The sequence below is a fragment of the Martes martes genome, assembly GCF_963455335.1.
Source record: "Martes martes genome assembly, chromosome: 4".
Taxonomy (NCBI): domain Eukaryota; kingdom Metazoa; phylum Chordata; class Mammalia; order Carnivora; family Mustelidae; genus Martes; species Martes martes.
The window spans coordinates 38,581,938-38,720,895 of NC_137891.1; the positions used below are offsets into that span (position 1 = coordinate 38,581,938).

Here is a 138,958-nt window from a genome sequence, read left to right on the forward strand (position 1 = left end):
GCGCCAGTTCTAGCTGGGAAATGGGCTGATGCTTGAGAAACGGGTCCTTTCATATATGGGCATAGGAGGATGGTTGTGCTGGAAAACAGAGGTTAATTCAATCTGAACAGATGCCATGAAGCATTTAGGGGCATGGAAAGAATATCTTTTAAAAACAACAGCTTTGACTTTTGTTTTAACAGTGTTTCTCCTCTCCATGGGACAATGAGTCTTTTCATTAAGCTTTAACAAGGGGGTGAGGGGGAAGGGAGAGGAGACCGCTCCGACCCTCTTAGCCTTGGGTTCTTCTAAGGGTCTCCATTCCAAATAAACTGTCCGGCGAGTAGAATCGCAGCAGAGCCATCAGGATGTGCTGTGGGCCTTGAAAGGAGAGGCCCGGCCTGTTAGAACACCCTGCGGGATCTCAGTGCGATGACTTCTCTCTCTGGGTTTTAGTCAGCTGTAAAACGAGAGGCGTGGTGTGAGAGCCCTGTTTCTCAAGCCAAACCAGGCCACAGGCCAGCACAATCCTGCGATCCTAAAGAAGGTTGGGCATGACTTTCTACAAGGTGGTAAACTCTGTCTCTGGATAGGAAGAGAAAGGGGGGTAAGCCGTTACTATTTTTTAAGTGCCTACTATGTGCCAGGTAGTGACCTTGGGCATTCTGTGTATTATCATCTCACTGGATCCCTACAATCCTTCTGTGAAGTGGACGAGTTCCCAGTTTTATGCTACTCTCCAAGACACTCTCCCAGCCCTGAGAGCTAGCTAAGGGACAAAGCCAAGCTTCTATCCCTGCCATCTCCCCAGCCAGAGGAACTCAGATTCTTGTCAAAGCCGGTGCCTCCCTCCACGCTGGTCCCCTTGGCCTGGGAGCCCTACGTTAACCAAAACTGCGTTCATTCCTCAAGGCTCAGCTCATTGTGTTACCCACTCTCTAAAATGTTCTCCAGTTTTCCGAAGAAGGATAGATGTCTCTGTGAGACCCGAACAATGCGTCGGTTGTCCGCCCTAGCCCTCGGTTTCTTTTTCTTGCTACCAGATCTGTCTCCCTGCCTTGTCTGTGAGCTGACAGTACCTGGTCATTGCTGTATCACCCACATGCTGGGGGCCGAATTTAATAAGTAAGTCTTTAGAAAATAGACAAATGTTGAACAAACGCACTTATTGACCAGCAAAAGATCAATAAATGTTGAATCAAATGGGCCCAGTTCTGCAACTGACGACTGCCAAAGTCTCAGCTCATGTCTTTCTCTACATAGGATATTTGCCTAAATACAGGCGACCCCAACGGCTATCTCCTGTGACAGGAGGACCCCCTCCCTCAAATTTCTTGGCCAAGTTAAATACATAATTTTAAAAGGATATAGATGAAATATCAGCTATTGAGTCACAGTAACTAATGCATCAGCGTAGTCACAAATGCCTATTCAAAATGCTTTAAATTACAAAATAATATATCACTTTAGAAATAAGGCTTTTCTCCTTAAAAACATTCCATAAAACAATGTTTGCAAATGTTTGCCTTTCGAACATCACAACAGCGATGTTCGAAAGTGAAGTGTCAACAGTGAAGATACATTTGGAGTCTTCCAACCTCTCCACCTGTGTCTAAGTTGTCTGAGCTACAGAACTTTCCAGACCCGTATATGATGCTGTCCTTGGACATTTTATCTCGGGCCAGCAGCTGTCACTTACCCACGTACTATGAAGACACTGTATCTCCGCCACTTGCTCCCTCATGATGTTCTTCTTTAAAGGATTGTATCCAGCATCATCCAATCCTTGCAACTGGGAAATTGTGCCCTCAAGCATAATTACAAAATCTGCATCGATTTGTTTATTATTGCATCGATTTGTTTATTGTTTCGGTGTGTATCTAGATGTATACAAAGCTAGCACATTGACTGAGAACATTTTGAAGTAGTATGTCTTCCCCAAACAGCACTTTGTTTAAAATATTTGCTAGATTCCCTGTACTTTGAGAGACTTCGCAAGGACTCAAAGGGCAATTTCCTCTTCCCTAAGAAGTAATTTTGGCGGGGGGGGGGACCCTCCCCTCATATTTTGGTATATATGGTCATTCCTTCCATATCTTTTTTCCCTTCCATGCACTTAAGCACCAAGTCCTGCCATTTTTTTTTTCCCTCAGTGATGTCTTCTCACTCATGTCTTCTTCCCTTTCCATCCATTCCGAAGTCACAGCCCTAGACCTTATTCCCATCAGAGAGACCACAGGCAGTTATCCCCCAATATCTTCCTACCTCTCCTTCTTTGGTAATACCCCCACTTTCGAACTGGATGTGTAATGGGCTCGAGTAAAGACCATGGCTCCTAGTCCTCCCTTCTTGCCAGCGTGACTACATGCTGGCCAGTGGATGGCCACACACATGGTATGTACAACTTCTGGAAAGTGTCCTAAAGGAGGGATGCGGGATTGACCTCCTTGCTTTTTGCCTTCCTGCTGGCTGGAATGAGAACATCCTGGCTGGATGCCCAGCAGTCATATTGAACCATGACCCACGACGGATATAGAAGCCACGCTCTGTGGTAAAGCGAGGCACAGGAGTATTGGTCCCTGACCCCACTCATACTTTGGACTCACCGCCTCCAGGCTTCTAGAATGCAAGACAGAAATAAACTTCTTTCTCTAAGCCGCCATTATTTCAGTTTTTTCTGTAAGTTGGAATGGAACGTCAGTCCTAATTAATAGACTGTTTCCAAGTCTCGCCTAGTGAATCCATTTAGCACCAGTGCTGAATTCAATCTCCCCAAAACACTATCATGCTTATCATGTTCCGGCCCAAAAACAGCCGGTAGCTTCCAACTTCCACATGCCTACAGGATAAAATCTGGAGTCCTTAGTTTAGCATTCAAAGCCATGTTATCTGGCCCTGCGTTATAATGCTGACCTCTGCAAGTCCCCCCACCTACCCCACCAACACACACACACACACACACTCTCTCTCTCTCTCTCTCATTAACCCTTCAGCCGCATAACCTCATACAATGTTTCTTACTCTCTGCTGGTTGGATTGAGTTTGTAACAACAGACACATGGGTAGGTGGTCACCCCCTTTCAAAATGAACTGTGAATGGAAAGAACCCAAATGCTCCTTAACAGCAGAACAGATACACTGAGGTAAAGTCATACATGGGATATTATACAGCAAGAGAAAAGAATGAATTACCACTTCATGCATTAATGTCATAAATTTACAAACAAAATATTGAACAAAAAAAAATTCAAAGTGGACAAAACTAATCTTCCATCGTAGGAATTAGGGTAGTGGTTACACTCTGGTGTCCGTGTGCAGAAGGAGGCATGAGGGGGGTTTGGGGTGCTGACGAAGTTCTACTGATTCATCAGAATGCTGGTTACACAGTCATGAAAAGCAATCCTGCTGTATCCCTAATTGTGGCTTCCAAAGTCCCATAATCTGGCCTTCAGGTGCCCAGATCAGTGTGTGTTCTGGGTTGTGCCCGTGCTACCCCTCACCACTGACATCATCACTGCCACCAACTTCTGACAACGGCCTAAGCCTCTGGAATCCAGCCTAGCCCTGCCTTTCTCTCTGAGTCCCTTTCAGGGTCCTGCCAGGTAAGGCAGTGATGGCCGTCTGCCAAGCCACATGGCAGGGTTCAAAGATGACCTCACAGTCTGGAGCTCCAAGTGGCCGCTGGTCCCTTGGAAGGGCCTCTCTGGCGCTATTTACTAGCAACAATGACGACATGCTCCATGCTCCTTCGTGCTTCAGCCTCCCTCCTCCCTCCTCCCACGACCCTCCCGAGCTATCCTCACAGGCGTGTGAAACAGGGCAGCCCTCGTGAGCATCCCAGGAAAGTGTTCTCTTGAACACGGTGCCACAGACCAGAGGGCTGGAGGTCCCAGGGGAAAGCGCTAGAGACTCTGACCCACATGACTGGTCTTGAACTCCACCATTCACCCCTGAGTCTTAGCATGTCTTCTGTCACTGCATGCCCAGCTTCACACCCACCACCTGGTGCCCGCCGGCATTGACACCCATCACACCCTATGGCCTGCTTTTCCTGAGACCTGAGCCTGTCTCTACTGCCCTCACCAGCCGCACCCCGGCCTTACTCCTGGCCTTCTTTTAGGCACCCGTCAGAGCTCTTTCCAGGAAAATCGTGGGATTCCCTTCTAGAATCTCCAAAGACCCTCTTATTTCTTTGCTATCTTTCAAAAAGCAATCATCTGTTTCCCTTTTCTTTAAATCTTGGACCTCATCACAACTACCTCTTGCGGAATAGAGATACCTAATGCTTGCTGTTGAGAGCTTAGGGCATGACTAAGAGGAGGGAGACCCAACAGGGCTGGACTCTGTTACGGCGTCTCCAATGAGCGAACCCAGGCCACACTGGCTCCCGTTTGCCTGGGTCTGGATGCTAGGAGCAAGGAACTCTGGAGCCCTGATTTATTAAAAAAAAAAAAAAAAAAAGGAGAGAGAGAGAGAATCCTGGCAACTGGGAGGCCTAAGGTGGAATTCTCATGGCAGGAATAAAAGTATGGACAAGCAGTGAAGAGCCATAGATCTCTGCATTCTTAAGTGGATTCTCCTCCTCCTCCTCCTCCTTCTTCTTCTTCTTTTTTTTAAAGGTTTTATTTATTTGACACACAGAGAGAGAGAGAAGAGCACAAGTAGGCAGAGCAGCAGCCAGAGGGAGAAGGAGAACCAGGCTTCCCGCTGAGCAGGGAGCCCGGTACGGGGCTCGATCCCAGGACCTGAATGGAAGGCAGGCGTTTAACTGATTGAGCCACCCGGGTGCCCCTCTTAAGTGGATTCCAAGGGACCAAGCTTCAGGGGCTAAGAGGAAACTTTCTAGTCCACTGTCCATAAACCCACTGTGGTATCTTGACACGGTTTTATGAAGCTGTCCCTTAGAAAGCAGGCAGGGAGAGCTGTGGAGGAGTGGTCTCCGGACTGGAAAACCCCAGTTAACCACGTATGGATTATCTGTTCCCATCATGTACCTGTGGAGAGGCTATCTTCCTGAGTTGGGGAGGAGGTGACTGCTCATAGGAACTCCTTGCTTTTTCTGGAAAGAGAGGTAATAGAACTCATTACCTAGCTTTAGGACACGTCTAGAACTGTTCTAAGGACTTTAATCCTCACCCTGAAGGTGAGGATTTAATCCTGCCCTGAAAGTATTAACATCTCCACTACACAGATGAGGAAACTGAGGCATAGAGTAGTTGGGTTACTCCAAGGTTACCAACCTGTGAGCTTCACAGCCAGGGTTTGGACCTAGGCACGCTAATCCCAGATTCTATGACCTTGACCACCGACCCCTCCAGCCTCCCCTCTCCTGGAAGGCCCATTCAATGCACTTGGTGCAGATGCTTCCTGGCCCCCTGATTCATGACAATTTGGAACTTGGTCAGTTGGGTTAGTTCAGGTGGAGGGGGGGGGGGCGGTGCCTGTTCCCGAGAAGCTACCTCCCTGGGCTCCAGTCCTGGCCACCTTGTCTCCTCCCCAAACTGTCCTCCGGGGTTTCTAGCAACTACCACAAAATGCCCTCCGCTTTTTCTCCCTTCTCCACATGGAGAGACAAGGGAAGACCAAGAACAAAATCCAGATAACAGGGCATGAAAATACCAGCCGACCGAGGGGAGGAATCCGATTCGATCTGGCCTGCCAGTAAGAAAGAAATCTCACTGGATGCCCGCTCAACAAGTCTCAGCCTCCCGGTCCCCGCGGCCGTGGGAGCCCAGGTCCGGAATGCGCGCCGCGGGGCACAGCGCCCCCACGGGGCACTGCGGGTGCGCCCGGGGCAGGGAGCGCGCCCCGCTCGCCCGGCCAGAGTGGCCAGCCTTCTCCCCGCCTGGGGGGTCCGGGTAGCGCCGCCCGCCGCTCGCGCGCGCCCAGCAGGGTCGGGAGCCACGGGCCCCGGGGCCGGAGGGGGCGCCCGGCCGGAGGGCCCGCGCCAAGCCGCAGGCAGGGGCCGGAGCTTGGCGGGCGCGCAGGCCTGGGGCAGCGCCCGCGTGCGCCCGTCCGCCCGCGCTCTGCGGGTCTGTATGTCGGTCTGTCAGGCGGTCGGCCGGTCTGTCCGCGCCTCGGGGCGGCGGGGCCGCGCGGAGAGCCCCGGGGAAAACGCGCCCCGCTCACCTGCAGCCGCCGCCGCGGGCGCCTGAGCAGCGAGACGGGCGCAGCCACCCGGGTCTTCGTCGCCGGCCTCCTCGCCTCTCGGGGAGGCGCCGTTCTCCTCGGGGGTCGCTCGCGGGAGCCGCGGAAGAAGCCCGAGCCTCGGCCGCTGTCTCCTCCTTCGCCGCTTCCTCCAAGTCCCATCCCAGAGCGCTCCCCTCGCTCGCTGGCTGCCTGCGAGGCTCGGGGCCAGCGCGGGAGGGCGGCGGGGAGGCGGCGCCGCGGCGAGGGTGGGGAGCGGGCCGGGCGGAAGGAGGGGTGTCGTCTTCGGGGATGGGGAAGGCGCGGGAAGGGAGCGGCGGCCACCGTGGCCCCACCCTGCGGGCAGCCGGGGAGCTGGGCACCCTGGCCGTGCGCCCTGCCTGCTGCCACCCCACTCCGCTCGGTCCCCTCCGCCAGCTCAGGCGGGCTTCGGACTCCAGGGGTCCGGACCGCAGACTCTGAAGAACAGAGGCTCTGGGGGACTTGGCGGGGTGGGTGCAGGGAGAGCATCTCCTGAGGGAAGGGAGGCATGGCAGGGGTACTGTGTCCTGAACTTGGGGTCACGATCTGCAGGAGGCATCCATCGATGATGGTGATGAAGAAAAAGTGGTGAGAATAGGGATAATTGGTGACAAGTGCCAGGACCTGTCTTGGCAGTGCCCAGAACATCCCACCAGTGCCAGTTCTTATTCACAGAACGTCCACTGGCCGGGGACCAGACCAGGCCGGGGTGGGGTGGGGGGAGTAAGGATGCCAGGACAGAGAGGAAACAAAGTTCCTACTCTGAAGGAGCAGAGAAAATCTAGTTCAGACAAGACTTTTGAAATTATGCGGGAAGATATTTCCAACTTTATAAGGTGGGAGAACATGACCTTAGAGGTCCCCGCAGAACTTCGGAGGGATGCAGATGACAGGATGGGACCCCGGCATGGAAAGGGCCTGGTGTGCCGCTCCACACCCTACATGCGTCTCCTGACCAGCCCCCATGAGTGGGCAGTGTACACCAGGCCAGCACATCTCCTAAGGATGGCTCCAAAATTCTATCCCCAAACCACTAACCCAACACACCCAGGTCAGGTTTTAACAAGCTATGGGGGAGAGGCAGCAGAACTAATGAGTTTCAAAACCTTTGGAGGTGCCAGAGTCTGATAATTTAAGTGCTCTTGGCTGCCTTTACTCCTAACCATCCCTTCTATTTTATGATCGAGTTGGCTTCTGGAATGTAAATGAACACCATATACCAAATCAATTCCTTAGAAAAGCTCCAGGAGCGGGGAGTAAAAATTCCAGTCATAAAGCGACAGGTTAACACACTCAAACCATCAGGCAACTCCATCGTGCCATATTGCAGAGAAAGACACTTGGATTCATGTTCCTTTGTTCCCCTAACCTGCACCTTAGGCCCCTGGGGCACTCTTGACTGCCTGCGCAGGTCAGAAATCATTTCTTTGTTTGTCTCGGGGAGGAGGTAGGTAGAAGTCAGAAAGCAGAGGAAAGTCTTCAGGAAATGTTTGGTCTCTGAGGTCTTGGATCCCACAGAAGAAAATTCTTCCTGAGTCTGGGCCAGTGAAAATCCCTTAGGAGCTGGGGAAGTTGAGTTGCAGTTTCTGGAAACTTGCATTTAAAATGCGTTGCCTTATTCCAAGACACCAGTATGTCCAGTAATTTATCAAGAAAACAATGGCTATTCCGAAATCCTTCCAAATTTTAAGGAATTCTAAGTAAGTAACTGATTCCAGGGACTCTAGGATATGCCAACTAGGTGTTTTTCTCCAGGGAATTCTGTCAGAATTCTTCGGAATAGGAAATTTCTGTACGAAGCACTCCTGGGGCCAAGTCAAATAGGTCAATGAGTTGTTCTACCTTGTGGAATGATCCTCAGGTCTGCCAGAAAAATGAAGAGTAAGTGAGCTCAGTGTCTTGAAATATCAAGTCGGAAAATATAGTGCCTTCACTTCCTGGTCACCTTCTAGGTGAATGCAAGTTGATAACACCAGAGGCTCTCGGGAAGAACCCAGATTTACCTTTTCTGCCAAAGGCCTTGCTACCAGCTTAATGTACGGAGAATCTTTTTCAGAAGAAGTGTGGGTTTAAGATTTTCAGTTCTCATGCAGGCAATCATATGCCCACAGATAAGAATGAGGGCATGTAGTATCTGAAAGTTCAAGAGTTAGTTGGAATGGATAGCCATCCAGATTCATTATACCTGTTAGCTCTACCAGGTTCAAACCTCAGCTCTTTATCTCCACGTGTGGTCTATGGTGGTGTAAGGACTGGGGTGAGGGGGACACTATTTGACCCAGGCCTCACAATCATGACTAACCTCATAGAGAATTTTGACGTATGAATTCATCTGTTCCTTATAAACATTAAAACTTTCTGTTTTGTTTTGTTTTGTTTCGCTTCCTAGAGGGCAGACTGAAGTGAGACTATTAAATGGAAAGGGACCAGAAACCAAAGAGCAGACAGGTTGGTTCATAGACCCATAACCTAAAATAAACCTTGTACTGAATGGGTGAGGAACAATGTAGAATTGCCGTCTCTCCTCCCTTACACTGTGTTTCTCAGCGTGACTGAGGACGTTTGAGTTCCCTGTAAACTGTTGGCACACACACACCCCCACCCCTCAAGGAGAAGGGCAAGATGTCTTACTTAGGAGACACTTCCCATTTGGGCCAGCTGCCAGTTGGTTGGGACTGGACGTTAAGAGAGGAGCATTGCGAGATGGTGGCTGGGTTTGTACTCCAGCCCAAGGCAGTGCTTCCTCCTGGGTGTCCCATCAGCATGGACAGTCAGTTCCATGTCCAGAAGATCCTCCTTGAGGACAGGCTGGCTGATAGTACTCTTGACCCAGGTGAAATGATTTCTATAAAAAAACAAAAACAAAGTACTACCCCACCTTGGAAAGACAAGATGAAAGTGATCAGGAAAAAACTATAGCCAGTCAAAATTTTATTTAGGAAAACAATATACGTTTTGAAGAGGACTCACATGTTTATATGTGATCTTGAACTTGGGCCATTTGCTCCTGAGGGCAGGGACCAGGCCTTCTGCTTGTCTTTAGATATTGCCCTATGCCATACAGTGGAGGGGAATGGGCTGCTACGGCCTGAACCTGGAGTTTAGAGCCTTGTAATGTTTGTGAAATCAGGTTGATGAGGCTACCTGTCAAAAACCAGAGATAATAGCAGGACGTGGGGAGTTTCAATGCATAGGCAAGAGCGAGTGGAAATCTGACTTGTTTTCTTGGATACTGGCAAGGCTAAAACACTGCCTATCTTCCTGGAGACTAGTTTCCCCTTTCAAGTGGAGGATATGGACTTGCTATGGATGGAAGCATCATTCCGCTCCTTCTTTCATCCTTAAACCTAGGAATTGCACAAAGTAGTCTGCTGTTAGAAGCCAATAGCCTCGGGGCGCTTGGGTTGCTGAGGCCTTCGGCTCAGGTCATGATGCCAGCGTCCCAGCACGGAGCCCCAATATCTGGCTCCTTGTTCAGAGGGGAATCTGCTTCTCCCTCTGCCTCTTACCCTACTTGTGTGCTCTCTCTCTCTCTCTCAAATAAATAAAAATCTGGAAAAAAAAAAAAAAGCCAATAGCCTCATTCCTGTGACACTCAATTGACTACTTTCTCTCAATACCACTAATAAACCAGGTCTACGTTGGTTGTCCGGTGTGAAATCAGATCGCAAGATCCTCAGGCGAGGACTCTGTGTGTCTGTCCTACCGAATCCTCCAGGATGCTAACAGAGCTCAAAAATGACTCAAGAGGGACACCTGGGTGGCTCAGTTGGTTGAGCCGCTGTCTTCGGCTCAGGTCATGATCCTTGTGTCCTGGGATCGAGTCCCGCATCAGGCTCCTTGCTCAGTGGGGAGCCTGCTTCTCTCACTGCTTCTGCCTGCCTCTCTGCCTGCTTGTGTGTACTCTCTCTCTCTGGCAAATAAATAAAAATCTTAAAAAAAAAAATGACTCAAGAACAACAAAAGTATCAGAAGTCAGGCCTTTTCCATGTTCTCTCTTGCTGAGGAAAATAACTGGGATGTGGTTATTACTGGGGTTCAACAGAAGGAGAAACACTACAGATAGTCCCGTGGAAAGACTAAAGCAAAGCGCCAGGGAGAGCCACAGTAAGTCATAAGATGGGGAAAAAATCAGAGGTGGTGAAACAAAGTGACCAATTCTGTTGGGAAAGCAGTCTTTGAAAAGAAGCAATGGAAATGTCTTGACTCATTTAAAAGCAAGAATGGACAAAGCAATTCCCAAGTACAGAAAGTGCCAGAACATGACTGGCTGCATGTATACTATATGAGAAGAGAAAGAGGTTGAGAAGAAGATGGAATAAACAAAGTTTTAAAGAGTTGAAAATGTCTTTCAGTTAGAGCAGAATGTCTAAGACAGCTCAGCATCCCTGGACAGGACTAATGAGAGAGCCCTGCCTAGCACCGCTTCACCGTTAGCTCCAGCTTTTGCATGCGGGCAGAAGAATACTGTCAGAACCATTGCTGAAGATCAATTACAGGCATACTCAGAGATACTGTGAGTGTGATTCCAGACCGCTGCGGTAAAGCAAGTAGCACAATAAAGGGAGTCGAGCAAATTTTTGCTTTCCCAATACATATAAAAATTATATATATATATATATATATATATATATATATAATCCAATGTATTTATTTAATATATTCATCACAAGGGCTCAACCAGAGACTTAATTTAAAAAACAGAAACAGGGGCGCCTGGGTGGCTCAGTGGGTTAAAGCCTCTGCCTTCAGCTCAGGTCATGATCCCAGGGTCGGGATCAAGCCCCGCATCGGGCTCTCTGCTCCCGCAGGGAGCCCGCTTCCACCTCTCTCTGTGCCTGCGTCTCTGCTTACTTGTGATTTCTGTCTGTCAAATAAATAAATAAAATCTTTAAAAAAATAAAAATAAAAATAAAAAACAGAAACAAAACAAAAATGACATCACAGCTTAAGATACACAGTCCTAGATAGAAATGAAGAAAAAGACAGACTGTTTAAGGAGAAAATAAAAAGACAACACAAGGAGAGAGGCTGGACAGTCAGGGATCTTGGCTGGAGACCTGCTTTGAGTAGCTTTCTTGCAAATACTTCTTAAAGGCTGTGGGGTTTTTCCAGAGCTCGGCAGCATGTGTGTTCAAAGGACTACCAATGTTTGGTTTTCCTAGCAGGCTCTGGATGGACAGCAGGATTGTCCTGACATCATAGACGGCTGACCACTTGTCCTTCAGGATGTCCAGGCAGATGTTCCCCTGGGTGTCCACACTGGGGTGGGAGCAGGGTGTGAGGAATTTCACCGTGGGCACATTGTAGGGGTAGCCACTGGGGAACTCCAGGGAGAGCTTATACCGCAGGTCTTCATACACTGTACCAGCTGCTCCATGGATGGTCCCCACCCATTTGAAAAGGTTGTCTGATTCAGGGAAGGCAGAAATTCCTTTGTCACCGGACATCATGAGGGTCATCAGCTCCTGCTGTAGCCCCCATTTCCACCGGAGAGTCCTAGTGAGTCCTCACCCTTCCTAATTGGGTGAGCTACCAGGCTCTGGCAGGGCGGTTCTGCCTTGTGCTTAAGCCCCTTGGCTTCTCTGACGTCTCTCTCTGGTGCCGGATCCCAGTTTCTCCCCACTTCGGTCTCCACTCACCCCCACCTCGCCGAGCCACCAAGGGTCCCAGGCACACTTTCATCTTGGCTCACCCGCGGAGGATCATGGCAGCATGCCTCCCCCTTTTGTCCTCCTTCCGGGGGCCCTCTAAGGGCAGCCCGAGCTCCCTTCGTGCCCTCCCATCCCTGCACATCTATCCACCCCAAGAACTAAAAATTATATTTTTAAAAATGTTTATCTGGGGCTCCTGGGTGGCTCAAGTGGGTTAAGCCTTTGCCTTCGGCTCAGGTCATGATCTCAGGGTCCTGGGATGGAGCCCCACATCAGGCTCTCTGCTCAGCAGGGAGCCTGCTTCCCCCTCTCTCTCTGCCTACTTGTGATCTCTCTCTCTCTGTCAAATAAATAAAATCTTTTTAAAAATAAATAAAAATAAAAATGTTTATTTAATTCAATTTAATGAACATATACTGTATTATTAGTTTCAGGGGCAGAATTCAGAGATTCATCAGTTGCATGTAACACCCAGTGCTAATTTTTTTTTTAAGATTTTTTATTTATTTATTTGACAGACAGAGATTACTAGTAGGCAGAGGGGCAGGCCGAGAGAGAGAGGAGGAAGCAGGCTCCCTGCCAAGCAGAGAGCCCGATGCGGGGCTCAATCCCAGGACCCTGGGATCATGACCTGAGCCGAAGGCAGAGGCTTTAACCCACTGAGCCACCCAGGCGCCCCACACCCAGTGCTCATTATTTCAAGTGCCCTCGTTAACACCCATCACCCAGTTACCCCATCTCCCATGCATCTCCCCTCCAGCAACCCTCACTTTGTTCCCTATAGTTAAGAGTCTCTTATCATTTGTCCCCCTCTCTGTTTTTGTCGTATTTTATTTTCCTTCCCTTCCCCTATGTTCATCTGTTTTCTTTAATTTCATATATGAGTGAAATCATATGGTATATTTCTTTCTCTGACTTATTTCGCTTAGCATAATACCCTCTAGGACTATCCACGTGATTGCAAATGGCAAGATTTCATTCTTTTGATGGCTGAGTAATATTCCATTGCATATTTATACCACTTCATCTTTATCCATCTGTCAATGGACATCTGGGCTCTTTGCACAGTTTGGCTATTATGGACACTATTGCTATAAACATCAGGGTTCATGTGCTCCTTCCAATCACTATATTTGTATCCTTTGGATAAATTCTTAGTAGTGCAATTGCTGGGTCGCAGCTCTATTTTTAACTTTTTGAGGAACCTCCATACTGTTTTCCAGAGTGGCTGCACCAGCTTGTCTTCCCACCAACAGTGTAAGGGGCTTCCCCTTTCTCTGTATCCTCACCAACATCTGTTTTCCTGACTTGTTAATCTACACTATAGTCTATGAAGTGTGCAAAAGCATTATGTTTAAAAAATGCACATGACTTAATTTAAAAAGATTTTATTACTAAAAAACACTAACCATCATCTGAGCTCTCAGAGTGTTATAATCACTGATCACAGGACTCCAAAAGCATACATAACAAAAGAAAAAAATAGATAAATTAGAATTCATCAAAATTAAAAGCTTTTGTGCTTCAGTGGACACGATGAAGAAAAGACAACCCGTAGAATGGGGAAGATCTTTTCCAAACCATAGATCAATAAGAGATTTGTACCTAGACTATATAAAGGACCCATATAATTTAATAATAAAAATGCAGCCCAATTTATAAATGGCCAAAGTTTTTGAATAGACATTATGGCACAGAAGGTATCCAAATGGTCAATATGAGAGTGAAAAGATGCTCAACATAATTTACCATTAGAGAAATGCAAATCAAAACCACAAGACATCACTTCACACCCACTAGAATGACTGTAATAAAAAAGTCTGGCAAGGGGTTCTACAAAAACCTGCAGGCCAGCACCTGCCCCAGCACCAGCCCTGTCCTACGGCCCTGCCACAAAACAATGAGAGAGACAGTTCTTGGGAGGCTACTGCCCTAGGGCACTGCACATAAAGCAGACTGAAACACACCCCATTCTTCCTGTGAAAAAGGCCTATTTACTTGTCCTGGAACGTCCGCCCACAGACCGGGCTTCAGGTTTACCACACATCTAGAGGCTTTGGAAATGCTCTCAGGGAATACAGGTTGGGAGGACACTCTCCCTTGGCCTCACTATAGCTTGTCAGTACCACCCAGCAAGCAGTTTATACACTTGTCTGGAACCCCAGTTTTTGCAACTGTCACCAAGGAAGCGCCTCCAGATCACCTGGTCCAGAGGCCAGCAGCGTTAACAATTCTGGTCTCCTAAGTCTGCATATATTTGCAAACCTTAAAAGCTGCCACACAAAGGACCAGCTTCCAGTCAACCTGAAACGAGGTGCTGAGTGAGATCCTTCTCTGGAACACTTACAGGTCTTGGCGTTCTCTTAACAATGGGACCTATCAAGACTAAATCAGGCTGCTCAGACAATCACAAAGTTTCAAGAGACAACCAAAAGCTAGGGAAAGGTTCAACAACAAGTTTCATCTCCTAGACAAGGCCATGCCTTCAAGATAGAGAGGTGACTGTTTCATCAATACACAAAAACAAACAGAGAGTCAAACACAATGAGGAAACAGAGGAATGTGTTCTAAATGAAAGAACAAGATAATAAAACTTCAGGAAAACACCTTAATGAAGCAGAAATAAGTAATTTACCTGATAAAGAGTTCAAAGTAATGTTCACAAAGATGCTCACCACGCCTGGGAGAAGAATGCGGGAACACAATGAGAACTTCAACAAGAAGAAAATACCAAACAGAAGTCACAGTGCAGAAAAATATAATAACTGAACTGAAAATACATGAGAGGCATTCCACGGCAGACTGGGTGAAGAAAGGATCCACAATCTAGAAGACAGGGCAGTGTAACTCACCCAGAGCAGCAAAAAGAAGAGAATTTGAAAAACTGAAGATCATTTAAGGGAACTGTGGAATAACGTTGAGTGGAATAACATAATAGGAGTCCCAGAAGGAGAAGAAAGAGAGAAATGAGCAGAAAACCCAAGTGAAGACATAATGGCTGAATTCTCATTCTTCTCAAATGTCCATGAAAAAAGACCGGAAATAACAAGTGTTGCTGAGGATGTGGAGAAACTGGAACCCTTGTACATTGCCAGTGGGAATGGAAAGTGGGGCAGCCACTGTGGAAAACATCTGGGCAGCTTCTTAGAAAGTTAAACATACAGTTTTCACATAACCTGGCCATTCTACTTAGGTATATACCCAAGAGAAATGAAAACAGACGCCCACACAGAATCTTATACACAAATATTCATAGCAGAATAATCCATAATAGGCAAAAAGTGGAAACAACCCACACGTTCACCAAGTGATGGATGGATAAATAAAATGAAATGTCATCTGCAGTCTAAAGGAATGAGAGACTGATATATGCTGCAAAATGAATAAACCTGGAAAACATGCCAAGGGTAGGAGCCCATCACCAAAGACCACTTTGGTGGTCTATGTCCAGAACAGGCAAAGCCCGTAGAGAGAAATAAATTGCCTTGCGCTGGGAAGGTTGGGGGTGGGGATGGGGAGTGACCATTTGTGGGTATGGAGTTTCTTTTGGGGGTAATGAAAATGTTCGAAAATTGTGGGGATGGTTGTACAACTCTGAATAATATTAACCATTATGTTGCAGCCTTTGGATTGGTGAATTGTATGGCGTGTGAGTTACATATTAATAAAATTTTAGTTGTTAGGACTCATTTCAATTCTGAATCTCCATGCAAACATTTCGGTCTCTTCTGGAACCAGACTGCTCCTCTTCTTCATTTGCACACCCTGTTTTGAATGCTCTTTTTCCTGGAACCATGTCTCTCTCGCATCTCTCGCATGAAGGCAGGAACGGCTTCCTGCTCCACTCCTCAGCTTCCTCGCCTGTTTTTTTCTGATTATTCTGTGGCTCTTGCTTTCCACTGCTGGACTCGCCTGCTGGTGGGGACTTTCGTACTTGTGTACTATGGTCCCCCTCACAGGTCCCCCTCACACACCTTTGCTAGAAGAATCTTGTGATATTCTTGTAAAGGATGAAAGGCAAACATGCTTTATCACAAGTAGTCTTCCAGGGGCTTTGTTTAAATCCCAAGAGCCCAGGAAGTAGATGAGCACATCAACTGTACTTCAGTGGCAGAGCCGCTGTTCAGATTTTTGCCGTGTACGCCCAATGCCTCAGAGCTCCGTAGGGTCTCAGATTTGGCCACTGAGTGCTTTAACAATACACTGATCTACTGGGAAGGGAAAAGAAATTCCGAGGGAGAGCCACATTGGGCGATTTAACTTTTCATTCAGAGCCCTACTGAATTAAGCTCACATGTAAAAGGAAACTGATCACAAGAATAGCGCGACCTAAGAACGCTGCTTTCTTTTGATTTCAAACAGAAGTAAAGCATTAGCTAGCCTCTCATCTTAGCTGCTCTTTTATCTTTCCTCAGAGATCAATCCTTTGATTACTGTGTTGTTTTTAACCGATCACCTTTACAGTTTTTACAGCTAGATGTCAGGATGCCCACTCCCCAAATTACACACGACAGCAGCTGCTGCGTTGGTAGGGTTTTCTGGAAGAGGGACCCTCTCTGTTTCCTTGCATGGTCAATAGGAATGACATATTTCTGGGGCGCTTGGGTGGCTCAGTGGGTTCAAGCCTCTGACTTTGGCTCAGTTCATGGTCCCAGGGTCCTGGGATCGAGCCCCGCATCGGGCTCTCTGCTCAGAGGGGAGCCTGCTTCCCTCTCTCTCTGCCTGCCTCTCTGCCTTGTAAACTCTGTCTGTCAAATAAATAAATAAACTCTTTAAAAAAAAAAAAAAAAAAGAAGGAATGACATATTTTCCCAGCAGGCTCTTCTGTGAGAAGTGAGCTCTGTGGAGCCTGAGCCCCACTGAGCTATTCTCCAGAATTTGTCACAACTGGGGCACTGGATGCCTCAGTCAGTTAAGCCTCTTTGGCTCAGATAGTGATCTTGGGGTCCTAGGATTGAGCCCCACATCAGGATCTGTGCTCAGCAGGGAGTCTGCTTGTCCCTCTCTCTCTGCTTCTCCCCCCTCTTGCTCTCTCTCACAAATAAATACAATCTTTAAAAAAAGAGAGAGGGAGGAGCCTGGGGGGCTCAGTCAGTTAAGGGTCTGCCTTTAGCTCAGGTCATGATCCCAGGTTTCTGGGATGGAGCCCCGCATCAGTCTCCTTGCTCAGCGGGGAGTCTGCTTCTCCCTCTCCCTCTGCCCGCCCCTCCCCCTGCTTATGCTCTCTTGCTCTGTCAAACAAATAAAATATTTTTTTTTTAAATTGCCATGGGTGGTATTACAGGTGTTTTTAATCTCTCATGAATGCTTATTTTATTATTATTCTAGCAACTATTTGTGAGTTCCTTCCGTTTGCCAGACAAACGCCAGGTGGTGAAGACAGAACCCTAAGGAAGAAAGACACAGACTGGAGTTTTCTTATCTACTGGAGAATGACAAGGAAAGCAAGATTAGGGGCGCCTGAATGGCTCAGTCATTTAAGCAGCCAACTCTCTGTGGCTGTAAATCGAGACCCTTGTCAGGTTCCATGTTCAGTGTGGATTTTTTTTTTTTTTAAGATTTTATTTATTCAGTTGACAGATCACAAGTAGGCAGAGGCAGGCAGAGAGAGGAAGGGAAGCAGGCTCCCCGCTGAGCAGAGAGCCTGATGCGGGGCTCGATCCCAGGACCATGACCTGAGCCGAAGGCGGAGGCTTAACCCACTGAGCCACCCAGGCGTCCCTCAGTGTGGATTCTGTTGAGATTTTCTCCCTCTTCCTCTGCCCCTCTCCTCCCCACCCGCCCAGATCATGCGCACGTGCTCTCTCTCTTTTGCTTTCTCCCTAAAATAAACAAAATCTTTTAAGAGGCTGATTAATTCAGGCCTTAAAAAAGAACAGCAAAGGGAATCAGTTTTAAGTCGTGCATTGGCTGGGTCACTGGATATGCTATGGAAGATTGTAAAGTGCCTCACTTCCAGACTAGTGGGTCATAAAAGTTTCCAGAAGGGGTATTTTCAAGTTGAGATCCGAAGGATAGATTGTTGGCTTTAAAATCTTGGTGTTTTTTTTTTCTTACAATACATGACTTATGTTATTTTTTAAAAGCCCACGAGTTTACAGTGTTTCCTGGTGCTGAAATCCTACCTGGATTCACTGTCAAGATGCTTAAGGAAGACAGCTCTCAGGGATGCAGAAGATAGAGTACATGAAGTCCGTAAGACAGAAGAAAGCCTACAGCCCCAAAGGAAAGGACTGCTCTATTCTGTCTCCTTCTCCTGTGACGGTCAGGAAAAGCTTGTTGAGACAAGCTTCCTGGGGCAGGGGCAGGGAAGGAAAGTGAGTCTCAAGGCCTCTAACTATTACCCCAAGATGGTACAACAATTACAACACCGTTCTATTCACTCACATACTAGTCTGAGTTAGAATGCTGGAAATCTTTTTTTTTTTTTTCCCCCTCGGATGTATTTATTTATTTTAGGCGGGGGCGGGGGGGGGGTTTGTGGGGCACAGAGGGTGAGGGAGAGAATCTCAGGCAGATTCCACAGAGCACGGAGCCTGACCTGGGGCTCCAGCTCATGACCATGAGATCACCATCTGAGCTGGAACCAAGAATCAGGCACTTGACCAACTGCCACCCAGGTGCCCCTTCCTGGAATCTTAATATGCTATTTTCCTCAACAAAGATAAATCAGTGCAGTTTTAAAATGGTGCCTAATTTCCTCAAAAGCAATTGCTCACTTAAAATGATGAACCGCTCTGAAAGGTCCACTGTATCTGATCTTTCTTCCTGCCTGAATCAATTCTTTTTATTTTTTAAAGGTTTTAAAAAAAATTTTTTTTTAAGATTTTATTTATTTGGGGCGCCTGGGTGGCTCAGTGGGTTAAGCCTCTGCCTTCAGCTCAGGTCATGATCTCAGGGTTCTGGGATCGAGTCCACATCGGGCTCTCTGCTTGGCAGGGAGTCTGCTTCCCCCTCTCTCTGCCTGCCTCTCTGCCTATTTGTGATCTCTGTCAAATAAATAAATAAAATCTTAAAAAAAAAAAAAAAAAAGATGAACTGCTCTGAAAGGTCCACTGTATCTGATCTTTCTTCCTGCCTGAATAAATTCTTTTTTTTAAAAAGTTTTTAAAAAAAATTTTTTTTAAGATTTTATTTATTTGACAGACAGAGATCACAAGTAGGCAGAAGGAGGCAGAGAGAGGGAGGGGGAAGCAGGCTTCCCGCTGTGCAGAGCCCGATGCGGGGCTCGATCCCAGGACCCTGAGATCATGACCTGAGCCGAAGGCAGAGGCTTAACCCACTGAGCCACCCAGGCGCCCCTGAATCAATTCTTTATAGTAAGAATTAAAAGGTGGTATTTGCAGAACACTTTCCAGTCTAATTAAATAGGAAACTGACAGCTTTACTTGCATAATGCAAACCTCAAGACAAAGGTCCACCCCAAGTTTACAGAGCTCACATGGCTTTGCATGACGTGCTTGCCTTCTTGGAATGCATTCATTTTAATAAGTGGAAGTCAGCCGTTGTTAGTAAGAACTGAGAGGCATGTACAAGATTCTGGGATTCTAGATGTCTTAAATACCAACAGCCACTCAACATGGCCTTAATTGGCATTTAAACCCTGGCTCTGCCAGTAACTGGTGTGTCTTTGGACCGGTTTCTTTCCTTTGGAAGTCTCCTTCCCTCGTCTGTACGACGCAGACGAAGTTCGTACATGCGCAGTGCTCAGAACAGAAGGCACACTGGAGAGGCTCAGTAAATGGTAAACGTCATTTCACCTCATCAATAGGTGGAAGCCACAGGGCGGGAGACTGATCAGATACGGGGAAAGGGGAGAAGAACAAGGCAGAGGACCAATGATTTATCTCCAAGTGGGATGACTGGAAGGATAACTGGGATGATGGGAGGCCACCAGCTGAAACACAAGTTACAGAAACAGATTTGAGGCAAGAGAGGCCAATTTTCTATTTGGGGCACAATGAATAGGACATGTCAATAAGCCACCGAGATAGAGAAGACAGAGAGCAAGACAAAAGCAGGGCTAGAGCTCAGTCTGTTGTTTATTGAAGGGAGCTCTGTGTAGGAAAGATAAGTGTTAATTTTAAAAGGACTTAATTTAGGGGTGGCTGGGTGGCTCAGTCATTAAGCATCTGCCTTCGGCTCAGGTCATGATCCCAGAGTGCTGGGATCGAGCCCCATGCTGGGCTCCCTGTTAGGCGGTAAGCCTGCTTCTCCCTCTCCCACTTCCCATGCTTGTGTTCCCTGTCTGGCTGTCAAATAAATAAAATCTTTCTTAAAAATAAATAAATAAATAAATAAATAAGTAAAAGGACTTAATTTAGAACTAAAGAAACATCCAGTGAAAGTAAAACAGTGACAAAGAATAATTACAAATACATTTGTACTTTGGCTAAAATGAATACTGGGTGAAAAGCCACACCTCACACAGGCCACCACACAGAACAGAGTCCTTTGTGCTGGGGCTGGTGGCACGGAGAGCAGATCCGTTTGTTCCCTTGTCTTACCACAGCTGGGGGCTCCTGTGGGTGGAGGCCACAGGTGTAAGCATTATGGGCTCTTCAGGTTGGATGTCCCCTATCCAGGATTCCAGCAACCAGGGAACTTAGGACTTTCCAAGTTCTGAGTAGGCACAGGGGGAGCTGAGATGCCACCACACCCATGTGGGACTAGCAAGGGGCAGACAAGATGAAGACCCGTCCAGTCTGGGCCTTTCCTGGAAGAACTGTGGCTCAAAGCCTCCACGCTGGCCAGCCATGCCCAGTCCACAGTGCTCTTCCAAACTCGCTTTGCTCTGCTGGAACAACAAACCCCGGGGCATCTTGGCATACACCAAGGGAGAGAGGTTATAATTTTATTTGCTGAGCCAAAGACGTTCCCATCTTAATATGCTCACTTAATAAATAAAAACTGTGTGTACTGTAAATGACTTTTTAAAAAGTGTTAAGTTTGAGCTGGGCTAAAACAAACAAGCCTGAGTCCATTACTCTGTTTTAAGTCCAACCCCCGATTCTGGAGCAGCAACTGCTCTTGCTAATTAGGATCACATTGATGAGGGGAGAGTGCTAAGATTGCTGCCTTCATGTGATTTTTTTCTAGGTTGGCCAACAACAGCTTCCCTCTTCTGATGTCTGGGTGCTACAGTCAGCAAAAGGCATGCGTGGGCTTCTGGGAAGGTCACCGATCTGGTCGGCTTCCATACTCGAGTCATTTGGCAGAAAACTTGGCTAGTGTGCAGAGACACTTTTAAGTGAATTCCATGGGTGTGGAGACATCCTTGCAAAGCCTTTTTCCTTCCCTTCCACTCCGAGCTGCCAAAAAACCCATTTTACACGGCTCTAGGATCTGTGTTTGATGCATGTTAGGTCTGAAGGTGGGGAGCCCGGGGAGGGCTGAGCCCATATTTGATGCTGGCGGTCCCTTTGTGCAGCTCTTTTGATAGTCTGGCAAAGATACCTGCCCTCTCCCCTCCAGAACATTAGTAACGGCCTACATAATGAGCAGCGATATTATTTAATGATATTTAAGTCAGTTTCTAGATGGGTTGTGAAAGTTACACATGTTTTTCAAGAAATGGAACGATTTTCACAGTCTCATTAGTTTTCCTTGATCACACACGCTCAGTTTGCACAGCAGGGTTTTATTCTCCAAGGATGAATATTTCAAAGACAATACATCGCCCCATGGAGAAAACAACTCTAATGGTGACAGTGTCTATACAGATGGTCTAGTGAGATCATTGCTAAGAAGTATTGTTGATGAACGAACTGAGAGTGAAAAGACACATAAAATGAGGTGTGGTTTGGGTAAGCAGTCAAACTAAACAAATATTTAGGGCCAGAACAGATGGAGTAATTAAAAAACAAAGGTGGGGCAAAAAGGAGAGGAGAGGGAAGGTTCCTTGCATTCTCAGGGGGCAGTAAGACCCGGGCAGGGGGTGGGGGGAAGGGATCAGGAGACCAGACTTGGAGGAGATCCTGCCATGAGGTTTTGTGTTGGAAGAAGGTACAGGAAGGGGTGGGTGAGTCTGTTGGTCTTAAAACTCTTCCATATGACTGGGCATTCTGGAAATCTGTCCAGCTTGTTCAATGAAAGCTCGGTTCCTAGGGTGACAGATCATATCTAGGGCAAAAGGTGTCAGCTTCCTGTTCTCTCTGGCCCAGAGAACAGACCCAAAAATCTCCACATGGGCTGCCTCTTGGTGGGTCCACCTGCACACCTTTGGGCACTGGGCTGAACATCCAGGATCTAGTCATAAGGATCTCCAGAGGACGGTCAAGATGAAAAAGGCTGAGGCGCTCTCATCAGTAGTGTGACCGAGAGGCATAGTGGCATGGGGACAAATGAGGAATGACTGTAGATAGCAAACAAAGAGGGTCAGATATTAAAGTTGGATTTAAAATACATTTAAGAGGGGCACCTGGTGGTTCAGTCAGTTAAGCATCTGCCTTCGGCTCAGGTCACAATCCCAGAGTTCTGGGATCGAGCCCCGCATTGGGCTCCCTCCTCCGCGGGGAACCAGCTTCTCCCTCTCCCTCTGCCTGCCGCTTTGCCTACTTGTGCTGTCAAAAAATTAAAAAAAAATCTTTTTAAAAAGTAGTAAAATACTTTTAAGAGAAGTATTTAACTGGATTGGCAATGAGATAAAGACAGAGTGAACTGCTGAGTCACGGAATGGGCTCCAAACACCACCACCTCCCCACAGGGGAGCTGAGAGGACAGGTCGTCACTCAGAGAACTATGGATGCGGCTTTCCTGCACATGCACAGCCTGGGTTATGCTGTGGGTCAGGAAAGGCTGCTTCACCAGTTCCAGATGGGACACCTGAGAGTGACGGGATATCCTGGTGTCTGTGGTGTGTTCTAAGCATAACACGAACAATATTCCCTCAGAGGACGGCCCCCAGACTCAAAATCAGCACTTCTACTTAACCATGTGCCATTTTCTGTACCACAAAAATTATCAGGCAAAGGGCTGCAAAATCACAGGGAGGTCCATGCAAGCAACTGTGATGTCCTATGAGCCTTCCAGAGATCAGGGAACAGTCCGAGAGGCTTCCATTCCTAACAGCTCTTAATATGATTAACTTACTGTGAATCTTACGGGCACAAAGCTTCCAGGAAGAGAATTTCTTAGATTGAGTTTATAAAGAATACTAATGAGATACACCAAAAGAAATCACCGAGGCTGAGTCTCAGGGATAAAAAAAATCCCCCCTCCTACCTCCTCTATTTAATCTCCCTTGGAATGGAGTAAAGTCTGAACTGCTTATTAAAAGTACACCATGGACATAAAGCAACCGTATGTGAAATAGCTGAGCACACCGAGCTCGGCAGGGGTGGGGTTTAGGAGTGTTAGAAGCTCAGGTCTGTTGGGCTCCATTTCTCTTGGCCTGAGATGCTCTGATTTTATCAGCAATGGAACAGGGGGTAAAAAATTACACACACCCACGTGTACGTGGGGAGGGGGGGAGGGAGAAACAAGTTGTAAAGGTGCTTCCTTGGCAAAACTGTGTCTGCATGGCCACATGTGAGTGGGAAAGGTCCCTAAGCACGATCACCACAAAATCAAAAGGTTACTTTCTCAGATGTGGGCAAATCTCACTTTAATTGCAAAGCTTTCATTTAAAGCACACTCAACAATGAATAAAACAATGAAAAACAGGAGAGCTGTGACTTTTGCACATATGAATATATAAAAGTTCCTTGAACATTCCACAAGAAAAGCACCCCTCCTCATTTCTCTAAAGACCATTTTACATTTGAACAGATGACTGGGCATACTCGGGAATTTCAAAATAGCATGCTGTACCTTGCAAGGAGATTAGAAGAAAATCTTTTTTCATACTGTTAGGCAAATCCTTAGTGACTAGGGTGGGCATGGGAAACTAGGAGAAAGGGAGCACCAAGCGGTACTAAACGCATCAGCTCCACACCGGTGACACAGGTGAGACCCGCCTATCCGTGACCCCAGACGTGGGTGTTCAAGACCAGCCGTCAAGAGAGTGGCAGCGGTCACTGCCTGGAATTGTTGAAAGGTCTCAATTTCGCCCGCAGACAGAATCCTTGAACAGCAAATACAAAACTGTCATTGAAATTAAGTCATAAAGAATCTTAAGGAAATTCTCGTTTTTTTATATAGACAGGGACACCTACGTCTGTCATCAGAGCAATAATCACACAACGGACACTCATGCTCTGTGAGGTGTGAAGGGTTTGCTCCAACACTGGAATGGCTTAAGAAAAGCATCGTCTAATTCTCATTTTATTTTACACTCTCAAAACAGAGGGACACCAAGGGAAGGTGTGATGATGAATTCCCTGCCTCTGATGCAGGGGGCTCATCTGGACTGCTGGGAAGGGAACCCCTGGAAGACAAGGGAAGCCCAGCGCCACACCCTCCAGAGAGCTCTACAGTGAGTCCATCACCATGCTCTAGCCGCAGCGTATGCTTAAAACTAAAGAGGGTTTCACTTAACGTCTACATTTTTAAAACTGGAGCATTTCAGCAACAAAGAAGCTCAGAGAGCTCATCCTAGAAGTGGAAAAAAAGGACTATTGCTCCGACGTCTGGAACTGAAGTCGCTGTGCTCAGTCCTGCCCCGCTCGCTGGCTCAGGCAGACACATAAGGGGGTGGCGGCTCCTTGGCAGCCCCATTCACAGCGGCATCATCGCACGGCGGTAACAGCACCTGAGAAGACACACAGCAGACACCCGGGTTAGTGCGCACAAGTGCTCCACTGCTCCCCTGAGCTCTCACAGCAACGGGACTCCCACGGAACTAAATGCTGGTCACGACCTGTGCCAAATTTCAACTCGCCAGCAAGTTGCCACACTTCCAGGAGACGTTTTCTTTCTTTTTTTTTTTTAAGATTTTATTTATTTATTTGCAAGAAAGAGACAGAAAACGAGCGGGGGGGTGGGGCAGGGGAAGAGAGTGAGTGAAGCAGATGCTCCACTGAGCAGGAAGCCCAATGCAGGATTCGATCTCGGAACCCTTGGATCACCACCTGAGCCGAAGGCAGACATTTAACCTACTGAGCCAGCCAGGTGCCCCGAGATGACTTCTTAAAGGAGAAAAGTGGGAAGAGACTTCTGGCCCTTTCTAGGTTTTCTAACCCTGTTCACATGAGCCTGGATGTCAAAGTACCTGGAGGGCCACAGAGTTGTGTCTCTAGGACTAGAAAGGAAGCAACTGTCTTTTGAGAGGAAAAAGGCTTCTGGGTGATGTCTACGTGTGCACACGAACAGGGTGGGCACCTGACTGACCATGGGAACCACTCATGGGGAGATCAGCTACATTTTCTCAGCACGGCCTCGAGTAATTTACTTCACCTCGATTTCTACACCTGTAATACAGGGATGCCAGAGATTTGGAGGTCTACAGAGTAGTTAACACTGCTTGACGCACACCTGAGATGGGTGATACCATCCGTAAATGGCTGAAGAGGAACAAAAGAGAACAAGGACTTGTGCTGACTGACAACCTTCCTGTTCCCATCTCAAGTACAAAAACAAGAAGTGCCTGGCATAGTTCATGAACTGGCAATGTAAGAAAACACCAACTGATTCTGGAGTAAAAAACCAACCGGGGAATATGCACTCAGTATAATCAGCCTATCTTCAGTCAACTACCATTTACTAGGCACCTACTAGATGGCAGGCACTGTGGGTACAAGTAATTAAGAGGAAGGACAGTCCCTGCCCTTAGGCATTCAGAGATGAGGTTAATGAAAACCTTACCCACCTTAAGTGCTTTGTGCGAATAGAAAGAAATTCACAAATGGAAAAGAACAAAATTATGGACATCACTTACACTGAAAACGGTAAATATTTTTCAATGTTTGCATTTTCACTTATTTATCCTTTCAGCTTCCAGAGGTACAACACTTACATTTGAAGTTTTTTGTTCTAGGGGCGCCTGGGTGGCTCAGTGGGTTAAGCCTCTGCCTTCGGCTCAGGTCATGATCTCAGGGTCCTGGGATCGAGCCCCGCATCGGGCTCTCTGCTCAGCAGGGAGCCTGCTTCCCTTCCTCTCTCTCTCTGCCTGCCTCTCTGCCTACTTGTGATCTCTCTCTGTCAAATAAATAAATAAAATCTTTAAAAAAAAAAAAAGAAAAAAAAATTTAAAAATAAATGAAGTTTTTTGTTCTAAGTTTTTGTCATACCCTATTCCCAGCAATACCAGACACACACACACACACACACACACACACACTCCTACCTCTCTACTTTAACCCACTTGACGACTTATTCTCCTCTTCTCCCAGTCTCGGAGCCCCTGCTGAGCTGAGGCCCAGTCTTTCTTAACGCCGGAGTCGGGCACAGGAACTCCGATGCTGGTGGAATGAATGAGTGAGGCATTGCCTGGGCTGGCTGTGGGACACTCTGTACATATCACGCGACGGGCAAGTGCAGCCTGGCATTGCCAGCAGAGGACGCTGGCACTGGTGAGGGTCCAATTAGGAGACAGAAACCACCCAGTCATTGGAACAGAGAAGGTTGTAGAAAGAATGATTAACAGAGGACCGGAGGCAAAGCCGTAAAATCGGGCATGATCAATGCATGGGTGTGAACAAGACGTCCAAGAACACACAAGGAACACTTTAGGCGTCTGGGGAAGAGGGATCATGCCCAGAGAGACGAGGTGGCATTGTGGGTAGACAGGTGAGCACACAGGCCAAGGGAGGGCAGTCTGAAGGCAGAGTACCTGCTGGGACCCCAGTGAGAGAGGGGCAGGGGTCAGAGCGTGAACAGTGCCCCATCTTCCACCCGAAGGCCCTTCACCCAGTGTGTGGCAGCAGCATCTCCATGAGGGTCCCAGCCTGACCAGGGAGAAGAGCACATTCTCTACAACAAAGCCACAGCATCCCTCCCTGCGTCTGCATACTGGCTTGTGTATGTGTGTGTGTACGCGCGCACATTAGATACGGTGACTTATAACCAGCGGCACAGCTGTGAGTGAAACTAGAAATACTAAATTTTGTATGACTGAGCTCCAGCATTATGCTCCTCAGCCTCATTAAACAATTACCTGATTCATATCTACAATTACCCTTGGAGAGATTACCTCAAACACAGCGGAGCTACTTAAAAGGGAGTGAAACCAGCCGCTGCATCCAATTCACTCTCTTTCCCTAGCAAAACGCAACACTCAAGATTCTGCAAAACGTACACAGAAGATTAAACACGACGTTTTTTTAAAAAAGAAAAAGTAGTACTGTAACTTTGCCTCTTTTAAGATTTTATTATTCATTTGAGAAAGAGAAAGAGAAGGAGAGAGAGCATGAGAGGGAGGAGGGTCAGAGGGAGAAGCAAGCTCCCCACTGAGCAGGGAGCCCGATGTGGGACTCAATCCCAGGGCTCCAAGATCATGACCCCAGCTGAAGGCAGTCAGTTCACCAACTGAGCCACCCAGGCTTTGCCTTTTGTTTGTCAAAACAGACTTGCTTTCACATTGAGTTAGGTAGTTTGTCACTGTTTCTTGCAATTTATCTTCAAACTTGTTTTATTTATTTATAAAAGTATTTGAGAGAGAGAAAAAGAGAGAACACGCATAAGGCGGGGTGAGGGGGGCGCAGAGAGAGAGGGAGAGGCAGGCTATCCACTGAGCAGGGAGCCCATCCCAAGGCTCCATTCCAGGACCCTGGGATCATCACCAGAGCTGAGGGCAGATGTTTAACCAACTGAACCAACCAGGCACCCCTTCAAACTTGTTTTAAAGTTTCACTTTATATCGGAATTTTAATATCCCAATATTGGCTTTTGTCTCAAATATCCTACGGCCTTGGACTCTTTACCCAAAGTCAGATTCCTGGTGTATGGCGCCTTACAGACAGAGGAGTCTGTCCCTTCACCAGGGCTTGTGACCGCTTCACCTGTCTCCGCTTCCTCACCACCACATACTAAATGCAGCCTGTGAAGAAAAGTCTTCACACAGTACCTCACGCTCTTTTCACTGACAGTTGTCCAAATGGAGTAAGTTCTACATTCTGAAACGACGTCATCTCTTTAAAATATAAGTGATATTATTGACAATTTCAAGGAAGGGGTTGGTGCCATCAGGGCCACCATACTTCCTCTATTATAGGCTGTCGATACTGACTAGAAACACTTCCTACTGTCCTTTTCTACTAAGATCAATGAAGTACTTGGAAAACCAAGAAAACTGCAGTAGGGTCAATTAAGATAGAACATGCCAATTAAGATGCCATACAACAAAACTGGTTGAAATCCGATTATTCTGACATTTTTTAGAAGTTGGCAGTTAGTTAAACTCTGTCTTCCACTTTTCAAAATTTAGTCATTCACAATGAATGGCTAGAAAGTAATCTCTCAGGTCACAGCCTACTTCAAACTAAAGTCACTGTCTGGTACGTGGCAGCTACTGAGTGAGTTGGCAAACAAAGACACATTACAAATCTCAGCCACAGACCACTTTACTTCAAGCAATATTCAATACAATGAAATCCTAATCTAAGTACCGTCCTTTGGAGTCTGTCTTAATAGGAGCTCAACCATGAAGTGACTGTGAAGTGTAACTTTATTCCTTACAGATGGAAAAATCCCTCTTGCCAATGACCCCAGAAGGCAGCGGTTCATTAGGAAGATTAGACTCTGTCTGTCTGGAGTGTCTCCTTAACTGGGAGTTCTCTTGCTCGGTTACAGTGTGCTTGCGGGAAAGGCAACTCCTCAGTCATTTCAATTCAACTCAACAAATACTCAGAGTGTTACCAGAGCAAACTTCATTTTCCTAGCTACATCGATATATAGAACAGTTGGAGGAAGAAATAAATTAACATCAAAGGTTGCAAAATGTAACAGAGAAGCGATTCCAGCTGGCCATACATCCACCAGTGATTAAAGTTTGGAAAACGAATTCATTCCATCAAATACTAAGAAAGAATAAAAATGCTCAGAGAAAGAACTATTTATTGGTAAAAATAGGAGATTTTTGGATACTATGGTTAGAGTTGGACTTACAATATTAGAGCTTAGGCACACTGAAGGCTTATTTGAAACTCTATAGCTGCTAAGATGACATCGCCCCAAAGTGTTCCATGTAAGTCACACAAATGTCTTCAGACATTCACAAGACAACAGGCCAAATTTTGTGTCTGTGTCATTGTTTCCCGGGAAGAGTATTCAGAGCTTTCATCAGATTCTCAAAGAACCATCCCTGGAGATTAGGAGATCCAAAACCGGGGGTCAGGAAGAGACACGTGGAAAATCGAAATCGCACCTGACGTCTGCTTGCTGGCCTGCACCCTAACAAGTGGTACGTTAAAATGAAACCAGTGACCCAGATGACAGTTGTGTGGCATCTCGTCCACCCTGGGTTAGGGAAGGATAAGCCCCAGGAAAGAAAGAGAACTGACAGATCTGAGAGAGTCAATATTAGTAGGCAGTTGGCAGATCTCATAGCCACTGAGACAGGATGGGGACTTAGGTAACAGGTAAAAAACTTGGCAGCTAGAAAAACAAGGCAAATGTTTGCTGGGAAAAATCCAACACCATGTAAGAGAATGTCTATCCCAGAGCTCTGCACCGAACCATATGATGTGCCTTGTCAAAGGCAAACATTACTGAAGACAGCACCAGAAAATCTGGTATGATATGAGAAGGACAAGGGAAGCGGAGAACACGAGGAGGAGAGTAAAATCCTGTTCAACAATAAGCAGCCCAAAGAGATCTTGAACAGATCATGGAATAGCAATGTAGACATTATTTTTTAAAATACAGAGCCAAGTGGCGCATGGGTGGCTCAGCCATTAAGTGTCTGCCTTCAGCTCAGGTCGTGATCCCAGGGTCCTGCGACTGACCCCCTCATTGGGCTCCCTGAGCAGGGAGAGCCTGCATCTCCCTCTTCCACTTCCCCTGCTTGTGTTCCCCCCTCCCTGTTTCTCTCTCTGTCAAATAAGTAAAATTTTAAAAACAAATAAAATAAAATAGAGGCAAACACTAGAAGAAACAGGAAAAGGAAGTCAGCGGTGCTCACTGCTGGGGGTGAGAGGTAAGAGACAGGCAGGGCAATTAGGGAGAAATCAGTTTTTCAATGCCATGAGCTCTGGCTATGCACATGAAATACCACATTGACAACACAGATGATGACTGGAAACTTAAAAACCCAAAGAGTACTCGTGGCAGTGTTAAAGGGAAGAGGACGTCCGTCATCCAGGGGCGACTTTCAACCTGAGGATGGGGGCAGGCTGAGGGCCACATCGCTCCTTTTGCCTCGCTGGCTGGCAGGCGAGGCGTGGGCTTGACAGGAGCTTCTGCAGGGGCCTGGAGATGAGCCGACTTGCCAGGTTTGTGACTCTCAAAAGCAAGAAAAGGGCGGTAGGGTCTGGACCCCGTGCAGTACAGACACAAACAAAGCAACAGGGGAACATGGTGCTGGCTGAAGTTATTATCTCGGGTGGTAAGTGCTCGCCTGGAGACGGTGATCAGGACCACCGCACCCCTGCCTGAGACTCTTCTCCGGTCCTCTGAGCTCCGAACTCCACATTAAAGCACAATGTAGCACACCCCGTGCACCGGTGGGAACTAGAGAACTATGGTGCCCAGAAGTAGCCCCACGGATACACATGTGCGATGGGAAAATGAGCAATTCCCTCACATACTACCACACCCTCTGTGCTGCTCACGCCCTGGTCTGTCCTACCCAACTGCTCAGCCCAGTATCTGTCTCTACCCGACCTGATCTACTCCCAGACCTCCCAGGCACAGCACCTCGTTACCAATCCCACTCCGGCTCATGATTTTTCTCTCCTGGAATGCTTTTCTTTCTTACGTTGCTCCACATAAACCCAAACAACCCAAGGCCCAAGTTAAGTTCACTTCTAAGACGGAGATCTGAACAGTCCAGCCTCGACAACACTCTTCTCCACATCTTCATACCACGCAATTACAGGACAGTAAGTTCTTGGAACAAAAACACTACGATGATAGATTTCCAGATTCTTTGTAGATTTAAGAAGTCCTAAGAATCAGGACGCCTGGGTGGCTCAGTGGTTTAAAGCCTCTGCCTTCGGCTCGGGTCATGATCTCAGGGTCCTGGGATTGTGCCCCGCAATGGGCTGCTTCCTCCCTCTCTCTCTACTTGTGATCTGTCTGTCAAATAAATAAAATCTTTAAAAAAAAAAAAAGTCCTAAGAATCACACTGGAAATGGCAGTCATTATAACACAGCCCTCTGAACTCAAGACACAAAATCACTTTCCTGAAGCACTTACGTAATTTATCAACTAAATTATTGATAATTCTATACTATTAACCATCTAATATACATTTGCCTTTCTCCTCTTCAAAAAGTTTCTAGAAGGTGAGAGTCTTATATTTCCATATCCCTTTCTCAGAACTGGTTCTTGGGCAGAGGGGTGTTCAAATGTGACTTCTATCACTCAGTAGATGTGTGGCCATGATAAAATTCTAGAGGTAATATGGCGGTGGACTGTCAAACACAAGACCTCAGTTCAAATTCTAGCTCTGTGATTTATGGTCCTCCGTTACTGAATCTGCCTGAACCGCAGTTTGCGTATCTGTAAAATGAAGACCATCACAGGCTCCCTTCCAAGCGGTGTTGTAAGGATCTAAGGGAGTGAACACACCTAACATGGAGTACAGGCTTCAGCATTTGGGTTTTCAGTGAATGGCAGCAATCCCCCACCTGTAGCAAGATAATTAAGACAGTATTATCTTAGGGGCACCTGGATGGCTCAGTCAGTTCAGCATCTACCTTCAGCTCAGGTGGTAATCCCAGGGTGCTGGGATCTAGTCCTCCATCAGGCTTCCTGTTCAGGAGGACCCTGGTTCTCCGTCTCCCTCATCCCCCTACTAGTGCGCTCTCTCACGCTCCTGCTCTAATAAATACATAAAAAAATTTTTTTTTAAAAAACAGTATCATTTTATGTAACTAGTTCAGCTACATGCTCTCCTCAAGTAAGTGATACCAGTAAGCCATCTATGTACACATTTATTTACTTGGTTAGAAAAGAAGTTTTCTACCCCTTCTCAGCTCTGGCGGTAGCAGAACATGTTCGAAGCTAAAACTGAAGCTGCTTTGGGCCCTATTTGTGGAAGCAAACACATGACCAGATAAAGGCCTGTAAGGGAAGGTCAGTGAACTAACCAGCTATTTGAAACAGCCCCTCTCTGAAGAATCCTGAAAATACTCCTGTTCTTGAATATGAAGCAGCTAAGGTTGTGGCAAGAACCTCCCCCCTCAACAGCCCACTCATGATTCCTCTGATCTCCAAAGCTAGATGTGGACACTCATGTCCCCCTACGACAGGATCTGCCATCCCTACCTCCTATCTCCTCTTTTACCAAATCTAAACAAAGTAACTAAATGGTGACAAAAGCCACTCTTTGTCCATGAAAAATGGATGCCATTTTTACCCCGAGAGGGGTAGGCACAGAGCTGTAATTCTGAAACCCAAAGTAAGGTCTGGTTCAAACAGCATATGCGTGCACTCACTCTTGGCCCACGTACATCCTGGCTCCTATCGGCGGCAGGGGGCTGAGAGGCAGAGATGAAGGTAACAGGCTGCCTCTGGGAGCAGGGTGCCCTGTGTCAGCCTAGCAGCGCTCAAGCCAGGGGTGGGGGAAGGCACATGCAAACTGTGCGTCATGAAAGACCGAGGCACCCAGGTAAAGGTGCAGGCAGTCTGCTATCTGGAGAGCTAAGAGCATTAGTGGCATTACAGAGATGAGCCTGGAACAACAGGCATGATCCCAGCTGGTCTTGGAAGCAGTGACAGGAAAGTGGCCCCTTCTTTCACAGAAACCAGTGATCCTCACCATTTTGGGGGGCTGTGGGGGACCGTTGGGAGCTTTGGTAACGTTCTCATGTAAGAGAACTCTCCTCTGTGGGCACACACAGATTGTGTTTACAAAATCAACTGCCCTTCTCTACCCACAAAATATGAAAAACTACAGAAAATGCCACCGGGAATGGAGACTTCTCTTGTGTAGTCTCCTTTGGGGAGCTACGGGGTGGGAAGCAAAGGGTCCGGTATTCACGAAAGCACAGCCACAACATATCCATTAACAGTCCCTCGAAGCCGCCTCACAAGTGAGAGAGAGTTGGCAGAACAAAGTTACAATTCTGCTCCCTCCTCTCGTTTCAAGAAAAATTTTGAATGCAAGCAGCTGAGACTGATGTTATTGCAGGGGTACTCCTAAATCTGTTCCTATTTACCGAAAAGGCAAAAACGAAAAGAAAATAAAAAATAAAACTACTGGTGGGATGCCTGGGTGGCTCAGTTGGTTAAGCGGCTGCCTTCGGCTCAGGTCATGATCCCAGCGTCCTGGGATTGAGTCCCACATCGGGCTCCTTGCCCAGCAGGAAGCCTGCTTCTCCTTCTGCCTCTGCCTGCCACTGTCTACTTGTGCTCACTCTCGCTCCTCTCTTTCTCTGACAAATAAATAAATAAAATCTTTAAAAAATTAAAAAATAAAAAAATAAAACCACTGGCAAACTTATTGTAAGTATTACCCCACGAGTCACAAAGGCTATCACATAGCAAAGTGGGTGACATCACCACTGAGAAATGCTGCAGTAAGAAATGGCAGAACCCCCAAAGACTTTTAAATGAGGGGTTGACAAATCAGGTTTATGATTTAGATCAATCTGGCAGCAACGGAGAGAAAAAAACAGAAGAGAAAACAGAGCCGAAAAGACCTATGAGACTAAACGTTAAGAAGTTGAGAGAGGACTCCCAGCTCACTGGCCACGACGACGAGACGGACCCTGCTACCGCGCTCTATAATCGGAGGAAAGCAGAGGAGGAGGAGAAATGGAGTGAGCCCCGCAGAGCGCTCTCCCGGGGATGACCGCTGGGTGGTTGGGGGTACGGGCACAGAGCTGATCTGGTTCACATAACCTAAGCGATTTCCTCCGACGGAGATCAAAAAGAGAGCGAGACAGATGATTTGTTTAATACTTTGGTTCATTTCGTCCATGAGCGTGGGTCCCACTGTGTGCCGGCACTGAGGACATGACACTAACCGAAACGGACGAGGCCTGAACCAGCAGACGGGTTATCTGCTAGTCGAGGAACCAGATGAACAGAAGTTCTCTTCCATGGGGAAGCGAGGACCTTCTCAGCCGGTGTCCAGTCACAGGACCTTCCCACACAAACGCTGTTTTTTTCCTCTTTGCCACCGTTATCGAGAAGACTGGCGCCCGCTGGGGTAGTGGCTGAGAGCCTGGGCTGTGGAGACCATCTGGGTCTACTACCCATCCCAGCTCTGAGGCCTCGGGCCCGCCACTTAACCTCTTAAACCCTTACTTTTCTCCATCTGTAAACAGGGGCCGTAACCGTCTCTCTCTTACAAGATTAGTGAAATAAATCCAAGCAACGTGCTTAGTGGATAGCAGTACAGGCATGGACAGAGGCTCAACTCTTTATCCCATGCATTTATGGAAGGATGAGATGGCCTGTGGTACTGGACACACTCCAAGTGTTAAAATGACCCAGAAATAGCCAAAATGGAAATTAACTGGGATACAAAGTTTTCATTCCATACACGAATGGATAGCTAGACACAGAGATGGATACAGCAAGAAAGGAACAGAGGGGGAAGGAGAGAGAGAGGGGGGAAAGTATGTATTATTCTTTTTTGATAGTAAACTAACAATCATTTATGGAACAAATCTTTGTAAAAAAGTGAATGACAATGCATGTAACAGCTTTAACTACTCTCTTCCAAAATTTTAGTGACTGTTTTACAAGCAAATTATTCTTATATTGATTTTCTACTATAGTTTGTTAAATAGAAGCCTGATTCAAATCCATAGACAAAATCAGAAATATGGGAGATAACTTTCTCAGGAAAAGAGGTATCCTTTGCAAGAGCCAAAGGATTAGGGGCTACTCTTTGCCAACTCACTTGTAGGAGGGGAAAATTCAACTCAGAGGTCTTTCAAGGCCAAAAGCCAGGACCATTAAATTCCTCGGGATGGTTCAAATAGTTGTCCTACAAATGCCTAGAAAACTTGGCTAAAATTCCCACTAAGGCAGAGGTCTGGGAACTCCAGGCGGGCCAACTCCAGCCTGCCACCTGTTTTAGCCTGCGACCTAAGAACGGTTCTTAACATTTAATGGTTTAGAAGAAAAACATGCTTTGTGATATGTGAAAATTACGTAAATTCAAATTTCAGCATCCATAAATGAAGTTCGATGGGCACACAGCCACACTTACTCACGTATGGATTATCTACAGCTGGTCTCACACTACACCAGCAGGGCTGAGTCGTTACGACAGACACCATATGGCTCACAAAGCCTAAAATATTGACTCTGGCTCTTTATAGAGAAAGTTCGCCTTTGCCTGTTCTAAGGGAAAGCACTACCCTGAATTCGGCCTTTGGAAACAGGCTACTGTCAGATGTGAAATTACACAGCCTTACAACAACCTCAGCATTTAGAGGCACTTGGGGAACTCTTCCAAAGGTCCATTTCAATTACTCACAGGAAGTCAAAAATTTCTCTTCTTCACCATTTGTTAAACCCCGTAACAGTCCACAATGTATCTTGTTTAAAACAGGCAGCCATTAAATTAAATGCTTGTTTTAAATTGGTCACACCACATTTGCCTGTTTTAGAGGAGCTGCCTTTATGCACGCCGACCAGCAAAGGGGAGGTAGTGGACTCACAAGTCTTCACAATTAACTGAAATAACCATTTGGGCACTTGGCACAGGGTTATCACAAACAGAAAGTCTGGGTAATCTTTAAGGAATCTAGATTATTTTCAAACTTTTAAAATATCCTCACCAATAATATAAATAAGTAAACAAAGACATACATATAACTGCATTTTTAAAATTCTAAGGTATATGTTTTTGTACATTTGAACATCTAAATTTAGGCTTTGCCTTGTAATCGACAGCATCTAAAATAATGGTGCAATTTACAACTGGCGGCATCTTGTATCCAGTGAATCCAACACACCAGGAGATGAGGTAAGCAGATTTTGGGAGGTTCTAGTGAGAAATCCCCCTGCCGAGCCCTGCCAGCCAACAGAATCATTTCCAAAAGCAAGACAGAGGATTTTATCCTCAATTCACTGCAAAACTACTGTAAATTGTACTTACTTAGTATTATAGGAGGAAGTCATTATTTCTCTTAATTCTCAGCAGAGAATTCAAATTCTTTTATCGATTATACTCATAATATAGAACTCATACTTCAAATAGTTCAAATTGGGTAAAAAACTCTCACTAGTGAGGTATTTGGTCTGGAAATACCAAAATAATACAGCAGCTCAAACTGAACGTTAAAAATCTTCTGAGCGCTTAAATATCTAACGCTTAAGTAACGGTATCTAAATAAATACATCTTTAAAAGCCTATACTTTTTTCTTTTTTTAAAAGATTTTATTTATTTATTTGACAGAGAGAGAGAGAGATCACAAGTAGGAAGAGAGGCAGGCAGAGAGAGGAGGAAGCAGGCTCCCCGCTGAGCAGAGAGCCCGATGCGGGGCTTGATCCCAGGACCCTGGGACCACAACCTGAGCCGAAGGCAGAGGCTTTAACCCGCTGAGCCACCCAGGCACCCCAGCCTATACTTTTTTCTAAAATAAAAATACCTAATTTAACTATAGAGGAGATGGAAGAAATGGCCGGCATGCTATCACCACGGTAACCTGAAAGACAGCCTGGCTGCTTCCCCGGTTCCCCCAGCCTGATCCCCCAGCCTGAACTTGCGACGCCACCTACCGTGCCATCCCCTTAACGATTCTACACCATTCCTTCCACCAGAGGCTGCCAAGGCAGCTGTAGCAACTACTCACTACCTCACATCTCAGCTTCTTTCCCATTTTACCCAGTACCCAGTTCCCCCTTCCCTACACACTCCCCTCCCTCCCTCACATCAGTGGAAAGGGAGAAATGTCTCCTGCTTTGATTTCCAGCATTCAACGAATCAATGTTTAATTTTCTATTACAATCTAATTTGTGCCTATAAGCTTCGTTTTTTCCTAGCTGTTAACTGCAATACAAACTTCCGTATTCCGCTTTTTATAACATCACAAGCCTTTCTTCCGTTACTATGTTTGTAGTTCATAGTGATTTCTCTGACAATAAAGACATTCTGTCAAGGGGATGGACCCTTATTTTACCAAACCACTCCCCAGTTATTAGACAAAGCGCTTGGATAATTTTGCTGTTCGTGATGCTGCATGAACATCTTATACATTTTTCTTATTGCTTCATTAAGATATATACCCAGAAAATTTTCTTAAGTTAAAAAATAAAATCCAATGTCTCCTTTGTTCCTAGAGTAAAAATCAGTATGAACTCTATTGCGGACATGAGTGTTAAGTCAGTCAACTTCTGTATGTGTTTTAAAGTAAAATACAATGAAAACAGAGGTTAACTATATCCTCAATTCACCGTAAAACTACTATAAGTTGCTTTTGCTTGCTATTATTATAGAAGGGTTACAATTAAATAATTGATTAAAACTGGGTTTGTCTGAAATGTTCTTCCAGAACTCAGGTTTCTAATATCTATGTGTTGACTGACCACTCCAGACGCTTGCTGGATGAAAGGACTGAGAAGCGGTATGGGTCACAGATAATTTCTACCAGACCGGGATGTTTTTTAAAGTGCTGTATTTTACTAATGGAGGGAAGCAGTATGAGCAGAGTTAATGTCATATAATGTAAGCTAGAACCGTGGAAACTACGTGAAAGCAGGTGAGGAGCTTTAAGGAGGAAATCTCGTGCACCAGCCTTTTCTGCTCGGACCGTACCCCTGCAGCTGTGTGCACACAGCAGGAATCAGGAGGATGCTGGGGGCTGCGTCACCAGAAGTGGACTGTTCAGCAGCACAACTCTGAAGAAGGAGGCTGCCTCGCTGTTATAAAGGTTCCTTTTAACCTGTGCTTTTCTTCCGACTCTCCTCAGTCACCCTCCCATCCTTTCCACTGTGCTAAAAAAGCAAAAATAAGCGAGCGAAATTAAAAAGTCCCACTGCTTCTCAAGTTTGCGACTCTCCTTGAGAATGAGCTGTTGGCTGCTTCACTCCTCGCCCCAAGGAGGCCCATGGCAGGCACCGGTGCTGAGAAGCCCTGGTCCTGGCTGCCATCTCAGCAGACGACAGTCTAGGGGGAAGTGGGTGCATAGAACGGACAGGTGCCAGGCTGCTCAGGGCACAGTGTCCCTCCTGCCACTCGTGAGCCCTGTCATCTTGGGAAGTGACAAGGGTCACTCTCCTCTATACAGGGATTAGGAGAACCTTCTTCAAGGGCTCTTGGGAGACAGAATGAGCTCATTTACACGAAGCACCCATCTAAGAGCCTGGCAGATGGCGACTGCTACTCGAGTGTCTGGGGAAAAGCTGTGTTCCCAAAGCCACGGACCGGGGAGGCGTTAACAGATGCAAAAAGCAGAGCATCACTGGAATTATTCAGCCCTCAGGTAGATGGCATCTGTGCAACAGCTGTGGAGACAGCGCACCGAAAGGTGGCTGGGCCAGGTTAACTTCCAAGGTCTTGTCCTAGCCTCCGTAAGGGGTTTTTATGTTTCAGGCACAGTCATACACAAGAGATATCCCTGAGAATCATCTCACTCCACATCCCCTCCACAATCAACTTTCATCTCTACCTCCTCCAACTCTCAAATCCTTGCCCTCTTCCTCACTCTCTCAACTGTTGCCCTGATCAGACTCTGAGCATCCATCCTCACAGAAACCTTAACTCTGGAGATCGTCTCCTAATTGCTCTCTCCGCTTCTCTGAGATTTTACCAAATCTCTAACAACTTCTCAGCTGTCTTGGCCTTTTAAAATTAAAGGTTGGGTGGGGGGAGCTTAAGGAGGAGAGATGATACAAACTATTAAGTTACAAGGCAAAAGGATACCTATCGTTGAAATGTTACAAGTAAGACCCCCCTTTTTGGATGCTGGTAGGTGGTATGCCAGAAGTTTCTGAGTCTAACCCACAGGCTACTGTTTCAAACTCTACATAAAGTCCTTTTCTTAAAGAACCTTGCCCTCTCCAACCCCCCCACTGCTTCCGGACCCTCTGGTTGCTACAGGCAGAGGTATGATGAAAGGTATGTGTTGCTGGTGAAGTATGTTTAATGAATCCGAAATGGCCAGGACTTGAAGAGAGCTTGAGAGCCAGCCTAGTAACTCGTCTTCTGGGGGAAGCCCTCTCTTAAACTGTTTCTGAAAGTGATGACCTTTCCTCAAGAATCTGCAAGACAGGGATCGGTGATTCATCTTGCTTGCCATCAGTCTAGCTTCTCCAGCATGAAGGACCTTCTTCTGAAGTCTAACTAAAAATCTCTCCTGCTGGCCATTAGTTTATTCCCTTCCCTTTACCCCTCTCTACAGCGGAGGGGAGGAGGGGGAGAATAAAGGCACTCATGTTACATCGTCAGGAACTTGTTTCTAACCATAGCCAACCTAGGCAGGAATGCGCCCTGATTTTTAAAAACAAGAGGAGGAGGGAAAAAAGCAGTAGAATTTTTTATGCACAAATTCTGAAAGTCGTTAGGATCACTACTAAATCCCACCCAACCCCCACTCCCCCTCAGCCAACCAGGAATTTGTTTTGTGGCTTTTCTAACAGCCCAAGGTCAGCCTTTTGTTAATCTCAGGTCCCTCAGAGGAAATGGCTGCCAGGGAGATAATCTGGCTTCCACCCGGTCACTGCCCCCCCCCCCGCGCGCGCCTTTTCTTTCTTTCTTTCTAACATTTTATTTATGTATCAGAAAGACAGAGCATAGGTAGGGCGAGGGGCAGAGGGAGAGAGAGAAGCAGGCTCCCCACTGAGCAGGGAGCCCCGATGTGGACTCAGGGGCAGGATCCCGGGATCCTGGGATCCTGACCTGAGCTGAAGGCAGACATTTAACGGATTGAGCCACCCAGGCGCCCCCACTGCCATTTTCTTAACTGTGTTCTTCAACCACTCAGACTCAAAGCAAGGCACCACACAGCAAAATACTTTCTAAAGTCAACACAATAAACCCGTATATAATGTTAAGCTGGATTAGCACCCACAAAATGGCATGGCACAACAGGTTCCATTAAGTTTAAAATTTTCCTATATAGGAATTTTCCTACATTACTCAAGTCAATGATTCTTTTATCTGGAATCAGAATTTCAGATGCCATTTTGGCTAAATAGTCATCTCACTGCTTTTAGAGTGCTCCAACTCCAAAGGAATCAGGTTCCCTACTCTGGGATTTAACTAAATTGGGTATTACTATGATTCCAATCTTCACTAGTATTAGCAAGACAGATTAAAGAGTTTTTACATCTTGATTTGCATAAATTTTAATGTGAAGAAAATCTGTTTCTATAATCACATGTTTGGTATTTAACACATTTTTCCTCTTAGGGCCAAATTTTGGCGGTGGCAGGGGAGAGAGTGTGGTATTACATAACATATACTCAGAATGTGATTTCTACCACAACGTCCTAAAAGGAGGGTGCTTAGGGTACCCTGTAACGGGATGCAGCGACTCAAGGGGGCACTGTGGGATTTTTTTTAAATTCCAAGGGAAACAGCAAGAAGTGGCAGGTATTACACTCACTTCTACTCTTACGTTGACTACTTAAAATGCAATGGACAGTTAGGTATTTCGTTTGACCTATGGGCACCATGAAAAAAAAATACCAAAGATCATAGAGCATTATGAACTAATAGAGTTTGTGTGACCCCTATCTCTTAAGCATTGCTTTCCAAGGTTTTGCTATGGGTTGGTTGGGAAACTGGAGGTTAGATTAACCCAGGGAATGATTCCAATATCTGGTAACTCATCCATCCTCCATCTCAGTAGTGTTTGAGAAACTCCATATCCGGCTAATAATATGTGTTCTTTTTTGGAGGAGAAAAAATAAAGAACATTTATTTTCTACCAACAAAAGCCCCCAGAGGATGCGTCCACAGAGGTCACCCTGAGACTATTCAGCCTGGGAGAAAAGCCATCTGGCTTAGTATCTGATAGGAAGTGAAAGGCAACATGTTATTATGTCAGTGTGGATTCCCAATAAGACAGGGACAAAAGAGAAGCACACATTATTACATGCTACGAGGATCTTAATATAGCGACGGAGACCAGGGAAAATGACAGAACTAGATCACTCCAACCCCCACTTGGGGTCTCAGAGTGAAGCTTTGGTATATGTAGAGTTTTAAAGTTGGAATGTAAGCGTTAACTCCTTTCATTCGAGTCAAAACAGTCTTCAAACATGCAGAGCCCTGCTTAAAAATAATTATGTTCTCCAACCCTGGAAATCCAGATATGGTCCGCACCTAAAGGAAGCAGTGCTCCTTGAAGAAATAGCTGATTCCGGGTCTGGGATTATAAATAGACAAGATGAGCGTCAAGGATCCTGTCAACCACACAGCCAAGAAGCCATGGTTCTGTCAAAAGACCTGGGGGCCAACCTGAAGAGGCTCCCACTGCCCAAAGATAGTACAATTTGAGCATCAATAAGGATATTAACTAAAATGTACTAGCTTTTTAGAGAAAGCTTTTATTTTTTTCCCTTTGAAAGTCTCAAAAGGGTATGGTATAATAGGTTAAGGTTTTCTTTAGGCTTACTGGTAAAATGTATCAAGATAGTTTACTTTTCAATTGGACACCCCCAGCTCTTCTCCTAATAGGCCTCTTTTCATGACTTAATTTGTTACATAAAAACAAATAAGCAAACAAAAAAACCTTCACTGGTCACCATTAGAGAATGACAGACCAACTCGCCATTTGGACAACTGATAAATAACAAAACCAAGTATATTCACGCAGGTCACAAGTACCACTGGGTAAGCAAATCACATATGAGGGTAAAGTTTCTCTTTACAGAAATATTCCAGCTAATGAATGAACAAGGAGTGATGGCATATAATTATACTGCAAACCCTAATGCATCACTGAATCCAAGTGTTAGATATTCATGGCTGCTGACATCCCAAAAGACAGAATCAGCCAGACATTATCTGCCTCTTGCTGGAAGAACAAATGATGAATTATAAAGTAATATTGCAAAAAAAAGGTGGGGGGGAGGGGTGGTGTTAGATATGAATACAGGAAGCCTCTAGATCCAAGCGCTACTCTACTGGGAATAGAGGACTACATGACAGGCAAGCAGTCAGACAAATCTAGTCTGTAGGACGAACTAGTTTCCGTAACAAAAAATTAGAGTCTTAAAATACAGATTGACCCATAGCTCCTATTTAAAATAAACCACTAGAAAAACATGTACGAGACAGCTGGAAATCTGAGCACTTAATGGATATCTTATGCTATTAAGGAATTATTATGTTAGGTATAATAAGGACTCCTTAAAAAAAAAAAGCACATCATTATCTTTTTTTTTAAAAAAATCTTTCAAAATACTGTCAGAAGAGCTGAGATTCGGGTGGTATATTTAAGTCTACATTTTGGAGTAGATTACAACCTACTTATGAGAAATAATAAATCTCTCCTCCCCAGGAACACGCTTCTTTAAGAAACAAACACGCACATACACAGAGAAAAAGAAAGGTTTACTGGGAACTTTGAGAAAGTAGAAACATTATCAGCAACTCAGTTTCCTGTCTTAAAAATGTCAAGTTGGTACAGCATGATGACCAAGAAGATAATGACCAGTAACCACTGCTGAACAATTCCCCAGCCCCTCCTGTCAACACACCAAGAAACCATCACAGTTGGCTTGAGTCTATGGTCCCAAATCCTAGTGATTCCAAATCACCTGCAACCTGGAAGCTTTTCTGAAGAAAAAAAGTCTATTGTCAGAGGAGCTAGGGAAGTCCAGTTGAAAAGTGTAACTATTTTGAGTTTATGTTGGTCTGAATAAAACCTCCCTGTTATTCCATGTCTAATTCTGAATCTTTCAAAGGGAGAAAATACAACCTTCCTCTAAAAAGCCAAGTTGGAGCATTTGAAGGATTTACTCATGGTTCTTAAATTCTCTCAGCACCCCAATTCCTACAAATTTCAGAGTATCCTTGGATCTGGAGGTGTATCTATACAACATGTACCTTTTCAGCCCTTCTACCTGGCTTCCATTAAAAATACACACGACCCTTCAGAAAGCCCTGAGCAAACCACCCCCAACAGCGCACTAACACTAACGTGTGAGGCACGGGCATTACCGTCCCTGCGACACTTCTCAAGGCTCACAACTGCAACATTCAGGTGACATTCTGATGCATCTTTACTGTTTAGCAACTCTCTTGGTTCCTCAGACTCAAAAACCTCAAACTTGGTTTAGATTTCTCATTACATCAGCAGGACAATAAATGTACCCTGGGATTTCTTGTTTAAGAAAAGGCAGAAAGAAACTTACAGGTAACTAAATATCCAGAAACTCAGAATGAAGGAAAAAGTTCCTTAAGCCAGTAAATTTTACCAAAATTATGATCATTACAAACAGCTATTTCTTTAAAGAGACTTACTGACCAAGAGGAATTCTTTAGAGGGCTGAAAGAAAACATGTGTTTACTGAGATCAGGACACAGGATTCTGCAGAACCGACCCCCCCACCCCATCCCAAGAGCCTCCTCAGCGTCTGACATGCTGGGCTTTGTGACCTAGTGGTGGCAGAGCCTCTTAAACCACTGCTCAAACACATGCAAGTCAACTCAAGACGTGCTGGGTGAACACGAAGGACAACTATTCACGTGCAGCATGCTTTCTCTCAGAAATTCCACACTGTTTTCAGTATATCAGCTGGTACCCATATATTTAATATAAGGTATGAAACTGTTTTATTCCCATTTTATATACAGAGAAATCAAGTCAGGGACAGGTTAAATTATTTCAGTGAGGTCACAGAGTAACTTACCACAATTTAAAAAACAGAACAAATATGTAAAACTCTGTTCTGGTTTAGACTTAACACGCCGTTGGTATTTACCCTTCCACGCGCGCTGTCCGTTCTACATCCCCTCCAATCCTATCCAGTAAGAGCCATCCCACACGCTCATGTCATTTTTGCATTAACCACTCCTTGAGCACCTACTTGTTCCAAGTACTGTGTCAGGCACCGTGCTGAACACAAAGATGATGGGACACGGAGAGGTTAATACCCAGAGGACTTACACTTTTCTTATGAGCCAGGCACTTTACGATAATCTATATAAAGGACGAAAGACTTTGAGGACTCTTCGAGTAAAGACATGTTTTCCATAATCATATTAAATAGGTTTAAAAATTTTAAGTATAAACAACTAAGAACATAACAAGACTTAAAAATGTAGCAACCTCTGCTATTCTCATTTCTCTAGCTCTACAACCACATTTCTGGGTTCCAATTCACATGTCAAGTCAGACAGCAGTCATACTAAGCAGAACTGGTATCTAGAGTTTTATACCCTGGCTTAATAATTCGAGTTTGAGATACATAAATATGGGGAAAGTACAAATATTATCCATCTGTAATATTTTTAAAAATAAGCCAGAACTTATTTAAATAAAATACATGAGCGATCTACATTTTAATATCCTCTAAGGAAAATAAAACACATTTCATTCAACTATGAATCTTTTGACTAAGCAGCTCATAAGTCTGTTTCAACAATGTAAAAATAGAGCAAACACACTAGAAACATCTAGAAGCCGTCATACAGTAGACACGTGGAGATCTCCACGTTAAATGACTTCACACCTACCGTAGTGTCATTGCTGGTAACATAAACCAGGACATCAGAGGAGTTCCTGCCATTGATATACCGGTAGCAGTTCCAGACACAGCTAATCAGGTAACCCTGTAAGTGAGTAGTGATTATTAGGTCTCTGATTTCCAAACTTCAGACAATTTTTCAGTCTCCCCAACACAGAAAACCGTATTACAGAACTTTTATTTACTAACTTATAAGTGCACATAGTAATTCTACTAAATCAAGAACTCTTTACAATTACAAATATTGGGTATATAACTTTCTGGCAGCTTATTCTATCACAGCCCCCCTCCCCCAAGATGTCAGGTGGTGGTGGAGGGGACAAGGGAGAGCAGGAGAAAATGCAGCTGGAAGGCACAGTCGCCACAAACACTTGCTGCCCCCAATGTCACAGATCAATCCATGTGTTAACCCATTTTTCATCACATTTTTTTAAAGATTTATTTATTTGACAGACAGAGAGACCACAAGTAGGCAGAGAGGCAGGCAGAGAGGGGGGAAGCAGGCTCCCCGCTGAGCAGAGAGCCCGATGTGGGGCTCGATCCCAGAACCCTGAGATCATGACCTGAGCCAAAGGCAGAGGCTTTAACCCACTGAGCCACCCAGGTGCTCCTCTCATCATATTTTTAACTCTTCGTCTTTGGAATTTTTATTCTACATGATTATGTATGATTAAACTAATCATATTCAAGTTAATTTTTTAAAAAACATTCACAGCATATAAATTTGCTTTGTGGTCAATAGATATCACTAAATCATCTCCATCTTCATAGTAAAATATCCAGAGAAGGCCATTAAAATCAATGCCCATAATAAAGTCAAGCCAAGGATAAAGCACAAGTTCATGGGAGACGCGCAGACTATGAGCCTCTTGCCCTTCCACTCTGAGCACCTGGGAATAGATCGGAATTAGAAGACGTCAAAATCCCTTTCCCGCTTTACACTTTTTTGATCAAAAAAAAAAGTAAAGATGTGGGGCGCCTGGGTGGCTCAGTGGGTTAAAGCCTCTGCCTTCGGCTCAGGTCATGATCTCAGGGTCCTGGGATCGAGCCCCACATCGGGCTCTCTGCTCAGCAGGGAGTCTGCTTCCTCCTCTCTCTCTGCCTGCCTCTCTGCCTGCTTGTGATCTGTCAAATAAATAAATAAAAATATTTTTTAAAAAAATGTAAAGATGTGGAGAAACTGGAACCCTCGTTCGCTGTGGGTGGGAATGCAAAATGATGCAGATACTTTGGAGAACAGTCTGGTGGCTCCTCAAAGGGTTAAAGAGTGACCCTATGACCCAGCAGTTCCACTCCTCCGTGTATGCCCAAGAGAAAGGAAACATGTGCCCACACACACTTGTACACGAATGCTCAAGCAGCGGTATTCCTAAGAACCAGAGTGGGGAAGTGACCGCAACGTCCATCAACTGATGATCACCTAGACAAAATGTGGTATATTCACGGGGTCGATATCGTTCAGCCATAAAAAGGAAAGAAATCCTGAAAAATGTACAACATAGACGAGCCCTGAAAATACGCTAAGTCAAAGCAAGTCGGTCCCAGAGGACCACATACTGTATAATTCTATTTATATGAAATGTCCCCAACAGACAAATCTATAGAGAAATAAAGCTGATTATTAGTTGTCAGGTGTTGGGGATCTGGGGGTGATGAGGATGAGGGATAATGGCAGGTCATGAAAATGTCCTCAAGTTACCCTGTTTACCACAGAGCTGGGTTCACGCAACTCCGTGAATATACTAAAAACCACTGAATTGTACCCTTTAAATGGGTAAACTTTATGATTTATGAATTACATCACAACAAAGTTGTTCTATAACAAAGAAGATGTTAAAGGACAAAAGGAATGCCTGTCAACATTTCTTGACATTTCTTGGGAGACTGAGGTAATATATTCCGTTGTATACTCAGAATGCTGTCTCAGGCTGCACTCATCCTTGATGGTGGTTATTTCTTATATTTAAATATTCTGTGATGATGTGAAGATGAAAATGTGTAAAATTGTACTTTATGAAATGTTTCTGGACAGCAATAATCCGAAACCAGGTATCAGCAATGACAAAGAGAGACAGGAAGGGCGTATTTCTTGAACAATGCACATATGTTCATTTTACTCAAACCTTCAGTTTACTCAATGCCGTCGTTCCTTTAGTGAGAAAACAAGAGCCTTAGACTTTGAGAACTTCAGTACAAACGAAAACAAATGTTTGCACGTACTCATTATGTGTTCTGCGAGAAGACTACAGGCATCCATGATTTTAGCAGTGAGCAGTAGCTACTCTTTGAGGCCAGGTGAGACCTCTGCACTTGACATGTCTACAACGCAAGGGTTAAACAGCAGAGGGGAGGCACCTGGGGGCGGGGGCTTCACAAGCCCAGCCAGCATTCTCAAGGGTTCCTGACACCACCATGTGCATTCCCTTACTGATCACCGCAAGGGGGGAAGAAACCCTCTGGCCTATTGTCTCTAAAAACCCAGTAACTTACGTCAATGACCTTCTTTCTTTCTTGACATTTCTGTCATCTTACTCAATTTCAAGAGAATTAAATATTTAGTATGTTTCCCAAATAAACATGCAGTGACAAATCATCTCTTGGTTTGGGCTCCTAAGGAACCCGTGTGGTGATGAACTTTATCAAACAGTAACCGGGAATTTAGGTCGCCAAGAGCCACTAATCAGGTAAACTGACACGTGCAATCACAGCATGTAGACTCATTATTTATTTAAATGAATAATCACCAGTCTCTAAGTGCAAGGCATCAGCATAGCGCTAGGACAATGATAAAACTTAAGGCACAGTCTACCTTCTCAAGGAAATGCAGTCTGGTTAGTAAGTAGATAATGTAATCTTACTCACAACCTAACCCTAGTACCTAAAACAGGGCCTGGCACATGGAGACCCTTAATAAATATTTATTGAAAAAAAATGAATGAATGATGCATCTTCTCATCCACTAGTACATTCGAACTTCACAGTCACCCCCACAGCATGTTTTCTTAACCATTACTGCTGGTTATTAAATGAAAAAAACCAAGGCTCTGGCCACACAGACAGAAACAGCAATGAGAGAAGTGAACTCTGACTCAACATCTCAAGGTAAAGCATTTCTAAGACAAAGGAAAATGCCTACGGAGTTAAAATGCCTCCAAGAGCACGAGGTGGTTCTGGCTTCTGAGCTGGTAATGGCAGAAAGTAGTGTGGTCAACCAACCTTCCTACATGTAAAAATTGTAAAATCTGCAATAAGATACACACGCAATTTGAAAGCATGAGGGAGGAACCAAAACAGGCACAAATTAAAGAAAAGCCTGCCTTAAAAAAAAAGAAAAGAAAAGAAAGGAAAGACAGCCTTTGGAAGACAAATTGTCAGGAGCAGGGGTTTGAGAATTTGCGACCTTTTGCCAGGTGGGGCAAGGGACTATATTCGGGGACGACGGAGCAGCCAGGAAGGTTGGGGTGGGGAGAGCGGAACTGGAGAGGCAGGAAGCCTCGACATGCACGTATAAATCCGTCCCCATCTCGAGCACTGAACAACACAGTATCAACCTGATCAGTTCCCGGGGAAAATGGTGACTCAGACGACTCCCAGTGGATCATCGTTTTATCCTCTTCATCATATTATCTGCTTGAAAAGACTATTCTCTCTAAATGCAGCTTCTTCGAGTTTATCGAGGCTTGACTATTTAAGAACTGGGTAATTTTAGGCCAACATAAAGACAACGAAAGATGTTAGGAGTTAAAAGTTCAAAGTCTAGTAATGATTTAGAAACTTTCTACTTCGTAGCAGCACACAAGCACCAAATGCTATGATGTTTTTATCATCAGGTTCACAAAGATGAAAAAGAGGAGGCAGCACTCAACTGCTGAGGGCGTAGCGAACAGTGCTCTCGGGGTGCTGGTCACCTCACCTGGGGGTAGCCGTTTGACACCCCACCAGAAGCCCTCCAATTACGCACACCCTCTAATTTTAAGAAACGTGTCTTGAAGAAATACATAAGTATATGAAAGATGTCGTAAAAAAAAATAATAGCACTATTGAGTGAAAAAGCAGAAACTGTCTTGATGTCCAAAAGTAAGTAATTTATTAAATATTGATAAATTCATATACCAGATTGTTAGAGAACACTGTTAAGACTACATTACATTGTAAAAACAAATTACAGAAGAACGTGCACACATTGTAATGGCTATTGCAGTAGCCAACTTACTACCTAATGTGTAACATGAATGTATTCCCCTCCAAATGGATTTTGGAGTAACCCTTGGTTGGCCTGCGGGAACGTGGCTGCTATTTCTCTCTCACATAGATAAGAGAAGAAACGGAACTGTTAGGCAATCAAAAGGCAGTTCAGAAATCTAAAGCAAGGTAAAGAACTAACACAAGTTTGCTTACTTTCTTAGCATTCATGAATACACTTAACAATATTTAGGCTGTAAGTAAAATCTTCACACTTACCTTAAAAGTCAAGATAATGCTGATAAACAGAAGAATAATAAGGACCAAACAGGTAGGATTCACGGACATGATATCATCTCTGTAGGGAAAATTCGGAGGCTGCAAATAAAAAGTTCCTCGTTAACAAATTTCATTAATCATTCCAAATTACATTCCTTAGGCATTAACCAGATATGCTTATTAAAAAGCAATTAGTTAAAGCAGACAGTTATTATTTAAGACCACTACACACTTCCTAGCCCACTTCTAATGAAACAGTGACCAACAGTGTGTGGAGAAAGGCTGGTATGCTCTTAATTCGGCAGTAACTCGTGAAAAGTCAAGTCAGAGAAGATTCGCGAGGCCTGGAACTGTAACTGTGCCCTCCTTACTGCACAGAAAGTCAGAAGTCAGTAGTTCTCCATCCACCTGTGACACTGAGATTCGCTGCAAATGGCGGACCACTCTAAGGGGCTTGCACAGGGCAAGGAGGGAAAACCTATTAAAATAGTCTTATACAGAGCATTTTTTTTGCTGATGTTACTTCTCAAGGAGCACAATCTTTTACACTAGTAGGTATTTATAGCATTAAAAAAAAAAAGATCAAGTCCTACCATCTGGCCATATTGATTAACTATCAGGTCAAAGCCTTTTTAAGGAGGCTCCAAACCGGCTCCTATGGTTGGGAGTGGCCGGACAGCCCGCTGGAAGCCCTCCACGTCCCCAGCCTGGAGCACGGTACATGGACAGCACCCCCAGCTGCCACAACCCCCTAACCTCTTCCTCATCATCCAGTATCATGGCTTTGGACTCCACATTAGCAGTATTTTGAGATATAACAAAGAGGTTCCAAATGTTAAAGGAGAATGTAAAGAAACTTCTCCCCATGGTCAACATCACCTAGTGGTTTTCAATCTCCTCTTACTTTGGGCCAAAACCCCAAGAGATAAAATCTGAGTCATTCTTTGTGATCAGCGCATGGAACTGGTCCTTTCCCTTACAGACTGGAAGGGTTTGCGTACGTACTGCTAATCTTACAGGTAAGAATAAAACAACTTGGTGACAACTTGGTGTCAACTTCGTGTCAATTCATAAGACCAACACAAAACCACACTGTTTCTGTGTCTAATTAAAAAAAAAAAGGGGATTAACGTGGAAATACGTGGCTCCTTCCACAAAGACCTCCACACTCCTTCCCTCAGAAAAGTGAACATGGTTTCTACGTCAAGAGCTATAAAACAGAGGCGCAATTTATTTTAACTGCATTTTACAAGACCATGCATGAGCAGAACAGGCGTTTGTGTGAAGTGGGTGTTCTCCCCCCACCTCCGGTAAGCGTCCCTTCAGACACGGCAGCCTGTCAGTGGGCCTCACTGTCCACGCAGCTTCACCTTCGTCCTTAGGCAGCCTCATCATCCGTGGGCCTCCGCCTTCAGCTCAGACTGATTTTTAAGTAGAACATACTGAAGACATTCAGTTGGATGATTTGGTTTGTAATTACAAATAAAAGATGGTGATTTTTTTTCATTTTTGTACTCATATGGTGCTTACTGTCAGCATCACCAACATCATCATTTTACCACCGGTGGCTCTAAAGCAAATGAGTACGAAGTGACTGAGCAGCATGGGGTATGGCACAAAGTCGAGGTAGTCATCTGAGTGTTCTGAAGGCTCGCCTGCATGTTCCATGCTTTCTGCTTCTTCTAAGTCTCCGCAATACACGGATGAGCAAACAACACACACTTCAAGGGGTCACAGGGCCGCCACAGGGCTTTTCTTGGTGTCTCCTAACTTGGCACCACCCTTTCCTGGCCCCTCACGTGACAGGCTATGGGGAGGGAGGTCATGTTTCCTCCACATGTCCAAGGTTGACTGGAGGGGCCCAGCACTGGGTCATCATTACAGAATAAAAACACAAGTCCTTAAAGACTGAGGTAATTCTCCTAACTGCTCGTCACATAGAAACCCTCTCGGGCAAAAACGCTCCAGCTCTACCATCAGAGAGAATATAGACGAGTAGCACATGGGATACACAATATTTTTTTCTCGACACTACAGGATACCAAAACACAGACCTGTTTTCTAAAGCAAAGAGAAACTGTTGCTAACAGCTTAAGAATGACAATCCCAACAGCAGTGGCAACAGAACACTTTTTTTTTTTTTTAAAGATTTTATTTATTTATTTGTCAGAGAGAGAGAGAGGGAGAGAGAGCGAACGAGCACAGGCAGGCAGAGTGGCAGGCAGAGGCAGAGGGAGAAGCAGGCTCCCTGCTGAGCAAGGAGCCCGATGTGGGACTCGATCTCAGGACGCTGGGATCATGACCTGAGCCTTAGGCAGCCGCTTAACCAACTGAGCCACCCAGGCGTCCCGCAACAGAACACTTTTAAGGAGCAAAAAACACGAGAGGCTTTTCAGTCAGCTCTTCTAGGTCTGCTGAGTACTGGATACACGACCCAGGCATGCCAGCCGTGAGATCACAGACTCCGGCTGCCGCCATTCCTCCGTGCCCTCCCTCCAACCCTCCCCTCTTTTCCACTGAACTTCTGGCCTCTGCTGTCACGTCAAATCCCCAGCCTTGAACCCTCCCGTCCCAGAAAAACCCTGCTCCGTTCCCCATGAGCACAAACAATGCAAACCTCCAAAGAGTCTACATTCTCTCCCTTTGAAACATGCTAAGATTTTGAAGAAATTAAATTTTAAGGCACAGTCACAAGCTTAACAAAGGTGAGAAACACAAAGGCACAGAGGATTACATCCTCCCCCAGCTTCTGAATCCCAGTTACCCACGTTCGTCCAGATGGTCACAAAGAACATTTAACAGGAAACAAGGCCTAAAAACATGCTTGAGCAGCAAAGGGGTTCTATGGCCAAGTAAGTTAGGGAACCAATGTACAGTACAGTTCCACGTTCTCCGAACAAGAGCAGAGGCAAAAAACGATCCTCTGCTGATAATTGAGCAGTTACGTTTTACAAAAGTAAGAATTAGTAACTAGTTTATAATTTGTGTAGGTGCATCTAATACAGTCATCGCACCCCTCCAATCAACCTCAGGAAGTTATGTTGTTCCAAAAAGCATTCTAAGAAACCAGAAACCTTAAAGATAACACTCAGAAATCTCTAATCAGTAACTCAGATGCAAGTGGAAAAACCCAAAAATTCGTGTGTGTGTGTACAACCAGATCCTGAAGGGAACAGTGAGGGGATGGCCACATACCAGCTGTCGTATGTATTCCTGAATGGAGTTTGGATAAACAAGCACAGTGACGGCAACCAAGGTGTTGAGGGCAAAATCAAAGATCTGGTAACAGAAGAACGGGATGATCCAGGCAGCACGTTGCTAAATATGAGAGAAAAGATGATGCAGTTGCGTTCAGTATCATAAAATGTTATTTTTTCCCAACTTGGACAAATTCTTTCTTCTTCTGAAGGGAAGAGGAGGACAAGACATTCAATAAGCCAGGTCCTGAGGACAACTGGTCAACCACACCAAGGTGCTTAACCAACAGGCCTCCGTGAACACTTCTGAGACAACAGCACTGGTTTTCCACAGAATATCAATACGAGATTGAAACTTCCAAAGCCTCTTAGAGGAAACTGAGAATCACTTTTTCCTTCTCACAAGTAGCTACCCAGGCTACAAGGGTAAGGGACCAAGGAGAAGCCCAGCCCCCTAATTCAAAGCCACTTACCTTGTATGCTCCGTAAGTGGCCATGGCACATATCAGGATCATCAGAAGAGAAATTGCAATCGCAATGCACATGTCTGCCAAAGGGTTAGGAAAGAAAGAAGAAAATCAGTAGGAGATCCACTGTTTTCACAATTTCTGTCTTTCCTCAAAGGCATTTTGTTTATAAACCAGTTGTAAGCAAGAATTTAATATTAAGTAAAATACCCAGAGCTCTTCTGGAACTTGAGAAAATAAAAGTTAATGGATGTAAAATGTCCAAAAGGTGTTCTCCCTAAATCACATAAGTGTCTACAAATAACATGTTGACTTGCACGTAAGTTTATTTTGAAAATGGGAGAGATATTGGTTACATATGTTAAAAGAACAAAAAAAGTTTGGAATTCTGGTTCACTAAATGAAATATATAATAAATCAGGTAGTTTTGAAATGTAAGTGTCTCACTTGTATTTTATAAACTCATGTGTCTTGTGCCCCTATTAAAATCCTCCACTGGGAGCACTAGGGTAGCTCCCTCCCTTAAGTGTCTGCCTTCAGCTCAGGTCATGATTCCGGAGTCCTGAGATTGAGTCCCACGTCGGGTTCCTTTATCAGCAAGGAGTCTGCTTCTCCCTCTCCCCTCCTCCCACTTGTTCTCTGTTTCTCTCTCAAATAAATGAAATCTTTAAAAAAATAAATAAAGCCCTCCACTGGCTTCCCATCTTATTTAAAATATAAGATCAATTTCTCATCACAGCCTTTATGTCTGTATTTCTTCTAGAGCATGTCTACCTCTCCAATCTCACCTCATACTTTCTCACTTCCTACAATCCAGCCACACCACTCTGTTCCCTAAGTACAACGAGGAGAACATCCCATCGTGAGGCCTTGCATCCGCAGTTCCCGCTGACTAGAGGCAACATCACTTCCATTTTCACGGGAGTAGCTCTGCCTTTTTATTTTTATTTTGTTTAAGATTCTATTTGCTTGAGGGGGAGAGAGAGTACGCACACAAGTGGCGGGGAGGTGGTGGGCAGAGAGGGAACCCGACAGAGGCTCGATCCCAGGACCCTGAGATCATGACTGGAGCCCAGGCACCCCTGGCTCTGCCTTTTTAATCATTCAGGCCATAGCTCAGACATCAACATCTCCAACAGCTCTTCCCTGAGTATTATAGGTAAGGCAGCCCTCACACTTCCTCCCGAGCTGATACCGTGTTTTCTTTTTTCTTTTTAAACATTTTATTTATTTATTTGACAGAGAGAGAGATCACAAGTAGGCAGAGGCAGGCAGAGAGAGGAGGAAGCAGCCTCCCCACCTAGCAGAGAGCCCAATGCGGGGCTCCATCCCAAGATCCTGAGATCATGACCTGAGCCCAAGGCAGGGGCTTAACCCACTGAGCCACTGAGGCACCCCAATGTCATATTCTCTTTATAGCACTTATCACTACTATCTTATATCTGTTGTGTATTGTCTGTCTCCCCATGCAAGAACCCTTCTGAGGGAAAGAACTCTGTATCTTGTTTACTCCTAAAACCCAACACACAGAAGGGTACAGATGCCCACCACAGTGGCCACTAGCCACAGGGAGGCACTGAGCACTTGCAGCGGGCTCAATCTGAATTAAGATGTGCTGTAAAATTAAAATGTACTCTAGAATTCCAGGTCCTGATTCTTTTTAAAAAAGTGAAATATCGGTACGCCTGGGTGGCTCAGTTGGTTAAGCGGCTGCCTTCGGCTCAGGTCATGATCCCAGCGACCTGGGACCAAGTCTCACATCGGGCTTCTTGCTCAGCAGGGAGCCTGCTTTCGCCCTCTGCCTCTGCCTCTGCCTGCCACTCTGTCTGCCTGTGCTCGCTCTCTCTCTCTCGACTAATAAGTAAAATAAATAAAATCTTTTAAAAAAAAGGTGAAATATCTTATTAGTAATTTTTGTATGATTACATGCTAAAATATTTTGGATATACTGAGCTAACTAATAAGATAAATTTATTAAAGTTAATTTCACCTGTGTTTTTAAATGCGGCTGCTAGGAAATTTTAAATTCCATTATGTGTTTGCACTCTATTTCTATCGAACAGTGCTGATCTGGAACAATGCCTGCATCACAGCAGAGACTAAGCGAACATTTATTTATTCAAGAGGTCATGTTACCGTATCTTTAGGTTCAGATGACACATGACTAGGGTTCCCGTGTGGGATGCTCACAAAAACCCATGCTGTAATGATCTGTATGGTGCTGACAGTGGCCGAGGCACTTCACAGACACCTCATTTAGTACTCCTGACTCCGGCAGACCTGTTCCCACCAAGCACACTGCACAACCAGGCTCGGAGCATATGTGACTTGCTGAGACAGTACCTGCATCAAAAGGCTGAACTGTGACTAATCCTCGCTCAGTGGATTTCAGATCTTTGCCTCTTTCTGCTTAGACTCTGCGGCTTCTACTTCAGGTCTGAATGCTCACCAAATGACCTAACCTGGCCTGTCACTTCCTACAGGTATTTCTCCAAAGGAAAACATTCCACTTCTAGAACCTTCCTCTCTGTATCCTCAGCTTTAGAGATGAGAGAACATTTTAAGTAGGAGGTCTACATAAAATGCAGATATATCGGGGCGCCTGGGTGGCTCAGTGGGTTAAAGCCTCTGCCTTCGGCTCAGGTCATGATCCCGGGTCCTGGGATCGAGCCCCGCATCGGGCTCTCTGCTCAGCAGGAAGCCTGCTCTCTCCTCTCTCTCTGCCTGCTTCTCTGCCTACTTGTGATCTCCGTCTGTCAAATAAATAAATAAAATCTTAAAAAAAAAATGCAGATATATCAAAAAAGACCATTTGCCATCTTAAAAAAAAACAAACACAACAACTCGAAGCCTCCTGAGATTAATCTACAGATTTAGTGCAATAAATTCATGATGATGCTGGTCACTTTAATTAAAGGAGTGAAAAATCTAATTCTCAAATAAGAAAAAAAAAAAATCACTCAGAGGATGATTAGCCAGAGTCAGTACTTAAAAGATCACGGTTTCCGCAGTGTCTGGGTGGCTCAGTGGGCTGAGCCTCTGACTTCGGCTCAGGTCATGATCCCAGGGTCCTGGGATGGAGCCCCACAGCAATCTCCCTGTTCCGCGGACAGTCTGCTTCTCCCTCTCTTTCCGCCCCTCTCCCCCTCTCGTGTTCTCTCTCACTTCCACTCTTTCTCTCTCTCAAGGAAATAAATAAAATCTTTAAAAAAAAAAAAAAGATCATGATTTCTTTCAGAATACATACATATTTTGTCATTAATAATTTTAATGCTACATTAACTTAGCTTTTCCCTCTTGTGAGGGAAAAGATACCTACAAAGAAAGTTAATGTATGCCTCACAGCATCCTCACAGATCAGTGGGGGAATAAACCTGAATGCATCTTCCATGCAAAATGAAGCTCAAGAGGCTGACCTAACCCCTTACAGGCAAAGGGCAAGACTCTCTGTAGGGAGCCACATATGTAAACACACACGGATGCATTCTAGTGCCTTCATTTGCATATGAAGCAATGAAGCAGTGAGGGTTATCAGGTTCTCTCCTGCCTACAGAAAGCTATGACCAGAGTGGGATGTCCATCGTCTGCTTTGTTTCCCCCATTCATAGTTATGCTTTCTTTCCTCACTGAACTGGGCTGTTGTGTTATTTCATTTTAAGAAACCTAAGAGATGGGGCGCCTGGGTGGCTCAGTGGGTTAAGCCTCTGCCTTCCGCCCAGGTCATGATCTCAGGGTCCTGTGATTGAGCCCCCCGCATTGGGATCTCAGCTCAGGGAGGAGCCTGCTTCCCCCTCTCTCTCTGCCTGCCTCTGTGCCTACTTGTGACCTCTCTGTCAAATAAATAAATAGAAACCTAAGAGATAAGTATTAATATTATCCCCATTTTAGATAAGAAAAAGATGGCTCAGAGAAGGCCAAGTAATTTACCCAAGGCTGCCCAGCTAGTAAGTGGGATATTCTTCCCAAGCTGTCTAACCCCCCAGTCAACTCTCTCAGGCAGTATGGGGCCCGGCTGGGAAGGAGGTAGATCACACAGTGATGCAGGTCAAAGTGCGGGGAAAGCCACACAGCAGCCCTCCAAGGAGCTGGACATCAGTATGTACTTGCTATGTGCAAAACCGATCCGAGGGGCACCTGGGTGGCTCAGTGGGTTAAAGCCTCTGCCTTCGGCTCAGGTCATGATCCCAGGATCCTGGGATCGAGCCCCGCATCAGGCTCTCTGCTCGGCAGGGAGCCTGCTTCCTCCTCTCTCCCTCTCTTCCTGCCTCTCTGCCTACTTGTGATCTCTGTCAAATAAATAAATAAAATCTTTAAAAAAAAAAAAAAACTGATCCGAATTTATGGTGACCTTTGAAACCTGCATTCAGGCGAAAGTTTTATTATTTTCTTGCCAACTGAGACAGTTTCCAAATTCTGTACAAGCATATTTTATAATGAGAAAAACATTAATTTAGGGGCACCTGGGTGGCTCAGAGGGTTAAAGTCTCTGCCTTCGGCTCAGGTCATGATCTCAGGGTCCTGGGATCAAACCCCCGCATCAAGCTCTCTGCTCAGCAGGGAGCCTGCTTCCCCCGCACTCTCTCTGCCTTTCTGACTACTTGTGATCTCTCTCTGTCAAATAAATAAATAAAATCTTTTTTAAAATTTTTAATTTAATTTTAAAAAAGAAAGAAAAACATTAATTTAACAGAAGCCAGCCCATTTAGAGGATATTTGCTACTTCACGGATCTTAAACGAGACAGATAGGTAGACAGACAAACTCAAAGCTGTATTCAAAAATTTTAAATATTAATATAACCACAAAAATTGATATAACCTGCATATCCTACTCTGAAGTAAAAAGAAACTCCAGAACTAAATCTCACATAATCATAAACAATGTTTAAATGCACATTTTTCTCGAAGAGAAATTCATTTTTTTGAAGGTATTTATTTATTTATTTGACACAGAGAGAGCATAAGCAGTGGGAGCTGCAGAAGGAGAGGGGGAAGCACCCCCAGGGCGCAATCCCTGAGATCATGACCTGAGCCGAAGGCAAACACTTAATTAACCAACTGAGCCACCCAGGCGCCCCGTCGAAGAAGAGAAATTTAAAAGGCACAAATAAAAGTTGTAATAGGTATCCTATTACCAGGCACAATGACACACTACTTAAAATTATGAAAATGTTAATTTGAGATGAGGAAATTTTCAATATTCTGTTCGTACAAATTATTATACCAACCACACTGACCAGACTGAATATATGACAAGCATGTGAAATCCCTTAGGTAGAATCAAAGTGTAAACTGAATAAAACCACAGAGCGGGTTAAGATAAAGCAGGCTCACGTGCCTTCTCTCCTAGCAAACGAGAGCACAGGTTAATTCCTCTGAAATAACGCACAGGGCACCATGGTGACCGTGAGTTACTCTGAGGGATTAAAATTCATTCCTTTATTTTTATTTGTCTTATTTATTTTTTAAGCAGGTTCCACACCCAGTGTGGAGCCCAACACAGGACTTGAACTCACGACCCTAAGATGGAGACAAGAGTTGAGATCAAAAGCTGGACGCTTAACTGACTACGCCACCCAAGAGCCCCTAAAATTCATTCCTTTTATTTTTTTTAATTCATTCCTTTTAATTATGTCATGTAAATGAGATAATTATTCTAATAACAAAGTATGGACTTCTACGATCAGTAACAGTACTGTTCAGTGACAGAACAACCTTTACTTATTCTTGGCACAAGGAGCTCCCAGTAGCAATCCAGTCAGAGCATGCTGTCCTCACATTGTTCCCTAAATTAAATTCCTGCTTTAATAATGCAGTTCTACTTTGAAAAGGATCCTAAGAAGAGCTACACCAGGGGCGCCTGGGTGGCTCAGTTGGTTGAGTGTCTGCCTTTGGCTTGGGTCATGGTCCCAGGGTCCTGGGATCGAGCCCCACATCGGGCTCCTTGCTCGGCGGGGAGCCTGCTTCTCCCTCTCCCTCTGCCTGCTGCTCTGCCTACTTGTGCTCTCTCTCTCTGTCAAATAAATAAATAAATAATCTAAAAAAAAAAAGAAAAGAAAAGAAAAGCTACCCCACAGGCCACAAAAGGCTAATTAGACAATGTTTTCTGATACTTAGTTAATCACTGAAACAGAATAGGCATGTAAAGGAGTTCTCTGAAATGCCTTTCTCTTTCTTTCTAAGCCACTGTATTGTCAATTATTGGTGAGACTGAGTTATTTTTTCCCGAATAATTACCCAGATCTCCATTTCTTTCTTCTGCTCCTTTCCCCCCACTTTTTCCTATTTGAGCTGGGTTTCTATCTCTTGTAACTGAAAGTGTTCTCCTAATGCAATCTGCAATAGTTCCTGAATATATTAAGAACAATCCCTTCTTGTCTATCATCAATGTTGCAAATCATTTTCCCAATTTATTTCTCTTTCAACATTACTATGCTGACCTCTGATACAAAAAAAGGTGTAGGTAGGCCTGTGTTGGTATGTGTTTTCATATGATTCAAATAATTTCTTGCATTGTTGTCTCTTGGCCTTAATGTCATGGAATGCCTTTGTTTAAATACCCTTATTTCTAATTCCACTTTCCCTTATATCTCTTCGATTTGGTTCTTTTCCATAAAACTTGGGAGCTAGCTAGATAACTACTTGATTCATGTTCCCATCTTACTTCCTTAGTCATAAGTCACTGTTTTGTCTCAAGTTTCTCTCATTTTTGGCCACATTCCTGGCACCGCAGTTTATGAAAACAAACACTATCTGGGGTCTATTCTCACTGTTAGGTCTAGAGAACTATTTTCGGATGGATCTGCAGCAACACTATGAGCTACTGAAGCAAAATACAAAGCTGTGAATGCCCACAATGGCAAAGAGAAAACACAGGTTCAACAAGTCCCTACTATAGGGTCCCACGTTCTGAGACTGAAAAGCTTGGGGAGGAGGACGCAATTAGGCACTAGTTTTATTCCATTAAAACAGAAGAAAGGTTCTAATACACTTTTTGTTATGTGTGTGGCAACTGTTTACAACTTTTTATTGAAGTAGATTCAGACAGAAGAGTTTTTTGGTAACCTGGCTAATTTATTTACAACATTCTTCTTTTTATTTATTTATTTTTTTTAGGATTTGTTTTATTTGACAGACAGAGATCACAAGTAGACAGAGAAGACAGGCAGAGAGAGAGGGGGAGGCAGGCTCCCTGCTGAGCAGAGAGCCTGATGTGGGGCTTGATCCCAGGACCCTGGGGATCATGACCTGAGCCAAAGGTGGAGGCTTAACCCACTTGAGCTACCCAGGCGCCCCTACAACTTTATTTATTTATTTTTTTTAAAGATTTTATTTATTTATTTGACAGACAGAGATCACAAGTAGGCAGAGAGAGAGGAGAAAGCAGGCTCTCCACGGAGCAGAGAGCCCGATGCAGGCTCGATCCCAGGACTCTGGGATCATGACCTGAGCCGAAGGCAGAGGCTTTAACCCACTGAGCCAGCCACCCAGGCGCCCCCCCTACAACTTTATTCTTAAACTCAACATTTATTTCCTGAATACTCAACAGGTGTGTAATATGGAATAAACACCATTAAGGACGTAATCAGGACATAACCTCTGTTCTGATGCTCAGCATCTACTGGGGAGGGAGGGAAGAATTCAAGAGGAGGTAACTGACGAAGAGCTAAGGGAGGTCAGAGGGAGCAGTATTATTTCCAGAAAAGGGGAATAAAGAATTTATTGGAGGACATGATTATTTGGACAGGGTTGTTTTCTTCCTCATACTTTTTTTAAATTGAGATGTAATTCACATGCCATAAAAAAAACTACTCTTTAAAACCATGTATAGTTCAGTGAGTTTTTGGTATAATCACAAAGTTGCACAGCTCATCACCACTAATTCCAGAATATTTTCACTCTCCCAAAAAAATCCCCCATACCCTCAGCAGTCACTCCCCACCCCCCTTTCCTCCAGCCCCTGGCAGTCACTCATCTACTTTCCATCTCTATAGATCTGCCCATTCCATACATCTCATATAAAGAGAATCATACAATATGTGGCTTTTGTGTCTGTGTGTGTCTGGCATTAACGTTTGCAAGGTTTACCCATGTTGTCAGGCCCTAAGATTTAAAATAAGCTATAAAAGGTTAGGAAGGATTAGTTATTTCAATAATTTACTTAAACTGTCAAGTTTAAGTAACCCTCTATTCTCTAAGATAAGGAAATTAGCTCTTGCCAGCTATATGCTTATACTGAGATATACACTGACATAATTAAGTCTCTATATAAAAACAGAACTGGGGCGCCTGGTTGACTCGTCAGTGGAGCAAGTGACTCTTGATCTCGGGGATGTAAGATTGAGCCCCACACTGGCTATTTAGTTTACTTAAAAATGAAATCTAAAAAAAAAAGAAAGGAAAAAAGAAAAACTAATAAACAGCATTTACATTTTTTTGGTGTGATTATGTTCACCGGAGAACCAAGATACGTATGTGTCTAGACCACACGGTGAAGAAAGCAAAATAACTTTATTTTTAAAGCCATTTAATGAGAAAACATGAATGATCTATAGATTTAATGCAATCCCTATTAAACTACAGGATTTTTCACAGACCTAGGAAAAATACAACCCTAAAATTTATATGTAACCACAAAAGATCCCAAGTAGCCAAAGCAATCTTGAAAAAGAAAACCAAAGCTGGAGGCATCACCATTCCAGTCTTCAAATTATACTACATAATATAGTACTGGCACAACCATAGACCCATAGATCAATAGAACAGAATAGAAAACCCAGAAATAAACCCACAATTATACGGTCAATTAATCTTCAACAAAGCAGAAAAGAGTATCTAATGGAAAAAAGACAGTCTCTTCAACAAATGGTGTTGGGAACACTGGACAGCTACATGCAAAAAGAATGAAACTGGACCACTTTCTTACACCATACGCAAAGATAAACTCAAAATGGATCAGGAGCTAAATGTGAGAGCTGAAACCATAAAAATCCTTGAGAGCACCGGCAGTAATTTCTCTGTCATCGGCTATAGCAACGTTTTTCTAGATACATCTCCTGAGGCAAGGGGAAGCAAAAGATAAACTGTTGGGATGATGTCAAAATAAAGTTTCTGCACAGTGCAACAACAATAAAACTAAAAACAGGAGAAAGTATCTGCAAATCACATATTCAATAAAGAATTAGTATCTTAAAAAAGGAACTTATCAAACTAAACATCCAAAAAACAAATACTCCAATTAAAATATGGGCAACAACATGAACAGACATTTCCCCAAAGACATCCAGATGGCCAACAGACACATGAAAAGATGCTCAACGTCACTCATCATCAGGGAAATGCAATCAAAACCAGAGTGAGATACCACCTCACACCAGTCAGAATAGCTAAACGACACATGGACCAACAACTGTTGGTGAGGAAACCCTCATGCACTGCTGGGGGGGATGCAAACTGGTGTAGCCACTGAGGAAACCAGTATGGAGGTTCTTCGAAGTTAAAAACAGAACTCCCCTGAGATCCAGTAATGGCACTACTGGGTGTTTACCCCAAAAGCACAAAAAAGAATTCAAAGGGATATATGCACCCCTATGTTTACCTACATTACCTACAATAGCCAAATTATGGAAGCAGCCAAGTGCCCGTCAACTGATGAATGGATGAAGACAATTTGGCATATATACAATGGAGTATTACTCAACGACAAAGAGTAGTATCTTGCCTGTTTACAACAACATGGATGGAGCCAGAAGTATAATGCTAAGTGAAATAAGTCAGTTACAGAAAGACAAATACCATGACTTCACTCACATGTGGAAGTTAAGAAACAAAACAAATGAGCAAAGGAAAGCAGAGAGAGAGAGAGAGAGAGAGAGAGAGAGAGAGAGAGAGAGACAAACCCAGAAATAGACTCTCCGAACTGTAGTGAACAAACTGATGGTTACGAGGGGAAGAGGATGAGGGAATGGGTTAAACAGGTGATGGGGATTAAGCAGGACACTTGTAATGAGCACTGGGTATTGTGTGGAGGTGCTGAAACACTGTACTGTACCCCTGAAACGAATTTAACAGTGTATGTTAAATACTGGAATTAAAATTTAAAAAACTAATAAAAAAATGAAAACATGTACAATCTATACATATAGGAAAAGTTTTGGAAACATTACTCACGGGACACTGAAGAAGATCTGTATTAACTAGTAAGTTGTAAGTTGTAATCAGACATTTTTATTTTTTATTTACTAACTTGTTTTTAGACAGCAAGTAAGCCTGGGCAGGAGTGGGGCAAAGGGAAAGAGAAAATCTTAAGCAGGCTCCACATCCAGTGTGGAGCCCAACACAGGGCTCCATCTCACAACCCTGAGATCATGACATGAGCTAAAAATCAAAGAGTCAGATACTAATCAACTGGGCCACCCAGGTGCCCCTGTAATCAGGTTTTTTTTTTTTTAGATTTTATTTATTTATTTGACAGAGAGAGACACAGTGAAAGAGAGCACACAAGCAGGGGGGTTGGAGAGGGAGAAGCAGGCTCTCCGCTGAGCAGGGAGCTTGATACAGGGCTCGAGCCCAAGACCCTGGGATCATGACCTGAGACAAAAGCAGACGCTTAATGACTGAGCCACCCAGGCGCCCCTGTAATCAGATATTTTACTTACTCATAAGTTTAAGGCATTGTAATCAGATATTTTAAAAGTGTACCATATCTCTGTAAATTCACTAAAACTCAATGACTTGTACATTTTAAATGGGTTAAGTTTACGGTATATAAAATTATTACCTCAATAATGACATTTTGTTTTCTTTAAGGATTTTACTCATTTGACAGAGAGCGAAACAGCGAGAGAAAAAACACAAGTAGCGAGAGTGGGAGAGGGAGAAGCAGGCTCCCGGCCAACCTGGGAACCCGATGTGGGGCTCCTGGGATCATAAGCATCTGCCTTCGGCTCAAGTCAATGACTGAGCCATCCAGGCACCCCACAATGATGTCATTTTTTAAAAAGTGTGTACAAATACCACATGTAAGGTATCACTTCTCCCTAGGTTAATCAGTAAGTTTAACATCTGTAATTAACAAATATGCAACAGAACTGCCTGAGAACTGGACAAGTTGATGCTAAAGCATAGGAGAAAAAACAAGTAAGAATAGTTGGAAGATTTCTGAAAAAGGAGGACAGATCAGGCTCACCATACGCTATAGCACGTCTGCAGTGGGGAACTGGCACTGAGCATTCACTCCCACCTTCCAGTGGGTCTGCCTATTCTGCAGAGGCTAGAAAGCTACAATCTGCATTTTCCAGACTTCCTTGCAGCGCGGTGCTGGAGGCAGAAACGACTCCCCAGATAGATGGAGACGCATAACAACAACTCTCTCCTTCAAACACCTTCTGCCCTGCCCATGGCTCATCCCGTCTAGTTTCAGCAATAATCCTGCTGACTCAGCTCACTGAAAACCCTTCTCCTTGGTATCGGATCATCCTGGTATCTAATCAAATTCCTCATCCCCAGCCTCTACAACGTGCCACTCTGGTTTGCCTTTGCAAGAATCCTATTGGGCTGTCTAGCAACAATCTCTCCAGCCTTGCTGTTTCTGCTCAATTTCTATCCACGGACCCCCACCTGCCCCGTGGCTACCCTACTTCACTCATCCTTGCTGGAGACGGAGTTGAGTTTGACCTCCTTCCCCTACTGCACAACCCCTCTTGACTAAAGTTGTCCTTACCATTTTTTTTAAAGATTTTATTTATTTATTTGACAGACAGAGATCACAAGTAGGCAGAGAGGCAGGCAGAGAGAGGAAGGGAAGCAGGCCCCCTGCTGAGCAGAGAGGCCGATGTGGGGCTCGATCCCAAGACCCCGGGATCGAGACCTGAGCCGAAGGCAGAGGCTTTAACCCACTGAGCCACCCAGGCGCCCCTGTCCTTACCATCTTTAACAAGTGTCTGAGTAACTTTCTCATCAACACCGTAAAACTGAAAAAGCAAGTCTCAGGAGGCAGACTATGTGAATCCAGCCTATGATTCAGCATGAAAATAAATAATAGATCAATTAGTGATACAAATGTATGTGTACATCTACAAAGAAAGGCAAAGAGATAGTCAACAGTTCAGTAAATGGCTACCTCTGAGATCAGAGGAAAGCATATGCATCAGGAAGGGACCCACTGGACTCTTTTGAAAGTAAGGTAAAAATTCAACTTCTTAAAATGAGCGGTGGGTAGAGAAGTGCTTGTACCATTATTTGGTATTCCGTAAATACTGTTTTATACTGGGGCACCTGGGTGGCTCAGTCAGTTAAGCCTCTGCCTTTGGCTCAGGTCATGATCCCAGGGTCTGGGGATCCATCTCCTAAGGCCACATCAGGGTTCCCTGCTCAGCGGGGAGTCTGCTTCTCCCTCTCCCTCTGACCCTCCCCCCTGCTGGCACTCACTCTCTCAAATGAATTAAAAAAAAAATACTGTTTTATACCTAGTCACTATTTAATAGAGATAATTCTATAAAAAATAAAAACTCCAAATTATTACTAATGAAAAAAGGTAGATATTCATTGTACATGAAACTTTTCTGAAAGGTTTGAATTTTTTCAAAATAAAGATGTGGAGAAAAAACAAGATCCTCACACTAAACCCATGCTAAATGGTAGATTACATCCTGATTTCAAACACATTAAAACTCAAACACCAACAACAAAATTCATCATCGGAGAAGCTGCAGGGGGGAAAGAACACAGAAGGAAGAGCACGGGATGCTTGAGCGAATACTTCTAGTTCCTGCGCACTCCCTGTCCAACCTGGAAACTCAAACCAATCAAAGGAATCTGCAGGGGGAGCACCTGGGGCAGCTCAGTTGGTTAAGCACTCAACTCGTCTTGGTTTCAGCTCAGGTCATGATCTCAGGGTTGTGAGATCAAGCCAGCACGGGCACTGGCTCTGGCTCCGCCAAGTTCAGCCAGGAATCTTGCTTCAGGATTCTTTCTCTCCCTCTGCCCCTCCCCTGCCCACCACTCTCTCCCTCTCTCTCTCAAATAAATAAACCTTTTTTTAAAAAAAGGAACTGACTGTAATTTTATGTATTTTTAAAGATTTTATTTATTGGACAGAGAGAGTACATGCATGAGTAGGGGGAGCTGCAGGCAGAGGCAAAGGGAGAGGCAGGCTCCCCACTGAGCAGAGAGTCCCCCATGTGGCGCTTGATCCCAGACCTGGGGATCATGACCTGAGAAGGAAGACACTTAACTGACTGAACCACCCAGGCACGCTGGCTTAACGTTCGTAACTTTAAAAAAGACACTTAGCAAAGTTTGGCAGGTAAGCGAGTGAATGATTATTCTCAGAGGTCTTCACTGGCCTTTCACCATCCGGTTCTCTGGCCCAGAAAGGCAGACCTGCATGGGCTATCAGCAGCCTCCCGTGCCCTCTGGCCTGACTGGATTCCAGTCAGGAGTCCAGACAGAAGAGCAGAGGCAGGGAGAGGGTGCCTTGGGTTGGCTGTGGCCCTAGACCAGACGCCACTGGTCCTAATGAAGAGGTTAACCCTGTAAGAGTCTCTCATTCCCAGATCCAGTAACCACAGCCTCCCACCACTCCTTCAGGTCTAGGACAGTCTCTGTGGCTTTGATTATCCATGTCACTTCATTATCCCTAGTGGTCTTCGTACATCTACATGTTAGTTAAAAAAACCTCACTTGACAGTGTTCATTGAATTATCTTTAAAAAAAAAAAAAAAAAGATGTAGTCAATGTGTAGAATATGCAACCTTTTGAGTCACATGATTTAAAAGATAAGTACACAGATGGGAGGATGGAGGGTGGAGGATGGAGGGTGGATGGTGGATAATGAAAGTAAAAGGCCAGGAAGGTTCGTTCCTATGGCTCTACTTCCCCAGCTACTGCATGGGTATGTCTACTTCCTCAGGACTGCGGGGATCCTCATGCACAGTGGACAAGCTGTGCAGACTGACTGCCAGGCTTCTATGGGGGTATGTGAATAGACAGCAGGCAGGCAGCCTTCTGTCATTTGGATCTTCTCCAAATGACAGAGCAAGGAGAGCTCTACTCTGTGATGTCAAGAGCCATATGGAGTGGTGCCTGGGTGGCTCAGTGGGTTAAGCCTCTGCCTTCGGCTCAGGTCACGATCTCAGGGTCCTGGGATCGAGCCCCACGTCGGGCTCTCTGCTCAGCGGGAGCCTGCTTCCCTTCCTCTCTCTCTGTCTACTTGTGATCTCTGTCAAATAAATAAATAAATAAAATCTTTAAAAATTTAAAAAAAAAAAGAGCCACATGGGAAGCCCTAGCTAGGGCGCCTGGGTGGCTTGGTGGGTTGAGGCCTGTGCCTTCGGCTCAGGTCATAGTTCCAGGGTCCTGGGATCGAGCCCCACGTTGGGCTCTCTGCTCAGCGAGAGCCTGCTTCCCTTCCTCTCTCTCTGCCTACTTGTGATCTCTGTCAAATAAATAAAATCTTAAAAAAAAAAAAAAAAGCCCTAGCCAATCATTCTTTTTTTTCCTATTTCTTAGATTTTAATTAATTAATGAGAGACAGAGAGAGAGAGACAGGCACATGTTGGGGGGGGGGGATAGAGACAGCGGGGGAAGGAGACAGAGAATCCCAAGCAGACTGAACACCCAGTGGGGAGCCCAACTCAAGGGTCAATCTCAACCCTGAGATCATGACCTGAACCAAACCAAGAGTCAGATGCTTGGGGCGCCCGGGTGGCTCAGTGGTTTAAAGCCTCTGCCTTTGACTCAGGTCATGATCTCAGGGTCCTGGGATCAAGTCCCACATCAGGCTCTGCACAGTGGGGAGCCTGCTTCCCCCTCTCCTCTGCCTGATTCTCTGCCTACTTGTGATCTCTGTCAAATAAATAAATAAAAATCTTAAAAAAAAAAAACAGGAAATTAACACTTTTATAATACTATTAATTAAACTACAAAAATGGTGTGAACTTTATAGGTCTCCCTTTTATTGTCCTTTTTCTGTTGCAGAATCCAATCCAGGATCTCGTACTACATTTAGTTGTGTCTCTTTAGTTTCCTCCAACATATGACAGTTCCTCATTCTTTCCTAGTGTAGCCAACTTGGGGGGGGGGGGGTGTAACATAAAAATATTTATTTATAAATTATAAATATGTATTATCACTAATATTTTTGCATCATATAACATATATAAAAATACAAATGTTAAAGGGCCAATTTTTTTTTTAAGAGAAATCCTACTTTCTTTCTTTATCCCAGAGGATTCTCCCATATGCCTCGTTTTGATGTAAATAATAAATCTTATTCTACCAGATCATTTTAGGAAAATACCATATGGAAAGTGAAACACATTTCCGCTCTGTCCTGGATAAAATCTGCAGATCACCACCACCACTCCAAAAAGATATCAACTTAAAATTGCTATTTAAAGCAATTGCTGGGACGCCTGGGTGGCTCAGTTGGTTAAGCGGCTGCCTTCGGCTCAGGTCATGATCCCAGCGTCCTGGGATCGAGTCCCACATTGGGCTCCTTGCTCAGCAGGGAGCCTGCTTCTCCCTCTGCCTCTGCCTGCCTCTCTGTCTGCCTGTGCTCACTCTCTCTGACAAATAAATAAATAAAATCTTTAAAAAATAAAAAAATAAAAAAATAAAGCAATTGCTTGTACCCATTTCAAGAATTATTTAATTCTATCCATGTGTGAGTTAAATACAGAAAGGCTTGTCAAACACAATGAACTCTGACCTACAAAAATTGTTTTAAAAAGGAGATGGAGCACCTAGGTGGCTTAGCGGATTAGGCATCTGACTCTTGATCTCAGCTCAGGTCTTGACTTCAAGGTCGTAAGTTCAAGCTCCACATTAAAGGGGGGGGGGGGGTGTGCGGCTCCTGGGTGGCTCAGTCAGTTAAGCATTAGTCTTTGGCTCAGGTCACGATCCCAGGGAGTCTCAGGAAGAAGTCTGCTTCTCCTTCTCCCTCTTCCCCTGCTCCTGCTCTCTCTTGCACACATGCACAGGTGCTCTCTCTCTCTCTTTCAAATAAATATCTATCTTTTTAAAAAAGGAGATCCAGGGGCGCCTGGGTGGCTCAGTCACTGAGCGTCTGTCTGTCTTTGGCTCAGGTCATGCATGATCCCAGGGTCCTGGGATTGAGCCCTGAGTCACAGGCTTCTGCTCCATGGGAAGCCTGCTTCTCCCTCTCACTCCTCACTCCCCCTGCTGGTGTTCCCTCTCTCACTGGGTCTCTGTCAAATAATTAAAATCTTTAGAAAAAAAAAAAAAAAAAAAAACAGGGGTGCCTGGGTGGCTCAGTGGGTTAAAGCCTCTGCCTTCGGCTCAGGTCATGATCTCAGGGTCCTGGGATCGAGCCCCACATCCGGCTCTCTGCTCAGCAGGGAGCCTGCTTCCCCCTCTCTCTCTGCCTGCCTCTCTGCCTACTTGTGATCTCTGTCTGTGAAATAAATAAATAAAAATCTTTATTTAAAAAAAAAAACGGAAAAAGAAATAAAATAAAATGTCCTGTTTAAAAAAAAAAAAGGCGACCTAACCATATGAAAAGGAATGTAAGCAAAGTTTAAAAAAAAAAAAAAAAAAGACACACTCAAGTCACTATGCACTCCTCTGTACCTTTTTATAACATGTGACTTAAATGACTGATAGAGCCCTAACAATAATTACAAACTCTTCATTCATTTCTTTTAAATATATGACATATGAGAGAAACCTCCAATGCACTGGAATTAATATCCAGGACATTAGAGAACAACTACTATTTTAAACTCTTAAGTACCAGCAAGTCATTTAAGTCAGCTAAATTAAGCCTACACTGTCAGAGACTCATTACCCAGCTTAATCTCTGGCAATTAGATCAAGGCATATAATGTTACTATATGATTCAGAGAACACTATAGCTGTATCATTTAAAACTTCTTTTTCTAACCTCAACTACTTTAGAAATGGAATCCCGCTACTGGACAAAGAGCAAAAAGATAATTTGTTTTTAAATGTCAACCAAACATTATGTCTATAGCTTACATAGTCTTTTAGCTCAGGGGAAGGAAGGCAGAGATATTAATTTAATATTAACGGAACTCATTATCCTTTCTGGAAGAATCCGTAAGAGTAATAGGGTTATTCAAAATCATGAGAAGGAGCGATGTTATAGCAGAAGTCCCGTCTCAGTCTGACAAGGTCCCACACCCCAGGAGAATATAATGTCCTGACTATTTAGTACGATCACAAAGCTATGGTGGTAAAAGGTAAAAGCGTCTCCTGGGGGCGCCTGGGTGGCTCAGCGGGCTTGGCATCCAACGCTTGGTTTTGGCTCAGGTCATGATCTCAGGGCCATGAGACTGAGCCCCCCGTCAGGCTCCAAGCTCAGCGCAGAGTCTGCTTGTTCCTTTCCCTCTACACTTCCCCCTCCCCCAATTCATGCTCTTTTTCCTCTTTCTAAAATCTAAAATAAAGAAATCTTTAATGAAACAAAAAAAGAGAGAGAGAGAAAAAAGAGAAGAGGAGAGGAGAAAAGAGAGAAAAGAAAAGAGAAAAAAAAGAGAAGAGAAGAGAAGAGAAAAGCATCTCTTGGTTTTCTATTTATTTCATTACCAGTTTGCTCTCAGATTCCTATTCTGACCTCTACTGATGGGGCTCCTCCAGGGCTCAATCTGGTCCCCCTTACCTTTTCCCCTTCACTATGTCCTTAACATAAATACCATTTCTAGGCTGATGTCCTCAAATTTACATCAGCCCAGACGTCTGGGTTCTGGGTTACAGAGTCACACACCCAACCACCTTTTTAATCTCTCCACAGCTCGTGTTTTAGCTGCAACATACTTAAGTAAGAATGGTTAGTAAAAGAGCAAAATATACTGGCACTTACTATGGGCCAAACCCCATTCTAAGTGTTTTTTTTCATGTACTAACTTTAATCACTTTTAATCACCATGACAATCCCACGAGGCAGATACTATGATCACCCCTCTCTCTCAGTGGGGGAATGGAAGGCACACAAAGGTAACTGACTAGCCCCATGTTCACCCCTCTCTCTCAGTGGGGGAATGGAAGGCACACAAAGGTAACTGACTAGCCCCATGTTAACACATTTAATATATGGCACAGTCAGGATTCAAACTAAGGTCTTCTGCTTCAGAGCACAGATTCCTAACCACCTCGCTGAGTTACTCAAAGCGAAGTCAAGTTCCCTCCCCTAGATAAGCACTCATCTCCCGAACCCAGACTCTCTTCCCCCTAGAGATCAGTCTTTTATTCAAGCTGGAAAGCAGGGATCGTCTGATTCCTTCCTCCCTTCCTCCCTCCCTTCCTCACCCACACTAACAAGGTCTATCAATCCTACCTCCAAAACCCACCCTCTTCCCCATCCTCTGTGCAGCCTGGATCACAGGGAAACACCCCGAACTAGTCTCCAGACCTCTATACTCACGCACCAGTCTCCTAAATGCATCCTCCTCTCAGCAATGAAAGGGATCTGCATAAAACACACATCAATGCATAACTGCTGAATTACTAAAGGCACTCAACAGCGATGTTCGCACCCTGGGAACAGAACCCACAAGCCTCAGTCTTCTAAATGTTCCCAGTCTATCCCAAAACTGCATCTCGAGTCACTGTCTCCCCACCTTACTCATTTTGCCCCAACATTTTTCTTAAAATGCATTTACAGTACTCCAAAGCCAATGACAATTACATTTGCATGATCTTTTGTTTGGGATTATGCACAACACTGCCCCTTTCAGGCAGTGTGGACACAGCGTGACTGTAATTATAAAATGTTCAGGTATCTATGACCTTAAAGCTGGGGAGGGGGGGAGGCCAGCCTCCTTCTGGTCTATCACACATCCACATTCCTGTGTATGTTTCTACTTATTGGAAAAAGGCCCAAGTCCACCAAATAATGAGCAAAAGAGCTTCTGGAACAGAGAATGATCATCTCCTATAAGAAAGGTAAATACAGAAACTTAAGAGAAGACACAATGAGATAGATAAGCATGGTCCTTCTGACCTTGCTTCCTGCCATTTACTCCCTATCCTTGTGGCTCAGCCATTAAGGACCTGCCTTCAGCTCAGGTCATGATCCCAGGGTCCCGGGAACAAGCACCATGTTGGGCTCCCTCCTCCAGGCGAAGCCTGTTTCTCCCTCTCTGACTCCCCCTAATTGTGTTCCCAACTGTGTCGCTGACAAATAAATAAAATCTTATTTAAAAAAAAAAAAAAGACTATGGGGCACCTGGGTGGCTCAGTGGGTTGAAGCCTCTGCCTTCAGCTCAGGTCATGATCCCGGGGTCCTGGGATCTAGTCCCGAATTGGGCTCTCTAAGCAGCAGGGAGCCTGCTTCCTCCTCTCTGCCTGCCTGCCTCTCTGCCTACTTGTGATCTCTATCAAATAAATAAATAAAATCTTTTTTGAAAAAATTAAAAGTAAAAAAAAAAGGGCTAAAAAGGCCCAGGGTAAAAAACAACAAAGCAATAATTTAAAAAATTAACTTTCTTTAAACAAAGAAAGTTAATGTGGGGGGGGAGGGGGGAGGGGGGGAGGTTATGGACATTGGGGAGGGTATGTGCTATGTGAGTCCTGTCAAGTGTATAAACCTGGTGATTCACAGACCTGTACTCCCGGGGATAAAGATACATTATATGTTTATAAAAAAAAAATTTTAAATTAATTTAAAAAAAAAAAAGGAAAAGAAGAGACATCTACTTAGACTCCTGCACTTAGAACAGCAGCAGAGCACAAGCAGCACGTTAAGTATCTGTTGATCTGATTTGTAACGACGGAAAGAAAACGGAAAGAAAGGGAAGTATCGGTTCAAATGGGCCCATGAATCAATATTTGTAATTTAACAGGAAGACCTGGCGGCAGGATTCCCCGCCCTTGAAAAATACCCAAAGAGCAACAGCTGCTATCTGATGTACTTACTGGCATCATCCATGAACTCAAAGTCGCCTCCCAGCTCAGAACTTGAGAAGTGGTACTGGTCCGGGTCCGCCAAGGCGCTCAGCAGAACCAGCAGCACCACAGCGTTGATGACCTGCAGGGAGAGAAATAAGCACCCCAGGAAATGGTCCCTATCGTAAGAACGTAAACTGACCACATGGAATTTAACATCAGCAGAGGGTCCTCCCATCCAACCCTTGGCCACCCATCCCCACCACCACCCCCAGGGTGCCCGCGGATCCTGGCAGCCAGGGAAGGGCGGCTTGGTTGTGGCCAGCAGGCAGATTTTACCTCCTGCCCCCTCAAGGCGGAAACCCTAGAGCAGGTGAGCAACCCATCCGGACACACACAGCAGTCCTAATGCCCAACAAGGTGGGAAACACATACAGACTCCAGTTAGCCAAGTGCGCTCTGATAAGCAACCACAAGTCTTTCCAGGTGACCCAACATTTCCACAGGGTCAGACAATGTGAGTTTTGAGACCAGCTAGGACACAGAGTCAGAGAATGGTACAAAACCACGGTAGCAGAGCCAGGATCCAACCCCCTCACTGCAGCACAGGTGAGCCCCTTTCCACCCCGGGCCCAATGCTCTGCCTTCCGGATACCGCAGAATACACACGTCCCTCGGGTACTTCAAACTTAGATCATCTGAACGGAAATCACCTCCGCTCACCATCTCCCAACTCTGCTCCTCTTTTTATGTTCTCTATCTTATTAAAAAAAAAAATACCATCACCATTAATAATTAAAAGTGGAACTCAGGCACACGCTAAGTGCTGTACGTGGAGTCTCTATCTTAAGCCGTCCAATGACCTAGTGAACTCGGCACTAAATTATCCCCATGTTAGGGACGAGAAAACTGAGGCTTGGGGGTGAAGAACATTACTGAAGATCATACCACTAACAATCTGCAGAAATGGAATGTGAATCCAGGAACTTTTAATTCCAAAACCCAATCTCTTAGCCTCCTGTTTGTACTTGAAACCTGGTTATCTTTGGGCTTACCATCATCTTCCTTATCCCCACATCCGACCAACTGGGAAATTCTGGCTCTTCCACTCCTGCATTTCTATTTCCTGTGTTTTTCCTAACTGCCCTTGCTGCATGCTGCGCACGTGTACCAGCTGTGGGCAGGTGTACCAGCTGTGGGCAGGTGTACCAGCTATGGCGGAGCTGGGGGGCGGTTGTGGGGAGAGCGTAGGTGAGGCCTGAGACGAGACTGGGGTGTCTTTTTCTGAGTTTTACTCTTGTCAAAATGGAGAGAAGAAAATGAATAACCATGAAGATTAGAGAGGAATTCATTTACTAACCAGAGTAAATAAAGGCATATCCTACTATAAAATCTGTATTTGGTATACCTATTTACAGAAAAGGTTCAAGGGGAGTGTCAGGTTGTTTGTTCTACAAAACATCTACTCCAGAATTCGTTCTTCTTTTTTTCCCCCTAAACGTTTTATTTATTCATTCATTCATTCATTCATTTGAGAGGGAGAGCAGGGTGGGATGGAGGAGGGGGCTAGGGAAGAGCAGAATCTGTGCTGGGGAGTGAGCCCAACATGGGGCTTGACCCCAGGAGACTGAGATCATGACCTGAGCCACAATCAAGACTCAGACGCTCGACCGACTGGCCCCTCAGGTGCCCCAGAATTCATTTTTCAGTGGCAATACCAAGTGGTTGTTTTAGAATTACTGTAGGATTTGGAATAATTATTTTTCTTCCTCTTTTTTCCAAACTATCTCATATGGTCTGACTGCTTTTTGAAAAAAAATTAAAATAATGAGAATGAATAGCAATTTCAGAGTATACATACATACATTATATGTATGTAAAACTAATACATATATACAAGTATCTCTATGTACATACATATATATAAAGCTAATAAAAATAAATACTACAAGCATGTGGTTAAAAAAAATTTTTAAGGGGCGCCTGGGTGGCTCAGTGGGTTAAGCCTCTGCCTTCGGCTCAGGTCATGATCTCAGGGTCCTGGGATCGAGTCCCACATCAGGCTCTCCGCTCAGCGGGGAGCCTGCTTCCCCCTCTCTCTCTGCCTGCCTCTCTGCCTACTTGTGATCTCTCTCTGTCAAATAAATAAATAAAGTCTTTTAAAAAAATAAATAAATAAATAAATAAATAAATAAATAAATAAATAAATAAATAAATGAAATTTTTAAGGCGGAAAAGGGTAGATAGTGACGAGTCAGTGTTCATCCTATTGCTATCCACCAAGCTCCCTCTCCACTGTGGTTATTAGAACTACAAGTTTCTTGTTTCCCTTCAGAGATACAAGAAACTTCATTCATAGCACGTCTTAAAGGAGTGTGGTTTAGCCGAACTCTACTTGAAGAAAGCTTTTCAGAACACATCTGAATCTTAAAGGACGGCACGAGTACTCCCACAACTAGCATGTCGTGTTTGGCAAAGTGAGCTTTTATACACACTGTCCAGTCTTTTTGGCATTTCATTCCCTCTGTACTCTTAGAGTCTCTGCAAAAGACAGTCCGAAGATTACGGACGGAAATAAAACCAGATGAAACAACCTAAGAATGTGTTTTTGAAAAAGGCACCATACAAAGACAGCGAATTCATTGCTACCTTAACGGGTGGGTTTTTGTTTTTGTTTTTTTTTAAAAGACTTTATTTGACAGAGACCACAAGAAGGCAGAGAGGCAGAGGCAGGGTGGGAAGCAGGCTCCCGCTGAGCAGAGAGCCTGATGCGGAGCTTGATCCCAGGACCCTGAGATCATGACCTGAGCCTAAGGCAGAGGCTTAACCCACTGAGCCACCCAGGCCACCCTTAACGGGTGGGTTTTAAGGTTTCAACAGACAGACAGACCTGGGATTCGCAGGCAAAGCCTTAGGGAGGGGTGGAGTGAGGAGGCAGAGCACAAGTGTCCTGTTAAGGAAAAGCAGGACATGTTTAGGGATTCTGCGGGGCTAGTGACACATAGCTTGGACTTTATTCTAAGCGTTAATAAGAAGCCAATGAAGAATATTAAGAAAGGGAAGAATGCAATCTGACTGGGGTTCAAATGAGGGAATCAAGTAAAACATCTAGAAGGGTGACTGGCATATAACGGCCACTCGAATCAGCTGGCTTGCCTCTTCTCACCTCAACAGCAACCACATAAAGGCTCGTGGCTGGCTGGGAACTTGAACTGTCCGCCAATCGAAGCCAGTGCGATGCCGCTGCTTTCCTGTCCTTTTAGTTCCAGAACACCCACAGACTGTTTTGTCTTTTTCCCGATTTCATATTGTATTACAAATTTACAGTCATCAAAACAGCGTAGCCCTGGCATAAAATGGATGCATGACCAATGCAACAAACTGAGAGCCCAGAAAAAGCTCAGGGATATATGGTCAACTCGTGTTCCCCAACGGAGCTAAGAATACTCAGTGGAGAAAGCATCTGTCAGCTCTTCGTCAGCATGTTACCATCCCCATGCCCCGCTGACTTTCAACAGTACCGACAGCAACAGATGGGCACTGTGCTAAGTGCTCGGGAAGAATTCTCCAGAACTCAGAATACAAGAGGTTTTAGTAAGTCATGTGCCCCAATACCACCAAACATACAGCAGTAAGCATGCCAAGAGTCCAGAGGAAGACGAATGGAAGCTCAAAGAAAGGAATTACTGAAGCCTGAGGCTGAGACCAGGGGCCCAGGGAGGTGCAGCAGAGATGGGAGCACGTGGACAGCGGCTGGAAAGACAGCAAGGTTTTGGAACCGCAGCCGTGTGGAAAAGAGTACCTTCAAGTCTGAGTAGGGACGCTTAGATAGGGGCCTGTACTGAACGTGGCAAAGCAGCTCGATGCGGCTGGACACAGCACACAAAGTTAAGTGTAAGGGCATGAGAACAGAAGGGCATGAGAACAGAAGTGCAGGCAGGGGGTGGAGGCAGGGGGGCGGGGGGGGGGGGGACACCTGGGTGGCTCCATTGGTTGAGCAGGGGACTCTTGGTTTCAGCTCAGGTCAGGATCTCGGGGTCAGGGGATCAAGCCCTGCATCAGGCTTCCTGTTCAGGGAAGTCTGCTTGTCTCCCTCTCCCTCTCCCTCTGGTCCTCCCCCTACTCATGCTTGCTAGCTCTACGTCTCTCTGAAATAAACAAATAATCTTTGAAAGAAGAAGAAGAAGAAGAAGAGAAAGAAAAAAAAGAAATGGAAAGAAATGCAGACTGAGCCAGACAGTGGAGAGTCCTCAGAGCAGGACAGGGGCCTGGGGCTTCATGCTCATAGTTAATGAAGATGCCACGAAGCTTTCTGAGCTGGGATGAGCCTTGATCAGAGTCCTGTGGTTAGGAAGACCGAGTGAGAAGAGGTGGGGAGGCAAAGCAGGAGGCGGCCCGGAGATGCAGAGCACTGCGCCGGTGGGCTGAGGGGTCACAGGGAGTTTCTCCACTTCCCTCCAATTCTCAAGACTGTGGTTACACAGGTAACTTTCAGAGGTTAAGTGACCTCACCTCAGGTCCTAGTGTGGGAGAGCCTCAGTTGGAACGCCAAGGCCTTTCCATGTGGAGGCAGAGCCACCGTAAATGACTAATGCAAAGATAATGGGACACCAACAAAACTCAAGAGATTTCAAGGCTGGCCAATGGGATACACCTTGTTATTACCAGCTATAAGGGAGATCACAGAGAGACGAACAAAAGGCTGATTTTAGACACATTGTGCTGGAAAAATACTTTCAGGATGTCCAAAGAATCGTGTTTTCCACTTGTTTTTAGCCCACCTCTGGTGCCCAGGCCTGCCCTCAGTTTTGCTCTGACTGCCTGATGCCCAGCCTCAGTGACATTCCCGCTCTCCCCTGCTCAGTCCGCACACATCCCATCTCTCCTGACAGTAGAGCTCTGCCACTGGTCCAGTGTTCTCGCTCCACGGTAGGCCCTGGTTACTGTCCCCAGCTGTGCCCCAACTGCTCTGCTCACTGTCATCATCTCCTCTCTACCACCAGTCATCAGGAGCCACAGACCACAGTCCTGGGGCCGACTGCCCTTCCAGCTGCCCTAGTTCTTCAGAAAATAGTCCAGAGAGGGAGGATATTGATAAAACAAAGATGTGATGATAAGGGCATTACCCATCACAGAAGACTAGTCACCACTATGCTCTTTTCATCACAGAATGAAACTTTCATTAGAAGAATGTGTGCTGACATATATTTACTGAGCCATAAACCTCTACTGTGGGATGGGAATGCAGCAGGCCATGGGTGATGAATATGGTGAGAACAGTAGGGTGAAAGCGTGATCCCTGAGGACTGAGGTCTGTGCAAAGGAGCCAGGAAAGGACTAGCCACAGTGGCTACTACACAGAGCCAGACAGAAAGGTCAAAATATGTCAAAGCCCAAAGAACCCAGGTAAGAAGTACTTCCTGAAAGAGAGAAAATGGAAATCACCTAATCATCAGCTCTGATTAAGAATGAATGTCACCCCAAACGAGAACCAAGACGACGCTAGGGCTTGCCAGGAGCAGATTATATAACTACCACCGCTGATATAAACGTAGAAGAAACAGCAGGCATATTTATGATCTTGTTCAGCAAATGCTCACTTACACTTGGACTTCCTTAGTCTGTTTTGGTAGGTCATGTACAAACTGTTCCCATTCTATTTACAAAGTGTTCCCATGGTGTCCCATATTTTTTCCTTGTTCTTGACAATGATTACTTCCATATGTAAATAAATTCAACTTCTGCCCAATTACTTAAATGGTTAGGCCCTTGTATATTCTCCAGGCATCGAAAATGCTCTTTACCCTTAAAGCATATATCACATCTAAAGGAACAGTGAGGGGTGCCTGGGTGGCTCAGTGGGTTAAGCCTCTGCCTTAGACTCAGGTCATGACCTCAGGGTTCTGGGATCGGGGATCGAGCCCCCTGCAGGGCTCTCTGTTCAGCAGGGAGCCTGCTTCCCCTTCTCTCTCTGCCTGCCTCTCTGCCTACTTGTGATCTGTCTAATAAATAAATAAAATCTTTTAAAAAATAAAAATAAAAAATAAAGGAACAGTGATATCTACAGCTTTCATCTAAACAACTGAAAATGTTAAATATAATTATCAGCTCATTTTTTAAAAGCCTCAATAAGAGAACCTTAGTAACACTCAAACCCACTGAGATAATAATTACACAACAGTCAGAAATTCACACAGAAAGTGCTGTCTAAAAATGACTGTATACTTAAAATGAAAACATGAAACAAAAGTAGGAGAATGGCTTAATAATACTGCTACCAAATAATAAAATCCTACACATTAAAAATCGTATTTCTGAAAGTGTTAACAAGGGGCGCCTGGGTGGCTCAGTGGGTTAAAGCCTCTGCCTTCGGCTCAGGTCATTATCTCAGGGTCCTGGGATGGAGCCCCGCACTGGGCTCGCTGCTCGGCGGGGAGCCTGCTTCCCCCCCCCCTCTCTGCCTGCCTCTCTGCCTACTTGTGATCTCTGTCTGTCAAATAAATAAATAAAATCTTTAAAAAAATAAAAATAAAATAAAATAAAAGTGTTAACAATAAAAAATGTTCATAGTATGTTAAATGAAAACTAAAATATTAAAATGTTATATGATTTAGGGCACCTGGATGGCTCAGTGGGTTAAGCCTCTGCCTTAGGCTCGGGTCATGATCTCAGGGTCCTGGGATCAAGCCCCGCATCAGGCTCTCTGCTCAGCAGGGAGCCTACTTCCCTTCCTCTCTCTCTGCCTGCCTCCTCTCTGCCTACTTGTGATTTCTCTGTCAAATAAAAAAATAAAATCTTTTTTAAAAAGTTATGATTTCAATTCTATGATTTATACGTGATATGTTCACATATATAAATCACAGACTAAAAACACTAAACATACAATTTTATATATAAACCAGGTACTGGGTTTGCAGGGACACTTGTACCTTTAATTACCATTGTACCTTTTTTTGGTATTTTCCAGAGTGCCTAACATGAACATAAACTGCTTTTAGAGTTAGGAATAATTATTTAAAACTTCAAAAATATTTTTAATATAAAATGTTATAGAACATTATCATTTTAAAAAGACCAACAACAGGGACGCCTGGGTGGCTCAGTTGGTTAAGCAGCTGCCTTCGGCTCAGGTCATGATCCCAGCGTCCTGGGATCGAGTCCCGCATCGGGCTCCTTGCTCAGCAGGGAGCCTGCTTCTCCCTCTGCCTCTGCCTGCCATTCTGCCTGCCTGTGCTCGTTCGCTCTCTCTCCCTCTCTCTCTCTCTGACAAATAAATAAATAAAATCTTTAAAAAAAAAAAAAAAAAAAGACCAACAACAAGTAAACCTGGCCAGGCATTCAAGTCAAATCTTGGAAATAGATATTACAGGAGAGAAATGTCAGAGTAAAAATAAAATAATAGTAATTAAGGGATCTGCCACTTCTGATAATGCAAAGTAAGTAATACAAACCAATTTCTCTCTGAGGACAACTAGGAAATCTGGATAAAATACCCATGTCTTTGAGAAGGCATGAGAGCTAATGAGGCAGTGAAGATTCCTGGTTAAGATCCAGCAGAGGCAGAAATACCCCAGGGGCATCTGTTGATTCTGGAAAAGACAGATGGAGCTAAGAGCCTGAGCAGCACCCCCGGTAGCCTTGCTGGGCCAGGAGTCAAGGGCCTCCTAGGTGGGGGTGGGAGCAGATGCCCCAGGACTTTACCCTAAGACCCCGGAGGGGGTCTCACCACTGGAGGAAGGTGAACCAGGAGATAAACCTTTATAGGGACACAGCCTACCTTTGCATCATCTAAGTCTTGAAACTGGATTAAGCCACTCCCCAGGTGCTAGACCCCTATTAAAAAACTATTACAATCCTGGTGCAGAAAGAATCATCCTATGCCTTGAATTATTTTTTTTCCAAGATTTATTTATTTATTTGACAGACAGAGATCACAAGTAGGCAGAGGCAGGCAGAGAGAGGGAGAAGCAGGCTCCCCGCTGAGCAGAGAGCCCGATGCGGGGCTCGATCCCAGGACTCTGGGATCATGACCGGAGCCAAAGGCAGAGGCTTTAAGTCACTGAGCCACCCACGAGCCCCATCAAAAGCAATGTCCAGACTACAGCAGACAGGAGAAAACAAGACTCTCAGAACAAGAATCAGCAAAAAGAACAGACAAGAGAAAGATAGGTGCTCTTGACACTGAAGTTACTAAGCATGCCCTTTAAAGTAGCTATGTTTATGAAAATCGAAGAGATAAAGAAAAAAATACAAAGAGGATGAACTCTGGAAGGAACTAGCAGCATTAAAAAAAAAATAGGACAGATTTGAAAATAAAGAGGCTCTAGAATTAAAAACTGCAGTAGTCAAATCAAGAACACAGCAGACGAGTTTAGCCCATTAGACAAAAATGCAAGAAAATTAATGAGTTATCCTTTTGGACAAAACTGAGGGAATTTGTCACCAAAAGCTTAGCAGTAAAGAAAGCACTGAAGGGTATTGCTTGGGCACAAGAAAAATGATGTCAGAAAAAAAGGATGAAGATGTACGAAGAAAGAAGAATAACAAATAATTATATTTGCAACTGTGAACATTGGTAACACAGTAACAATGACTTACAGGTGCAAAACAGTAACAGATTCAAAATAGATAACAGCATATATATAAATCAAGAGCCAATAACTGGAACTGAACTGATCTTAAAACCTTGCATTGCCCAGGAAGTGGATGAAAGTACCAGTTAATGGGAGATTTTAAAAAGTCAAGGGTTTATGTTGTCATCTCTAGGGTGACCTTTAAGAGAAGAGTCAGACTTACATAACTGTTTAGCAATAACCAAGTTGTTTGTATTTGGTGCATTTTCTGTATGTGTGCAATACAGTAAAAATGGTTAAAAATAAAAAATATAGATTATAATCAGATGTTTTCAGATAACTGGCTAATTTTTAAAACTTTTTTTTAAGTAATCTCAATGCCCAACATAGGGTTCAAACTCATCACGACCCCAAGATCAGGACTAGCATGCTCCATCTGCCAACTGAGCCAGCCAAGTGCCGCAACTGGATAATTTTTAGACTCAATATTTGGAAAAAAAATTTTAAGCTAATAATGGCAGGGGCACCTGGGTGGCTCAGTCAGTTAAACTGAGGTGGCTTAGCCTGACTCTGGATTTTGGCTCAGGTCATGATCTCAGGTTTGTAAAACTGAGCCCCACCTGGGACTCAGTGCTGGGTATGGAGCCTGCTTAAGATGCTCTCTCTTCCTCTGCCCCTCACCCCCTTTAAAAATAATAATAATTTTAAAAAGATAATAATGGCAGATGTGCCTTTCACTTGGGTCCAACTTCAACAGACAAAGCAAAATGAAATTAAAGTTTGAACTTTGTATATTTGAAGTACCTTTAAATCTAAATTTTAGAACTCTGATCCATGCGTGCTTTCATATTCAAATCACACCATCTATATGGTCCTTTTCTGATACTGAAGTAAGTGTCTGACACTTACTTTTTCAATTCCATCAACTGTGGTAAATATACTCCGGATTTTTGGTGAAATCCTATTTGCCTAAGAAACGGAGTAAATCAATTCACCTACTATGTCCCCAATGCTCTGCTTGAAAGTGGGCTACACAAGGAGAAGTAACACATGGTCCTTGCCCCCAAAGATGAGTAGTTCGGTGGGGTCAACACATCAACAGCCAAATAAAATGCAGAATGCTATACCATTCATTAAATAATTCATTCAGTTGTTCAGAAATGATCTATTAGGCAAGAAACAGAGGCCAAGCACTATGCTAAGCATCACATACATACAGCAAAAACAAGGTAGCTTACTGGCTAGAGTGGGAGACAGTGAAATAAACTGTATGTTTCCTTCACAGAGAAAAGGAATTCTGCTATACTCGCTCAGGGAGAAGCTGAAAGACTTCACAGAGAGATGACATTATTAACACCAGAATATAACAGACTTCTGGAAATCCTGAGACAAAATTACAGCACAAGCAATTTTAGGGTATCAGACTAAATGACTAAGAATGGAGTATCGAGAGACAGTCCTAGGACATAAAAACATAAAACGAGTCACTCTTGTCAGTCCTCTGAACTGAATGATAATTACAGCTGATGCTTTATGCTGCTGAAGCTGTAATAAATAAACCAAAGGGCTGTCTCCAGGTTACACTCAGTGAGGGGAAAACAGTTAAGCAGTAAAACAGAAGTTGTGCCTTTTATTAGAGCCACATTTTAATAGGTAAATTTTTTTAAATGTTTTCCCCCAAATTCAAGGAGTTCCCCTGATTCACCTTGTAGCCCACGGTGCCATCATTTGTACATGTCTTCCTCAAGAAACCACCACCACCACACATACCAACTTCTGTCACTGAAGCAGTCTTGCTCCCCTATAAAGTGTGACTATTATTAATCCACTCCACAAACGAGCAAACTCAGCCAGCAGAGGAAACCCCACACAAGGTCAGAGTTCTCAGCGGAGGCTCCATCACTGACCTTTGATGATGAATGCTACCGCAGGCTTTATCTAGTAACCACCACACACACCCAGTTTACAGGCTCCAGCTGCAAGAATGGGCCAACCAATCCCCTGGCTCATGCTCAGAATTCTTTCCGAGGGAGTGTTCTTGATATCCACCCTCCAGGCGGTAAGAGCAAGCAAAATGAAACCTATCTGGCACCCCAGCAGAAGCATGCCTGTTTCTCCGAATGGACCTGGTTGGGTTCTGAACTTCACTCTCAGGCTTGAGGCGCCATTTGATGCTCTCAGAATACAGGGCCCATGTGATCAGTGAGAAGCTGGACATTGAACAGAAGGCAAAGGTTGGTCCCCCAGAAGCGGCCAGAGAGAGAAACACTGTCCAAAGAGCCTCCGGGAGACTTGGAAGTGGAGGATGTGGTTGGGGAGAACAAGCATGCTCCCTTTTACATCTTGAAGAACATTCTGGATCTCTGAATATGAAGAGACTGACCTCTCCTGGAGCCTGTTTTGGAACAGGCTATGGAGACCTAAGGTTGCCTGGCTAGCTCATTCAGTGGAACATGGGACTCTTGATCTCAAGGTTGTAAATCTGAGGCCCACACTGGGTGCAGACATTACTTAAAAGTAAAAAATCTTAAAAAAAAAAAAAGTAAGAAAGAAAAAAGAAAAAGTATCACATACTAAGGGTTAGAAGGGGGCGCCTGGGTGGCTCAGTGGGTTAAGCCTCTGCCTTCCGCCCAGGTCATGATCCCAGGGTCCTGGGATCGAGCCCTGCATCAGGCTCTCTAGTCAGTGGGGAACCTGCTTCCCCCCCTCTGCCTGCTGCTCTGCGTACTTGTGATCCCTGTCAAATAAATAAATAAAATCTTTAAAAAATATATATAAAGGGTCAGAAGACTAGCATTTGGAAAAGACAAGATACAAAGTACAAAATGGCTAATTAATTTTTTGTAGAGCAAACAACAGTCTCTGTGTTGATTGGCTCTATTCATTAGGTCTGTTAGTCCGTATCTGTAACCATCCTCTTCCAACAACCTGGATTACCATAAACTATGCTTTGAAAGACTGAAGTGATTATATTCTTTACTCCCTGTTTAGTTTTAATATATACAAGAACACTTGATTCCTGCAGCTATTCATGAGGGAAACTCATAAACGCAAGGTCTTCGCTAATCAAAGTGCAGAGTCTGTAACAGACTCATCCGCTAGAATATAAATTTTGAATCCAAGTCAAGAACAGGGTTGTTGTATTGTACTTTAGAGTTAAGATCTTCTAACAAAATAGCAATATATTCAAAACATCCCCAAGCGAAAACAAATGTCAGAAATTAAAGACAAGGGTGCCTGGGTGGCTCAGCTGCTCGAGCATCTGGCTCTTGGTTTCAGCTCAGGTCCTGGGTCCTGAAACAGAGCTGTGCTGGGCTCCGCACTCAGTGCAGAGTCTATTTAGGACTCCAACTCACTCTGCCTCTTCCTTTACCCCCCACCCCAATACATAAATAAATCTCTTAAAAAATTGAGAGACAAAAAACATACACTTCTACAGTTGAAACACAGCCTGGAATTCTAGAAAACAAGCTACTTAAGTATAAGCTGGTAGCTAACCTCTTAAACTGTCCTGTCAAGTTAAAATCAACTGCAATGATACAATCTAACCATCTCTTAGACAAGACATGTTTTATAACCATAATGCTGAACTGTTTATATATGGAAAGGAAGAAGCGCTTATTAAAGTGTATGTCATAAATATTCTTTACTATGAATCTAGGCAACGGAACATTCTTGAAGGTGATGTCAATATCCGATATCTCTACTTTTATTAAAAAAGTATCAAATTACTTCAAAAGTAGGCAGCCTATGAAGATCCCTGTTCTTAGCTATTCTCGAAGTGAACTAATGAGAAGATTAGCTAGTAAATTATTAATTACTCATTACTAAAGTACATAAATATCTAAGATCCTATTGTTTACAAATTTACTTTAGAATAAATACTAAGATTATCTGAGAAACTCTCATATATATTTTTTCCCCAAAGATTTATTTATTTGAGAGAGAGAGAGAGACCACAAGCAGGTGGAAAGGCAGAAGGAGCAGCAGATTTTACTGGTTCTGTTCAATACCTTTTGAAAGAATAAAAACTAACAGTCAAAGTTCTGGCTACAAAGACAAGCCTCTAAGAAAATGCATTTACTATCACAAGGGCATGAGTTCATTAAACCACTGGTACCAGAAGTGTGGTCTGCAGACCAGCAGCTTCGGCATCACCCACGGTTTACTCTTAGTAAGGTAGAACCACAACACTCACGCTAGACCCAAAGAATCGAAAGTAAATGTCAACACAGCTGACCACTGGCCTCTGCAGCCAAGTAGGAGCTGGAGAGAGCCTCAATGTGTTAAAAGGGGATGACTGTCAACCTAGGACTGAACTCTCTTTTGAGAGACCCAAATAAACATATTTTCAAATAAAAGCTGTCGGTTTGTCACCAACAGAGTCTCACCAAAGGATATTTTAAAACATGTTTCAGACAGCAGAAGAGTGAACTTAAACAGGTCTGAACTGGGAAAGAAAATGATGGGCGGTATTAAATATTCATTTTAAAAATAAAAAATTAGGGGCACCTGGGTGGCTCAGTGGTTTAGGCCTCTGCCCTTGGCTCAGGTCATGATCTCAGGGTACTGGGATCGAGCCCCGCATCGGGCTCTCTGCTCAGCAGGGAGCCTGCTTCCCCCTCTGTCTCTCCCTGCCTCTCTGCCTACTTGTGATTTCTCTGTGTCAAATAAATAAGTAAAATCTTTAAAAAAATAAAATAAATAAAAAATAAAAAATTATAGGGACGCCTGGGTGGCTCAATAGGTTAAGTGGCTGCCTTCAGCTCAGGTCATGATCCCAGTGTCCCAGAATCAAGTCCTGCATTGGGCTCCTTGCTCCCTTGGGAGCCTGCTTCTCCCTCTGCCTCTGCCCACCACTCTGCCTGCCTGTACTCTAACAGATAAATAAATAAAATCTTAAAAAAGTAACAAATAAAAATAAAAATAAAAATTATAATGATTGCAGAAAAAAAGGAGAATAATGCGCAAAGAGAGACGTAAATCTATGGGTGGTTCTAAACAAGTACTGTTATAGATCAAGGTCTTGGATCAAGGCTTTTAAAAAAGACACTAAAGGGGCGCCTGGGTGGCTCAGTAGGCTAAAGCTTCTGCCTTCGGCTCAGGTCATGATCCCAGGGTCCTGGGATCAAGCCCCGCATCGGGCTCTCTGCGCAGCAGGGAGCCTCCTTCCTCCTCTCTCTCTGCCTGCCTCGCTGTCTACCTGTAATCTCTGTCTGTCAAATAAATAAATAAATAAATAAAATCTTTTTAAATAAATAAATAATTAAAAAGACACTAAAATAGGGGTGCCTGGCTTGCTCAGTGGGAGGAACATGTGACTCTTGATCTCAGGGTTATGAGTCTGGGTCCTCTGATGGGTAGAGAGATTACTTAAAAATAAAATCTTTAAAAGAAATAAAAAAGAGGGGCACCTGGGTGGCTCAGTAGGTTAAAGCCTCTGCCTTTGGCTCAGATCATGATCTCAGGGTCCTGAGATCAAGCCCCGCATCGGGCTCTCTGCTCAGTGGGAAGCCTGCTTCCTCCTCTCTCTGCCTGCCTCTCTGCCTACCTGTGATCTCTGTCTGTCAAATAAATAAATAAATAAATAATTCTTTTATAAATAAGACCCTAAAACACACACACACACACAAATGACTGGAGTTGAAGGACTTACTCAAAAGAAAGGTGACAATATTATTAACTCCAAACGAGTATACATGTATTTCCTGAGTGAACAACCAGAATCACAGAAACAGAGTGTAACTTCCAAAACAGAAGACAGGAAAAATGGGGAAGCAACAATGCAGTACACATGAAGGATGGCAGCAAAGGAAAGGGAAACAGAAACGACAGGACTAAATCTGGGTATGTTAGCACCATAACGATCAGCAGACCAACCTGTGCAGCTAAAGAAAGAAACCGTCAGGCTCTCCAGCTCTCTTCCACTTCCATCCTCAAACCTTCCAACCTGCCCTATCACAAGGCCACACGTTCTTCTCTACCATCTTCATCACCCTTACGTGCCAATATTCATTTGTATGATTACTATTTCTATTAATTCTGATTAATATTTATTTCCTCTACTAGACCGCAGATTTGATGTTGACAAGGACTGGGTTTATGCTGAATCAGCACTGTATCCCCAGCACCGGGCACACTCTTACCAGTTTTCCAAAAAAAAAAAAAAAAAAAAAAAAAGTATTAAAGAACAAGGGAGGAAGCAAGGAGGGAGGGAAGAAGGGAAGAAAGAAACTGGGTAAGTATCAGCATTACCTTCTAAGCTTAAATTTTCTGCAATTATTTTCTTCTCAGATGGGAAGTCCTTAACCCATAAGCACAATAAACAGTTTTCTAATCTATAAGCTAGCTGCCTTTTATGTCTGATATAGATGACCATATGCAGTTTCATACTGAAAATGCTATTTGTGTAACCTTCATTTTATCTTTTTAAAAATTCTTATGCAGCCCATTAAAAACCCCATTAGCGCAGCACACCTTGGGAAAAATGCATTTGCGTTTGTATACTACTTAGTTTTTTCCATAGTCCTAACTCTTTTTATGACCTGTTTAAAGTGTTTTGTGATACTTTCTAGTAACAATTTATGATTTATTTTTAGTATTATTAAGTCCAATTTGGAGAAGAAAGCCGAAGTACTGAAAACCAGTACCGCTTTGTAGACCGGAAATTAAAGAAAGCCTCCTGCAGGCAGTACAGGTTGCCCACTGGGCAACAGGATCTTAGAAATTAGGCCACCCTTCAGGGGCACATCAGACTAGTAGATATCCCCCGAATCTGCTCTCCCTTCTTTCAGAGTCACAGGCTTATCTGCATACATAAATGCCCAGCGCATATAGCATCTCCCAGCCTCCCTTGCAGTTAGGTCATAGGTCTTACTATGGACGACTGGTATGTAAGTGAAAGCAATGTATGCCATTTCCATTTCACATCCTTTAAAAAAAAACCAAGTTGCTTGTCCTCCAGGTGTCCTTTGTCCCTTCCAGCAGGTCAGAAAACACAGCACTGGTGAGCTGTTTCTAGTCATGCAAACAAGACTAAAGGACGTAGCCTCCTCAGAACCAGAGAAGGAATCCGTGCATTTGGGATGGCACAGGTGCCCCAGCAGAAGAGGTCTCTTGAGTGACCTCATAGAACAAAGCCTACCAACCCTGGAATGTTACATGAGAGAAACTTAAATCTTGCCTGAGTACTGCATTTGAAATCTCTGTTGCAAAATTTTAGCTACACCGTAACAAATACAAAGATTAAAATTAATATTAACACAAAAGAGAAAAGAACAGATATCAGAAAATCCAATGATACCTTAAAAGGGAAGAAGAAAAAAAAACAAAAAAAAACCCAGAAACTCCTAGACTAGCAGCGCTAGATCAAGACTGGGGTAATTCAAACCGAGGTCTCAACAGAGGACTATCAAGAAGCAAAGCCTTCTCTTTAAGCCCAGTCAGAAAACATACTGACTTAGATTGGTGACTTGATATTTTTAGCCCTGAATATTATCTCTTCTATGAAGCTGGACTCACCAGGTTGTCTTCCTAAGAAGTTATTTAACTACTCAAATCATTCAATACTAATTTAGTGCTCTGTAATTTTAGCAGCTCAAGCTTAATAAAAGAAAGAGCTCAATCTTATTTTTACTAATAAAAAATTATTATTTCTTTTAAGCATCTTTTGGTGCTCACATTTTCCCAAAAAATAATTTTCCCTTGGAAGCTGCAACTGCAAACAGGCAACTCTAAACCTTTAGTAGGTTGTTAAAAGCAACTAAAGAAGTGTGATCTTCGCTTAATTTTTATTTTTCTTCAAGTAAAAATAGCTTAACCAGGGGCGCCTGGGTGGCTCAGTGGGTTAAAGCCTCTGCCTTCGGCTCAGGTCATGATCCCAGGGTCCTGGGATCGAGCCCCGCATCTGGCTCTCTGCTCAGCAGGGAGCCTGCTTCCCTTCCTCTCTCTCTGCCTACTTGTGATCTCTGTCAAATAAACAAATAAAATCTTTAAAAAAAAAAAAAATAGCTTAACCAGTTTACAGCTTTTCAAGAACTCTTCATAAGGCTCCAGAAGCTCTACTAAGAGCCAAGGCAGCTGGGAGAGAAGTAGTAGTAAATTATGCTGCTAGAGCTCACATATTATTTCTACTAGCATCCTTTTTTTTTTTTTAAGGTTTTTTTTAAAAGACTTTATTTATTTATTTGACAGAGATCACAAGTAGGCAGAGAAGCAGGCAGGCAGAGAGGAGGAAGCAGGCTCCCTGCCGAGCAGAGAGCCCAATGCAGGGCTTAATCCCAGGACCCTGGGATCATGACCTGAGCCCAAGGCAGAGGCTTTAACCCACTAAGCCACCCAGGAGCCCCCCTTTTTTTTTAAAGATTTTACTTATTTTTTTGACACACAGAGAGACAGCACAAGTAGGCAGAGAAGCAGGCAGAGGGAGAGGGAGAAACAGACTCTCCACTGAGCATTGAGTCCAATGCAGGGCTCGACCTCAGGACCCTGGGATCCTGCCCTTAGCCGAAGGCAGATACTTCTTAACGACTGAGCCACCCAGGCGCCCTACTACTAGCATCCTTTTATGGACAATAATGCATCTGCCCCAAAGGGGACAGGGTGAGAAGAGAAAAATGTGGCCTCTTCCTTTATGACAAAGATTCAAAGTAAGTTAAAAAAATAAGTATGTTGTACATTTAGTTAAACATAATACACATCACAGTGCAACACTCATGTTAACCACTTTAATATTTAATTAGATATATTTAGAGTGGGTCCCAGAGAAGTTGATATTAATGAAAGGTTTGATGGCAATCTTTATTTCATGGCCAACGTATCTTTAAAACGTCCTGCAAAACATCTATCATAATGTGCAACAAAAGCTGAAAAACGTTATTAGATATCACTGGATACAGAGAACAAACTGGTAGTTACCACAGGGAAGGCGGGTGGGGAAATGGGCAAAATAGGTAAGGGGCATTACCTTGCTGAATACTGAGAAATGTACAGAATTTTTGAATTATACTGTGCACCTGAAATAATTTATCACTGTATGTTAACTGTATTTCAATTTCAAAAATAAATAACTAAATACGTATCACTGAAATCTTCCCCAGCCAGTATTTTATAGAGCTACACTTGATCCTTTATATTAGGTGGTGGCAGAGGGTACCTATGCTTTGTGAAAAGGGCTCACTGGACGCTCTCAAAAATTCAGTATACCTCACTACCCAAATCTATTTGATTCCTGAATTCAGATGGAGAAAGTCTAGATGTCAAGTCTAGATGTATCATTCCCTAACTGATGAATAAAAATCCCCAGCCATTTTATAAACAGCCTTAGCCAATGAGAGACTGATGCTGTAAAGAACTGGTATTTTCTATACATCGTATCTGAAGGACTCTAACACATCCTTTCTAGTTTTTCAGCCACCTAAAACAGCCTGCTATTTTAACATCCCTTAAAAACCGAATATTAAAAGCAGCAAGAGAGGGGCGCCTGGGTGGCTCAGTGGGTTAAGGCCTCTGCCTTCGGCTCAGGTCATGATCCCAGGGTCCTGGGATTGAGCCCCCCATCGGCCTCGCTGCTCAGCAGGGAGCCAGCTCCCTCCTCTCTCTCTCTGCCTGTCTCTCTGCCTCCTTCTGATCTCTGTCAAATAAATAAATAAAAAATCTTAAAAAATAAAAAATAAAAGCAACAAGAGGGGCGCCTGGGTGGGTCAGTGGGTTAAGCGTCCGCCTTCGGCTCAGAATGTGGTCTCAGGGTCCTGGGATCAAGCCCCACATCAGGCTCTCTGCTCAGTGGGGAGCCTGCTTCCCCCTTTCTCTCTGCCTGCCTCTCTGCCTACTTGTGATTTCTCTCTCTGCCAAATGAATAAATAAAATCTTTAAAAAAATAAAAATAAAAGTAGAAAGAGAAAAACAAGTTGTTACACTCAAGGGAACCCCCACAAGACTATGAGCAGATTTTTCAGCAGAAACTTTGCAGGCTAAAAGACAGGGGCACGATATATTCAAAGTGCTGAAAGAAAAACAACTTCCAACCAAGAATACTCTACACAGTGAAGTTATCATTCAGAAGTGAAGGGAGGGGGCGCCTGGGTGGCTCAGTGGGTTAAAGCCTCTGCTTTCGGCTCGGGTCATGATCCCGGGGTCCTGGGATAGAGCCCCACATCGGGCTCTCTGCTCAGCGGGGAGCCTGCTTCCTCCTCTCTCTCTGCCTGCCTCTCTGCCTACTTGTGATCTCTGTCTGTCAAATAAATAAATAAAATCTTTAAAAAAAAAAAAAGAAGTGAAGGGAGGTATAGAGTTTTCCAGGTGAGCAAACACTAAAGGAGTTCATTGCCACTACACCAGCCTCCCAAGAAGGGTTGAAGAAAAAAGAACAGGTATGACTTAGAAACAAGAAAACATAAGAAATGATAAATCTCACTGGGAAGGTAAATACATAGTAAACGTGGTGGACTAATCATTTATGAAGTTAGTATGAAGGTTAAAAGACAAAAGTTGGAGTGCCTGCGTGACTCAGGCAGTTAAGTGGCCAACTACTCTTGGTTGTGGCTAAGGTCATGATCCCACATGGGTGTGGGATCAAGACCCACACTGGGCTCCACACTTCAGTCTGGAGTCTGAAGATTCTCTCCCTCTCATGGGTGTGCATGCACATGCTCCCTCTCTCTAAAATAAACAAATATTTAAAAAATTAATAAAAGACAAAAAAGTAGTAAAAATGCCTTTAATTACAATAATTCGTAGAGGAATACATGTGTAAAATGTGACTTCAAAAAGCAGTAAAAAAGCTGAAAAGCTGTTATCAACTTAAAATTGACATTTATATATAAAAGTGGTTATATGTATGATTCATGGTTAACCACAAAACAAAAATCGATAGTGAATACATAAAAGATAAAGGGAAAAGAATAGAAGTATACCGCTAAAGAAAGTAAGAGAAGAAAAAAGAGAAACTACAGAAACAGCCAGTGAGCAATCAAGGAAATGGCAATAAATACAGGCCTATCAATAATTATTTTATATGCAAGTGGACTAAATTCTCCAATCAAAAGACCGAGTGGCTGAATGAATTAAAAAATGAGCCCCATCTATATGCTGCCTATAAGAAACTCACTTTGGAGGTAAAGACACACAAAGACTGAAAGTAGAAGGATGGAAAGATATTCTATACAAATGAAAGCCAAAAGAAAGCTGGAGCAGCTATACTTACATCAGATAAAATAGACTTTAAAACAAAGGCTACAAAAAGAGACAAAAAAGATAATTATATAATAATAAGGGAGTAAACCAACAACAAAATATAACATTTGTAAATATTTAGGACACAACTTAGGAGTCCCTAATACAGAAAGCAAATACTAACAGGTCTGAAGAGAAAAACAGACACCAATACGGGTGGGTATGTCCCATTTACATCAAAGGATAGATCATCTAGATAGAAAATCAACAGGAGGGGCACCTGGATGGCTCAGTGGGTTAAGCCTCTGCCTTCCGCTCAGGTCATGATCCCAGAGTCCTGGGATCGAGCCCCGAGTCGGGCTCTCTGTTCAGCAGGGAGCCTGCTTCCCCCCACCCCCACCTCTGCCTACTTGTGATCTCTCTCTGTCAAATAAATAAATAAAATCTTTAAAAAAAAAAAAAAGGAAAAATCAACAGGAAACATTGGTCTTAAATAATATATTAAACCTAATGGACTACAGAAATACAGACTATTCCATCCAAAGCAACAAAAAACACCTTCTTCTCAAATGCCCATGGAACATTTTCCAGGGCAGTTCATACTTAGGCCACAAAGTAAATCTTAACAAATTTAAAATTACTAAAATCATATCGAGTATCTTTTCTGACTACAGTGGTACAAAACTAGAAATTACATGGAAAAAACCTGGAAAAGATAATAAATATGTGGAGATTAAACAACATGCTACTGACAAACCAAGGAGTCAAAGAAGAAATCAACAGAAAAAAATTTAAAAATCTTAAAATGAATAAAAATGGACTATAACATACCAAAATTTGTGAGATGTAGCAAAAGCACTTCTAAGAGGAAAGTTCACAGTGGTAAACATCTACATCAAGAAATAAGAAAAGTCTCTTGGGGCGCCTGGGTGGCTCAGTGGGTTAAAGCCTCTGCCTTTGGTTCAGGTCATGACCCCAGAGTCCTGGGATCGAGGCTCTCTCCTCAGCAGGGAGCCTGCTTCCTCCTCTCTCTGCCTGCCTCTCTGCCTACTTGTGATCTCTCTCTGTCAAATAAATAAATAAAATATTAAAAAAAAAAAAAGGAAATAAGAAAAGTCTCAAATAAACAATCTAACTTTACACTGCAAGAATTACAAAAAAGGAAGCCCAAAGTTAGTAAAAGGAAGAAAATAGCAAATATTGGAGCAGAAATAAATGAAATAGAGATGAAAAAGATAATAAAGAAGACCAATGAAACTAAGAGCTGGTTCTTTGAAAACAAACCTGACCAGACTTCAGCTAGACTTACCAGGGGAAAAAGAAACTCAAATAAAATCAGAAATGAAAGAGGAAATGTTACAACTGATGCCACAGAAATACAAAGGATCATAAGAGACTGCTATGAACAATTATATGCCAACAATGGACAACCTACAGAAAATGGATAAATTCCTAGAAGCCTACAATCTACCATGACTGAATCATGACGAAACAAAATCTGAACAGGCTGACTGCTGCTAAGGAGACTGAATTCATAACCAAGACCTCCCAACAAAGAAAAGGCCAAGACCAGATGGTTTCACTGATTAATTCCACCCAACACTCAAAGAATTAATACCAATCCTTCTTAATCTCTCCCCAAAAAATAGAAGAGACAGAAACTCCTCCAAACTCAATTTTATGAGGTTCAGTATTGACCTGATACCAAACCACACAAGGATGCTATAAGAAAAGCAAATTACAGACCACTATTTCTGATGAACACAGAAGTAAAAACCCTCAAGAAAATATTAACAAACCAAATTCTACAATACATTAAAAGAATTATGTATCATAATCAAGGAGGATTTTTTCCCTCAGGGATGCAAGGATGGTTCAACCTCCACAAATCAATGTACTGTATCACAGTAACAAAACGAGAACTAAAAATCGTATGATCATTTCAATATATGCAGATAAAGTTAATCAACAAAATTCAACATACATTTATGATGAAAACTCTTCAACGGAGTGGTTGGTTATAGAGGCAACATACCTCAACATAAAAATGGCCACATATTACAAGCCCACAGCTAACATACTAAACAGTGAAAAGCTAAAAGCATTTCCTCTACGATCAGGAACAAAAGAAGGATATCCCACTCTCACCACTTTTATTTAACTTAGTATTAGAAGTCCTAGCACAACAAACAGGCAAGAAAAAGAAATAAAAGACATCCAAATTGGCAAGAAAAAAGTAAAACCATCACTATTTGCAGATGACATATTATAATACAGAAAGCCCTGAAGACTCCATCAAAAAACTGTTAGAATAAATGAATTCATTAAATTTGGAGGATATAAAAATCAGTTATTCAAAAACATGCTGCATTTTTATTCACTGATAAAAAAAACTATTGGAAACAGAAATAAAAAACAATCCCATTTACAATTACGTCAAATAGAATAAAACACCTAGGAATAAACTCAATCAAGGAGGTAAAAAGACTTGTGTACTGAAACTATGAAGACATAAATAAATGGAAAGATATTCCATGCTCATGGATTGGAAGAATCTATGGTGTTAAGCTGTCCATACTACCCAAAGCAAGCTAGATTCAATATAATCTGTAACAAAATCCCAATGGTATCTTTCGAAGAAATAGAACACATAATCCTAAAATTTGTATGGAATCACAAAAAACCTCAAATAGTCAAAACAAACTGGAGAAAGAAGACCAAAGCTGAAGGCACCATACTCCCTATTTCATACTGTATTATGAAGCTATAATAATCAAAACAGTATGGTATTGCCATAAAAACAGACACACAGATCATGGAAGATAACAGAAACCCATGTATACATGGTTAATTAATTTACAAAACGGAGCCAAGAATATACAGTAAGAAAAGAACAGTTTCTTCAATGAATGGTGTTCAGAAAAGAGCCAAATGCGCAAGAATGAAACCTGGCCACTATCTTACATCACACACAAACATTAACTCAAAATGGGGGCACCTGGGTGGCTCAGTGGTTAAGCTTTCAACACTTGCTTTCGGCTCAGGCCACGATCTCCGTGCCAGGCTCCCCGCTCAGTGGGGATTCTGCTTGGGATTCTTTCTCTCCCTCTCCCCCTTCAGCCCCCTTCATTCTCTCCCTTTAGCTCTCAAATAAATAAATTAATTAATTAAAAAAAATTAACTCAAGGGGATAAAAATACATTATATGTTTATTAAAAAAATAAAAATTTAATAAAAATAAATAATTAACTCAAAATGGATTAAAAACTTGAATGTAAACCTGAAACCTTAAAACTCCTAGAAGAAAATACAGGTGATAAATTCCCTGACATAGGTCTTAGTGATGATTTTTTAATCTCACACCAAAAGCAAAAGCAACAAAAACAAGTGGGACTACATCATACTAAAAAGTTTCTGCACAGCGAAGATAACCATCAACAAAATGAAAAGACAGCCTACTGACTGGGAGAAAGTACTTGTAAATCATGTATCTAATAAGCCGCTACTTTCCAACATATATAAAAAACCCCTATACGTCAATAGCAAAAAAATTTTATTTTAAAAATGGGCAGAGGGTATGAATAGGTATTTTCCCACAGAAGACATACAGCCAGCCAACAGGTACATGAAAAGATGCTCAGCATCACTCATCATCAGGGAACTGCAAATCAAGATCAAGGAGATGCCACCTCCCATCTGTTCAGATGGCTAGTATCAAAAAGAAAAAAGAGGTAACAGGCGTTGATGAGCATGTGGGGAAAAGGGAACCCTCATGTACTGGTGGTGGGAATGTACACCGGTACAGCCACTAAGGAAAGCAGCATGGAGTTTCCTCAAAACACTAAAAACAGAACAACCATATGACCTAGCAATTCCACTTCTGGGTATTTAAGAAAACAGAAACACTAACTTGTAAAGATATCTGTACCCCGCTGTTGACTGCAGCATTATTTACAACAGCCAAGATATGAAAACACTGTAAGTGTCCATCAACAGACGAATGGATAAAGAAATTGTGACATTTTAGGGCTCCTAGGTGGCTCAGTGGGTTAAAGCCTCTGCCTTTGGCTCAGGTCATGATTCCAGGGTCCTGGGATCGAGCCCCGCATCGGGCTCTCTGCTAGGTGGGGGAGCCTGCTTCCCTCTCTCTCTGCCTGCCTCTCTGCCTACTTGTGATCTGTCTGTCCAATAAGTAAATAAAATATTTAAAAAAAAAAAGAAATTTTGACATTTTATACACAACAGAATATTGCTCAGCATAAGACAAGAATGAAATCTTGCCATTTGCAACGACATGGATGGACCTTAAGGACATCATCCTATGTGAAATTAAGTCAGTCGGAGAAAGACAATGCCATCTCTCTCTCTTACATGCAGACTCTAAAAAAAAATAAAATGAGGTCAGAGAACAAATGGGGGTTACCAGAGGCAGGAGGTGGAGGTCAGAGAAATGGGTAAAGGGAGTCAAAAGATAAAGAGGGAAAAAATAAATCAATACAGTGCATTACTGACCAAGAGAAAACAGAACAGTCTTACACTGGGGGAAAGAAACTGCTTTCATCCTATCACCCTTGCTCCTAATTGCTCCTAATTCTGCAATGCCTCCCTGCTGCCTATAGAATAAAATCCGAAGTCTATGACCTAGTATTTCAGGCTTTTACACTCCAGTATAGTAGGGAAAACACAGCAGCAAGGATTAGATAAGTACTATGTATTTAGTTCATATCTTGTCCTGGACTTAAAGGTTAAGTCATAGAATCTGACTGCTAAAAGAAACTATCAATCTTAAATGAGCATATGACCACCTACAGTCCCCAACCTACTGCTTTAAGGTTCAAGTAAGAATAAATGGGAAAGCCCACTAAAAACTATCAATCATTCTACAAATACAAGCTGTTGGTTTTACTATCCAGTATTATCACCCAGACCAAAAAAAAAAAAAAAAAAAAAAATCAGTATTTATTGTACCAGAATGTCTCAGGATACAAAGAGAAACCATCAGGCTTGGGTACACTAGCACAGTGGGACTTTCAAAGTGAACCAGTTGGTTATTTGAAAGGTCACGTCGTAAAGCTAATGACGCTAGCTATTCTGACCTCTCTTATCCTTTTTATCTGATACATGGCCAACTACCTTATGAATAGGGTACAAACACAAAGAGGCATTCAGTACATATTTGCTCAAAGACTACGTGCCTAAAACACACTTAGGTGATGATGAAAAGGATGACATAGACAAAGGCATACTCATCCCATGTGTCAAGTTCAGATGCTTTCAATTACCCGTACACCTCCACCTCTTTTAAAACACTCAAAGAAAATCACGTAATAAAACAATGTAATTACAGAGGAAGTTCTGTGTGAATGTCAAGGGAAATTCAGGTCCCTGTGGTAAAAATGGGGGCTTTAGCCTAAAGATCAGGAAGCATTGTTCTAGTCGTCCTCCTCCCAGTAACAATCTCAGATTCTCTGGGAAATGACTCATCCCTCTGCTTTGGAACTGGTGTTTTGAGCAAAGTTAATCCCAGCCCCAGCTCGAATCTCTCTCTAGTCAACAGTTTTAAGGGCAAGAGAATAACCTAGACCTAAATTCATCTGATATCCTCGTCACATATCCCTGGCCTGTTTGGTTCAGGGATGGACAGATAACTTAGGTTTGTCAAAATCACAATGAACCTCGGGATTTTTGCAATGACTTGCTGAAGAGGTAACCAGAAAAGGAAGGCGTGGGAGGGGGAAAGAGGTGTCAGAAACCACAGCACTGACTGTTTAAGCCAATTGAAGTTGGCTTACAACACGTAGGTCATGAAATAACAGAGACTTCCCTAGGACAGAGAGCCAAAGTTTTTAGGAGCAGGCCAACAAGTTCGTAATTGTGTCTGAGAAAAATACTTCTGGGAACTGCATCTATAACAGACTTTTTTAAAAAGGGTTGTTAATGGTAAAGTTAGAAACAGAAACACTATTCTAACAGCCAAGTGAGTGCTAATGGGAACCTAAATGAGGTGAATGATAGCGAGAAGAAGAAAGGACAGAATAAGGAGGTAATCTGGAGGCAGAACAAAAACCGACAGGACACGGACAGCGAGTCAAGGAAGAGATTATGGTGGCAGGAAAAACAGGTGCGCAGCTGAGGAGTCCAGAGATGGTGAGAGAGACTAGTGCGTGGGGGAACTTGGGGAGGAAGTTAACGGATTCTGGTTTAGAACAGGAAGTTTTGATGAAGAAAGAGTGGAAACCCCAGAAGACTATATAGCAATCAGCCCTCATCAAGTGCTCTTCTATTATGATCCCTCTGCAATCCACGACAGATCAGTCTTCATTCCCTGAGAAGATGGATAATCATCTTACTTGTCTCTCTGAAAACATTTAGTTATTAAGGGTTACATAATCATTCTACTTCTTTGTAGGGTAAGCGATTAACCTGCCTTTTATTTTTATTTTTTTTTAATTTATTTATTTGACAGACAGATCACAAGTAGGCAGAGAGGCAGGCAGAGAGAGAAGAGAGGAAGCAGGCTCCCTGCTGAGCAGAGAGCCCGATGCGGGGCTCAATTGCGATGCGGGGCTCAATTGCGGGGCTCAATCCCAGGACGGTAGGATCATGCCCTGAGCCGAAGGCAGCGGCTTTAACCCACTGAGCCACCCAGGCGCCCCTAACCTGCCTTTTAAAACAAAAACACTCTAACACAAAAATCAGAGGTGATCACAGATGGAAATATAAAAGCTAAAGCCATAAAGCTTTAGAAGAAAATATACGAGAGTATCTTCACAATCTGGGGAGGCAGGCAAAGATTTCTGGGTTTATCTTTTGGGTTTATCCTTTTTTTCTTCCTTCTTTTCCTGTATTAGTAGAAAGTACTAACCAGAAAAGAAAAAAACTGACGAACTGAACTTAAAAACTTCTGGGGTGCCTGGGTGGCTCAGGGAGTGAAGCCTCTGCTTTCAGCTCAGGTCATGATCTCAGGGTCCTGGGATCCAGCCCAGCAACTAGCTCTCTGCTCAGCAGGGAGCCTGCTTCCCTGTGCACCCCACCCCCACCCCCGCCTACTTGTGATCTCTGTCAAATAAAAATAAATAAATAAAATCTTTTTTTAAAAAAATTAAGAACTTTTGTTCACTGGGGCACCTGGGTAGCTCGGTTAAGTGTCTGCCTTTGGTTCAGTTCATGATCTCAGTGTCCTTGCATTGAACCCCTAGCTGGGCTCCCTGCTTAGTGGGGAGTCTGCTTCTCCCTCTCTGACTGCCCTCCTTCCCCCCCACCGACCAGCACTTGTGCACCTGTGTGTGCGCACACGTGCACTCTCTCTGGCTCAAAAAAACAAACTTTTCATCAAAATATACCATTAAGAAAGTGGGTAGACAACCTCACGCTGACAGAAAACATTCACAAAATGAATCTTTAACAAAGGACCAGAATCTAAAAATATACGAGATCTTACAAATTAAGGAAAAAAAAAAGATAAAACCCAATTTTAAAATAGACAATAACACTTCACAAAGGAAGATATATGACTGACCCACAAGCAAAGATACACTGCCCCACATCGTTAGTTCTAAGGGAAATGTAAACTACAGCTACCAAGAGCTACAACTACATACCCACCAAAATGGCTACAATTAAAATGACTGACACTGAACGCTGACAAGGATGTGGTACAACTGGAACCTCACACGTTGCCGGCTGGAGTGTAAAACAACAGAACCACTTCAGAAAATTGCTTGGCAGTTTCTTATAAAGCTAAACGTACTTCTACCCAATAACCAGCAACTCCACTGCTAGGTATTTAGAGAAATAAAAAGGTATGTCCACAAAATGTCTTGTGCAAGAGGGGGGCCTGGTGGCTCAGTCGTTAAGCAGCTGCCTGCAGCGAAGGTCGTGATCCCTGGGTCTCGGGACGGAGCCTTGCAGGCTGAGGTCATGATCTCTGGGCCCTGGGATGGAGCCCTGCATTGAGCTTCCTGCTCAGCAGGAGGCTGCTTCTCTCTCTCTCCCCCCCACCTCCCTCCACCCCGTTATCTAATAATAAAATCTTTTCTTAAAAAAAAAAAAGGCTTGTGCAATAATGTTCAGAGCAGCTTTATCCATAATAGCCCCAAACTGGAAATAACCCAAATGTCCATCATCTGGCAAATGGACAAATAAATTGTGATTTAGTCATACAAAAAAGTAATACTCAGCAACATAAAGCACCAAGCTATTGATACACTCCAATTAACATGACTGATTTTAAAGGACGGTAATGCTAAATGATATAATAAACCAGATACAAAACACATAAAGTATAATTCCACTTATAGGAATAGTAAAACTGTCGTTTAGGATGAGGGTAAAGGGGTAGCAGGGATTAACTGGAAAAAGACACAGGGGAACTTTCTGGGGTTTTGGAAATGTTTTCTAGGCGTGTGGGATACACAAAGTGCATGCATTTGTCAGCATTTGTAGACTTCTGTGGATTCCACCATACGTAAATTAAGCCTCATTAAAAGGAAAAAATAAAAAACTGATCTTCAATACAAACACCTGAAATCAATATGCTTTATTATTGGACTGAAGGAAACTTGTTATTTTAAGGCAAAAACAAAACCCACCCAAAACTTTTAAAAGGTAAGAACAAGTGGAAACGGGCTGACTAAAACATCAAGGGGACCACAAACCCACCATGGGCCTGTATGCAAATCACTTATGCTCTCTGGGCCTTTTTTTTTTAATTACGTTATTTTCTCGCCCATAAAACAGAGGTTAGAAAATCTATCTTACCAGGAATATGTAAAAATTGAGCATATGCAAAGTATCTGGTATAGTACATGGCACACAGGGCCTTAGTAAATGGTAGTGGGGTAGGAAACAGCAATTAGAAAATGCATGACAAAGATCCACTTTACCTTTCTGATGTAAAAGGCAATAATTTTTTTTTTAAGATTTTATTTATTTGACAGAGATCGCAAATAGGCAGAGAGGCAGGCAGAGAGAGGGGAGAGGAAGGAGGCTCCCTAATGAGCAGAGAGCCCGATGCGGGCTCGATCCCAGCCAAAGGCAGAGGCTTTAACCCACCGAGCCACCCAGGCGCCCCTGTAATAGGCAATAATTAATGTGAAGAGTTTTATTTGAGTATCTTCCCATAGCCCTATCGTTTTTTTTCATGAAAACTCTCCCCGCCTGATAACTGACCCTATGCCATCCAGCTGGCTGGTGCAGTGAGAGGGAGGAAGAGGTGCCTTGCTCTCAGTGACCCTGCTCCTTCATCTTAGAAATGTTCATGTGATGGGACGCCTGGGTGGCTCAGTCACTAGGCGTCTGCCATTGGCTCAGGTCATGATCCCAGGACGCTCTGATCAAGCCCTCTCCAGCTCCCCCTACTTGTATTCCTTCTTTCACTATCTCTTTCTGTCATTCATAAATAAAACAAAAGCTAAAAAAAAAAAGTTCATGTGAAACCAAGTTTTGGATAACCAAATTATACGTAAAGGTATGAGTGAAACTCGCAAGTCTAAATTGTTTTACAAAACGCAAAGGACTTCTTAGGAAGAGTACTGGTACTGAAGCCAGGTTTCCCATTTATTAGGTTTACTGAAGGGCGCATCCTTCCATCTGCTAGAAAGCTTTCTAATTATCTTTCAAAAGGCCATGCTGTTTCCAAATGCTACCACACACACAGCAGTAACTACTTTCCACAAAGAGCATGTTCAAACAGTAGACAAAGCATGCAGAATGCTCTCCTTTCCTCACACCAATGCTGTCTGGTTGGATTTCAGCCAACAACAGGGCTCAAGTAGATTTATCTTTCCTGTAGATCGTGTAAGTACATTTGCCTAATGCAGTGCCCTAGATTTTACAAATTACATTTGCTGGTGTACTTGCAAGTCTGCAGTTTTGAACATTTTCAAGGAGGATACAAGACATTTATATACAACAGTCCATCTTGACCATCAATAAGAGCCCTATTCTGAGGCCACCTACCATCCTTCTGCTGTAATTTAAAATTTCTGTAAAGCATTTCTTGGCTCCTAGCGAAGTCTGCGTCGAGCCAAGATGCTGATGTTCTATCTGCATTCAGACTGCACAGAAAGAATCCACACATACCAAAGATCTGTTTGAAAGCTTTTAAGGCCAAAAAATGTCTATTGTGTGGCCTGTGATAGGCACTGACTAAAGGAAACTTGAAACTATAAATAGCACAGAGAACCCCATAAGCCTGGGGGGGGGGGGGGAACGTTTGGCTTAATATGGCACAACGACACAATTCGACGTGATGTTCATATTACATCGAAAAAGTGACTATGAACCAACAACAACAAACTCTTATGATTAAGTATTTATTCTCACTTAAAAAAAAGTTCAATATGCCATCTTAGTACCATGATTTCCTCAGGATGCAGTGGTATTCACTGCACAGTGGCTCGGGTCTAACTCTCCATCGTGATGTCACAAAACCCGAAATGCAACGGAATCCGACTCTGTTGGTGCATGCGGTCCAGGGATGCCAACAATCAACCTGGAGCAGGCACAGGGCCAGAAAGCTCCATCAGGTTTCCTCACTGCCCCTAAGAATCACTGCTCCCCAAACAAACAAGTCCTTAAAAGCTCCGACCTAAAAAAAGAAGAAAAAAATCAGATCTGCTGGCTGTGTCCGGTAAGACAGGTACAGGGATCACCTGTCAACGGGCAGGAAAGTAAGTGGGTGTAAAATGGCTTCCCGGGACGGACTGAAACGCAGTAAACCACAAGCAAATCCCTTCCTAGAGTAACGGCTTTCCACCAGACGTGGAGGGGCTCGGGCACGGAGCAAGCCAAGAACCCCCCAACCGTCTCTCCTCGGGACCCGAACGCGCGCAGGAGACGGGTCCGCAAACCCGACGCCAGACAGGTGCGGGCAGGGAGAATGGGCACGCCCGGCCGCCAGCCCCACCGCAGTGGGGGCACGATGCGCGCTGTCACCCCACGACCCTGCCGGTCGCGGCCCACCGGGTGCGGAGAAGAAAGGATGGGCTGGGAAACACGTGGTCGGCGGATTCGCCGGGGGCTCGGGGGCCGCAGGAGCACTCCTCCCGGAAGCGGCGGGCTCGGCCGCGGCCACACAGCCCCCGACTCCGGGCCCCCGGCCGGACCCCCGCCACAGGCTGGCCGAGCCGGGGATCGCGGACAGGCTCGCGCAGGGAATTAAGTTTCTAATAATACAACTTCAGGCGGATTAGCGCCGGCGTCGCCCGACACCGAAGCCACTTGGCGGGGCGGGGGGAGTGCAGGGCGCGCTTGCCGGGGGCCGGGGGCCGGGGGCCGGGGTGGGGGAGGGTCTCCCCGGCAGGTGCGCCCCCTGCGCGTCGTCGCCGCGCTCACCAGGTACCAGACGCCGAGCAGGATGGTGCCGGTGCGGACATGGCAGCACAGGCAGCAGCTGTTGGAGTAGAACCGCGTCCAGGGCGCGACCATCTTCATCGCTCCGGCTGCGGGCGCCGTGGCGCGAGCGCGCGCCCAAGTTTGCAGGAGCGTCGACCGCGTCGCTCGGGGCTCCCTGCGCTGCAGCTGCCGCTGCCGGCTCCCCCGCCGCTGCCGCTGGTCCCGTTCGCCAGTGGCCCGCGCCTCAGCCGAGAGCTCCGAGCGGCTGCTGCGGCCGGACCCCGCGCTCCGAAGGCGGTGGGAGGAGGAGGAGGAGGAGCGGGAGGGGGGCGGGCCACGTGACCCGCGCCGGGGCCAGTGATGTCACCGTGGGCTCCAGCCAGCTGCGGGCGCCGCCGGCCCGGGGCAGATAAATCAATCATCCTGCACCACACCCCCACACCCCTCCCCTCCCCCCTTCCGCAGTCCCCGGCGGATCCCGGAGCAGCCCCGCGGGGGAGTTCCGGGCCTCCCCTCTCTCCTGTGGTAATTTGTGTAACTCTGTCCCGCGTTTGGGATTCTTTTATAGTCTCCTCGGTTGTGGTTTCTCCCCTTCCACTTCAGTTTTGCAGATAATCTGTAGATGCAAATGCTATCATTGTTATCTTGCAAACTGAGAGAGGGAAAACTGCAGGGTCTGTGCGATTCCGGTCAACAGCAGTCCTTTGAACCCACTGCTGGAGCCCGGAGCAATTTGTCTCCGCTTCCCAGCTCAATTACCGTGGTAGTAACCTTTTTCCCAGAAAATAGGATGTGTGTCAAGGACATCCTCGCTGTGCTTCGGGCAGCATTTTTAATCATGACTGCAGCTCTAAAGAAACAATCATCAAGCCAATTACTACCGCATGGGCTCTGAAGGACACAACACGGACCGTGAGGGGGTACTGAAAGACAGGACTCCAGCTGGGGGTTATTTCCTCCCATTTGTTGTTTGGTCTCAAAGAACCCTCGTCCTGGGTTAGCATCTAATCACCGTTCAAGCCAAACATCTCATGAGTTAGATTATTAGTGCATGTCAAAGTTTGGTTTCGGACTTGGAGCAAGAGAAAAACTGGTCAGATTTAAATTTCTTAAGGACGGGTTATATAGGAGGAAAGGAAAATGTGAGATGAGGTGGTTTCCATGGAGGACCAGTTAGTTCGATAAGACTGTAAAGCTGTCGCATTCTTAGTGTGTCGCTTAAACCTGGATCCAAAGGGACTGGGGCGTCTTCGCCAGAGATTGTCAGATGTGGGCCCTTAGTTGGAAGTAATAGGTAACATGCGGGAGATCATCAGAAAGGAGGAAGAAGAAAGATCGGTTTTTGTTTTGTTTTGTCACTACAAATTTCTGTTTCTCTCACACCTGAGATAATTTTCTCTCTGGGGTCTTCCATTTAATGTTCAGTTATACCCATAGGTACTTTTTTTTTTAAAATAAAGATTGTATTTATTTGACAGATGGTGAAGTTCTAGAACATAGGTGAGGTTCGGTGGGGTGAGGTCCGGAGCCGATGACCAAGAAAGAATTGTTGAGACATCTTTGGTGCAAAATGGTCGTTTATTAAAGCACAGGGACAGGACCCGTGGGCAGAAAGAGCTGCTGCCCTGATATCCTGAGGAGTGCCTGATTATATACATAGGAGTTAGGTAAGTGAAGACAAAGGGGATGTTAAAAAGGGCTGTCGCGGTAAAGAAGACTGTCAGGATATTGAAGGCCTGGTTATTGTCAAGCCAAGGCTGTTTTTCCCTCTGATGAGACACTAGCAAGAAGACAATTGGGAGTTTCCTGGTGGAATGTCACATTCCTCCTATCAAACTTCCTTGTCAGTGAGTTTTAGGTTTAGAAGAAATTTAACTTTATTTACATTTCCTTCTGCCTCAGCCTCCTTCAGTTTTTATGGAGGGGAGGGCGACATTAGGGCTTGAGGAACTGAGTTATTTGTCTCTGGAAGTTAGGCTATTGATAAGATAGCTTCTTTGTTGTAAATCGCTAGGACATTTGTAGACTGAGGGAGACTCCTGTCTTGCAGGATTGTGATCTCTGCAAGTTAACTATTTGTTTTTCTTTTAGGGCAGCCAGGAGTGCCTGAGGAATGTCACACATATTACCGAGGGGAGCGGGTGGAGAGGGGGTGCAAGGTGCCAGCTTTTGCTTTGCCCTCAGCCAGCCTTCTGCTCCCTCATCACAGAGACAGAGAGATCATAAGTAGGCAGAGAGTCAGGCAGAGAGAGGGGGGGAAGCAGGCTCCCCGCTGAGCAGAGAGCCCAACTCGGGGGGCTCGATCCCAGGACCCTGAGATCATGACCCCAGCTGCAGGCAGAGACTTAACCCACTGAGCCACCCAGGCGCACCGCCCCCCCCCCCCATAGGTACTTTTAAACTGCTATGGGATAAGCAGGAGTGCTCTGCGCAGGATGGAAATACAGAATCAGGCTGAGGAGTGGTACTTTCCAAATTCAAACTACCAACATGTCCCTCTAATTACCTCCGGCTTTGCCCTCCCCACCAGGATTTCAGATTCATTAGGCAAATGATTCACTGATTAAAGGGAATTTTGTATTTCACAGAGCTTACTATTCAAGATCTGAATTTATAGACACTTGCTACATGGCATAGAAGAGAGGAGAGGGGCGCCTGGGTGGCTCAGTGGGTTAAAGCCTCTGCCTTCAGCTCGGGACATGATCCCAGGGTCCTGGGATCGAGCCCCACATCGGGCTCTCTGCTCAGCAGGGAGCCTGCTTCCTCCTCTCTCTCTGCCTGCCTCTGCCTACTTGTGATCTCTCTGTGTCAAATAAATAAATAGAATCTTTACAAAAAAAAAAAAAAAAGAAGAGAGGAGAGATGGAGAGTAGAAAAAATCTGGCTGGAGAAAGGAGAGCAGGAGAGAAACAGTCCATCTGCAAGAAAAGTTTATGAAATAAAACATAATGTCAGTGTCTCCGGAGTTGTAGTTATTTGGATGCGAGAGGATTGGGGAGGATTGGCAAAAACAAACAAACAAAACCAGAAAAATAAACCCCAGAGGCGTCCCAAGAAAGTTAGTCACAGCCGTTCTCAAACAGCAACATATTTACTGGAGCACCAATCACAGCTGGACCAGTCTTTAGACAAATCAACTCGTTCTCATCCCTGGGTGCTTCAGCTTCTGGGGCCCACATGCTCTTCCTCTGCTAGAGCCCACCTCTCCCGCCATTCTTCTCTGTCTCCATGGTGCCTTTGTTACAGAGATGGGCAAACAGTAGGGTCTCCATTTTAGAAAGGCCCCACTTACTTGTGCTCTATAAATTCACCTGGCGTGAGTAAATTCACCTTGCATCTGAGTAAACCAGAGAAACTCTGTTCTCACGCCAAGGGGGAAGCAAGGAAGTTCTTCTTTCTCTGCATTTCACCCTAGGTCCCCAAACACCTGATAACATCTAAAAAGATCCCGAATGCTGAACATGTTCCAGGACATTCACCTCCAACAAACCTCTGTGGACACTGGTATCAGTATCCCCACCTTTGGTATTTATGGAATTAACATCTATCATTTACCTGGCACTCGTCTTCGATCTGACCCAACCCTGGGTTCCTGAAGGAACACGTAGCCTAGACCCCTTTCCAATATAGACCCCTAACCCCAAGTGACCAGAAGGCTCACCTCTCTTTTTCCGAGTCTCCCGGACACTCTGTCCCCTGTACTCTATCACTTACACTATTCAGTAAACTCTGCTCTCCTTTTCTTCGGGCTCACCTCCATCCTTGGGAAAGTCAAGGACCCTCTCTGATCCTTGGACAGGGCCTGCCTGCATCCTTATCAAATGTTAAAGCCTTCTTACCTTTAGGACTTCAGGCCTTGCAACCTCTTTGCCACCCAGGTCCCTTCCCTTGCCCTCTCGAAGTCCCCATTTTTCTCTCCCTGAATCCTCCCCTCGCCCCCTTCTTCCAAGTGCATTTTCCCGTGAAGTGATGGAAACGTTTCCTTCCATCAGACAAAGGCACTCTCATTCCTTTTCCAAATCTCTCCTTTTCTTTTATTTTTTATTTTTTTTTATTTTTTTAAAAAGATTTTATTTATTTATTTGACAGACAGAGATCACAAGTAGACAGAGAGAAAGGCAGAGAGAGAGGGGGAAGCAGGCTCCCCGCTGAGCGGAGAGCCCAATGCGGGGTTTGATCCCAGGACCCTGGGATCATGACCTGAGCCGAAGGCAGAGGCTTTAACCCACTGAGCCACCCAGGTGCCCCCAAATCTCTCCTTTTCTAGGACTAATTGTATTTCAGTCTATCTACTGTGATCCAGTATACCAAGGTCAGTTTGAGTGGTGACTGGGTGCAGGAAATAAAGACATAAAAGCTGCAAAGATGAGTGCATTCTGCCCCCACCGCCCCCCCCCTCCAAAGCAGACTGTGTGGTCTCCACGGTGCTAGTCAAAACGTCTGCTGAGTACCCCTACAGGTGAAAAGGAAATGCAATGGGAAAGCAGATAGGGGTCAATTACATGACAAATGTGGGGTGTTAGCATTTCAGTTGTGCCTTGAAAGAGTGAACAGAACATAGACAAGGAACACAGAGGGGAAGGAAGAAACACTTGATCCAGGATTTACATAGGGCCGGATACTCTTTGGAGGTAGGGAAGGTCTCCCTGGAGCTGCCTCTAGGACCTGGGTAAGGGTCTGTCCCACGAGAAACCTCAGCACTGCCCCCCGCTTCAAAGGCTGAGAAATTCAAGGAGCTACTACCGTCTAACTATCCTGGAAAGGACAAAGGGAGGCAGTGCCTTCCGTGGTTGTGTTGGAAAAGGACCCCATGCGCCTACAGCGGAGGGTGCTGTGGAAATGTCTTCTTCGATGACGTAAGTACTTCTCAGTCGTTGGTGATGACGGAACAGAAGGCTAGCTGAGGACAAAGCAAAAGGCTGAGACCTTGCAACTTCCCCCCACCCCCACTCCTGGGTGGGAAGTATGTGACATTCTTTAGGAACCTCCCAACTATCTTAAGAGCCTGCTAAAAAGGGCAAAACGACCTTGGCACTGGCAAGGCCTCCGGTATCCGGTATCTTGTAGGTTCTGTTTAGCATATGAAAGTGTAAGAGCCTATTCAGCCTGAGCGGCCCCACCCCAGCTGAACTGCCATTTTGTTGTTTATGCAGTAAAACTTAAATTGACCCTGCCCACCCCCCCAGGGGAACTTACTTAAAAGCAAGCCAGGGAAACCAGTCCCAGGTAACAAAGCCCAAATATAAGGGTGGGTCGGGTCAGGTCCGGTGGAGATAACAGCCCGAATGCAGGGACGAGTCGGGTCAGGTGGAGACATCCAATCAGTAAAGCGTGCATACTGTCTCCCTAGCTACCAAGGAGTATGGGCCCCGCCCCTTGGGCACCTTTTGGGCGCCAATTCTGACCAAGGTGATAGACTGATTCAAATATCTACTAGGGTAAATTGTAATTCAATTGGTCACTTATGTGTGACCTAACATGACTGTGCAGCTTTCTCTCTGTGTTACAATTTCATTGGCCACCGGTGCATGGCCAGGCCCAACCACATGACCTTTGTCCTTAAAAGCTAGTCTGTGAAACAGAGAGGGGTCGCCCTCTCTGTAAGAGGTGCGGCCCGAACGTTCGGTCTGATTCTTGATGCTTGGCGCAGAATAAAGCTTTGCTTGACCTTCACTTTATATCAGTCTCGCTCCTTTAATCACGGACCCATTATTGGGGGACCCAACAAAAGTTCTATCGAAACCTCCGTTTTCCTTACTTCCCCCACCCCTGGGGTACATAACCTGCCACCCCTCACACAACCCGGGGCAGCAGCTCTTCCTGCCCGGGGGTCCTGTCCCCATGCTTAAATAAACCACCATTTTGCACCAAAGATGTCTTAAGAATTCTTTCTTGGTCATCGGCTCCAGACCTCACCCCACCAAACCTCTCCTATATTCTAAAACTTCATCAGTTGGTGGTACCAAAGAAAACCTAATAGGTCTCCTCACACACTCTCCAAATAAACCAGGGATCTGTGCATTCGTGCAGTCATGAATTTGGTGAATGAAAACTTTCCGGGTACATCCTTGGAGCTGAGTGAGCATGGCTGTCAGCTTGGAGAACATGAGGTAGTTTGTATCTATAGAGATCTCACAACTTAGAGAGGGAAATAGAGAAATAAATGGAAAGTAACATAATAGCAAGATAAATGCTACAAGGTGCTATGAGAGCCCCACCTGGGGCTCCCTGGGAAGACCAGGGAAGTGACCTCTAGACCCCTATGTGTGGGGTAAGCTGGAGCTGGCTAGGGAGACAGGCGGAGGACCACCTTGGACAGGATGGGGGCAAGGACATGCAAGGGCCCAGCATCTGGCAAGCCCACAGATTTAGAAACAGCAGGTAGTATGATAGCTGGGAGTTGACATTTGAAGGGAGGGGGTGCAGAGTAGAGAAGATGGGGCTGAGGAAGTTTTAGGGGTGTCAGTATAGGCAGGGGAAGTAACAGCAGATGAAAAGCTTTTCATGCCATGTTGTACTGAGAGATTTGGAACAAATCTCCTAAGGAAAATGGGGAGCTTCTGAACTAAATATTGAACCCATAATAAATCTATATGCCTCCATGATCAATTAATGTCACAAGCTTTAGGCACATACAAATGAGACAGACAAGACTGGCTCTATTATTTGTGGGCTCCAGTCCAACAGTGAGAATAGGGGTGGGGTTCTCATTTAAAAGTATTAAGCATTTGGGGCACCTGGGTGGCTCAGTCGGTTAAGCACTCGCCTTCAGCTCAGGTCATGATCCTGATCCCAGGATCGAGTCCTGCACGGGGGCTCCCTGCTCAGCAGGGAGTCTGCCTCTCCCTCTGACCCTCCCCTCCCCCATGTTCTCTCTCCCTCCTCCTCTCTCATTCTCTCTTTCTCAAATAAATAAAATCTTTAAAAAAAAAAAAAGTGTTAAGCATTCCAAGAAGGCAACATGAAACCATGTGTGGGATGTCCTAAGGAGGGGGACCCTGTGCTACTGCCTGGGTCACATGCCCCTGAAGCTGGCCTTGGAGATAGGTCCCATGTCTCTCTTAGAGATTAAAAACAACCAACAACAACAAGAAAAGGGAAAGCTGTCCGATAACAAAGAACTGTTTCATGGAAGCTGTGATAAATGCCAATTTTATAGGAATGTGTGGAAGAAAATAAGTAGTATGTCAGATGATTCATCGAAGAATCTGGATCTTGTCCAAGTCAGGGGGCAGGACTATGAAGGTCAGAGCGAGGAGCTGGCTCCAGGCCTGAACTGCAGCCAAGGTGGAAGTCAAAACTCATGATTGATGTGCTCTCAGAGATGCACGTAATTAATCATGTATTTATTAAAGCACACATTTGGGGTTTGGTCAGGTTCCGGATGGGGGTTGTGGGAAGGAATGCATAAGACACAAACCCTGCCTCTAAGAAACTCATGAAATAGTGAGAGGGGCAAAGATGGCTGGAGGGATTCATTCGTGGGAGATAGCGTGGCTAACAATGAAGCAACAGTAGTCTGATCCCTGGTGATATTAATATGATACCCTAGTTGTTTATCGGTATGTAAAGATCTGGAATGTGATTAAATACATCTGCATCAGTCAGAGTCCAGGCAGGGGAACAGGGCCTACTCTAGAAATTCCACACAGAGGGAAGGTAATGTAGGGAATTGGTTGTGTAATAACGTAGTTAGTCCTAGCCGAAAGCTCTCAATTCCCCCTCGCAGGCCATTTGCTAAGCCCCCACCCCAACTACTTCCCTTATCAGACGCTAACACACCTAGGTTGTAAGACACACTTACCCAAGGCAAGAGGCCCCAGACAGTTAAGAGACAGGGTCTGCAGAATTTTTCGAAATACCCAACCCCCAGGGATCCCTCACAACTTAGCTAACTTCAGCCTGCTTGCCATACATAAGCTCTCACTCTCTCTCTCTTTTTAAGATTTTATTTATTTGTCAGAGAGACAGAGCACGAGCAGGGGGAGGGGCAGGCAAAGGGTGAAGCAGGCTCCCCACTGAACAAAGAGCCGGATATGGGGCTCGATCCCAGGACCCTGGGATCATGACCTGAGCTGAAGGCAGCCATTTCACTGACTGAGCCACCCAGGCGTCCCCATAAGCCATCTCTTACAGTTCCAACTTGCTGTTCCCCCGTGCATGGGTGCAAACCCCTCCTCCCTGCATGACACCCTGCCTGGCTGTCTTCTTGCATTTGGAGGTATAAGTAACAAAGAATTCTGCCTTTCCTCTATCCTGAAGTGTCACTGTATTGTGTCCCACCATCAAAAGAAAAGTTAAATTTTACAGCAGAGTTGCAACCAGGTGAGAAGTCAGAGGAGAGACAAAGAGGCAGCCCAGGTATTGGCAAAAGGAGGAAGGAAGCCACCCCTGCTCACCTAACTAGAGCTGGGACCATGGCAGGAACGGTGACAGACCAGAGTGGGCACTGCCACTGTCAGACATGTCGCCACTGTTGCGGACACCTCCCAAAGCAGAGAGAAAGAGGAGAATGTCTTGACCTCTCCCCTGCACCACCCTCTAGTCTTTTACCAGTGCTTCCCATTGGCTGAACTCCCAGAAACCAGGTGACAAGGGTCTGGGAGAGGTATTTTCCCGTCTTACAAAACCAGTGGGGGTGACGCCCATGGCCACAGCAGCACTCTTCCCAACAGCCGAAAGCTGGTGTCAACCCAGGGTTCCATCAACAGATGAACGGATGAACCAAGGGTGGTGTACCCCTACAATGGAATATTCTTCAGCCTTCAAAAGGAAGGAAATCATGTTGCGTGCTACAACATGGATAAACTAAGTGAAATAAGCTAGTCACAAATACTGCCTGGTTCCACTTATAAAAGTTATTGAACACAGTGAAATTCACAGATAGTAGAACGGTGTTTGCCAGGGGCCAGTGGGGAGGAGGAAATGGGAAATTGTTGTTCAATGGGTATAGAGTTTCATATTTGCAAGATGAGAAAGTTCTGGGGATCTGTTTCACAGCAACATGAGTATACTTAAAGCTATGGAACAGTACACTTAAACATGGTTAAGATGGTAGATTTCATGTTACGTGGTTTTTTTGCCATAATAAAACGTTTTTTAAAAAAGATTTTGTGGGGCACCTGGGTGGCTCGGTGGGTTAAGCCTCTGCCTTGGGCTCAGGTCATGATCTCAGGGTCCTGGGATCGAGCCCCGCATCGGGCTTTCTGCTCAGCAGGGAGCCTGCTTCCCCCTCTCTCTCTGCCTCTCTGCCTACTTGTGATCTCTCTCTGTCAAATAAATAAATAAAATTTTTTTTTAAAAAAAGATTTTGTTTATTTGACAGAGAGAGCACAAGCAGTGGGGCGGCAGGCAGAGGGACAGGGAGAAGCAGGGCGATCCCAATATGGGACTTGATCCCAGGACCCTGGGACCATGACCTGAGCAGAAGGCAGTCACCCACCCAACTGAGCCACCCAGGTGGCCCATAATAAAACTTTTTAAAAGAAATGAAATTCTTTTTTATCTCAATTTTTGTTTAAATTCTACAAGGAAATGAAATTCTGATACATACTATCATACAAATGAACCTGGAAGACATGCTCTGTGAAATAAACCAGTCATAAAGGACAAATACTGTAAGATTCCATTCATATGAGGTACCGAGAGTAGGCACATTCATAGAGACAGAACACAGATTGGAGGTTACCCATGGTTGGGAGATGTGGGGATGGAGAGTTAGTGTTTCATGGGTACAGAATTTCCTTGTGGGATGATAAAAATGTTCTGCAAATGGGTAAGGGTAATGGTCACACAACACGTAAATGTACATAATGCCACGGAATTGTTAAGTTCAAAAATGGTTAAAAGGCTAACTTTTGTGTTGTGCACATTTTACCACACAACCCAAAAGAGCAGGGGGAGGGAGGGAGATGCATTGAGAACAAGCAGGCAAGTTATCTAGGCAATGTGACATCTAACCCCGAAATGTTATCAAGTACAATTTATTTTCGCTGATGATCTAGAAAGGCAGAATCTTGCAATGACTTATTTCCGAGGCAAAAAGACCAGTTAATCTCCCCTTTCTCCGTTTGTAGCATCTCATAATAAATGGGCATGAGTTCAAGACATAATTTGCCAATAGTTGTGTTTGGGGGAATCGCTTAATCTCTCGGACTTTTCTAAAATGGGACTGCTAGTCCTACATTTATGGTTGTTGGGAGGTTATCACAGAGCAAAGCATGTTAGATGCTTTGCACAGAGAAAGTGTAGTAAATGGTAGCCTTAGACAAAATTAACATTGCGGAGTACCTGCTGGTGTTTTACATTATTAGATAAGGCGCACAACAAACCTGGGCGCTAGGGATTAAGCCGCCCATTTTTCAGATGAGAAACTGAGGCTCAAGGACTTGAAGTGTCTCACTGCAAGGCAGTGTCCGGGCCAGGATTTGGATCTGGGATGGTCTCACGGAACCTGAGTGCATTCTCCATTCTGCCACTTAGAGCCTCTCCCCAGGGATTTTGAATTTGAGAAAACAAAGCACGTGTATAAAGCACTAAGTAAAAAAGTCAGCCAGTATCGAGAGCTCCTATATAAGGTGTTCCTGAAAATAAGGATATGAAACAAGATGTCCCAATTTGATGCAATAATTTCTGTTCCTAGAGAGTTAAAAACTCTTTTATTCTTTATATAGTTTTTATTTATTGATTTGACACAGAGACAGACAGACAAAGAGAGAGCACAAGCAGGGGCAGCAGCAGTGGGAGAGGAAGAAACAGGCTCTCTGCTGAGCAGGGAACCCGATGTGGGGCTCGATCCCAGGACCCCAGGACCCCAGGATCACGACCTGAGCTGAAGGCAGACACTTAACTGCTGAGCCATCCAGGTGCCCCTCTACCCCAACCTTTAAACACTAGCTTTGATGATACTGCTCTAGCTTTTTACAAGTTTCTTAATATATTTCCTTCTCTAATGAGGAGCCCAGATTGGGCAGGAAACCTCTGGGGTATCACAGCCTAAGGCGCACCCAAGGTCTCGCAAATGTTTTCAGTTTCTGAGACCTATGTTTCTTATGACTCATATCAGCACTTTAATTTTCCATTTTCCATCCATGGTTATAAATTAATAAGGCTAAAATGCAATAAAATATTTAAATGCTTGTACGAATAGTTCCTTAAGAGGACGACACTGCTGACATTGGCAGCATCAGCAGGTGAGCTCACAGGATGGTTGGTTGTCAGCTGAAAGATGAAAGTCCACAATCCAGCAGAGGAACCATTTCCCAAGAGCGTGTGGAAGACTGTGTCACCATACATTCCCCAAACGATCAGATTCCTGCTCCCTGGTGCCCTTCCCACCAGTAAGATTGGATATCCCCACCCAACTGCATTATTATGTCCATAATATGGTCTGAAAATGTGTGGGTGGAAGTTTTAGTAATCATATGTGGTTTATTGGGCTCTTTCCTCCTCTACCTGGAGTCAGGCGGTGGGACAGGTCAGACTGTGCCATCCATAGTCTGAGAGTGAAGACCACTGGATGGGAGCCTCAGCTAACCTATTTTGGACAGGGAGTGTGGGCAAGAAATGACCTGTGGGGTTGTTAGCAGGGAGTGACCTCGCCCCTCCTGAGAGTACAGAATGTCAGCGTCCCATACAGGAAAACATGGCTTGTTGGACAAGCCCATAGTTCCTAAGTAGGGATTAAGTACCTCAAAGGGGTCTCTATAGCAAAAGGCACCAGAGAGGGGCGCCTGGGTGGCTCAGTGGGTTAAAGCCTCTGCCTTCGGCTCAGGTCATGATCCCAGCGTCCTGGGATTGAGCCCCGCATCGGGCTCTCTGCTCAGCAGGGAGCCTGCTTCCTCTCTTCTCTCTCTGCCTGCCTCTCTGCCTACTTGTGATCTGTCTGTCAAATAAATAAATAAAATCTTAAAAAAAAAAAAAGGCACCAGAGAAGTTGACTAACAAATTTTCGCAGGAGATCAAGGCCAACAAAAAAGCCTCACAGAGGAGCTAGAACCTAATGGGAGCTCCAAAGAAAATGGCCCTTGGGGTGCCTGGGTGGCTCAGTGGGTTAAAGCCTCTACCTTCGGCTCAGGTCATGCTCTCTAGGTCCTGGGATTGAGCCCCGCATTGGGCTCTCTGCTCAGCAGGGAGCCTGCTTCCCACCCCCCCTCTCTGCCTGTCTGCTTACTTGCGATCTCTGTCAAATAAATAAATAAAGTCTTTAAAAAAAAAAAAAAAGTAAAACCAAAAGGCCCTAGACAAGGGGGCTGCCTCTTCCCTGTCCTATTTTAATATCTGGCTCTGTGTGTTCAAATACCAGACAATTAAATGGTCAGCAAAAGGAAAAATAGGGATATGAGATGTCAAGTTTTATTCTTAAGAAGATAATATGAGTAAAGTCAATAATAGTCACCGTAATAGAACAAACACTTGATAGAACCGTCACTCAGATTTCATCACATCCTCAAATTCTGCTGGCTTTGCTCCCATTTTTTTTTTTAAGGAACTAAGTATTACAGATACAATAAGTTCAAACTTTCTGCACACCCCTGCCTGATTTTATTTCCCTCCTTTAAAAAGTCCACATTTATACCTTAGTATATTAGTCATTGGAAAAGGCTAGGAACTATCAAAATAAAAATCCCACTTTGGAAAAAAATATATCATTTTGAAGGCAAAATTGAGAAGCACATTTTTTGAGGAAAAAAAAAAAAGAAGAGGCACAATTTATTATATCCAGGTATAGACATCACACAATCATCAAAAATGCCAATCAGTGAGATGAAAGAACTGAGGGAAAGATGAGACACTATTTAATGACCACATTACTGTTTTGTCCAGTTATTCTCAGGAAGAATTGGGAAATAGTATTACTTCAGGTCTTAAAGATTATACAAGATAGTAACATTTCAGAGCCGGAAAGCGTTGGAGTCAACTTTAATCAGTGCCTTTACTTCACTCTAGAGAACCTGAGGCCCAGAGAGACAGAGCAGACAATTTGCCTCACAATAGAGCTCTGTCCTCACAAGGTGGGATCTCCCAAAACTGATAAGGAAAAGACCAAGAGGGGATGGCTGGCTGGCCGTCTGTGTGAAGTACAAGGTAGCTATAGCAGGTGTGAGGAGAAAATTCCTGAGGTGTCGAAGGTGATGGCATGGAAAGAAAGCAGGGCACTTCTGTGGAGAGGACTAGTCTTCCAGTAGAGCATGGACACCTTCGCAAGTCAGGAAATGCCTAGTAACTACCCCAAGACCATGGTCTGTAGTGCTTTTCTGAAGGTGAGTGCTACCTGTGGGGGTCCCCCTGACAGGCAGGATCTTCACTGGAAGCTACCTTGAGCTGGCCTTAGGACTTGGTGAGACCCGTAGTGAAATTAAGTTCTTGAGGCCACAAGATTCCGAAGGCTCCTGGTCACGAAGTCTGACCAAGTCATCGACCGGCGTTGCTGTTGTTGGTGTGTTTTAGTTTCGTCTTAGTAGTCTGAGGGAGGTTTCCTATCTTTTTTTTTTTTTTTCTCATTGATTTGTTTATATTTTGCTGTGGTTTAAGTAATACTCAGAAATAAAGAGTGCATTTAAATTTCCTTTCCTTCCTGAAATGGCAGATTTAGATTAAGCAAATACCAGGGAAGTTTTCGCAAGGGTATTTTAATTTAGTGAGTCAACCATTTTTGATGACAGGGAGCAATCCCTCTTTACCTGTGCCAAGTCCCTTGCTGCAGAGAGGATTTAAGGCATTCCGGGGATGTGCTGGAGAAAAGGCTGAGGGCATTTTGTTTATGCAAATGTTTGGCAGCCTCTGTTGTTTTCCCCGTGGGGAGAAATTTGCATCTTGAAAAATGAACTGTGCTCGTACCCCTGAGTCCATACTGAAATAAATAAATGATTGAATAAATAAATAAGTAGGGAAGGAGAGATACATCCCTTGGTGCGGGAAAATCCCAGATAATTTATGTAGATACTTTGCCTGCAAGGAGATAGAGCATAACTTCCCACTCCGTGAATGTGGGCTGCGCACAGTGGCTTTCTTCCAAAGAACACAGTATGGAAAGTGGGGCAAAGAGTAACATGGAGAAGCCTGACAAACCTTGGCTAGGTAGTCAAGGTCAACAGCAACAGTGACTGAATCCTGGGGATGGCATGTAGCCTTGATATGGTGTGAGGAAAACGGCATTTTGTCTCTACGATCTTTTAACCCCGGTCTCATGATGAGAAAAATATTAACAAATCCCACTTGAGGAACATTCTCCATAACATCTGACAAGTACTCCAAACTGTCAAGGTCATCAAACACGAGGAAAATGGGAAACTGTCACAGTCAAGAGGAGCCTAAGGAGATGTAATGAGTAAATAATGTGGTATCCTGGATGGGATCTTGGAACAGAAAAAGGTCGTCAGTGGAAAGCTAAGGACATCTGAATAAAGTCTGTACCTTACTTAATAAGAATGAATCAATACTGGTTCATTAATTAAGACAAATGTACTGTGCTAAACGGAAGGTGCTAATGGGGGAAAGTGAGGATGGGTGTATGGGGACTTCCGTATTATAGTCACCATTGTTCTGCAGATTTAAACTATCCTAACAAAAATAAAGTGCATTGCGATGTCCACAACAGCCAAACTATGGAAAGAACCTAGATGTCCATCAACAGATGAATGGATAAAGAGAATGTGGTATATATATACAGTGGAATACTATGCAGCCATCAAAAGAAATGAAATCTTGCCATTTGCAACAATGTGGATGGAACTAGAGGGTATTATGCTGAATGAAATAAGTCAATCAGAGAAAGATAATTATCATATGATCTCTCTGATATGAGGAATTTGAGAGACAGGGCGGGGAGGGGGTTGTAGGGCGTAGAGAAAGAAAAAATGAAACAAGATGGGATCTGGGAGGGAGGCAAACCATAAGAGACTCTTAATCTCAGGGAAAAAACTGAGGGTTGCTGGGGGGTTGCAGGTGGGAAGGGATAGGGTGGCTGGATTATGGACATTGAGGAGGGTATGTGCTGTGATAGTGAATGCTATGAAATGTGTAATCCTGATGACTTACAGAACCGTATGCCCAGGGCAAATAACACATTATATGTTAATTTAAAAAAATTTTTAAAAAATAAAGTACATTCGGGGCGCCTGGGTGGCTCAGTGGGTTAAGCCTCTGCCTTCAGCTCAGGTCATGATCCCGGGGTCCTGGGATCGAGCCTCGCATCGGGCTCTCTGCTCGGCGGGGAGCCTGCTTCCTCCTCTCTCTCTGCCTGCCTCTCTGCCTACTTGTGATCTCTGTCTGTCAAATAAATAAATAAAATCTTTAAAAAAAATAAATAAATAAAGTACATTTAAAAAAAGACAAAAAAGAGAATTGGGCAGTAATGAGGAAAGGAGGAAACTATGGTAAAACAGTATTCGACAAGGGGCCTGGCTGTCTTGGTCAGTAGAGTGTGTGACTCCTGATCTTGGGGTCATAAGTGCAAGCCCCGCTTTGGGTGTAGAGATTACTTTAAAAAAAAAAGAAAGTGGGGCGCCTGGGTGGCTCAGTGGGTTAAAGCCTCTGCCTTCAGCTCAGGTAATGATCCCAGGGTCCTGGGATTGATCCCCGCATTGGGCTCCCTGCTCAGCAGGTAGACTGCTTCGTCCTCTCTCTCTGCCTGCTTCTCTGCCTACTTGTGATCTCCATCTGTTAAATAAATAAATAAAATAAAATCTTAAAAAAAAATAGAAAGTAAAAAAACAAACAAACAAACCGGTATTAGACGAAATTCTTAAATGCCCAGTTGTTATGAAAACAGAAGTTTTTGAAGAACTTTAAATTTGCTTTGACACCACTTATAGTTTTAACATGCTCTTTACAGAGGGAGAAAAGGATGTTTTGTGATTTAATGAAAATATGACAAACATTTATTAATTTATTTTTTTAAATATTTTATTTATTTATTTGACAGAGATCACAAGTAGGCAGAGAGACAGGCAGAGAGAGAGGAGGAAGCTGGCTCCCCACTGAGCAGAGAGCCCGACATGGGGCTCGATCCCAGGACCCCGAGACCATGACCCAAGCCGAAGGCAGAGGCTTAACCCACTGAGCCACCCAGGCGCCCCTATGACAAACATTTAAATGAACTAAATGAATCTATAATATTCCTCAAAGTGCATTTTGCTTATCACTGTGTAAATGCCCTCTTTGAAAGCCTGGTAACTTTTTTTTTTATTGGCTAAAGGATGTAAAACAAAAAAATATGCCATTTTTGACTTAAATGTTCCTTAAGAGTTAGCCCATTTAACTTTTCACCGAGCCTCTATTATTCTGATAAAGTGCCCATTGTGTGACAGTTTTTATTTTGCAGTTCATTTTATTTTACGGTTTTCTTGGGATTGTTTTTAGGCAACAATTTGCCTGCCACTCCCCACTTAAAAGATTATTTACCATCAATACATTCTTCATTGTGCTCTCTCAAGACCCGACACAACATGCAAGGTTGGAAGATATCACAAGATGTTTCAGAAACTGAGAATTGAGGGGCACCTGAGAATTGAGGGGCTCAGTGGGTTAAGCCTCTGCCTTAGGCTCAGGCCATGATCTCAGGGTCCTGGGATCGAGCCCCACATCGGGCTCTCTGCTTAACGGGGAGCCTGCTTCCCCGTCCCTCTCTGCTAGCTGCTCTGCCTACTTGTGATCTCTCTCCCTCTGTCAAATAAATAAATAAAATCTTTAAAAAAAACAAACCTGAGAACTGAGTAAATATTTCTTTTCTACGATCCGATAAGAAACGCACACCCAGCCTGAAGCAGCTAGTAGCCGTCTCCATTATTGTTCTGAAGATGAGTAGTGGAGAACAGCTCATGTTCCTTTTAGGCCCAGGAACCCTGGTAAGAGTCCCTGGGGGCAAAGGGACGATTTCTCCCCAGTATACAGAGGTTAAGAGATAAAGATTAAGAGATAACCTCACTGGGCAGATGAGGAAAACCCTCCACGCTGACGTTATCCATGCCAATATGGCCCTTTGGTCGCACAGTATGGCCCAGCAGGAGGAAGCCGGAATTCCAACAGTAACATCATCTCTGGGACCTTCAACAGTTACTGGGGCTTCAGCTCCTGCCGGGCACTCTACTTCATGTAGATTGAACAGGAAGCCCCCAAACCCACTTCTCTTCTCTCTGTACACATGGGTAGATCATATTCCTCAGGTTTCCTTCAGCTATGTGAGGCCCTATGTCTGAGTTTAGAGCGTGGAATATGGATGAAAGTGATGTGCTTCTTCTAGGACCTGCCCATAAACATGCCCTACACAAGCCTCCACTTCCTTTCTTCTCTGACCAAATAAATAAATAAATAAATAAATAAAATAAAAAATTTCAGTTTAAAAATGCCTGCTCGTGGAGCACTGTAGTGGCTTTTATTTATTTTTTTTAAATGTCATTTATTTTATTTTATTTAAAGATTTTATTTATTTATTTGTCAGAGAGAGAGAGAAAGAGAGAGAGAGCACACAAGCAGGCAGAGTGGCAGGCAGAGGGAGAGAGAGAAGCAGGCTCCCCACCAAGCAAGGAGCCTGATGTGGGACTCGATCCCAGAACCCTGGGATCATGACCTGAGCCAAAGGCAGCAGCTTAACCAACTGAGCCACCCAGGCGTCCCTGTAGTGGCTTTTAGACAAATACTTGGTGGGTGATCTGTGTGTGTGTAATTCTGTGATTTCAAGAGGCTAACACTTGGAAGAGATCTCTTGGGTAGCTGTTGGTGAGATTATTAAAAGTCAGTTAGCACTTTTCATAATAAATTCTCTCCAAAACACATTTTGAGAGTTTGTTTGTCCAACTGAGTGATGATTGAAATAAAATTCCTAAGTATCATTTATCTCCTGTTAAGTCAACTATCCCTTCCATTATCTGTTCTGTTTCTAACAACACAATTCCAACTCAGTTTATCTTGAAGTCTTAGTCCAATCTTGTTTCAAACATTTCTTCTGCACTATGACTAATATACTTAGTGACTTGACAGGGGACCATTGTTACCTCTGTAAAACATTTTGCTGCATAGCAGAAACTTCTAGATTCTGGGACCTTCTGCCATTTTTTTTTCCTATGCTGTGATTCTCTGATCAATTATTGCAGTTACTGTTCTTATAGATTACAGGGAATGTACACAACTTGCAATAAAAATAATAATTAAAAACTGTTCATCTTAATACAGTTTTCCTCAAGAAGTCCAGACAACTCCAGAGGAGGATTGTTAAGATAAGAGAGAAGAGTGAGACAAACAGCAGCAGAAGCCAGACAGAATTCCTAAGTGTTTGGAAGCAAGTGTATCCACTTTTGTCTTATTTATTTATTTATTTATTTAAGATTTTATTTATTTATTAGACAGAGATCACAAGTAGGCAGAGAGGCAGGCGGGGGCCGGGGGGAAGCAGTCTCCCTGCTGAGCAGAGAGTCTGATGTGGGGCTCGATCCCAGGACCCTGGGATCATGACCTGAGCTGAAGCAGAGGCTTTAACCCACCGAGCCACCCAGGTGCCCCCACATTTGTCTTATTTAAAAGATGGCCCATCCTTGTGGTATTCTACAGAACAAGAGGTCAGAATTCTCCTGTGCTTCTTTTGGTGCTCAGCGTCCCATCCATGAGTAGGTCAAATGATGTCCATCATCAAACGAAGATAATGGTAGCAAGAAGAATCATGGAGACGGACAATGGGATTGTTTGCATCCAAGCAAAATGTTATTATTATTATTATTATTATTTTTTTTTTTTTTGAGAAAAGACGTTTCTTAGACATTGACCATCATGATTTATTCCTCTCCTGGAGTTCAGCGGCTCTGAAGTTCTGGCCTACCCCTAAAAGTTTCCCGGGTGTCATTTCTGCCTGAGGGAGTTCTGTCCACCCTAGCAGACAGGTGGTGGTTGTCTCCCCATGAAATACCCTGGAGCCTTCTCTGCGCTCTTCGTCCGCCACCATCCCTCTCACCTGGAGTGCTACAGCGGCCTTAGGGTGACCAGCTGCTCCTGTTTGCGTGTGACTCAGGGTTGGGGGATAAGGGGGACGTCCCAGCATGCAGAACCTAGGAAAGTCTTGGGCAAGCTGGAGGCATTGGTCACCCCGAGCAGCCTCTTACCTGTGTCCTTGCCATTCCTCTGGTCCCTTTCTCTGATCCATTGATCACAGAATGGTGGGAATTCAAACAAATCTGGTCATGTCACTCCCCTGCTGGAAACCCTTAGAGGGCCTCCTAGCATCTTTAAAGTTAAGTCACTTCACAGGGCCTGCAAGGTTCCTATGATTCAGTCCCTGCTGTCCCCTGGCTCCATCACTCATGGACACTCTTCGTCTTCCCACCTGCCGGACCACCCCCCCCCTCCGCCCGGCCAGCAAGCTGCACTGTGGGCTTCCGCCATACAAGCTTTCTTTGGCCCATGCTTAAGGTGCCCTTCTCGTCCCCAGGCCTTCTTCATTCACGAGGGTCCCCCCAACCAAATGCTCTTCTTCACTTCGGTGATCCGTCTGCCCAGGTCTCGCCCTGCCGTCGCCTCCCCAGGCCAGTCTTCTCTGACTTACCCTAATTGTGTTAGGTGCCTCTATCCATTGGCATGATGTGGGCTCCCCATGACAGAACCGCGATCACCGTGGCTTTACAGGGTAGAAATCCAATTTCTCTCTCATGTGGAATGGACGCGGAGCTGGACGGCCCAGGGCCCTTTGGAAGCGTGCGGTCCCTGGGGACTCAGGCTCCTTCCTCTCCACACCTCCATCCTAGCCTGGAGCACCTCGTGGGCCAGGCTGAGATTCTGTTTGAGATTCTGTATTTGCCTGATTGGCAGCTATTCATCCTAAGACCAAACTAACAGCCAAATTCATTGGCATCTCCCAGCGATCTAGGGCCCATTCTCTGAACTGTCTCCTTTACCTGATGGTTGCACACCAGGCTGGTGGAGCCCCTGACCTAGATCGCGCCAGGGCCCGGGACCATACAACCAGGGACAGCTCCTCTGCCCCAGAGGCGGCTGGAGTTATTCCAACCCTCCAACCCCAAGCTTGCCTGGTCCTCAGAGGACACGATCAAGGCTGTGGCCGGTGCTTCCCCTGACACCTGCTTCAGCCTGCTGACTGAAGCTGGTGGCTCCCCGTGTGGCCCCGTGCGGCGTAGGTGCCCCTTCTTCCTATCACTGCAAGTCATACAAGTCGCAGATTGTTCTGCCCATGGCATTAGTCTCTCCGTGCCGCTACTCAGTCCCCCTTTATTTTATTTTATTTTTTTTTTAAGATTTTTTATTTATTTATTAGTCAGAGAGAGAGAGAGAGAGAGAGAGCGAGCGCACAGGCAGACAGAGTGGCAAGCAGAGGCAGAGGGTAAAGCAGGCTCCCTGCCCAGCAAGGAGCCCGATGCGGGACTCGATCCCAGGATGCTGGGATCATGACCTGAGCCGAAGGCAGCTGCCCAACCAACTGAGCCACCCAGGCGTCCCTCAGTCCCCCTTTATAAATGAAGCCCCAGGCACAGATCACAATGTGACCCCCGTCTTTTCAGGCAGCCTTCCCTGACCCGTGGCACACACAGCGTCAGGCACCAACCTGTCTCCTCCTGCAGCTAGCCCCAGAGGAGGCTGGAGGGTGCAGCATCCTTCCCAGTGCGTCAGGGTTCTGCCATGGCGACCTCACTGCTGGCTCCCCTGGCGCTCTGCGCTTCTCCGGCGGGGGCCATTATCCCCTTGCCCACCGCCACCTGCCTGTTGTTTGTCATCCAGGGTGGGATGAGCAATTATCTGTCACGAAGCTGAGGTGACTGTGGCATCCCTGCTCCTAACACAGGACCCTGAGCCTTGGAGACACTTTGTGCCACAGAAGGAAAGCGCCACTTCTCGACTGTTTGCTCGGGAGCACAGGGGACACATGGCGACACTGTTCAGTTTAGCCCACCTTCTTTGGAAAACGGGCAACATGCTGAACACGGATCCATTTATTCATGTGGTCTTTGAACAAATATTTTTTTGAGCTGCAAAGTCAGGCTTGTTGTAGCTCCGGGCGTCCAAGTGAGCTAACTGGACACGGTCTCTTACTCGGTGCTGTGTCTAGAACAAATTCTGCCGGCACTTTGAAGCCTTGCAGGGCCCACCTTCCTTTTCCCTTCAGACATGTTTAACGCTGTGCTTTTTATGGTAAGTATTCAATAAATCTCAATGGAGCCGCCAGTTGGAACAAGAAGGACAGAGTGGGAGATTTTTAATGTCCTCATTATCATCCCAATTTCCTCCTTAAAAATGTTACTCTGTCATTCTTCCCTTTTAAGTTTTATAGCCCCAAAGGAATGAACAATTGGATAATAAAGGCTAGATATAAATTCTAATTCCCTTTCCTGGAATGTGTCTTTGTAACACTCTGTACTGTTTTCCTTTGAACTGTAATATTGTAGAAATTGATGGAGGTTTTTGAAGTGAGCTGAGCCCCACGGTGTCACACGGTGTTATCTTTCCCAGTGCCGGGTTCTTATGTTTAAGGTCTGGTGTGGCGGGAAAGCCCCCAGCTACCACCATCTCTCCATACAGATTCTTTTTCTTTCTTCTTGAGTGTGAGAGCACTTGGGGCAGGGAGGGGAGGGGCGGAGGGGAGGCTAGAGGGAGAGAGATCTTTTTTTTTTAGATTTCATTCATTTATTTATTTATTTACTTTTTTTTTTTTTTTAACAAAGAGAGAGCACAAGCATGCCGCAGGCAGAGGGAGAGAGAAAAGCAGACATCCCGCTGAGCAGGGAACTGGATGTGGGACTCCATCCCAGGACCCTGAGATCATGACCTGAGCCAAAGGCAGATACCTAACCTGAGCCACTCAGGTGCCCCAGGGAGAGAGAATCTTATGCAGGCTCCATGATCAGTGCGGAATCCAACTCGGGGCTCGAACTCAGGACCCTGAGATCATGACCAGAGCTGAAACCAAGAGTTGGATGCTTAATCGACTGAGCCACCCAGGCGCCCCTCTCTGTACAGATTCTTACAGATTTTTTTCCCCTAGAACTGATATCTGAGAAAATAAGTTTACTTCCAATCAGTTATTCAAATAACAATATTTTTCTATTTTTAATCATATATATATGCACATATATATTTCTTTCTTTCTTTTTTAAACCATCAGAAGGAACTAATAGCTTCTTTTTTTTTAAGATTTTATTTATTGGGGTGCCTGGGTGGCTCAGTGGGTTAAAGCCTCTGCCTTCGGCTTGGGTCATGATCCCAGGGTTCCTGGGATTGAGCCCCGCATTGGGCTCTCTGCTCAGCAGGGAGCCTGCTTGCTCCTCTCTCTCTCTGCCTGCCTCTCTGCCTACTTGTAATCTCTGCCTGTCAAATAAAATAAATAAAAAATCTTAAAAAAAAAACTAAAAAGAAAAAAATTTATTAAAAAAAAGATTTTATTTATTTATTTGACAGACAGGGATTACAAGTAGGTGGAGAGGCAGGCAGAGAGGGGAGGAAGCAGGCTCCCTGTTGAGCAGAGAGCCGGATGTGGGGCTCGATTCCAGGATCCTGGGATCATGACCTGAGCCGAAGGCAGAGGCTTTAGCCCACTGAGCCACCCAGGTGCCCCCACATATATATTTTTTTAATTTTTTTTTCACATATATATTTCTTAAATCTTTGTTCATCTGCCTTTCTTACGGTGGTGGTGATAGAAATGAATTAAAGAACTGTGTCCTAACTTGAAGGTCTCTCAAATAATATGTCACTAGTTTATTCGTGTCTGTGCAATGGGGCATATAACATGAAATAGGGTCTCCCAAACAAGATAACACCATTTTAATTAATTAATAATAGGGCCGTAGTTTCTAAACACAAAGTGGTTTCTTTCTTTCCATCTGTGCCTTCTGTCATCTGTTTTCTGTTGCTTCTTCCTTCCCTGTCCTGTAGAGACACCCAGAAGATTCCATCATTTCCCAGCCATTTCCAGTCCTTAAAGCTTAGTCCCTGTATAGCTCCAATTTAAACTTCGTCCCACTCCCTCTTCCCCTTTCCTGCCCTCAGCAGGCTAACAATGGCTTAGGGATGCGGAGGTAGACAGAGCTTGTCTCTGCTTTCATTTCTTTCTTACTCCCTCCTGGAGGGGAGGAGGGGGCTTGTGATCGAGCTTGGGGCCTCCCCACCAAGCATGCTCCAGTTCTCCAATGTGTTAGGGTGTCAGCTGTGAGGAAAGACAGGCTCTGAGCCTTTTTCCGACTGCTGATCTTCTCTTGGGGGCTGTGGTGGTTAATTAAAATGAACCATGGTCTCTCGCCTGGGCTACAGCTCCCGGTTCTTTGGCCAGACACAAGTCTAGATGTTGCTGTGGTGGCATTTTTTAAGATGTGATTAACATTTAAATCAGCAGATTTTGAGTAAAGGAGATTATTCTCCATCACGTGGATTGGCCTCATCTCATCAGTTGACGGCCTCAAGAGAAAAGCCCAGATCCCCACAAGAGAAGGAATTGTGCTTCCAGACCGCCTTTGGACGCAAGACGGCAACATTGACTCCTGCTGATTCCTGCTGGGATTTCAAAGCTGCCCGCCCGCCTGCCACGCACATCTCAGACTTGCCACCTCCCACCACCGCATGAGCCAGTTCCTTAAAATAAATCTCTCTCTCAGAAATGAGCTATCAAGTCAGGAGAAGACATGGAGGAACTTAAATGCGTATCACTAAGTGAAAGAAACCAATCAGAAAAGGCTACATATTGTATGATTCCTACAACATGGCATTCTGAAAAAGGCAAAACTATGGAGACAGTGAAAGGATCGGTGGTTGTCAGGGTTTGGGGTGAAGGGAGAGATGAATAGGTAGGTGGAGGACAGAGGATTTTTAGGGCAGTGAAAATAATCTGCGTGAAACCATGATGATAGGTACATGTCATTATACATTTGTCCCAAAACATATAAGGTCCATGGCTAGAGTGAACCCGAAGCTGAGCTAAGGACTTTCAGATGATGATCATGTGTCCCTTGTCCTCCCCCAGCAAGCATACCGCCGTGGTGGGAGATGTTGATAATAGGGGAGTCCGTACATGTGTGGGCACAGGTAGATGGGACATTTCTGTAACTTCTGCTTAATTTTGCTGTGAACCAAAAACTGCTCTAAAAAAATAAAGTCTGTTTCAAAATCATTTTTTTTTAATTTTTTAAAGATTTTTTTGTTTATTTGACAGACAGAAATCACAAGTAGGCAGAAAGGCAGGCAGAGAGAGAGGGGGACACAAGCTCCCTGCTGAGCAGAGAGCCCCATGCGGGGCTCGATTGCAGGATCCTGGGATCATGACCTGAGCCGAAGGCAGAGGTTTTAACCCACTGAGCCACCCAGGTGCCCCTCAAAATCATTTTAAAATCTCATATATGTGTGTGTGTTTCCTCTTAGGACCTTCAACTGATTGGACGAGCCCACCCACATTTTGTGAGTGTGTGTGCGTGTTGTGCAAGCACACACATTTTATTGGTTCCATCTCTTTGGAGAATCCTAAGAAGGGTTTCCTCTGCTTCTCTGCCAACCCTAACCGGTCTGTGCCAATGGCTTCTGTGTGTAGTGCAGGCACCCTAATCTTCAGAAGAGTTTCTCTCGGAATACCTCTTTCTTTGGTTGGGGTGGTGGCGGAGAACGCCTCCTCCTTCCACCTCACCGAGAGGGGAAGGAAAGCCACAGTGCACTGCTCGAAGCCAGCAACATTCCACTCTTGTGACTCTCTTCCCATCTCCCCTCCACAGTCTTTTTGGGTGGGAATCGTGTATTGACAAGATGGGAGGGCATGGACCAGAATGGTGCCCAGTGGTAGCAGTTCTCTTCAGAATGTGGGTTTGTTTTGTTTTTTAAGATTTTATGTATTTATTTGTCAGAGAGAGAGAGCACAAGTAGGGGGAGCGGCAGGTAGAGGGAGAAGCAGGCTCCCTACTGAGCAAGGAGCCCGAGATGGTGGACACGATCTCAGAATCCAGGGATCATGACCCGAGCCAAAGTCAGACGCTTAACCGACAGAGCCACCCAGCCACCCCAGAATGTGGGGTTCTTGGTGCTCCTCAGTCCTCAGCTATAGACCTCAGTGGTCAGTTCCAGGACAATGGGAAAACTTTAACTCAGCTTCGGTTACAGTAAGTTTTCAGGATATGCTACCAGGCATTCCTTGAAAAAAAAAAGTTCCAAGTTCTCAATATATATTTGGGGTAACTAAGTGAAATAGAGTTAAACACTTTAACACAAGGCTTCTCTGAAGCTTCACCACGCTGATGTGAATGGTAAGCTCCTTCAAGAGGAAACAACATGCTGGAATTCCTGAACCTTCACTCTGGAACTCAACTTTGACTTAACTAGTAATAACTCCTAGAAGTTTCACAGGACACGGGGTTGGGAAATAGGGAGTTTGTGAGGCAGCTGAGACCCTGGCTCTCCTTGCTCCTTTCCAACTGTGCAGCCTCTCTGGGATTTGGGACTAATTACTCGACTTCCTGAGATTTGTGAGCATCTGAGGACAAAGTACAAAGCGCGTACCAGAGAACCAGTGTTCCCTAAGTGATAGCTTTTACTGTGAATAAGATTTGGTGTTCATGGATATGGGATCAACTCATATCCTGTCCTACCGTCAGTAGGTATATTTCACCAATGACTCTTTTGTTGTAAGAACAATTGAATATGTGATATACTCTTTTTTTTTTTTTTAAATATTTTATTTATTTATTTGACAGAGATCACCACCTCAGAGAGGCAGATAGAGGGTGGGGGAAGCAACAGCTCTCTGTTGAGCAGAGAGCCCGATGCAGGGCTCGATCCCAGGATCCTGAGATCTTGACCTGAGCCGAAGGCAGAGGCTTTAACCCACTGAGCCACCCAGGCACCCTGAATGTGTGATATACTCTTAAGAGGTCTAAATTATGAACTGTGGGTTTTTTTTTTTTTTTAAGATTGATTTATTTATTTGAGAGACAGAAGAGAACGCATGAGTTGGGCTTGGAGCAGAGGGAGAGAATCCTCAAGCCGACTCCCAACTGAGCATGGAGCCCAAGGTCAGCTCATTCTAACGAATCCCCAGGGATCACCACCGAGTCAAAACCAAGAGTCGGCTGCTCAGCCAGCTGAGCCATCCAGGCACCCTTGCATTGTGTGTTAAGCACATCTCTGCTATCACCACTCTTTATTTTTCTCTGTTTCAAAACTGGTACATGGAGGAAATCGGAGCATTTTTCCTAACTCCAAGCTCTGGACAGTTTTTATTCTGGTCAGGTTAACTTTATTTATTTATTTATTTATGTTCAAATTTATTTATTTGAATAAATTGGAGGGGCAGAGGGTCAGGGAGAGAGAATCTCAAGCAGACTCTGAACTGAGCACAGAGTCCAACCAGGGGCTCAATCCCACAACCTTGAGATCCCAGCCTGAGCCAGAAGCCCTGCCAACCGTGCCTCCCAAGGGCCCGGAAAGGTGGGGTTTTATTTATTTATTTATTTACTTATTTTAAAACTTATTTATTTATTTGACAGACAGGAGATCACAAGCAGGCAGAGGCAGGCAGAGAGAGGGAGAAGCAGGCTCCCCACTGAACAGGGAGTCCGATGTGGGTCTTGATCCCAGGACCCTGAGATCATGACCGGAGCCGCAGGCGGAGGCTCAGCCCACTGAGCCACCCAGGCGCCTCTCAGGTTATTTTTAAAGAGATCAGTGAAGTCACAGAGAATGGGTTAACTGTTAGAAAACTTGATTTCCTACTACAAACATGCAATGAGTAATACGATTTCCTACAACAAACAAACAGGTGAAGGCGACAGGACATGTCCAAAGATAAGAGGAGTTGGGATACAATTACATTGTCCCTATCCTCCGCTCAGCCCACCTCTCAGGGGCAAGAGAGGGCTCTGAAGGGGAGCTCTCCTCTTCTGTCATTCAAAACCTCAGCCCAGGCTTTGGTCAGATATGTGAAAGTCCCATTATCTTTACTTTTGTGCTCTTTGATGTATACAGATTGGCTGAAAACTAGTGTTTTTTGTTAGTTTGCAAAAATACCACCACCTCATATTTTATGTGATTTATGTGATGAAATATTTGGAGTCCACACATCCGTTATTACTGTATTACACAGCATCGAAGTTAAAAGCTATATAACATTTAATCATTAAAGTTCTCAGAAAGAGAGCTCCTTGTACATAAAATATTTACATTTATGAGGATAATATACAGAGTACTTTACGTTTTCCAGGAAAGACTTTTACCCCCAACTGACTACTGCTTATATCCTTGATGTCTTCAAGGCACGTGACTTGTCATATCCTCCAGCCTCTTATCCTCCCTGTACAAGAAAAGGCAACAGTCGGGGCTGTACTTTCTGTTCAGGATTCTAAGTTTTTCCATCTCTCAGACTCTGTCAGAGACAATCTCATGCTCTCGATTTTCATCAAGGTTGTCTTAAAGATGTATTTATTTATCATTGTGGTAAGAATACAACCTGAGATCTACCCTCCTAACAGAATTTTTAAACATTTTATTTTTAAGTAATCCCTATGCCCAATGTGAGGCTCGAACTCACCACCCCAAGATCAAGAGCCACACGTCCCCCCCGACTGAGCCAGCCAGGCACCCCTACCCTCTGAACAAATTTTTATTTATTTTTTATTATTTTTATTTTTATTTTTTAAGATTTTTATATATTTATTTGACACAGAGAGAGACAACAAGAGAGGAAATACAAGCAGGGGGAGCAGCAGAGGGAAAGGGAGAAGCAAGCTCCCCGCTGAGCAGAGAGACCAATGCGGGCCTTGGTCCCAGGACCCTGAGATCATGGTCTGAGCTGAAGGCAGAGGTTAACGACTGAACCACCCAGGCATCCCTGAATTTTTATGAACACAGTACAGTGTGGTGGATTATAGGCACAACAGTGTACAGTGGATCTCTAGAACTTACTTGTCTGGCATAACTAAACCTGTGTACTCATTGAACAGCCATTTCTCCCTTCCCCCAGACCCTGGCAACTACCTTTCTGCTCTCTGTTTCTAGGAGTCTGACCCTTTTACATATCTTCTGTAGGTGGAATCATGCAGTATTTGCTGTTCTGGGGTGGGCAGCATTAAATTCAATAGTACTTAACATTTCGGCCTGAAAAATATCTTTCTTATTTTGCTAATATATCTTCAATGCCCACTGTCAGCCCAGAACCGCCTGGCCTCACCACATTTTTTATCAGCGACCCCTAGGTTGCCTAAGGAGATGACTATTCAGAACGTAACATTCACTTCAGTTATTGTGACACGATCCAGCTTTAGGTGATAATAAACCAACCAACTGTCCCCGAGGGGATTTTATGGTCTGTTATGCAGCAGCAGAATCTAATGTGGAAACCGGAGCTTACCGTAGTCTAAAGCCTTACCTTGGTCGAATTTACTTGAATAAGACACCTGATTGTCAACAGAACTTGAACTTACTCTCAGATTGGCCTTTGTTTTGAAAGCTTTGCTCTTGGGAAATGTAATATGGGACCTCCACTTTGGAAAAAGAGTTGAACAGTTTCTTAATAAAACGAAACAAGCAATTACCGTGTAATATAGTTAGCAATTTCCCCCCTGAGCGTTTAGCGTAGAGGAATGGAAACCTGTGTTCACACAAAAATATGGATACAAATGTTTATTGCAGCTTATTCATAATAGCCAGAATCTAGAAACAATCCAACCGTTCCTCAATGGACGCACGGTTAAAGGACCTTGGTACGTATATACCATGGAATGCGGAATGAACTATTTTTTTTTTTTTAAAGATTTTATTTATTTGGCAGAGAGGGAGAGCAGGAGAGCATAGCAGGGGGAGCAGCAGGCAGGAGAAGCAGGCTCCCTGCTGAGCAGAGAGCCGGATGAGAGACTCGATTCCCGGACCCTGGGATCATGACCTGAGCCAAAGGGAGATGCTTCACTGACTGGGCCACGCAGGCGCCCCAGGAATGGGCTATTTTTGATACAATAATTTGGACTGATCCCAAGGGAATTATGCGGGGTGGAAAAGGCTACTCCCCAAAGGTACATACCATGTGATTCCATTTATACAACATTTTTCAAATGACAACATTATAAAGAACAGAGCCCGTGTTGCCATGGGTGAGGGACAGGGGTGGGGCTGGGAGAGAGGGTGTGGTTATAAATGGGGGAGGCGCATCGTGAGGGGTTATTGTGTACCTTGACTGCTGCTGCTTTCATGAATCTTACACATGATAAACTTGCACCGTCATAAATACCCACCGAGAAGGGCGCCTAACACCGAGGGAACCTGAATAAGATGGTGGAGTGTATCAGTGTCCGTTTCCTGTTTGCAATATTGTCACTATAGTTTTTTTGCAAGCTGCTCTCTTGGAGGGAGACTGGATCAAGGGTTCTGTATGATTTCTTAGGACTGCATACAAATCTACATTTGTCTCACAGTAAAGAAGTTTAATTGAAAAAAGCCTTTGCTTATCGTTGAAGATAGTGCAGGGAAAGCAATCCCTTAAATCTGATAGACCGTTACAGGGCAAAGAAAAGTTTTCCTCTGTTCCTCCTCAGGAACAGCATGCATTGCAGAACAGAACCATAGGCGTCAGAAAGTCAGAAGTCACTTCTGTTACCGCAAAAGCAATTTGGTATCAGTCTCCTCTAGAAGTCAGTGCAAGGAGAAGAATAGCAAGAGATGAGAGTAACTTCAAGAAATTCTCAATGAATTCCAAAGATGAACTTTTCAATTACCTTTCTTACTCTTTAAGCTCAGAATGGGACTCTGTACTTGGGCAGGTCCAGACTTCAAATGGCACATCGGCCAGTCTCAATGTTTGAGCATTAACCAGTATTCTTGCCACTTAAAAACAGTCTATGCAACGGATGGTTCTTCCATTCCTGCCGTGTGGAAGGCACTGCTGGGGGTGGGGGGTGAGGCAGAAAGATGGTGGATGAGGAAGTCTCCAGGAATTTACAGGAATCCACTGAGGAAGGTAGGGCAGCAGTGATAAGGAACGTAATGAGAACACCTCTTAGGTAGAGACACAGTCCAGGGCTGTGTAGAGGGGGCTGTGGGGTGTGTGTGTGTGTGTATGTGTGTGCGTCGTACGCATGAACGCGTGAGAGAGGGAGAGTTAAAGATGAGGACTAAGGAGACAAGGGAAGGATTACTGGAGACGGTATTTTTTTTTTTTTTTAAAGATTTTATTTATTTATTTGACAGACAGAGATCACAAGTAGGCAGAGAGGCAGGCAGAGAGAGAGGAGGAAGCAGGATCCCTGCTATGCAGCAGAGAGCCCGATGTGGGGCTCGATCCCAGGACCCTGGGATCATGACCCGAGCCGAAGGCAGAGGCTTTAGCCCACTGAGCCACCCAGGCGCCCCTGGAGACGGTATTTAAACTGACCTTGAGGAGCGCCTGGGTGGCTCAGTGGGTTAAGCCTCCGTCTTTGGCTCAGGTTATGATCTCAGGGTCCTGAGATCAAGCCCTGCGTTGGGCTCCCTGCTCAGCAGGGAGCCTGCTTCCCACCCCTCCCCCCACCTGCCTCTCTGCCTACTTGTGATCTTTATCTCTGTCAAATAAATAAATAAAAGTATTTCTTTAAAAAATGACCTTGAAGCGATTGCCTGTGCGGGTCTTGAAACACAACACAACTGAATTAGAAATTTAGTTCCTCAGCAGCAATGGCCCCCTGTTCAGTGCTCATCAGCCCCATGGGGCTTGTGGCTCCTGTGTGTGACAAGACAGATATAGGACATTTCTGTCACTGAGGAAATTCTGGAGGGTTGTGCCTACCTCAGATTTGGCTATGTGGAGATGGGAAGGCAACTCAGGGGAGGAGGCAGCGAGAAGAGGCAGAAGGGCGGGAGGATAGTGCAGCAGTCTGAGGTAACAGGGGGAGGGGAAATTGGAATCCATTTCTGAAGGACCTGAGGGCACGTTCAGGGGTACCTCTCTTTCTTCGTCTGACAAATAGATCCTGGTGATCATACCCGTAGATTGGGATTGTCCTTACTCTTTTCCACAGCTGTGTAGAACTCCACCCCTGAGCGTGGTTTACTCCACGAGCACCTCTTGATGGGGACCTGGGCTGATTTCCAGTGTCTCACTGTTACCAGCAAATGCTTAATGTAGAAGATACGTTGTATTTTTGGCATTGTCCTCTTGAACCCGGTGCTTCCAGGGGTGGCGCCTGGGGTCAGCCTAGAACCCACTTCTCTAGCCCTTTCTCATTTGGAAAACAGCAAGGGTGGGGTGGGGGGCGAGAATGCCCTGTGTTCAAACCACCATCTTGTGGTGGTTTCAGATTCCTTCTGAAGGTTTTTTGTTTTTTTTAAGATTTTATTTATTTATTTGACAGAGAGCGGGAGAGGGAACACAAGCAGGGGGAGTGGGAGAGGGAGAAACAGACTCCCCCCGACCCCAGCAGGGAGCCTGATGTAGAGCTCAATACCAGGACCCTGGGATCATGACCTGAGCCAAAGGCCCCTCCTCCTGAAGGTTTTTAAATCTGCCCTGATGGGGCACCTGGGTGGCTCAGTGGGTTAAACCCTCTGCCTTCATCTCAGGTCATGATCTCAGGGTCCTGGGATCGAGCCCCGCATCGGGCTCTTTCCTGCTCCCCCCGCCCCCTTCTCTGCCTGCCTCTCTGCCTACTTGTGATCTCTGTCTGTCAAATAAATAAAATCTTTTAAATAAATAAATAAATAAATAAATAAATCTGCCCTGAGGTGGGCAGTGGCCAACAGCCAGGGCTGGAGGACAGGAGGTCAGTCATGAGCACTTACCAGCAAAATTGCTTGGAGTCAAAGATGTCCTCGATATCTGTCAGCACCATCATCTTCTTTAGCTCTTAGGTTGGACGTGATATCCCACCTGCCCCTCACGGCCTTAAAAAGACTGCCCATCGCTCTGGGTTTGCATTCAAGCCCAGTGAAGGGATAGCGTGGCCCATATTGGAGCTGAGCGTCTCAGCGGAAGCGTGTCTTTGGCTTTTCTCTCCTGCAGCATCCTCAGTTGGATTTCCCTTTGCTTCCTGCCTCGAAGGCACATAAGACGCCCCCCTTCTAACAAGATGAGAGGACACTGTCTTGGTCCCACTCTACAGTTCTCAGGACACTTTTTTATTCTTCATATCCCCCAAATCACACTTATAAGTACTTTGAGTTGATACATGATGTTATTTGTAATTTACTTTAAAAGACTTTTAGAAGTCCTTCCCTATAGCCACATCATATAGGAATTTGTCCATATTTTCCTTAGTACTTGAACAGTCTGTTGTCTTATATTTGGATTGTTGATCCGCTGGGGTTTATTCCTGTGCATGGGATGAGCAGTGGTTTGCATTGTCTCTTCATGTGCACATTAAATACAGAGGACTTGGGGGCACCTGGGTGGCTCAGTCGTTAAGCTTAAGCGTCTTCCTTCGGCTCAGGTCATGATCTTGGGGTCCTGGGATCGAGCCCCGTGTCAGGCTCTCTGCTCAGCAGGGAGCCTGGTTCTCCCTCTCCCAGTCCCCCTGCTTATGTTCCCTCTCTGGCTGTCTCTCTCTCTGTCAAATATATAAAATCTTAAAAAATAATAATAAATTAGAGTTCTTAGCTTTTGTTACAGTACCCGAAAGGGATAATTTCTCTTCCCACTCTCTTTTTTCGGTGTTTTCTTAGTTATTCTTGTATGTTTATTTTTGCATGAACTTTAGTATCAACTTGTCTAGCTTGTTACGATTACCTTTAGTTTTTAATTTTATAAATGGCACCTGATTTTTCTTTCTAAGCATAATTGATGCTGCTAGTTGCACTAAATGAAAACACTCTTTTCTCCGTATTCCTCTTAGCAGTTGGAGTTATGGCTCTTTTTAATTCTTGCCAGTCTCACAGTTATTAAGTGAGACAGTCATTCTTACTTTAAATTTTGTTGCTGTGACTTTTTGCATATGCTTGATTACAATTTAGTATTTGCCTACTCGTGAATTACATGCTTATTTCTCCTCTTCGCTTCTGTTTTCTTTTTTCTCCTTTGTCAATTGTCTTTATGTTCTACAGGTATTAGTTTATAATCTGTAAATTGTATGAAACTCCATCATACTATTCACTTCGTACATGCTATCTTTCATCACACAAAATTTTTAAATGTGTACATGGTTAACCACCTAAGTGTAGCCATTAAGCTTTGTTTCTTTTTTTTAAGATTTTATTTATTTATTTGACAGAGATCACAAGTAGGCGGAGAGGCAGGCAGAGAGAGAGGGAAGCAGGCTCCCTGCTGAGGAGAGAGCCCGACGTGGGGCTCGATCCCAGGACCCTGGGATCATGACCTGAGCCGAAGGCAGAGGCTTCAACCCACTGAACCACCCAGGAGCCCCCAGTAAGGTTTGATAAAGGTACAAAAGCAATTCAGTGTAAGGATAGTCTTTTCAACAAACACTGCTGGAAATCCATAGGTTAAAAAAAAAAAAAGCAATGAGTGAATAAATGGAATTGTTGGATCACTATATTATATGCCTGAAACTAACAGAACACTGTATGTTAACTACAATGGAATTAAAAAAACTTCACACATTTTACAATAATTAGCTCAAAGTGGATTATAGATTTAAATGTAAAACATAAAACTAACATTTTTAGAGGAAAACACGGGAAAGTCTTTGGCATCTAGACGGAGGTGAAGAGTTCTTAGATATGACCCCAGAGACATGGCTCATGAAAGAAAAAGTCAATAAATTTGACTACAGCAAAATTTAAAACTCTTGCTCTGCAAAAGACCCTGTTAAGAAAATGAAATGAGGGGCACCTGGGTGGCTCAGTGGGTGAAAGCCTCTGCCTTCAGCTCAGGTCATGATGGGGAGCCTGCTTCCTCCTTTCTCTGCCTGCCTCTCTGCCTACTTGTGATCTCTGTCTCTGAAATAAATAAAATCTTTAAAAAAAAAAAAGAAAGAAAAAAAAAGAAAATGAAATGACCTAGGGCACCCGGGTGGCTTAGTGGGTTAAGCCTCTGCTTTTGGCTCAGTTCATAATTTCAGGGTCCTGGGACCGAGCCCCACATCTGGCTCTCTGCTCAGCAGGGAGCCTGCTTCCCCCTCCCCCCGCCCCCTCTGCCTGCCTCTCTGCCTACTTGTCATCTCTCGCTGTCAAAAAAAAAAAAACAAAAAAAAAAACAAATCCAGTAGTCAAAACATACCACCCAACGAGAAAACGAGCAAATCAACAGACATTTCACCAAAGAAGATGTATGAATGGCCAATGAGCTGGAGAAAAGATGTTCAATATTATTAGCCATCAGGGAAATGCAAATTAAAACCACGAAGGGGTATTACCACAGCCTTACTACAATGTGTACAAAAATGACACTATCAAATGGTGTTGCTGGGACGCCTGGGTGGCTAAGTCTGTTAAGGGTTTGCCTTTAGCGCAAGTCCTGGGATTGAGTCCTGCATCGAGCTCCTTGCTCAGCGGGGGAGTCTGGCATCTCCCTCCGCCTGCTGCTCCCTCTGCTTGTGCTCTCGCTCTGACAAATCAAATATTAAAAAAAAAAAAAATGGTGGTGCTGATGGGCAGGGACTGAAACTTTCATATATTACTGTGGGAATGTAAAATGGTACAGACACTCTGGAAAAGGATTTGGCAGTTTCTTTTCAAACTAAACCTGGGCTTACTGCTGGCTCCCCTGGTGCTCTGCGCTTCTCTGGTGGGGCAGTTATCCCCTTACCCACCGCCACCTGCCCGTTGTTTGTCATCTAGGTTGGTGGGACGAGCAATTATCTGTCACGAAGCTGAGGTAACTGTGGCATCCCTGCCCCTAATGCTGGACCCTGAGCCTTGGAGACACTTTGCGCCGCAGGAGGAAAGTGCCGCTTCTTGATTGTTCACGGGAGCACAGGGACACACAGTGACACTGTTCAGTTCAGCCCACCTTCTTTTAGAAAACGGGCAACATGCTAAAACACAGATCCATTTATTTACGTGATCATTGAACAGATATTTTTTTGAGCAGCAAAGTCAGTCTTCTTGTAGTTCCAGGAATCCTGGTGAGCTAACCGGACATGGTCTTATTCAGTACTGTTCTAGAACAAATTCTGCTGGCACATCGAAGCCTTGCTGGGCCCACCTTCCTTTTTCCTTCAGACGCATTTAATTAATACTATGCTTTTCATTTGTTAGATTATCTGTCCTTTTTTAAAAGACTTTATAGTTTCCATTTGGTCTTATATCTTTTTTTTTTTTAAAAGATTTTATTTATTTGACAGACAGAGATCACAAGTAGGCAGAGAGGCAGGCAGAGAGAGAGAGAGAGAGAGAGAGAGAGGAGGAAGCAGGCTTCCCGCTGAGGAGAGAGCCCGATGCGGGGCTCGATCCCAGGAAGCTGGGATCATGATCTGAGCCGAAGGCAGAGGCTTTAACCCACTGAGCCACCCAGGCGCCCCGTCTTATATCTTTCTTGAAAATTTTATTAAATATGATGCTTCTAGATGTGATGTAATTGAATTTTTTCCCACTTTCTTCTCTAGATGCTTAGTCTA

General features: G+C 44.5%; 2 protein-coding genes across 2 annotated transcripts; both read right to left on the reverse strand.

Annotated features, from left to right (window-relative positions):
* Positions 1-11,186: 11,186 nt before the first annotated feature.
* On the reverse strand, positions 11,187-11,609 carry LOC308340641 (ubiquitin-conjugating enzyme E2 C-like; the record flags this gene model as incomplete). The annotated part of the gene is made up of 1 exon (XM_080799954.1): positions 11,187-11,609. The coding sequence occupies one exon, from the start codon at positions 11,607-11,609 to the stop codon at positions 11,187-11,189; it is 423 nt and encodes a 140-aa protein (XP_080656080.1).
* Positions 11,610-23,379: 11,770 nt separating this feature from the next.
* Positions 23,380-103,945, reverse strand: LAPTM4B (lysosomal protein transmembrane 4 beta). Its single transcript, XM_080800222.1, has 7 exons — positions 103,521-103,945; positions 72,469-72,580; positions 52,578-52,651; positions 52,103-52,225; positions 48,908-49,006; positions 44,436-44,531; positions 23,380-24,492 (listed from the first exon to the last, which is right to left on the reverse strand). Exons 1-7 carry the CDS (start codon positions 103,617-103,619, stop codon positions 24,415-24,417), a joined length of 681 nt encoding a protein of 226 aa, XP_080656348.1. The 5' UTR covers positions 103,620-103,945; the 3' UTR covers positions 23,380-24,414.
* Between the last annotated feature and the right edge of the window lie 35,013 nt (positions 103,946-138,958).

What these genes read in the sequence shown, in the direction of transcription:
- LAPTM4B (XM_080800222.1), bottom strand. Translation starts at nt 103,619, where the DNA reads ATGAAGATGGTCGCGCCCTGGACGCGGTTCTACTCCAACAGCTGCTGC. An exon ending in TGAGTTCATGGATGATGCCA is followed by an intron (nt 52,652 to 72,468) that starts GTAAGTACATCA and finishes ACCCTTTGGCAG; the next exon opens with ACATGTGCATTGCGATTGCA. An exon ending in CCACTTACGGAGCATACAAG is followed by an intron (nt 52,226 to 52,577) that starts GTAAGTGGCTTT and finishes TCTCATATTTAG; the next exon opens with CAACGTGCTGCCTGGATCAT.